This window comes from Chlorocebus sabaeus, chromosome 6, assembly GCF_047675955.1.
Source record: "Chlorocebus sabaeus isolate Y175 chromosome 6, mChlSab1.0.hap1, whole genome shotgun sequence".
In the NCBI taxonomy this organism is placed as follows: domain Eukaryota; kingdom Metazoa; phylum Chordata; class Mammalia; order Primates; family Cercopithecidae; genus Chlorocebus; species Chlorocebus sabaeus.
Genome location: NC_132909.1, coordinates 4,335,958 through 4,453,004, shown reverse-complemented (window position 1 = coordinate 4,453,004; position 117,047 = coordinate 4,335,958). Strand labels below are relative to the sequence as shown.

The window sequence follows — 117,047 nt, the reverse complement described above, 5'->3', positions numbered from 1 at the left end:
CTGCACTCCAGCCTAGGAGACCCAGAGAGACTCTGTCTCAAAAAAACAAAAACAAAAACAAAAAACCCATTTTGGCATTTCTAGAATAAACCCCAGCTGTTCACGTTGTATGATTTTTTACTCCACTGCTGGAGTCTGAATGTTAATACAGGCTGGCACACTCCAAAACACAGAGCTCTATTCCGAGCCTAAGGAGGCCATACAAAATGAAGGCTGTGCTTGGCCGGGCGCGGTGGCTCACGCCTGTAATCCCAGCACTTTGGGAGGCCGAGACGGGCGGATCACGAGGTCAGGAGATCGAGACCATCCTGGCTAAAACGGTGAAACCCCGTCTCTACTAAAAAAATACAAAAAACTAGCCGGGCGAGGTGGCGGGCGCCTGTGGTCCCAGCTACTCGGGAGGCTGAGGCAGGAGAATGGCATGAACCCGGGAGGCGGAGCTTGCAGTGAGCTGAGATCCGGCCACTGCACTCCAGCCTGGGCAACAGAGCGAGACTCTGTCTCAAAAAAAAAAAAAAAAAAAAAAATGAAGGCTGTGCTACCCGCGCCATAGCCACAAAGAGCACTTGAAACCTAGCTAGTGAGACTGATAAACCGAATTTTAAATTTTATTATTATTATTATTACCTTGAGACAGTTTCTCTCTTGTTGCCCAGACTGGAGTGCAATGGCGTGATCTCGGCTCACTGAAACCTCCGCCTCCTGGGTTCAAGCGATTCTCCCGCCTCAGCCTCACAAGTAGCTGGGATTACAGGCAGGGGCCACCACACTCAGCTAATTCTGTATTTTTGGTAGAGACGCGGTTTCTCCATGTTGGTCAGGCTGGCCTCAAACTCCCGACCTCAGGTGATCTGCCCTGCACTACTCCAGCCTGGGCGACAGAGTGAGACCCTGTTGAAAAAAAAAAAGAAAAAGGAAGCAGAAATGCATTCACAGGCTTTGCTGCTAGGTGGTTATTATTTTTTGTTTGTTTGTTTTTTTGTTTGTTTTTTGAGACAGAGTCTCAGGCACTCTGTCGCCCAGGCTGGAATGCAGTGGCGTGATCTCAGGTCACTGCAAACTCTGCCTCCCAGGTTCCAGTAATTCTTCTGCCTCAGCCTCCTGAGTAGCTGGGATTACAGGCACGCACCGCCATGCCTGGCTAATTTTTGTATTTTTAGTAGAGACAGGGTTTCACCGTGTTGGCCAGGCTGGTCTTGAACTCCTGGCCTCAAGTGATCCGCCTGCCTCAACCTCACAAAGGGCTGGGATAACAGGCCTGAAGCACTGCGCCTGGCCAATCACTACTTTATGTCTCCAGAAAAATTTCTTCCTCCTAAAAAGAAACGTTCTACACTTGTATCATCCCCATCCCTTGAGTGTGGGAGGAATGTGTTACTTTCTTCTAACCAATAGGGCATGGCAAAGGTGGTGCTTATATGTTGTAGAAGATTTCTTGCTAGCTGATACACCCCAGAGCCTCTCATCGCTGACTTTGAAGGAGCACGCGCTGATGAGTTGATGAGTGCTTTAATTTTAATTTTTTTTTTTTTGAGACGGAGTCTCGCTTTGTCGCCCAGCCTGGAGTGCAGTGGCACAATCTTGGCTCACTGCAAGCTCCGCCTCGCGGGTTCACACCAGTCTCCTGCAGCCTCCCGAGTAGCTACGACTACAGGTGCTGGCCACCACGCCCGGCTAATTTTTTGTATTTTTAATAGAGATGGGGTTTCACCGTGTTAGCCAGGATGGTCTTGATCTCCTGACCTTGTGATCTGCCCGTCTGAGCCTCCCAAAGTACTGGGATTACAGGCGTGAGCCACCGCGCCCGGCTGAATTCCTTTTTTTTTTTTTTTTTTTTTTTTTTGAGACAGGGTTTTACTCTGTCATCCAGGGGCTGCAGTGCAGTGGTGCGATCTCAGCTCACTCCAACCTCTGCTTCCCAGGCTCAAGCGATTCTCCAGTCTCAGTCTCCCCAGTAGCTGGGACTGCAGGTATGTACCACTAACACCTGGCTAATTTTTGTATTTTTATAGAGACGTGTTTTTGCCATGTTGCCCAGGCTGGTCTCAAAACGATCTGCCCGCTTTGGCCTTCCAAACTGCTGGGGTTACGGGTATGAGCCACTCTGCCCAGCCCCTGATGAGTTCTAAAGTCACAAGGAAATAAATTCTGCAGCAAGCTGAGTCCATTTGGAAGCAGATCCTTTCCCAGTTGAGCCTCCAGATCAAAACTCAGTGCTGGGTCGGGCATGGTGGCTCACGCCTGTAATCCCAGCACTTTGGGAAGCCAAGGTGTGCAGATCACTTGAGGTCAGAAGTTCAAGACCAGCCTGACCAATGTGGTGAAACCCTGTCTCTACTAAAAATATAAAAATTAGCTGGGTGTGGTGGCATGCACCTGTGATCCCAGCTACTCAGGAGGATGAGGCAGGACAATCGCTTGAACCCGTCAGGCACAGGATGCAGTGAGCTGAGATCGGGCTACTGCACTCCAACCTGGGCGACAAGGTGAGACTCCATCTCAAAAAAAAAAAAAAACCAAAACTCAGTCCTGGCCAATACCTTGATTACAGCCTCACAGAGAACCCAGCTAAACTGTGCCAAGCTCCACAGAAACAGTGAGGTAATAAATGCACACACATATAGATATGCATATATATGATATGCGTGTGTATTTTAAATCCAACAAAATATTCTTTGAGTGGGAACACTGACTATCGAAAAGAGAAGAATTGTAATAGCAACAGTAAGGTTATGAGAAGAATATCTTTAGAGATGAAAAAGAGGAAAAGAAGAATTTACAGCCGGGCACGGTGGCTCACGCCTGTAATCCCAGTACTTTGGGAGGCCAAGGCAGGTGCATCACCTGAGATCAGGAGTTCGAGACCAGCCTGGCTAACATGGTGAAAACCCATCTCTACCAAAAATATGAAATTAGCCGGGCGTGATGGCCCGTGACTGTAATCCCAGCTACTCGGGAGGCTGAGGCAGGAGAATCACTTGAACCCAGGAGGCAGAGGTTGCAGTGAACAGAGATAGCACCACTGCACTCCAGCCTGGGTGACAGAGTGAGACTCCATCTAAAAAAAAGAAAAGAAGGATTGACATGAGATTAAAAACAAAAGAAAACCAACCTCTCTGTTGTTAGAGGACAGTCCTAGAAATGTAGCCAGGTAGCTGGGCGCAGTGGCTCATGCCTGTAATCCCAGCACTTTGGGAGGCTGAGGTGGGCGCATCACCCGAGGTCAGGAGTTCAAGACCAGCCTGACCAACATGGTGAAAACCCCACCTCTACTAAAAATACAAAAAAAAAAAAACAAACAAAAAAATTAACCAGGCGTGGTGGCGGGCACCTATAATCCCAGCTACTCCGGAGGCTGAGGCAGGAGAATCGCTTCAACCTGGGAGGCAGAAGTTGCAATGAGCCAAGATCACATCATTGCACTCCAGCCTGGATGACAAAAGCGAGACTCCGTCTCAAAACAAAGAAAAGAAAAAACGCACACATTGGTGGTGTCAGAGGTGTTGGGAGTGGAAACCAGTTCATAACCTTTATCCCAAGTGAACTCTCCCCCTAAAACCTCTATTACAGAGAATGCTATGATGCCATGTGGTAGATCGGATGACCATTCTGTGGCTCTGGATCAGCCTCTTTCCCTGGCGTCCTCAGGGCTTGCTCCATGAGCTCAGGAACAAAGCGGCTGAGGTGGACGACAACAGCTACGTCACCGATGATTGCCTACCTAGCTGGCAGTAGCAAGTGCTGAGCCCCCAGTGTGGTAGTTTCCAAGGAAGACCAAAGAGCCAAATACCTGTGCCCGTGAGGATTACACTGGGCCCTTTCATCCTGGACTGGGCAGTGAGTTTCCTCCCTCGAATAAACAACTCTGGGCTTGTTATTTGCTTTTCTTGCCCTTTGCACTTCTGCCAACAGCAGCATCTGTGTCTGCACTGAATGGCCCTATTCACCCTCATGTTACCCCGCACAGTATTGCTTCTGATCAAGGAGCTCCACATATTAGGAAGTCAGTGGGAGGCAGTGTATGTAGCCCGTTACCCCAAAGCAGCCAGCCTTATGGAACAGAGGCACAGCCTGTTTGAGACTGGGTTACAGGGCCAGTTTGGAGTCATCATCTTTGGGGTCAGGGTGCTGTTTACGGCACCGGTAGCCACTCTGAACCAGGGGCACATCCCAGATGATCCCAGATTACAAAGACCTGGGAACTCAAGAGTGCCATGTTTTCCTTTTATTTTTCTTTCTTTCTTTCTTTTTCTTTTGGTTTTTTTGTTTGTTTTTTGTTTTTGTTTTTTTTTTTTGAGATGGAGTTTCACTCTTGTTGCCCAGGCTGAAGTGCAATGGTGTGATCTCTGCTCACCGCAGCCTCTGCCTCCCGGGTTCAAGCGATTCTCCTGCCTCAGCCTCCCAAGTAGCTGGGATTACAGGCGCCTGCCACCACGTCCGACTAATTTTTTTTATTTTTAGTAGAGACAGGGTTTCACCATGTTGGAGAGGCTGGTCTCGAACTCCTGACCTCAGGTGATCCACCCACCTCGGCCTCCCAATGTGCTGGAATCAGAGACATGAGCTGCTGCATCAGCCAAGAGTGCCATTTCTTAGGACCACACCCGATGACTCACTCTTCAAATTTTTGTTTTGTTGTTATTTTTTGTTTTGAGACAGTTTCACTCAGTCACCCATGCTGGAGTGCAGTGGCACAATCTTGGCTCACTGCAACCTCCACCTCCGGGGTTCAAGCCATTCTCCTGCCTCAGCCTCCTGAGTAGCTGGGACTACAGGAGGTGCCATCAGGCTTAATTTTTTTGTATTTGTAATGGAGATGGGGTTTCATCATGTTGGCCATGCTGGTCTCAAACTCCCGACCTCAGGGGTGATCTGCCAGCCTTGGCCTCCCAAAGTGCTTAGGATGACAGAGGTGAGCCACTGCGACCGGCCTTCACTCTTCAAATGTTTGCTTCCTGTTCCTGCCACCCTGAACCCCGATGTTGAGGAGCCCTAGTGTCTACAGGGGAACCGGTGCCACCACAAGGAATAACACAGTAAGTTGTGTAAGTGGAGGCCACCTCTGGGCAGTTTGGGGTACCTCGAGTGTGTCACTATGGGGTCAGGCAGTGACTGATTTAGGCAGGAAGGGAGAAAGATTTACTGCTACACTTGGAGCCAAGGAGGCCTGTGAGTGGAACCTAGAGGCGTCCCAGGGGAGTCTCCAACTAACACCATGTCCCGACTCCCTATCCGTCCATAGCCCTCCCTTCTTGGACAAGGCCTGATCTGGACGCATTGAGACCTCCCTCCCCTATGCAGGGCCCAGAATGACAAAGAGGGTCTGTGCCCCCTTCCCTTTGCAGAGGCACAAAGAGTGCGCACACAGGCTCTACCTTCCTCTGCCCAACCCCCTCTCCACTCCTGCAGACCCCCCCCCCCCCTTCCTGCAGGTCCCCCTCCGGCTCCTCCCCGCTCCGTAGGACACGTAGACCCGGATCCCCAGCTCCCGGACCCCTTCCTACTGCTCCCTTCGCCACTCGCGCGGCTTCCACTCCTGGTCTCGGCCTCAAATCCTCTTCAGCTGTCGGCCCTGGAAGGTGCCCAGCGGCGGCAGCGCCAGACGCGCCCCGTTAGCTCAGCGTCGCTGAGCAGCCGCAGCCGCCACCAGGACCCGCCCAGTGGCCGCCGCCAGCCAGGCCGCGCCCGGGACAACTGCAGAGCGCGGTGAGTGAGCGCGGCCAGAGGGAGGGACTCAGGCGTCCCGGGTCCCCGCCCTGCCCCTCCCCGGGGGCCCGACATCCCTACTCTCAGCTCCCTCTTTTTCTTTTGGCTCCGGCAGTGCGTTTTAGGGCCGCAGAGTCGCCTTTTAAAAACGCACCCGGCAGCCATTCCCTGCCCTGGGGCTTCGGGCCCACCAGCCCCTTGGATCCCTTCCCCTCTTGCAGGATCCAGGAATCCAGAGCCCCCAGCCCCAGCTCCAGCCCCATCCTCATTAAAATTCTGAGTCCCTCCCTCCATCCAGGAGTCAGGAATGTAGGCTAAAAATATCTCTGCCTTCCAGACCCCGGCGGCTAGGCTTGCAACACCTGCTCTGAAAATCCAAGAGTCTGCGCTTTAATGGTTCTATTATTATTATTATTATTTACTTATTTTTAATAGAGCAGGGTCTCCTCCATGTTGCCCAGGCTGGTCTTGAACTCCTGGGCTCAAGGGATCCTCCCTCCTCAGCCTCTCGAAGTGCTGGGATTACAGGCGTGACCCCCCGCGCCGGGGCCTGATTGTTCTTTTGAGTCAAGAATCTCGGCCTCAACCTAGGCATCCTGTGGAGCCCAGGAATCCGGGCCCCCAACTCCTACCGCGCTAGCTCCCGGGAATTTTGCCCCCAACACACCCCACCCCTATCCACTGTGATATCTGAGACCCGCGTCCAGCCGAGTCCCTTACCCTGCGGTGCCCGGTGCCAATGGGTACTAGGGGAGCATTTTGCTACCCCTTCAAGATCCTTAAATACAGGAATCTAGGCCCTGTTTCTTGGGGAGACCCAGCAGTCAGGGATCGTAGCCCAGAACCACCTAAGGCCCAGGAATACTGCTCTCAATTCTGCTGTCCCTCAGGGCTCCAAGAGACAGAGATCCTAGCCCACAAACCCCATTAAACGGAGGGGCCTGGTCCCCCAATCCGCTGCGACCCAGGTGTCTAAGCTTTCATCCAGCAAGGCAGGGGTGGGGGCGGAACAGACCAGGAAGGAGGGGGCAGGAAGGGAGCGGGAGAAAGGAGTGGGGTGAGACGGGGGTGGGGACCTGAGCTGGGGGGCTCTGTACTAAACAAACCCTAAACATGCGGGTTTCTATGGTAACGGTGTTCCCTGGCCTACCCTGGAGACTCCTCTAGGGCTGTGTCGAGGAGGGCAGCCCCCAGGAGTCTCCACGCCGCCAGCTGTTGTGTCTTCCTGTTTTGTCACCACGGCAACGGTGACCTCAGCTCTCCACCCTGCTCACTGGGGTGGGGCCGGAGCGCCGCGTAACTTTTTACCCGGGGGGGCGTGGTCCGCTCTTGGCCCCGCCTCAGGGCGGAGCTGGGATAGCCCAGGCTCGGGGAAGTCCCTGTCCACCGCCCTAGCCTGAGCTGCGCCCCGCCCCGGCCCCACCCCCGTCCCGCCCGCCCTGGCTCCCCAGCCCGCCAACCCCACCCAGCCCTCAGACCCTTCCAGCTGCAGCTGTCGTCTTTGCTTCAGCCGCAGCCGCCACTGTTTGCCTGAGGTGAGGTTGTGGGGACCCCAGAGGGCGTGAGCAACAGTCTAGGGTCCTTATGGCCAGAGGGAGGAATGGACTGAGTCTCAGAATATCTGGGTCCCTAGAAAGACTAGGGCTGGGCCAGGATTTTTGGGGTTCTGCAGAGGAGAGGGCTGAGGACCTGGACTGTGGAGGTCATACGTCTGGAAGAGTGGGGAAGGGGACCTGGAGTCCTGGCTCTGAGGGAGGAGGGGCTGGGGGTCTGGACTCCTGGGTCAGAGGGAGGAGGGGCTGGGGGTCTGGACTCCTGGGTCAGAGGGAGGAGGGGCTGGGGGTCTGGACTCCTGGGTCAGAGGGAGGAGGGGCTGGGGGCCTGGACTCCTGGGATGAAGGAGGAGGGACTGGTCCTGGACTCCTGAGTCTGAGGGAGGAGGGGCTGGGTCTGCGGGAGTAGAGAGATGGGGACTCGTAGGTGCCCTAGTTGGAGGCTGGAATCTGGTACGTGGAGGTCCTTTAGGAAGGGAAGAGCTTGGGTTTAGGTGTCCTGGATTTGGGAATGAGAATGGAAGGAATTCAGAATTACTGACCCCTCCCCATCCAGGGGACAGACAGAATCGGAACTTTGGGCTCCTGAAAGGCCGAGGGAGGGGTGTTAAGATCCAGCCCGTGCTCCCAAAGTGCAGAAGGAGCTGGGAAAGGAGGAGAGGACAGGGCTGCGTCCCGCATCTATGGGTGCCGAGAGCCGAGGCTGGGGTTCTGGGGCCGGATTCTGAGCGTGAGCGATGGGTGTGGCGTCTGGAGTGGACGAAGGAGGACACTGAGGGGCTGGGTGTGGCCCGGGGAGTCCGGTGCTCTGCAAGGAATCCCGGAGGCCTGTTTCCACACCCTCCAGGCTCTGGCTGCGCATTCCTGAGCTCTGATCTCGGGCGACGGCTGGAGGCCCTAAGGGCGGGGTGGACCCCTCCCCTCCCCACCCCTCCCCTCCCCTCGGCGCGCCCCCTCCGCGGCTAGCCCACCTTCCGCGGGAGACTGAATGAGTGACGCCCTCGCTCGTCCTCCTCTCCTGCTTGGGACGGGGCAGTAGCCCGCCTTCTAGAGCACGGGACGCTGGGCCAGTCCCGATTTCCTTCTCCTTCCCGGGTCCTGGGGGGTCGTGAGGGCGAGGAGGTGCTCCCGCAAGCCCCGAAGCTCCCGCAAGCCCCGAATGCTCCCAGGTGCTCCCGCAAGCCCCGAATGGCGATCAGGGAGACCGTGGGAGGCGTGTCTGGGCCTCAGGCCTGACTCCAGCACCGCGTGCAGTTTCCGGCCCGGAGCCTGAGTCCCTCATAGGCCCGGGTCCCTGCCCACTCCGGTCTTAGAGATGCTCTCGGAGGGCTCTCAGCCCATGTTTATAGGGATCCAGAAATACGGGCCTCCACCCCTCTCCTACTAGGGCCTGGGAGTCGGGGTCCCCACCCCCCGGAAATCCAGGAGAGGGCGGGCAGCCCCGGAGGCGGGCGGGGGTCTGGGCACCGCCTCCTGGTCCCTGACACATTCCAGATGCCTGGGCCGACTCGAAGCCCTTATAAGGCGCTGAGACTCCGGCTCTGGCTGGGCCTTCCGCCCCCGCAGCCGCCGCCCAGGGTTCTCTAACCACTGCCGCCTGCACCCCAGTCCCCCCGCCCCCGCGGGGTTAAGATCACACCCCCGCCCACGCCGGCCCGCGGGGCGCGCACTTTCGCTGGCTTCCATCCGCCGCAGCCCAGTTTACTGAACGGGAGGGGAAGGGGGCGGGGCTCGCCCGGGGTCACAGCCAGGCCCCTGCTGGGCTCCATGCCACGTTCCTGTCCCCGCAGGGCAGCGGATCCCGGGAGGGAGGAGCCTGTCCAAACGGACGCTAACGGCCTCCCTCCTCCTCAGGTGCTCTTACAGCCTGTTCCAGGTGTGGCTTAATCCGTCTCCACCACCAGATCTTTCTCCGTGGGTTCCTCTGCTAAGACCGCTGGTGAGTGGGCAGTGGGCTTGGACTCCTGGGTCTGAGGGAGGAGGGGCTGGGGGGCCTGGACTCCTGGGCCTGAGGGAGGAGGAGCTGGGGGCCTGGACTCCTGGGCCTGAGGGAGGAGGAGCTGGGGGCCTGGACTCCTGGGTCTGAGGGAGGAAGGATTGGGTCCTGGACTCCTGGATCCTGGGAGAAAGACCGGGAAGCTTGGGGTCCAAGGAATAGGGCCCCAGACACTGAGATATTTGAGGAAGAAGCATGGCCAGGCCCTGGCTCCCTTGTCTCGGGGAGCTGCCGTGCTGGGACTGCCGGGAAGAAGTTAAGACCTGTGCTACTGCCCTGCAATGTGCCTGAATCTGAAAAGAGGAAGTTACTTTCCTGTGGGCTAGGAGAGGCCAACTTGGGTTTAGTGGTGTGGCTGCAATGAGACAGTTTACACCCTGAGGAAAGAACTGGGCACCTGGTTTCTAAGAGGACGGGCACTTGATTCTTGGGGGCCGTTAGGACAAGGAGGTGAAAGCTGTAGATTTTGCAAGGACAAAAGAAGCAAGTTGGTTTTCTGGAGTCTGGGGCATCTGGGATCCTTTAGGCTGAGGGCCCAGGGCCAGAGGTCTGACCTCTTATGACAGGACTGTGATGGCCAGGCACAGTGGCTCACTCCTGTAATCCCATCACTTTGGGAGGCCAAGGCGGGCGGATCACTTGAGGTCAGGAGTTTGAGACCAGCCTGGCCAACATGGTGAAACCCCTTCTCTACTAAAAATACAAAAATTAGCCGGGCTTGGTGGGGTAAGCCTGTAATCCCAGCTACTCAGGAGGCTGAGGCAGGAGAATCGCTTGAATCCAGGAGGCGGAGGTTGCAGTGAGTCAAGATTGCAGCATTGCACTGCATCCTGGGTGACAGAGCGACTCCATTTAAAAAAAAAAAAGTAAAACAAACAAACAGGATTGTGAGGCCTAGAGAGTTCAGTGGAAGGGCCTGGGGTTCCTACTGGACAGTTGGAAATCTGGGGAGCTGAATTTCCCAGAAGCTGGGGGACCAGCTGGCTGGGTTTTGGGGAGAGAAGGTAGAGGTGGATGGACTCAGTGTGTGGGAGTGGGGAGGGGGAGGCTGAAACCAAACTTTTTTGGGTTGCAGTACTCCGGTCCTAAATCTCAGGTGGGAGTTAGACTGAGAGTGAAGGTCCTAATCTCCAAGGTTGGGGGTAGGGAGAGGAGGGGGCCGCTGAGAGTTTAGGCTCCTTGCCAGAAGGGAGGGGAGATCTCTTGGTTTTCCACAGCTGGGATCTCTATGAGAAGATATCCTTTACTGGGAGGTCCGAGCTCTTATTAGATGTGGGTCCCTAAGAATGGAAGCCTGGGGAGGTTGGGCCGTTTAGAGGCTGGAAATGTCTAGGTCACTGTTCGATGGAAGAAGGAAGTTTGCTCACAGGGTCTGGGGTGCAGAGCTCTGAATACTGAAAGAAAAGGAAGTTGAGAGATGGGGTTTTCAGAGTTCGTGGAAGACAAGCGTTTTGTCCTGACTCTTGGGTTGTGGCAGGAGGCAGGAGGAGGATGCTTTATTATTATTATTTTAATTTATTTTTATTATTTTATTTTATTTTTTTGGGATGGAGTTTCGCTCATGTCGCCTGGACTGGAGTGCAGTGGTGCGGTCTCGGCTCACTGCAACCTCCACCTCCCGGGTTCAAGTAATTCTCCTGCCTCAGTCTCCCGAGTAGTTAGGATTGCAGGTGCCCACCACCACACCCAGCTAATTTTTGTATTTTTAGTACAGGAGTTCACCACGTTGGCCAGGCTGGTCTTGAACTCCTGGCCTTAAGTGATCCACCTATCTTGGCCTCCCAAAGTGCTGGGATTACAGGCATGAGCCACCGCGCCAGATTATTATTTTTTTTTTTTAAGGCAGAGTCTGGCTCTGTTCCCCAGGCTGTTCCCCAGGTTGGAGTGCAGTGGTGCAATCTCGGCTCACCGCAACCTCCACCTCCCGGGTTCAAGTGATTCTCCTGCCTCAGTCTCCCGAGTAACTGGGATTGCAGGTGCATGCCACCATGCCCAGATAATTTTTGCATTTTTGGTAGAGACCGAGTGTCACCATGTTGGCCAGGCTGGTCTCCAACTCCTGACCTTAAGTGATCCACCTCCCTTGGCCTCCCAAAGTGCTGAGATTACAGGCATGAGCAACTGCACCCAGCCTATTTGTAATTTTAATTTTTTTTTTTTTTTTTGAGTCGGGGTCTCACTGTCCCTGGCTGCACTGTCCAGGCTGGAGTGCAGGGGTGCATTACAGCTCACTGCAGCCTCGACCTCCCAGGCTCAAGCAATCCTCCCACCTCAGCATCCCTAGTAGCTGGGACCACATGTACACACCACCACACCCAGCTAATTTTTAATGTTTTTTTTTTTTTTTTTTTTTTTGGTAAATGAGGTCTCCTTAGGTTGCCCAGGCTGGTCTCCAACTCCTAGGTTCAAGCAATCCTCCTGCCTCAGCCTCCTGGAGTGCTGGGATTACAGGCATGAGCCACTCCCACGCCTGGCCAGAGGGATGGTGCTGTAGAGTACAGAGTGCTAAATGGCTGAGTTACTGAGTCCCTGGGGGAAGGAGGGAAAGAGGGAAGCCTGGTATCTGGAGTGGGAAGCAAACAGTGTAGTTGTACAGTAGTTAGGTCTCGAAAGAGAGAAGAATCTCTTGGGAAGGAGGAAAATAGGTGCCTAGACTCCTGTGTTCTGATACGGGTAGGGGAGGAGTGAGTCTAGAGCTGGAGGGGACAGGCTCATCCCTGTATGCCAAGGACAGTCCCCATTTGAAAACTCAAGGCTGGGTGCAGTGGCTCATGCCTGTAATCCCAGCACTTCGGGAGGCCAAGGCCAACGGATCACTTGAGGTCAGGAGTTCGAGACCAGCCTGGGCAACATGGCAAAACCCTGTCTCTACTAAAAATACAAATTAGCCGGGCGTGGTGGCACGTGTCTGTAATCTCAGCTACTAGGGAGGCTGAGGCAGGAGAATCACTTGAACCTGAGTAGCGGAGGTTGTAGTGAGCCAAGATTGTGCCACTGCACTCCAGCCTGGGCCACAGAGCAAGACTCTGTCTCAAAAGAAAAAAGAAAAGAAAAGGAAACAAGAAAGAAAACCCAAAGCCCCACATCTTGGGAACTCCCTAACTAGAGCTCATATTCATTTGTCCCTGCGGTAGGCAATGGCTAAGGGACCTGGATTCCTATGTTTGTGACCTTGTAAGGACACTGTCTTTCCCCTTTTTGCAGCCATGCCAGTGACGGTAACCCGCACCACCATCACGACCACCACGACGTCGTCCTCGGGCCTGGGGTCCCCCACGATCGTGGGGTCCCCTCGGGCCCTGACACAGCCCCTGGGTCTCCTTCGCCTGCTGCAGCTGGTGTCTACCTGCGTGGCCTTCTCGCTGGTGGCTAGCGTCGGCGCCTGGACGGGGTCCATGGGCAACTGGTCTATGTTCACCTGGTGCTTCTGCTTCTCCGTGACCCTGATCATCCTCATCGTGGAGCTGTGCGGGCTCCAGGCCCGCTTCCCTCTGTCTTGGCGCAACTTCCCCATCACCTTTGCCTGCTATGCGGCCCTCTTCTGTCTCTCCGCCTCCATCATCTACCCCACCACCTACGTCCAGTTCCTGTCCCACGGCCGTTCCCGGGACCACGCCATCGCCGCCACCTTCTTCTCCTGCATCGCTTGTGTGGCTTATGCCACCGAAGTGGCCTGGACCCGGGCCCGGCCCGGCGAGATCACTGGCTACATGGCCACCGTGCCCGGGCTGCTGAAGGTGCTGGAGACCTTCGTGGCCTGCATCATCTTCGCGTTCATCAGTGACACCAACCTGTACCAGCACCAGCCGGCCCTGGAATGGTGCGTGGCGGTGTACGCCATCTGCTTCATCCTAGCGGCCATCGCCATCCTGCTGAACCTGGGGGAGTGCACCAATGTACTGCCCATCCCCTTCCCCAGCTTCCTGTCGGGGCTGGCCTTGCTGTCTGTCCTCCTCTATGCCACTGCCCTTGTTCTCTGGCCCCTCTACCAGTTCGATGAGAAGTACGGCGGCCAGCCTCGGCGCTCAAGAGATGTAAGCTGCAGCCGCAGCCATGCCTACTATGTGTGTGGCTGGGACCGCCGACTGGCTGTGGCCATCTTGACAGCCATCAACCTACTGGCGTATGTGGCTGACCTGGTGCACTCTGCCCGCCTGGTTTTTGTTAAGGTCTAAGACTCTCCCAAAAGGCTCCCATTCCCTCTCCAACCTCTTCGTTCTTCTTGCCCGAGTTTTCTTTATGGAGTACTTCTTGCCTCTGCCTTTCCTATGTTTTCCTTTTCCTGTCTCCCCTCCCTCCCACCTTTTTCTTTCCTTCCCAGTTCCTTGCACTCTAGTTCTTGGATGCATCTTCTTCCTTCCCTTTCCTCTTGCTGTTTCCTTCCTGTGTTGTTCTGTTGCCCACATCCTGTTTTCACCCCTGAGCTGTTTCTCTTTTTCTTTTCTTTTTTTTAAGACGGAGTCTCACTCTGTGGCCCAAGCTACAGTGCAGTGGTTCAATCTTGGCTCACTGCAACCCCTGCCTCCCGGGTTCAAGCGATTCTCCTGCCTCAGCCTCTCAAGTAGCTGGGAGGACAGGTGTGAGCTGCCGCACCCAGCCTGTTTCTCTTTTTCCACTCTGTTTTTTTTTTATCTCTTTTCTGGGTTTCCTGTTGGCTTTCTTAACTGCCTGTTTCCCAACCACCTTCTCCTATGTCCTTGGGAGCCCTGAGACTTCTTTCTTTTCCTGCCTCCACCCACCTCCAAAGGTGCTGAGCTCACACATCCACACCCCTTGCAGCCGTCCATGCCACAGCTCCCCAAGGGGCCCCATTGCCAAAGCATGCCTGCCCGTCCTTGCAGTGCCTTAGTCAGTGTGTACGTGTGTGTGTGTGTGTGTGTTTGGGGGGTGGGGGGTGAGTAGCTGGGGATTGGGTCCCCTTTCTCCCAGTGGAGGAAGATGTGCAGTGGACTTCCCCTTTAAGTTAAAAAATATATATATACATATATATGTGTGTATATATATATTTTTATATATATATATATTTGGAGGTCAGTAACTTCCAATGGGCGGGAGGCTTTAAGCACAGACCCTGGGTCCCTAGGCCCCGCCTGGCACTCAGTCTTGCCAGAGATTGGCTCCAGAATTTTTGCCAGGCTTACAGAACACCCACTGCCTAGAGGCCGCCTTAAAGGAAGCAGGGGCTGGATGCCTTTCATCCCAACTACTCTCTGTGGTATCAAAAAAAAAAAGTCGGGACCGGGTGTGGTAGCTCACGCCTGTAATCCCAGCACTTTGGGAGGCCAAGGCAGGCAATCACCTGAGGTCAGGAGTTCAAGACCAGCCTGGCCAATATGGTGAAACCACGTCTCTGCTAAAAATACAAAAATTAGCCAGGCGTGGTGGCGCACACCTGTAATCCCAGCTCCCTGGGGGACGGAGACAGGAGAATCCCTTCAATCCGGGAGGTGGAGGTTGCCGTAAGTCAAGATGGCACCACTGCGCTCCAGCCTGGGCGACAGAGCGAGACTCCATCTCAAAAAAAAAAAAAAAAAAAAAAAAAAAGGAGTCGGACAAAGAACCACAGGATGTTGAAGACAACGGTCTGAAGTATTTGTGAGGGACAGGGATGTGGCCCTCTGTGTTAAAAATAACGTGTCCTGCTTTGGCAAAGAGAAAACGGCCACTGCCCGCTTTCAAGGCAAGATCAGCCTTTTTTGTTTTGTTTTGTTTTTCTTTCTTTTTCCCGGTCATGAGGACAAAAATTACTGAGTGGCCCTTAAAGAGGGAAGTTTCTTTTCAGCTGTTATCTTTTGCCTGTAGGTGGGAGGGTGCGGATTGCTGCCGTCCTAGCTAGAGGAATGGCTTTGCTTGAATGTGTACCGCACACGCACGGGTGTTTCTGTGTGCTAGTTGCTTCTTGCTGCTGCTTCCTGCTTGTCTGGGACTCACATGCATAACGTGAGATATATATATATATATAAATGTATAAATATATATTTTATTTTTTTTTAATTCCCTGGAGCTTTTGGTTCCTATCGGTTCCTGTTGTTAATCATAGAAGCCTTGTCCCTTCCCCCATTCCCGTATCCGTCATGTTCTTTTTCCTTTAACTATCAATATAAAGATAAAAGAAGGACTTGTACTTTATTAATGGGGAGGGCAGCCAAGCACGGTGGCTCATGCCTGTAATCCCACCACTTTGGGAGCCCAGGGCGGGCGGATTACTTGAGGTCAGGAGTTAGAGACCAGCCTGGCCAACATGGTGAAATCCCGTCTCTACAAAAAAAAAAAAAAAAAAAATGTGGAGGGCTCTCGAAGAAGGGCAAGGGCCGGATTCTTGGGCCTAGTGGGAGAATGGGGTTGGGGCCAAGACAACCTTGGCCTCATCAGAAGATACTAGCTGAGTCAGGGTCTTCTAACTGACTTCCTCAAACCAGGAGGGCTGGGTGGGATAGAAATGAACTAGACTTCCCCCTCCTCAGAGTCCGTCCCCTGAGCACCTCACAAATACAATGTTCCAATTTGAGTGAAGGAGCTTTCCTCCCAAATCACCTCTTCCTCCCAGGCTCCCCATTTCAGTAATAGCCTCTCAGAGCTGAGAACCCAAGCATATGGTAGTACCTTCCCCCCTCTCCTCAGTCAGTCCCTCATCAAACACTGTCTGTTTCTTCTTCCTAAATACCATTTCTACCGCCCTCTTCTCCAGGTTCCTGGCCCAGCTCAAGTTCCACTTTGTTTCACCTGAGCTATTGCCCCAGCCTCCTCCTCCACCATCCCACCCTGGATCCATTCTTCCCTCATGCAGATCTGATCCTGCCCTTCCCTGCTGAAGTCGTTCCGTAGCCCATGCCCTAATGCCTGTAGGCACTATCACAGCCCCTGGGTCTGGCCTTCATGATCTGATCCCACCTACATTCCTACTATCAGCTCCCTCCTTACCCTCCAGTCTAAGCCTCTGAATATACCTGGTCAACAGAAGACCTTCATAAAGATCAAATGAACTACTGCAACCAATCTCTGCCCCACAGAAGGCCATCTTGTCCATTTCTGTAGGGGCCAGCCCTACGGGGCTTAGCGGGTGTTCTTCCCGTGTGTGGAGATGAGGGATTGTGATAAATGAAGGCACTAGACAAAGAGATAAAGAGAAAGCAGCTGGGCCCAGGGGACCACTACCATCAAGACGCGGAGACCGGTAGTGGCCCCGAACGGCTGGGCTCGCTGATACTTATCGCATACAAGACAAGGGGGCGGGGTAAGGAGGGTGACTCCTTTAAGTGGTTCACAAGGTGAAGCAAGTCATGTGATTACAGGATAGGGGCCCCTCCCGTTTTAGGTAGCCGAAGCAGAGAGAGAAGGCAGCATACGTCAATGTTTTCTTCTCTGCACTTACAAGAAAGAGCAAAGACTTTAAGACTCTCACTATTTTTTCTACCGCTATCTACCATGAACTTCAAAGAGGAACCAGCAGTATGGGAGGAGCATGAAAGTGGACAAGGAGCGTGACCATTGAAGCACAGCACCACAGGGAGGGTTTAGGCTCCGGATGACTGCGGGCAGGCCTGGATAATATCCAGCCTTCCACAAGAAGCTGGTGGAGCAGAGCATTCCCTGACTCCTCCAAGGAAAGGAGACTCCCTTTCGCGGTCTGCTAAGTAACAGGTGCCTTCCCAGACACTGGCGGTATCGCTTGACCAAGCAGCCCTCAAGCGGCCCTTATGCGGGTGTGACAGAAGGCTCACCTCCTGCCTTCTGGTCACTTCTCACAATGTCCCTTCGGTACCTGACCCTATACCCGCCGGTTATTCCTAGGTTACATTAGTAATGCAACAAAGAGTAATGTTAAAAGCTAATGATTAATAATATTTATAATAATGATTGATAATTGTCCATGATCATCTCTATATCTAATTTGTATTATGACTATTCTTATTCTAACTATTTTCTTTATTATACTGAAACAGTTTGTGCCTTCAGTCTCTTGCCTCGGCACCTAGGTAATCCTCCACCCACACATTTTTCCCCGACCTCAGGAGAATCACAAATACACAAATATATATAAGCCCTACAAAACTCCCGGATCAGGCCGGGTGGGTGGCTCACGTCTGTAATCCCAGCACTTTGGGAGGTCGAGGCGGGTGGATCACGAGGTTAGGAGATCGAGACCATCCTGGTCAACATGGTGAAACCCCGTCTTTACTAAAAATACAAAAATTAGCCAGGCGTGGTGGCAGCTGCCTGTAGTTCCAGCAACTCATGAGGCTGAGGCAGGAGAATTGCTTGAACCTGGGAGGCAGAGGTTGTAATGAGCCGAGATCATGCCACACTGCACTCCAGCCTGGGAGACAGAGCGAGATTCCATCTGAAAAAAAAAAAAAAAAAAAAAAAAAAAAAAAAATTCCATGATCAGCCGCCGCGGAGGCTCACGCTTGTAGTCCCAACCCTGGGAGGATAAGGCGGGAGGATCGCTTAAGCCCAGGAGTTCAAGACCAGCCTGGGCAACACAGCAAGACTTCGTCTCTATTTAAACAACAACAACAACAAAAAGTTTTAAAGAAAAATCGATGATCGCACAACCCCCTATCTGCATCTACATCCGCAAAAGCAATTGGGGAGAGATACCGAAAGGGAGGGAAGGGTTCCCGTGGAAGGGGAGAAGGAAGGGCCAGCTGGGGCACACACTCTCGTTGGGTGAGGAAAGGCCTCCTTTTCATTTCTGCAGCGTCCACTTTTGAGCTCCAGCCCACTCCATTGCTGTCTTCTTAAAGGGCGCCTCGCCCACCCTTCTCTCCCATCCCATGCCTGAATCCCTTCTGGAAAGCACCCGAGAGAATAGCTATAGAACTCTGGGGTGATACGTTGGTTAACTCGGGGAAGAACCCAAGGGCACTGGACTAGAACGTGGTGGGATTCCCAGGTCAGTTTCGGGGCCATCCCCGCCGCCTATCCTTCGCGCTAGGTCACCTGGAGGTGGCTGGAAGGTCAGTGGTCTCCACATTTAGGGAGACTGGTTACGAGAGGACTCGGATTCCCCCACCTTCCCTTCGGCTTTGGGAATCCCAGGAAACCCGCCCCGAACCCCTAAAGAGTCCCAGAGAAGGTGTGCTGGACGTCCAGAGTCCCTCCCAGGCGCCGCCGCAGCGTCCCGCCCAGCCTCGCGGGGCACGCCGGGAGACGGAGTTCTCGGCCACGTCCCAAGAGTGGCTGGTCCGCAGACTCGGACTACCAGTCCCAGAAGGCACTGCGCCCGCAGCCTAGGGCGGGCCGTGGTTGCCCCTGGCAACAGAGCCGGTCTCCCCGGAGCGGGGACTGGGCAGCGCTCCCGAGCCGGGGAGGCGCAGAGCCAGACCAGAGAGAGGCGGGGACGCGGGTAGAGCAACCAAGAGGTGGGGAAGCCGGAAGAGACTGACCGCGCCGGCCCTCAGAGAGACCCCCTTCCTGAGAGGGGGCGCACAGAGAGGATGCCGGAGCCAGCGAGATCTAGAGAGAGGAAGACAGGGATTGAATCACAGAGACACTCAGGGGGAGGGAGAGCCCTCAGAGACAGAGAGATTCACAGGGCCGGAGAGGCACGAAGAGTGGGTCAGAGAAGAGGGCAGAGGACAGAGGCATAGAAAAGACAGGAGGGAGAGAGACTGAATCACAGATACACAGGGAGCGAGGGAGAGACCTCAGAGATGGAGAGAGACTCACAGGGCCAGATAGACACATGGAGTGAGTCAGAGAAGGGGACAGAGAGAAACAGAGACACAGACACAGAAGAGGGAAGAGGGAGAGAAACTGAATCACAGAGACACAGAGAGGGAAGTCTCTAGAGCCCCTCGAGAGCGATTCAGAGAGCCAGAGACAGAGATTCAGAGAGCCAGAGACACAGAGAGATCATAGAGACATAGAGAGAGATTCAGAGAGCCTGAATTACGGATTCACAGAGCCAAGGAGACAAACAGAGGATTCATAGAGCCACAGACACAGAGAGATTCGGAGAGTCAGAGACATCGAAAGACATTCATAGAGCCAGAGACACAGAGAGATTCAGAGGCAGAGAGACATAGAGAGACATTCATAGAGCCAGAGACACAGAGATTCAGAGTCAGAGAGACATAGAGAGACACTCATAGAGCCAGAGACACAGAGAGATTCAGAGAGTCAGAGAGACAAATAGATTCAGAGAGCCAGAGACCCAGAGAGATTCAGAGAATCAGAGAGACAAATAGATTCAGAGAGCCAGAGACACAGAGAGATTCAGTTAGAGAGACAAATAGATTCAGAGAGCCAGAGACACAGAGAGATTCAGAGTCAGAGAGACACAGAGAGACACTCATAGAGACAGAGACCCAGAGAGATTCAGAGAGTCAGAGAGACAAATAGATTCAGAGAGCCAGAGACACAGAGAGAGTGAATCACAGCCACAGAGGGACAGGGACATCCCCAGAAACAGAAGGAGATTCACAGAGCCAGAGAGACAAACAGAGATTGGGTCAGAGAGAAAGGGACAGAGACAGAGATAGAGAAGAGAGGAGGGAGAGAGACTGAGTCATAGACAGGAGAGAGACCCCCCTAGCGTCAGAGAGAGAGAGATCAACAGAGCCAGAGAGGGACAGGCACAGAGAAACAGATGGAACCAGAGAGATATGGGAAGAGACAAACAAAACCAGAGACGAGTTGCAGAGCCGGAGAAAGGGAGAGAGACAGAGACAAAGGCATTTATAAAGACAGGGGTGGAGGTGAGGAGAGAGAGGGAGAGACAGGGGCAAGCATTTAGAGAGTGACCCCCAGAGAGGAAGACAGAGATGAACTCCGAAAGAGATCAAGTCGCAGAGGGAGGGAGAGACAGAGTCGCAGCCTTAGAGAGAAGAGAGATTTACAGAACCGGAGAGACAAATAAAGACAGGGAAAGGAACAGACTCAGGGAGACAGAGGCGGAAGAATTTATCAGACATAGAGGGAGAAACAGAGGGAGACTGACTCACAGACAGACCAAGACCCCGAGAAGGACCACGACACCAAGACCCAGAGATGGCGACAGATACAGATGGAGACACACAGCCGAGGAAAGAGAGAAATAGAAAGAAATAGAAACAGCATTTCTCGGAGACAGGGAAAAGAAAACAGATCCACTGAGAGGCAGAAAGAGAGACACGTCGAGAAAGGTCGCTCCAGGAATAGAGGGAGAGGGACAGAGGTCACAGGAAAGATACTCGCGGGCAGAGACAGCCACACAAATAATGGAGAAGCCAGGGGGAGAAATAAAGACTCAGCTGGCATCAGAGAAAGCGAGAACCCCAGCAGCCTCCCTGTCCACTGCTGGACCCTAGCGTGGAGCATAAAGTTTGTTGAAGGAAGGAGAGGGGCAGGGTCAGACACAGGGACCCCAGGGCGCCCACAGGACACACGAGGCACCCTAGTGGGGGAGGAACACGGGGCAGGATGACAGATTGCAGGGTAGTGGGGGGGAGCCAGGCTCAGAGGATGCCCCTCCCTCCAGCCAGCCCCCGGAGTGGGTGTGTGCACGTGTAGGGGGCAGGGAGGGAGGACATTTGTCCCGTGTCTCCGGGAGGGGAGCGCCTTTAAGCCGAAACCCCGCCCTCTCTGTCGTCCTGGCAACGCCTCCCCCTACCCGGGGCTCCCACATTTCAGCAGGTGCCGGAGCTGGAGCTCCCACCGCCGCCGCCCGTGCCTCCGGCTCCCGGCGCCGTGCCTTTGGCTCTTCCTCCCCACTCGCCCGCTCCCCCTGGCGGAGCCGGCGCACCCGGGGGTGCCGCTCCCTGCCTGGCGCGCTCCGCACCTGGAGGTGCCTTGCCCCTCTCCTACCCACCTCGGAATTTCCCTGTGGCTCCTTTGATCCTTCGAGTCTCCGGCTCCTTTCCCTTCCACCTGTTTCCCCCAAGGAAGGCAGGATCCTGGTCCCTGCTACGTTTCTGGGGCCATGGCTGGTCTGGGCCCCGGCGGAGGCGATTCAGAGGGGGGACCCCGGCCCCTGTTTTGCAGAAAAGGGGCTCTGAGGCAGAAGGTGGTCCACGAAGTCAAGAGCCACAAGTTCACCGCTCGCTTCTTCAAGCAGCCCACCTTCTGCAGCCACTGCACCGACTTCATCTGGTGAGGGAAGGGGGCTAGGGGACTGGGGGAGGAGGGGACTAGGGGTGCAGACTCCTGTCACGCAGACCCCTGTGGAAGGAAGAAGGAGGGGGCTGTAGCCCCGACTCCCAGGTTCTAGGATGGCCGGGGAACGCTGGGAGCCTCGACTCCTGGATTTGAGGGAGGAGGAGGCTGGTTCCTGGAGTCCTGGGTCTGAGGGAGGAGGAGGCTGGAGGACGGAGGTCCTGGAGTCTTGGGTATGAGGGAGGAAGGGGCTGGGGGGCTGGGAGCCTGGATTCCTGGGTCTGAAGGAGGAAGAAACCGGGGGCTGAACTCCGGTCTAAGGGAAGAAGGGCTGGGGGCCAAAATTCCTGGGTTCTAGAAAGAGGAGGCGGCCGGGGCTTGGACACCTGGGCCCTGCGGGAGGAGGGTCAGAGAGCGCAGGCCCCCTGTGGCTCGCAGAGGTTGGGGGTCCAGGTACCCCTTTCTGCACTGACCTAGGATCCCTGACTTTTCCAGGGGTATCGGAAAGCAAGGCCTGCAATGTCAAGGTAAGAACTGGGGACCAGAGCTCCTGGGACCCTCAGGCGGGTGGAGGCTGGGCCCTCACAGCTGAGGCTGCTTGACACACGTGTTCTCTGGTCCCCAGAGAGGCGCGGGGGAGCCCGGGGCGGGGGGTGTGGCAGACACACAGCCTGTGGTGGGGAGGGAGCTCTGATGGTGGGGCCACCGCGGAGGTGGTGCTGGGGGCCCCTCCCTCGGCCGGCTCCAGGTGGGGACAGATATTTGGAGAATCTGTTGCCATGGGAACAGGGAGATTTGGAAAAGGGGAGCTGAAGGGGGGAAGGGGGAGGGGGCTGGAGATGCAAAGTCAGAGCCCCCCCCACCCCAGACTGCTGTCGCCATGACAACACCAGCCGTCCTAGGCAGGGGCAGGCCGGGTGGGGTCACCGATGGGCGAGTGGGGGCCGGGCGGGGCCGGCAGTTCTGGGGGGCGGGAGAGGGGGGCGAGTCCTTGAGCACCAGCTGCCACTGCTGAGAACAGAGTGAGTCAGGGTGGGGGGCGGGCCGGCACAGCGCCCCCAGACTCACTTCTGCCCAAGTTGCTGCTTCCTGGGTTGCGTCTGAAGATATTTCGGTTTTTGCTCTTTGAATCTGTCTGCCTCTCTCCTTGCTTTCTGATCTCAGTCCGTGGGCCTGTGTCTGTTTGTCAATGGGATCTTATTTTCTTTCTCTCTTTTTCCATCTCCCTTCCTTGGGCTCTGTGCTCTGTGTCTCTCTGTGAGTCTCTGCGTCTCTGTTTCTGCCTCTGAACCTATCTCTTGGGTTTCTGTCTCCTGCTTCTCTCTCTGGCCTCCGATTTTCTCTCTGTTGGACTCTCTGTGTTGAGATCCCTCTTTCTGGTTTTCTCTGTTTCCGAGTTCTGCTCTCTCTTTCCAATTTTCTGTCCGCTGGGGTCTCCCTCTGGATGGATCCATGCCTCCATCTGTGTCTCTATGATTTTCACCTTTAGTCTGCAGCTTTGTGGTTCATCGACGATGCCACGAATTTGTGACCTTCGAGTGTCCAGGCGCTGGGAAGGGCCCCCAGACGGACGTGAGTGCCCGGACACCTGGTTCTCCTCCTCGGGCCGCGCCCCCGCCCTCACCCCCTCGGCGTCCGTCCCAATTTCTCCTGCTATTTTTATGGCTGGGAGGGGAGGGGGGCTGGAGAGATAGGGGGAGCTATCTGGCCCAGATTCCTTGCCCTTGGCCTGGAAAGGGGGAATGCGAGGGGGACTGACAGGCTGGGGACACAGGTGGGGGACAGAGAGGAGGCCGGGGTGAGGAGACTGAAGATGGGCACTGCTGGGGGTGGGCTGTGATCCAGGGATGAAGGGATTTAAAAATTGAGAGCTGAGGAGCACACAGAGAAAAATACCAATGCAGGTGCAGAGATCCCAACATAAGACAGAGGCAATCTCAGGAAGAGGAACAGAGTCACAGAAAAAGACAGAGACCCAGGAGAGATTGAAGATGAGGCAGAGAGAGAGACGGAGCAGAGAAAGAACCAGGGAGAAAGAGGGGAATTTGGAGGCACCAAAAGATGGACAGAGAAAATCCAAGAGACGGAGACAAAGACACCTGGAGAGAGACACTAAAATAGAAAATGGTGGATACAGACAACAGCTTAGGAGATGCTGAGAAGAGACCCAGGGAAGTCCCACAGTACACTTGCACACATGTGCATGCATGTACAGATGCCCCTGTCATCACAGATGTGCAGCACGCAGAGACACACAGTGTCTCCCCAACCCCTCTCTCTCCATCAGAGGCTCACAAGACCAGTCAACCCGGAGTCCCCATCCCCGTTCCCTTTTCTGCTTTATCTCTGAGCCTCAGTTTCCTCCCCTATAAAATGGGGCTGATGATCTAGCATTGACCAACAGAACTGTCTACAGTGACGGAAGCATTCTGTACATGCACTGTCCAATAGGCAGCCACCAGCTCCATGTAGCCAGTGAGCACTTGAAACAGGGCGACTGTGGCTGAGGAATAGAAATTCCATTTCATGTCATTTGAATTGACTTATGTTTATTTTTTTTTTAATTTTTATTTTTTGAGATGGAGTCTTGCTCTGTTGCCCAAGCTGGAGTGCAGTGGCGCAGTCTCAACTCAATGCCACCTCCATTTCCTGGATTCAAGCAATTCTCCTGCCTCAGCCTCCTGAGTAGCTGGGACTACAGGCACGCGCCGCCACGCCCGGCTAATTTTTTGTTTTTTTTTAGTAGAGATGGGGTTTCACCATGTTGGCCAGGCTGGTCTCGAATTCCTGACCTCATGATCCACCCACCTCAGCCTCCCAAAGGGCTGGGATTATAGGTGTGAGCCACCGCGCCTGGCCACATTGACTTAAATTTAAACAGCCACATGTAGTTCGTGGCCACCAAGTGGGACAGCACACATCTGGACATTTCCTGTCTTGTTTTGACGTCAGGTGGGTTCAGAGTTTCGCCCAGGGTTTGACACAAGATTGGAGACAGTTTTATGATGTACAGATGGAGAGGCAGAGAGAGAGAGATCCACAGAAGTCCATGAGGCGTTTTACCAGCTTATCAGCCGAAAATAACAGAAGTCTACATAGAGGATGTGACTTCATAGAACATATATTGAACACCACTGTCTACCAGCACGTGTATGTGACTGATGACCCGCCTCACTCACTCACCTCCGCCACCAACGCCAGACTAAGTCTGATGTATCCAGTCCTCGTTGGGTACACTCATCAAGATTTTTCTGGTTTTTCGCCTGTAATCCCAGCTACCCGGAGGCTGAGGCAGAATTGCTTGAACCTGAATGGCGGAGTTGCAGTGAGCCAAGATCACGCCACTGCACTCCAACCTGGGCGACAGAGCAAGACTTTGTCTCAGAAAAAAGAAAAAAGTTTTTTTGTTTTTGTTTTTTGTTTGCTTTTGGGGTATTTTTTTGATGGAGTCTCACTCTGTCGCCCAGGCTGGAGTGCACTGGTGCAATCTCGGCTCACTGAAACCTCCACCTCCCAGGTTCAAGCGATTCTCATGCCTCAGTTTCCCGAGGAGCTAGGACTAGAACAGGCACGTGCCACCATGTCCGGCTAATTTTTATATTTTCAGTAGAGACAGGGTTTCACCATGTTGGCCAAGCTGGTCTTGAACTCCTGACCTTAGGTGATCCACCCACCTCGGCCTCCCAAACTGCTGGGATTATAGGCATGAGCCACCATACCCAGCTGATTTTTGGGGTTTTTTGAGACAAGGTCCTGCTCTGTCACCTAGACTGGAGTATAGTGATGGGATCATAGCTCACTGCAGCCTTGAATTCTCCAGGTTCAAGTTCTCCTCCTGCCCCAGCTTCCCAAGTCGCTGGGACTACAGGCACAAGCCACAACGCCTTGCTAATTTTAAAAAAAAATGTTTTTGTAGAGATGGAGTCTCACTCACTATATTGCCCAGGCTGGTCTTCAACTCCTGGTCTCACTCGATCCTCCTGCCTCAGCCTCCCAAAATGATGGGATTACAGGCATGAGCCACTGCACCTGGCCTCAAGTATTTTGTATACAGTATAGGATTGGATCCGCACAACAGCTTATGTGGTTGTTAGATATTTTTCCTGTCCCTATCTGGTTTGAATCCCAGCTCTACCATTTTTGGTTCTATGACATTTCCTGAGTTAATTTACCTCTCTGCACTTCTTGAATCCCTTGTCTGTAAAGTGGAGATAATAATTATGCACACCATGGATTGGTTTGAAGATTTAGTGAGTCAGACATTTGGGATGGTCTCTGACACATAGCAAGAGCCAAAATATTATTTTTTGTTATTGTTGAAATTATTATTATGACCAGTGAGGAAACAAGTGAATAGTGAGGAGGAGATCTTTCCTCTGCAGCACTTAGTTTTTTTGTTTTGTTTTATTTTTTTACTATTGAGACAGGGTCTCACTCTGTTGCCCAGGCTGGAGTGCAATGTGTGATCACTGCTCACTGCAGCCTTGACCTCCGGGGTTCAAGTGATTCATTGCCAGCAGTTGATCTTCTTAAAAGTAACATGCAGGCCAGGCACAGTGGCTCATGCCTGTAATCCCAGCACTTTGGGAGTTTGAGGTGGGCGGATCACCTGAGGTCGGGAGTTCGAGTTCAGCCTGACCAACATGGAGAAACCCCATCTCTACTAAAAATACAAAATTAGCTGGGCGTGGTGGTGCTCACCTGTAATCCCAGCTACTCAGGAGGCTGACGCAGGAGAATCACTTGAACCCAGGAGGCAGAGGTTGTGGTGAGCTGAGATTGCGCCACTGCACTCCAGCCTGGGCAGCAAGAGCAAAAGTCTGTCTCAAAAAAAAACAAAAAAAACCCACAAAGCAAGGAACACATGCCTCAGCCGGGCACGGTGGCTCACGCCTGTCATCCCAACTCTTTGGGAGGCTGAGGCAGGTGGATCACGAGGTCAGGAGATTGAGACCATCCTGGCTAACATGGCGAAACCCCGTCTCTACTAAAAATACAAAAAATTAGCCGGGCTTGGTGGCATAAGCCTGTAGTTCCATCTACTTGGGAGGCTGAGGCAGGAGTATCGCTTGAACCTGGGAGGCAGAGGTTGCAGTGAGCGGAAATCGCACCACTGCACTCCAGTCTGGGCGACAGAGTGAGACTCCATCTCAAAAAAAAAAAAAAGAACATGGATCAAGAGCTTAAGATGTGCTAAGGGTTTGGCAAGTATGATTTCATTTAGTCCTCAGGGAGGGCACATGCCCCACTTTTCAGATGGTAAACCTGAGGCTTTGAAAAGGGGCAGGCGTGGTGAGGCCACCTAGCTGGGTAGGGGGTAGAGGCAAGATTTGAACTCTGATGTATGTAACCAGGGCCTCCGTGCTGTCTCCTTTTTAACAGCGACGTTCACTTTTGAGAATAAGAACAGCAGCCTCTGTCTGTGGATGGCTTGTGTGTCAGGCACCCGGCTGAGAGCCTTCATACACAGCATCTTATTTAGTGTGGCAGGAACCCTTTGAGTTAGGGTCAGTGGTAGACATTTAGAAGCTCAGCACATTGAAAGGGATCCTGGAAACTGCCAACACCCTCCTCTACCCAAATATATATTCAAACTAGAAACCCCGCTAACATAAATGAAAATCCAAGAATGGCCTAAATTTTCACCCTGTGATAATCCTTTTAATGGATTCTTAGAATCAAGTTATTTAACAAGCAGATATTGTCCCAGGGGTAGAGGGTGGCAGGGGAGAAGGAGAAGCTTCACTGATGTCCTGCATTCGTGCTTAAGGGACTCTGGAACTTTAGCATTGCTTCAAAATATAGATTATTTATTTCCACTTGACAGAGGAGGATGCTGAGGCTCAAAATTAGGAAAGAACTTGCCCCAAATCACACAACTGAGAAGTGGCCTAGCTCTTACTTAAATTCAGGGCTATGTAGGAACTGCAATAAAATCCCTAATAATAACCACAGGAAGAGTAATAGTATTGGGAGCATCTAACATGGTAGGCACAACTGTGTTTTATACACCAATTATTTTATTTAGGCCTGCTGGTTTCCTGTTATAACTGAGGGGTCATGTTCTCCATTCCACCTGGAGCTCAGAGAAAGCATACCATGTGGACCTGCCAGTGAATGAGCTGGGGTTCAGGGTGGCCCACAAGTCCTCAAATACTAACTTGTGGGAGTTGGGGGGATGGGAACTATGGGATGTTGGAAGCTCCTGCCTCCTTCACGTTCTGCCCAGATACCATTTTGTCAGCGAGGCCTCCCCACCACACACTGTTTTGTTTTGTTTTGGTTTGGTTTTTTGAGCCAGAATCTTGCTCTGTCGCCCAGGCTGGAGTGCAGTGGCACAATCTTGGCTCACTGCAACCTTGGCCTCCTGGATTCAAGCGATTCTCATGCCACAGCCTCCTGAGTAGCTGGGATTACAGGCGTGCACCACCATGTCCGCCTAATTTTTGTATTTTTAGTAGAGACAGGGTTTTGCCATGTTGCCCAGCCTGGTCCCGAACTCCTGAGCTCAAGGCAATCCGCCCACCTCAGCCTCCCAAAGTGCTGGGATTACAGGCATGAGCCACCACACCGGGCCAGGACCACCATATTTAAAATTTCAATCCCCCAACTTCTGGTGGTCCCCATCCCTGCCTCATTTTTCTCCAGAGCACCCATTACCAACCATCAAACTATATGTTTTATTTATTTACCATGTTTACATTCTGTCTCCCTCCACTAGGAAGTAAACTCCATGTGACAAAGAGGATTTTTTTTTTCATTTGTTTAATGCTGGGTCCCCACACCAAGAACGGTCCCTGGCACACAGCAGGTGTTCAATGATTATTGGTGCATGGAGAGAAAGAGATGGAGTCTCAGGATGACCTAGAGAGTAAGGCAGGGGGAAAAGATAAAAGGGCCCCTCCCCTGGGGTTTTAGGACCCTCCCAACGCCCCCTAAGCCAGTCTTCTCTGCTCCCAGGACCCCCGGAACAAGCACAAGTTCCGCCTGCATAGCTACAGCAGCCCTACCTTCTGCGACCACTGTGGCTCCCTCCTGTACGGGCTTGTGCACCAGGGCATGAAATGCTCCTGTGAGTGAACTGGGCGTTGCCAGGGCCCTTCCAAAGCGCCCGGTCTGGGTTCTGGGAGATGCCCGGGATGGGGTGGGGGGTGGAGGCTTGGCTTGGGGGCGGGGCCTGAGGTGCTACCCGCAGCTTTCTCCCGCAGGCTGCGAGATGAACGTGCACCGGCGCTGTGTGCGTAGCGTGCCCTCCCTGTGCGGTGTGGACCACACCGAGCGCCGCGGGCGCCTGCAGCTGGAGATCCGAGCTCCCACTGCAGATGAGATCCACATAACGGGTGAGGTCCCGCCCCCTCGCCTTGCCCCGCCCCTTCCCCAAGTGTGAGGCGAGGCTGACCCAAGGCACTTGTGCTGGCCCAACCCCACCCCAAAGATGGGGCCACGCCTCTCTTAATGGTCACGCCCACACTTCCGACCCCACCCCAAAGGCCGAGCACACCCTGCCACGCCCCTTTTGGCTCAAAGCTCCGCCACCAGCCTGGCCTCTTGCAATTTTCAGCGCCTGTTAATGACTTTGACTTTCTTTGTTTTTTTTGAGGGGGGCAGAGTTTCGCTCTTGTTGCCCAAGCTGGAGCAGCGATCTCAGCTCACTGCAACCTCCGCCTCCGGGGTTCAAGCGATTCTCCTGCCTCAGCCTCCCGAGTAGCTGGGATTGCAGGCGCCCGCCACCATGCCCTGCTAAGTTTTTGTATTTTTATTAGAAACGGGGTTTCACCATGTTAGCCAGGCTGGTCTCGAACTCCTGACTTCAGGTGATCTGCTCGCCTCGGCCTCCCAAAGTGCTGGGATTACAGGCGTGAGCCACCGCGTCTGGCCAATGGCTTTCTTTCTTGTTTTTGTTTTATGTTTATTAAGATGGAATCTTGCTCTGTCGTCCAGGCTGGAGTGCAGTAGTGCAATCTTGGCTTACTGCAACCTCTGCCTCCCGGGTTCAAGGGATTCTCCTGCCTCAGCCTCCCGAGTAACTGGGATTACACGTGCCCGCCACCACATCCGGCTATTTTTGTTGTTGTTGTTGTTTTTTGAGACGGGATCTCACTCTGTTGCCCAGGCTGGAGTGCAGTAGGGCGCTCTCGGCTCACTGCAGCCTCCGCCTCTCAGATTCAAGCAATTCTCCTGCCTCAGCCTCCTGAGTAGCTGGGACTGCTGGCGTGTGTCACTGAGCCCAGCTAATTTTTGTATTTTTTAGTAGAGACGGGGTTTCACCATGCTGGCCAGGCTGGTCTCGAACTCCTGACCTGAGGTGATCTGTCTGCCTCGGCCTCCCAAAGTGCTGGGATTACAGGTGTGAGCCACCGCGCCCAGCAATGGCTTTCTGGGTATAAGCATCTTGAGAAGGGAGAGTACCTGGTTCTGAGGTAGTCTGAGGTTCAGTATTGGTGACATGGCCAGGGTCCAAACTCTGGTTCCTAATGGAGAGAAGGGCTCTGGTCTGATTTCGGGGTCACTGCTTGGGGAAAAGGCTCTATGCCCTGTCTTCTGGGTACTGGAGAGGTAAGAAGTCATGAGAAATGAGACTGAGAGCTTGGAACTCTTGATTGCTGACTGGAGGAGGGCTGGGAGCCCCTTCCTGGATCTCTAACCCATCACACTCTTCTTCACTTCCCATTTAGTTGGCGAGGCCCGTAACCTTATTCCTATGGACCCCAATGGTCTCTCTGATCCCTATGTGAAACTGAAGCTCATCCCAGACCCTCGGAACCTGACGAAACAGAAAACCCGAACGGTGAAAGCCACGCTAAATCCTGTGTGGAATGAGACCTTTGTGTTGTGAGTCTGGGGTGCAGGGAAGGCAATGACAGCTGACAGATAATGATCTGAGGGTCCTAGTGGCCCCCAGAGAACAGCTGATGGGAGGGGTTAGGAGAGAGGGAACCCAGAAAAGGGCAGAAGAAGATGGTGGGAAAAAGGAATAGAGCGATTGAGGGAGTGGAATGGAGATACAGAAACAGAGCCAGCCAAACCACTGTATAATTAGTCTCCATTGAAGCCCCCCAACTTAAGAGTTAGACAGAGATGAGAGAGAGAAGAGAGAGTCTCAGAAGAGGCAGAAACCCAAAGACAGACACAGAGGGAGAGGGAGGGGAGAAGACGAGGGATGGCAGGGAGACAGTGGTCAGCTGACAGAAAGACAGTGACAGAGACCCAGAGAGGAGAGAAAGGTCTAGAGACTCAGAGAGAGAGATCTCCAGAGACAAGAGACAGGGATGGGAAGGGGCAGAGAATGCAGGAGGAAGGGAGAGGAAGAGCTCTCTGGGTTTACTTCAGGCCCCAAAGCCCTAGCTGGAGAGAGAGCCCCACTGGGAAGGTCAGAGGTCGAAGACAGACAAAGCAGGAGAGGAACCCCAGTTGGCTGGGTTTGCCCCCACCTCCAGCACCAAGGATGGGGAACTGAAGGGAGCCATGAGCTTGGCCCCGCACCCCATTCACCCCACCTTCCTGCAGCAACCTGAAGCCTGGGGATGTGGAGCGCCGGCTCAGTGTGGAGGTGTGGGACTGGGACCGGACCTCCCGCAACGACTTCATGGGTGCCATGTCCTTTGGTGTCTCAGAGCTGCTCAAGGCGCCAGTGGATGGCTGGTGAGGAGCAGGGCTGGGGCCTGGGGATGGAGCGCAATATTACCATCTCCATCTGTGTGTGGTCTCTCTCCTCCAGGCCACTGTCCTTCCCTCCACCTCCCAACACACACACACACACACACACACACACACACACACGCACGCACACAACCCTCTCTCTCTCTCTGTATCTCCTCTTCTCTCCTTCTCACCTCCCTTTCTCCCTCTCCCTCTCTTTTTATCTCACTCTTTCTCTCTTCCATCTCTGTGTCCGTCTCTCTGTGTCTCTTTCCTCCCTTCCAATGTCTTTGCCTCTCCCATGGGTGCCCTGTCCCCGCTGTCCGCCTCTGGTCTCCGTCTGTATGTCAGGTACAAGTTACTGAACCAGGAGGAGGGCGAGTATTACAATGTGCCGGTGGCCGATGCTGACAACTGCAGCCTCCTCCAGAAGTTTGAGGTACCCAGACCCCGGCTTCCTCAGGGGAGCCCAGCCCATCCTCCCATAGTTCAGAGCTGGCCTTTCCTTCCACCCCTGAGTGCCTGCTGGTCCTGGGACTACAGTTCCCAGAAGACCCTAGGACTCCCTCCTCTGCTCTTCTAGGGGACTCGAGCCCCAGGGTCTGTTGGGAATTATAGTTCCTATCCATTGCCATGGCTTGAGGGTACTAGGGGCCACCAGTCCCTGCTCTAGGGCGATCCCTTGCCTCTCTTGGGACCCTGACTCTCTCTTTCTTTTCTCCCAGGCTTGTAACTACCCCCTGGAATTGTACGAGGTGAGTAGAACAACCAAGGCGTTGAATGGAGGCAGTTTCAGCCTGCGTGTCTGATTTCTTATCCCTCCTCTGACTTCTGTCTTCAATTCCACACACACGAGTTGAGCACACATTTGCGCTAGGTCTGTCTTGTGCTTGCTGAATAATCCAGGATCCAGAGGTGAATCTGACCCTCAAGCAACTCCCCAAGGTAGGGACACAGTCACAGATACTTAAAATACAGGAAGATGTGCTAAATTAGAGGTAGCCCAGGGCACTGAAGAGGCCTAGAGGAGGCATTAATGCAGCCTCAGGGAGGGTGGTCAGGGAGGACTTCCCTGAGGAGGTGACACCTGAATTGATATTCTTAAGGTGCTTTTTTTTTGTTTTTTGGAGTCAGAGTCCCGCTCTATCGCCCAGGCTGGAGTGCAATGGTGCAATCTCAGCTCACTGCAACCTCCAACTCCCAGGTTCAAGCAACTCCCTTGCCTCAGTCTCCTGAGTAGCTGGGATTACAGATGACCACCACCACACCCGGCTAAGTTTTTTGTATTTTTAGTAGAGACGGGATTTCACCATGTTGGCCAGGCTGACCTCAAACTCCTGACCTCAGGTCATCCGCCTGCCTTGGCCTCCCAAAGTGCTGGGATTACAGGCGTGAGCCACGCCCGGCCGATTCTTGAATTTTAAAAAATCTATCAAGCATGATGACCTTAATCTCTCCATTCATTCATTCACTCATCGGATACCTTTTTTTTTTTTTTTTTTTTTTGAGACAGAGTCTCGCTTCATCACCCAGGCTGAAGTGCAGTAGTGCAGTCTCGGCTCACTGCAACCTCCGCCTCCCAGATTCAAGTGATTCTCCTGCCTCAGCCTCCCGAGTAGCTGGGATTTCAGGAGTGCACCACCACACCTGGCTAGTTTTTGTATTTTTAGTAGAGATAGGATTTCAACAGGTTGACCAGGCTGGTCTCGAACTCCTGACCTCAAGTGATCCGCCCACCTTGGCCTCCCAAAGTGCTGAGATTAGAGGCGTGAGCAACCACGCCCAGACGAATACCCATTTTCTAGGGTGTCATAAGCCAGACCCTGTTCTGGGAATAGAATCAGGCCATTCCCTGGGGGAGCTCTTCTTCTAGTGGAGGACAAAATTACAAACCCAGACATTCACAACGAGGAGCAATGCTGCTGTAATGGAGATAGCCTCAGGCACTGGGGCGTCCCTGGCACAGCCTGAGTCAGAGAAAGCTTCCCAGAGAGGTGAGACCTGGTGGAAGGGCGGGATTTCCCAAAGGAGAGACCAGATTTTCAGGCAGAAGGAAGTAATGCTGTCTCCCTCATTTACCCTTTCAAAAAATACTTTACAGAGCGTCTCTGTGTGCAAGGCATGGCTCTACTCACTGGGGATATAGAGAGAGCAGGGAAAGAATAAACAAAAAAAAGGTTCCTTTCCTCATGGGATTTACACCGGGAGGAAGACATCAAACAAAATATATAAGCATATGATAGGCCAGGCGCCGTGGCTCATGTCTGTGATCCCAGCACTTTGGGAGGCCAAGGCAGGCAGATCACCTGAGGTCAGGAGTTTGAGACCAGCCTGGCCAACATGGCAAAACCCCATCTCTACCAAAAATACAAAAATTAGCCGGGTGTGGTGGTAGGTGCCTGTAATTCCAGCTACTCGGCAGGCTGAGGCAGGAGAATTGCTGGATTCCAGGAAGCGGATGTTGCAGTGAGCCAAGATTGTTCCACTGCAGTCCAGCCTGGGTGATGGAGACACTGTCCCCAAAAAAAAAAAAAAAAAAAGACAAGAATCTTCAAGATTCAACAACAGCAACTACATGCTATAGTCTTCCCTGGACTCTTACAGAAACTTTCCCCAGAGTTTTAAATGTTCTGTGTAGGGGTTCATCTGCATCAGAATTCCTAGAGTGCTTGCTTTTAAAAGCATATTCCCTGGCCTTTCTGCAGACCTACTGAGTGAGGGTCTCTCTGATGCCTCAAATGTCTGCATACTAAATTAATTCCTCAGGTGATCCTTCTGCAAAGTTAAGTTTGAGAACAGGCTCTGCAGGAGACAAGGGTACCAGCGGGAGGAAATTCTGAGCCAAAGAGGTAGAGTCTTTTGAGATCAGCGGGGATGATCCTCCCGTGCAAACCCAAGAAACCCAGCAGGGCAGACGGTGGGCAAAGGCCTAGAGGCAGGGAGTGTGTGCCTGTTGTGGTTCACAGTGCTCTCCCACTTAATATTATTAATATATTAAGCATGCACCACTTAATATTACCAGTGAACACCAACTTAGTGCCAAACCTTGAGCTAGGTACGGGGCTAACAACACAGCAAACAGAAACAGCCATTATTATTATTATTATTATTATTATTATTATTCTGTATTTATTTATTTGAGACAGAGTCTCGCTGTGTTGCCCAGTCTGGAATGCAGTAGCGCGATCTCGGCTCACTGCAACCTCCGCCTCCTGGGTTCAAGCGATTCTCCTGCCTCGGCCTCCCGAGTAGCTGGGACCACAGGCATGTGTCACCATGTCCTACTAATTTTTATATTTCTAGTAGAGATGGGGCTTCGCCATGATGGCCAGGCTGGTCTTGAACTCCTGATCTCAGGTGATCTGCCCACCTCAGCCTTCCAAAGTGCTGGGATTACAGGCGTGAGCCACCGCACCTGGCCCTCAACAAATATTTATGTAGCCTCAGTGATGTAGGCAGAGTTACTGTGTCTTAGCGAACAAAGCAGAACCCTGACTTAGGGAGCTCACAGGCAGAAAGCAGATAATCACACAGATAGATGTAAATTACTAAGAATAAAAGTGCCAGGAAGGTGCTGTCCATGGTGACCAAGGGGTGGTAAGAGAGGCATCTGACCCAGTTTAAAAAGTCAGGCGTGGCCTCTATGAAGTGATGCTTGAGTCAAGGTCTAAAGGGTGTTTGGGAGGCAACTAGGAGGGAAGGGGAGGGGAAAGCTTTACAGGAAGACCTGACAGCATATCCAGAGGCCCCGAGGAGGGAGGGAGGACAGTGTGTGTCAGGCCAGGGTGGGTAGATCATGGAGCCCCCAGGAGAGAGAAGAACAACCTGCAGGGTCAGTCACAGCCTGGCTCTGCAAGTCACATGGAACAAAATCTTAACACAGACAGAACAGTTAAAGGGTTTACAAGCATAGGGGAGACATGACCTGGTTTATTTATTTTTAAATTGGCTCCTGTGCCTGCTGAGTAGAGAATGCATTCGAAAGGGCAGCCGTCCATGTGGAGGGACAAGTGTGGAAGCTGTGACAGCAGCTTAGTCGTGGGCCCCCTCCCTGGGGGGCCAAGGCAGCAAAAGGTAGAGAAAGGACCTTAGCTGAAAGCCAGGAGTGCTCCCTGGACTGGCAGCACCCATGTCACCCAGAAGCTTTTTACGCATACCAATTCTCAGGTCCCACCCCAGATTTATAGAGTTAGAAAATCTGGCATTGGGACCGAGCAATCTGTTTTACCAAACCCTCTAGGCGATTCCGGCTTAGAGGCTAAGAGCAACCAGACTCTAGAGCTGAACTGCTTGGGTTTCGTTTCTAGCTCTGCTCTTTACCTGCTGTGTGACTTGGGGCAAGTTACTTAACGTCTCTGTGCTAATTTCCTCTTCTGTAAAAACAGGGTTTTCTGGAGATAGCATATAAGCCATCTACTACAAAAAAAAAAAAAAAAAAAAAAAAAAAGAGAGAGAGAGAGATCTAAGTGTTTGTTAAATAATAAATAAACCCTCCAGGCTATGGGAGTCAGAGAAAATTAAGCCAAGGATGGAGTAGGAGGGTGGCCATTTTCCTCTCTCTAGCTAGTCTCATCCTTTTCTTTCTTGGGTGCTGTCTCTCTTGTGGGCATCTCCTTATCGCTGTATAAGGTCTAACTGCCTCTGGCACTTTCTTTCTCCTTTCCACAGCGGGTGCGGATGGGCCCCTCTTCCTCTCCTATCCCCTCCCCTTCCCCTAGTCCCACCGATCCCAAGCGCTGCTTCTTCGGGGCAAGCCCAGGACGTCTGCACATCTCCGACTTCAGCTTCCTCATGGTTCTAGGAAAAGGCAGTTTTGGGAAGGTTGGATTCCTGGGGTTCCGGGGGAAAGGGAGGATGTCTGTGGGGAGGTCAGATTTCTGGTTCTTAGGGAGGAAGTAGGGGTGGGAAGACACTGGGCTCCTGCATCTTCAAATATGGTTAGGCTGGGCCGTTCAGGTTCCTGGAGAGGAGAGATTTAGAAATTCGGACACTCTCCCTGAGGGGGCGGGCGGCAAGTCAGGGCTGTCAGTCCCTTAAGAGATGGAGGGAGGACCTGGGATCCCGTTTCCCTGCGTCCCTGAAAGGAAGGGGGCAGGAACTGTACCACTGGGTTCCCAACATGGACTGGCCCTTTTGGAACTGTGTGCATAGGTGATGCTGGCCGAGCGCAGGGGCTCTGATGAGCTCTACGCCATCAAAATCCTGAAAAAGGACGTGATCGTCCAGGACGACGACGTGGACTGCACGCTGGTGGAGAAACGCGTGCTGGCGCTGGGGGGCCGGGGTCCTGGCGGCCGGCCCCACTTCCTCACCCAACTCCACTCCACCTTCCAGACCCCGGTAAGGATGGAGGGGGCGGAGGCTGGCCTCGGGGCCCTGCCTCATCCAGTTCTGGACAGATCCGGCATCTGCGTTGGGATTCTGAGTTTAGGGCGAGGCAACAGAACCTTGTACTCTCTGAGTGGGCGAGGCCAGGAGGATGGGCTCCTCTGGGGGCGTGGCCAGGGAGAGGGGCTCCTCGGGCCGTGGCCAGGCGGAAGGGCCCCTCGAGGGGCGTGGCCAGGTGGAGGGGTCCTAGGTGGGCGTGGCCAGGCGGAGGGACTCCTCGGAGGGCGTGGCCAGGCAGAGGTGCTCCTCGCGGGGCGTGGTCAGGCGGATGAAATCTTTCTGGGGTTTGGAGGTGCGGGCTTTGTCAGGCGATGGATCATTAATAGGCGTGGCCAGGCAGATTGGCTCCTTGAGGGCGTGGCCAGGCGGATGGGATCCTTGTGCAGCGTGGCCAGGCAGATGACATTATGAATGAGCGTATCCAGGCAGGCAGATTCTTCGGAGGGCGTGGCCGGGCGGATGAGCTTCTAGGGGGCGTGGCCAGGTGGTGAGCTCCTCGGGGGCGTGGCCAGGTGGATGGATCCTGCGAAGGTGAAGCGGCTGAGCTCCTTGGGGGCGTGGCCAGCTGGATGGACTCCTTGGGGGAGTGGCCAGATGCCTGTTTCCCTGGGGAGGTTGGTCTTAATTGGGTGTAGCCAGTGCTCTGGAATTTTGAGCCAAGGAGTACAGTGGAGGAAAGTGCGTTCCTAGTGGGCCTGCCCAGAATTGGGCTCCGAGTGACGGGGTCATCACTTTCGGATTCTGACTGAAGGACACATGAGAAACATGGCATTTCCCTAGGATTGCGACGTAAGGGCAGAGAGTCAGAATCTGCAGGATTTTGAGAGGGCGTGACTTTACTTCCAGGGACTCTGAGTGAATGTGGCTAGCTGCCTGAATTAAAATTTATATATGAGCAACTTTGATTCCTTTTTTTTTTTTTTTTTTGAGACGTATTTTCGCTCTTGTCCCCCAGGCTGGAGTGCAATGGCACGATCTTGGCTCACTGCAACCTCCGCCTCCCAGGTTTAAGCAATTCTGTCGATTACAGGCATCCGCCGCTGCGCCCGGCTAATTTTTGGTATTTTTAGTAGAGACGGGGTTTCACCATGTTGGTCAAGCTGGTCTCGAACTCCTGACCTCAGGTGATCCCGCTCCGGCCTCCCAAAGTGCTAGGATTACAGGTGTGAACCCCCACACCCGGCCGCAACTCTGAGTCTTGGTATGAAGCCAGAATTGCATATGTGTGTGTGAGTGGCTGTGGAAAGAGATTTTGGTGTCCCCGGATTTCGAGCGAAAGGTGGGCTTCAGTCTTCAATTCTGAGAAGGCGGGGCCAGAACAGGTGGTTTGATAGTTGGGGGTGGTCTGGCGGCTGGAGATTCTGAGGTAGCAGGGTTAGCACCTTAGGGCCCTTCCAGGGATGTGGCTAGGTGCTCTGATTTCTGGTTGGGTGCAGCCGGAACCTTCCATGTCTGTCCTGAGTGATCAGGAAAGAACTTCTCCTACCCCGGATAGATGAGTCCCGCCTCTAAGCCCATGCACTCCTCCGCAGGACCGCCTGTATTTCGTGATGGAGTACGTCACGGGGGGAGACTTGATGTACCACATTCAACAGCTGGGCAAGTTTAAGGAGCCCCATGCAGCGTGAGTCTCGGCCAACAGAGAAGGGACGGGGTGGCGGAAGGGGGCAGGGTCCAGCCACTGACCCTCTGACGTCCTCACCCACTCCGTCCTCCAGGTTCTACGCAGCAGAAATCGCCATCGGCCTCTTCTTCCTTCACAATCAGGGCATCATCTACAGGTGAGCAGCCTCAGGACTTTCCACGGAGGAAATCACGCCCCTGGAAGGGAAGGGATTTGAATATGCGGCTCCAGACTGCTGAACTCAACCCTTCTTGCAATTCCTACCCTACCCGCCCCGCTTCGTCCAGGGACCTGAAGCTGGACAATGTGATGCTGGATGCTGAGGGACACATCAAGATCACTGACTTCGGCATGTGTAAGGAGAACGTCTTCCCCGGGACGACAACCCGCACCTTCTGCGGGACCCCGGACTACATAGCCCCGGAGGTAACCCCAACCCTGCTGGTCTGGCCACGCTTTGAGATCCCTTAGAGGGTGTGGCTGATGGTCTAGTATTCATCGCGGGGGGAGGCCTGACCCTCGGGCCTTGTCATGCGTTGTGGTCTTCTTACCCAGCCAGGCCTTCCTCCAGCCTCCAGCACAGGTGAGCTTGTGCACTGAGCCTGCCAGGTGGGCCCAGGCTGGGTCTCTAAATAGGTAAGGTGGGCGGCACCTGTGGGTGAACGTTCCAGGAGAGTGGGACCAGCTTGTAGGAATTCCGAGTAGGGCCTGATCCTGGACCCTTCTGACAAGGTGCAAACAATTTCTGGTGTACTCTAAGTGGGTGGGGCCTGTCCCCTGCCAACACTGAACATGTCTGAACTGTGGCCTGAATACCCTTAACTGGGCAGGGCTCTCCCTGGAGTATTCATTGGATGGAAGCTTATTTCCTAAGTGTTGTACGTGGTTCTCTGATCTAAGTGGGTTGGACTTCTGTGCTGCATTTTTTAAGAGGGCAGGATCAGTCAGGCGCGGTGGCTCACACCTGTAATCCCAGCACTTTGGGAGGCTGAGGCGGGTGGATCACTTGAGGTCAGGAGTTTGAGAACAGCCTAACATGGTGAAACCCTGTCTCTACTAAAAATACAAAAATTAGCCAGGCGTGGTGGTGAGTGCCTGTAATCTCAGCTACTTGGGAGGCTGAGGCAGGAGAATTGCTTGAACTCAGGAGGTGGAGGTTGCAGTGAGCTGAGATCACACCACTGCATTCCAGTCTGGGCAACAGAGTGAGACCCTGTCTCAAAAAAAAAAAAAAAAAAAAAAAAAAGAGAGAGAAAACAAAAGAAAAAGGGCAGGGTGAGATTGATTCCTAAGGTTCTGGGACAGTAGATGCTGTCCTGTAAGTATTTTAATTTTAAGTGGGTGGGGTATTACCTGTCTTTGTTAAAGGGGAGGGGCTGATGTTCTGAATATACATATAGATGGATAAAGCACATGCCTATAGTCCCAGCTACTTGGGAGGACGTGCCTGACTTGTGCCCAAATAATCAATGTCAGTGATCACAAAATCTGGCTGGCAATCAGAATCATCTGTAGAAAATTTGAAAACTGAGGCCAGGCATGCTGGCTCATGCCTGTAATCCCAGCACTTTGGGAAGCTGAGGTAGGCGGATCAGTTGAGGTCAGGAGTTCAAGACCAGCCTAGCCAACATAGTGAAACTCGGTCTCTACTAAAAATACAAAAATTAGCTGGAAGTGGTGATGTGTGCCTGTCATCCCAGCTACTCAGGAGGCTGAGGCAGGAGAATCACTTGAACCCAGGTGGTGGAGGTTGCAGTGAGCCAAGATTCCACCACTGCACTGCAGCCTGGGCTATAGAGTGAGACTCCATCTCAAAAAGGAACAAAGAAAAGAAAATTTGAAAACTACACACATAGCCGGGCGTGATGGCTAACGCCTGTAATCCCAGCACTTCGGGAGGCTGAGGCAGGTGGATCATGAGGTCAGGAGTTCAAGACCAGACTGGCCAACATGATGAAACCCTGTCTCTACTAAATACAAAAATTAGCGGGGCGTGGTGGCAGGTGCCTGTAATTTCAGCTATTCAGGAGGCTGAGGCAGGAGAATTCCTTGAAACCAGGAGGCGGAGGTTGCAGTGAGCTGAGATCCTGCCACTGCACTCCAGCCTGGGTGACAGAGCAAGACTCTGTCTCAAAGAAAATAAGAAAAAGAAAAAAAAACAACACCAAAAACTACACACATATTCCTGACTCTGACACAAATATTCTAGGTGGTTGCCACTAGTGACTTGGCCCTTAGGTAGTGTTTCTATTTGAGGCCAAATGAATGTTTGAAGTAGGTATGCTTCGTTTCCAGAATATTCCAAAAGGTAGATCCCTGGCCAGAATATTCAGAGTGGAGGCTGGGCATGATGGCTCACTCCTATAATCTCAGCACTTTGGGAGGCTGAGGCAGACAGATTGCTTGAGTCCGGGAGTCGAGACCACCTGGGTAATATAGTGAGGTCCTCTCTCCACTAAAAGTGCAAAAATTAGCCAGGTGTGGTGGTGCACACCTGTAGCCCACCTACTTGGGAGGCTGAGGTAGAAGAATTACCTGAGTCTGGGAAGTTGAGACTGCAGTGAGCTGTGATCACACCACTGCACTCTAGCCTGGGCAACAGAGTGAGATCCTGTCAAAAAAACAAAATGAAACAAAAAGTCACCTGACAAGCTGGGCACGGTGGCTCACACCTGTAATCCCAGCACGTTGGGAGGCTGAGGCGGGCGGATCACGACGTCAGGAGATGGAGACCATCCTGGCTAACACGGTGAAACCCCGTCTCTACTAAAAGTACAAAAAAATTAGTGGTGGCGGGCGCCTGTAGTCCCAGCTACTGGGGAGGCTGAGGCAAGAGAATCGCTTGAACCTGGGAGGCAGAGTTTGCAGTGAGCTGAGATCGCGCCACTGAACTCCAACCTGGGCGACAGAGCGAGACTTCATCTCAAAAAAAAAAAAAAAAAAAAAAAAAAAAAAAAAAAAATCACCCGACGAAATAAATATTCAGAGTGGGAAGAGCTTGTGCTGAAAGCACTTAGAGTGGGTAGCGCTCCCAGGGTTTGAGGCCAGAGGGGTCCTAGGCTTCTTAAAGAATGCATCGTGATTACGGGCCTTCCACCTCCCCCAGATCATTGCCTACCAGCCCTATGGGAAGTCTGTCGATTGGTGGTCCTTTGGAGTTCTGCTGTATGAGATGTTGGCAGGACAGGTAAGGGAAGGTGGGGAGAAGCTGGCTTGGCTAAAAGAGGCAGAGTGAGGCACCTGGATCTCAGGAGAAGCAGGTTAGAAAGGAGCCTGAAAGGTTGTGCCCGAATAGCGCTGTCCATGGTTCTGACGTGTTGTCTTAACTGTAGACCAGGTTTTTTGTTTTGTTTTGTTTGTACCATGGATTCTTTCTCCCTAGATGCTAAAGTAGCAGTCTAGTTAAGCCTATGGATCCCTTCTCAGAAGAATGTTTTTCAGTGCACAAAATAGAATAATACATACACAGAAAACCAACGTTCAAATCCTCACTTTGCCACTTACTGGCTGTGTGAGCTTAGACAATTACATACATTCTAAATCAGCTTGATTGGATTCCTGGACTGCTGAGTGTACTAGAGCTAAAAAAGACTGGGTGCCACCCTCTTGATCATCTTCTTAGCTGGCTATGGTAGTGGGCACCTATAGTCCCAGTTACTGCGGAGGCTGAGGCAGGAGGGTCACTTGACCCCAAGAATTCGAGGTTACATTAAACTATGAGTATGCCACTATGTTCCAGCCCAGGTGACAGAGCAAGACCCCATCTCAACAAACAAAAAAACAAAAGAAATCAATTATTTTGAAAGATAGTCACCAAAACTTTTAAAATTTAATTGAATCTAACAACCAACTAAATTAAATGTATACAGTTGTCTAAATATTTTACATTGGAATATGGACATAGGTGCAATTTCTTATGAATTCATTAAGTAGTAGGTTCTAATGGTAATAAAGTGGCAAGGAGCTCTCACAGTAATTTTGAAGTAGCAATGGCTAATAATTTGAAATATCTGCAACTCTCATGTGATGAGAAAATACCTGTGATTTCTATTGATAATGAAGCCACAAGCACTGCTACTGCCTGCATTCATAACTGAAGGGAATGCTAAATTTTAGTTGGAAGATAAAAAAAATTTGACCGGGCATGGTGGCTCACACCTGTAATCCCAGCTCTTTGGGAGGCCGAAGTGGGCAGATCACTTGAGGTCAGGAGTTTGAGACCAGCCTGGCCAATATGGTGAAACCTAGTCTCTACTTAAAAAAACAAAACAAAAAAAAAACAAAAAAAAAACAAAAAAAAAAAAAAGGAAAAGAAAAGGAAAGAAAAAAAGTAATGCCTGGTATCATTTTTTTGTAACCTCAGAAGACTGTGAACCACTCCTCCAACCAGGAGAATGCTTTTAGAGTGTTTCCTGCAGTTTTTCCTCTCTTCTATTTAACGGACATGCTGTGTAATTAACACCCTGCCAATTTACATAGCAGATAAAAGAGGCAGAATAGTACAGAGACGCACAGAGCTGAGGCATCTGAGATAGGAAATGAGAGAACCCGAGAAGGAGAGAGATGAAGCTTTGGTGGTTTGGTTCGATCTTTCCTGAGGGTGTGGTCGGGTGTGTGTGTGGGGGGGTGTGATGGGTCAGGTCTGTTCACGGTGGGGTGAGGAGGGTGTGGAAGGTTTGGGGAAAGGCAGTTGGGCAAGTCTCTGACTCTCTATCCCCTCCACTTTCATAGCCTCCCTTCGATGGGGAGGACGAAGAGGAGCTGTTTCAGGCCATCATGGAACAAACTGTCACCTACCCCAAGTCGCTTTCCCGGGAAGCCGTGGCCATCTGCAAGGGGGTGAGAGCCCCCTGACTCCCAGCTTCTCCAGGCTCACCATCCACACACCCCATTGCTGTCTCTGTGCCTATTAGAAAAAGGCTCTCATTCCTGAAGTCACTTTATTTCCATCTGTTGGAAAAGTTGATATAATACACAGGTTTTTGTTAGAACAATGGTTTCTGGCCCTCTTGCCACCAGGCCTGGAGATGGCCTCTGTCCCATCCTTGTCTGTGACACCCACTCCCCAGCTCCCTGCTTGCAGGAAGTGCTGAAAGTCCAGGGTCTGTCTTTCCGGAACTGGGTGGGTCAGGTAAACCCAACTTCTGCAGCCTTTCTTCCTGTGGGATCTTGGGTGACTCACCAAAACTTTGTGAGCTTAACTCTCTTCAGGGGTTATGGAGTTGACACAGAAGAAAGCATCTGGCCCATAGCAGATTTTCAGCCCGTGTCAGCACCTTCTGTGTCTAGCTGCTCTCTCTGCATCTCCCTGACGGTCTCTCTGGTTTCTGCCTCATACCTCCCCTCCATCTGCATACGATGAGGCTCTCTGTGTTTCTTCCTTTTCTCTTTGTCTCCTTCTGTATCTCCATCTACACTTTTGGGCCTTTGTCCAACCCCCCCACCCCCCCTCCCATCTCTGTTCCCTCCTGTGTCTGCTCTCATACACACACTGCATCTCACTGTCCTCTCCTGCTGGCTTTCTGTCCTCCCCTTTCTCTGGGTCTCTGTCCCCATATTTGGTCTTTATTCCTCCCTCTGGGTTTGTGTTTCCTGGGTCTCTATCCTTCTCTCTTTCTGAATGTCTGTCCCCTGGGTCTCCTCTGTCTCCTCCCTTCTCTGGGTTTCTGCCTTCTCACCTGGGGTCACTGTACTACCCTCTGAATTTCCATTTCCCCCTTTCTCTGAGTCTGCAACCTCTTTTCCCCATTCCTTTCCTCTTCCCCTTGTCTCCTCTCCCCTTCCCTCCCTCCCCCTACCCACTTCCCTCTCTCCTTCACTCTTCCCCTTCCCTCCCGCCCCCTACCCCTCTCTCTCCTCTTCCCTCTCTCCGCCTACCCCCTGTCCCTCTCGCCTTTGCCATCTCTTTCATTCTCTTCCTTTCCCTCTCCCTCTGGGATCCTTCCCATATCTTTCCTCTTTCTTGGGTTCTCTGCCCCTCACAACCTCACACCCTGATTTGTTCTGTTTCTGTGTCCCTGGGTCTCTGGGTATGAATTTCGTCTACTCCTATTGTCATGTATCCTCCCTCTTCCTCTTTCTCTCTCTCTCTCTCTCTGTCTCGCTCTCTCTCGCTCTCTCTCGCTCTCGCCTTCTCTGTCTCTCTTTCTCTCTCTGTCCCTCTTCCTCTCTTCTCTCTGTCTCTCTCTGCGTCTATCTCTGTCTCTCTTTGTCTTGTTCGTCGTCGTCTTCTCTCTCTCTGCCTCTCTCTCTTTCTCTCCCCTTTCTTTTCCCTTCTTCCCTCCCTCTGCCTGTTTCCCCTGGCCGTTCTCTCTCTGGGTCTCATGCCTGTGTCTCTTGGTTCCTCCATCCGCTTGTCTCTGTCTATTTCTTCCTCGTTCTCTGGGTCTCCCTGTCCGGGACTCTGTCTGTCTGTCTGTCTGTCTATCTGTCTCTGTGTTTCCCACAGTTCCTGACCAAGCACCCAGGGAAGCGCCTGGGCTCAGGGCCTGATGGGGAACCTACCATCCGTGCACATGGCTTTTTCCGCTGGATTGACTGGGAACGGCTGGAACGATTGGAGATCCCGCCTCCTTTCAGACCCCGCCCGGTCAGTCACCCTCCAGGCAACAAAAACTTGGTCCCTAATGGGGTGGGGTTTCCGTGGGTCTCAATATACCTGTATGTGGGGGTGGGGCTCCCTCTGCAGAGCCCTCCCGCCCCCCACAAAGGGAGGTGCAGAGACCGTGAAGCATGCATAGAGATTCTGCACGAGACAGGAGATGAGACCGGGGTACACAGAGGGGCACCCGAGGAACCCTCGGAGCTGCTTAACTTTCCCTCCCCCACGTCTCCCACAGTGTGGCCGCAGCGGCGAAAACTTTGACAAGTTCTTCACGCGGGCGGCGCCAGCGCTGACCCCTCCAGACCGCCTAGTCCTGGCCAGCATCGACCAGGCCGATTTCCAGGGCTTTACCTACGTGAACCCCGACTTCGTGCATCCGGATGCCCGCAGCCCCACCAGCCCAGTGCCTGTGCCCGTCATGTAATTTCACCCGCCGCCACTAGGTGTCTCCAACGCCCCCTCCGCCGTGCCGGTGGCAGCCCCCACTTCACCCCCACTTCAACACCTCCTGCCCCATTCTAGATCCTGCACCCCAGCATTCCGGCTCTGCCCCCGCGGGTTCTAGACGCCCCTCCCGAGCGTTCCTGGCCTTCTAAACTCCATACAGCCTCTACAGCCGTCCCGCGTTCAAGACTTGAGCGGAGCCCGATATTCTCCCCGACCTTAGCATTCTGGACTCTGCCCCAATCGGGTCCAGAGACGCCACCACACCACTAACCATCCCCAACTCCATGGGGTTCGAGACTCCATCTTGGTAGTTCTATGCGTCCCCCCAGACCCCGCCCCTGGGGAAATAGCCTCACGGGGTTGGCTGTTCCAGACTCAGGTTCCAGAACAACCCTCAGCCTCCGAGGCCCGCCCCCCCCCCCCCCACTCCAGTTCTAGGTGAGTGGGAGGCATGCCCCCCTCCTCCAGTACGTCCCGCTGCTGTGCTCTGGGGATTTCTGGGATATATGGAGGATTCTTCCCCCAGCGGCTCCCAATCAGCTTTTGTTCTAGACTTCCCCATCCTGAAGCCATCACTGCTCCCCGCAGCCTGCCTGCCGTGCATGGCTCCTGTCTGGCTCAGACCCACCCCAACCCTCCCCAGTGCCTGCCACTCTCTGGGACTCTCCTCCTTCCCTCCTCTTCCCTTAGCCTCTCCCACCCCGCCACAGCTGCTGGAGAATAAATTTGGGATGCTGATGCTGAAGTGTTTGGATATTTTCTTGTAAGCTTGGAGAATGAAGGGGGTGTGGAGGCGGGACAGTGACTGTCCATAGAAACAAACAGAGAAGGAAAGCATGGAGACCTACAAAGTGAGAGGGGAGACACCCACAGCAAGGGAGCAAGCAGAGAAAAGCGCACACACACAGTCAGGAGACCCGGACAGACAGGAAGAGAAAATATCACAGAGGGCACCAACGTGGACAGTGCACAGTGAGAGAGGGGCACGGAGATCACTGGGAGTGCCAGGTGGCGACCCCGGCGCGGAGACCCAGCGCATCCGTGTTCACCACAGCAGCCACGCAAGCTCACACGCACACCCAGGCTCAGACACTGGGGAGAAGTCCTTCCCAAGAGGGGAGATCACAGTCTCGCCTCCTGAGAGACCTAGAGACCCGATCAGAGGAAGAGACCCCCCTCGTCAGAGCAACCAAAACCGGCCAGAACCCGTGAGCCTAGGGATCGGTGACGGAGGCACACGGCAGGCAGACGCGCCTTCTGGGCCTCTTTCCCTTGACCCACTTGCGAGGAGAGTGCCGGGGACGGTGCAGATGCACTACATTTCCCAGCAGGCCCCGCGGCAGACCCTTCCCCCAAGTGTGGCTCCTCGCCGCCAGGGCTGATGGGAAATGTAGTCTCCGGACAGGGCCAGACTAGCGGAGCGGAGTGCCTTGTCTGTGTGTTTGGAGGGGACTGAGCCCTAAAGCTTCGCAGGCTTCCTTGCGGACCCGGGCACTTCTTCTTCCCTGCAGGCTCCTGGGTTTCTATGCCCCGGTCCAGCTGGATGCTGGGGCTTCCCCTCTCTCCCCCATCACCGCCGCGACACCCCCATCCCGTGCCCGCAGGCCCCAGCCCCCGCTCCGACCCTCGGCGGGCGGCCTGCCCCTTTAAGAGTGGCCCCGCTGACATCACGGCGGGGGGGGTGGTGGGCTGGCCCGGCTCCCGGCTCCGCGGCGGCTGCAGGACCCGACTCCGCTCTGCGCCCGCCCGCTGCTGTAGGGACCCCGGCCCGGGACGCCCCCTCCCGCTTCCTGCAGTCGTCCAGACCCCAGGCTCCGCCCCAGGCCTGGCTAGAGCCCCAGTCCTCGTCAGGGGACCCCCAGGATTGTCCCTGCTGTCTCTCCTTCTCAGAGTCTCTCTCTCTCTCTCTGTCTCTCTCTCTCTGCCTCTGTCTCTTCTCCAAGCTCAAGGTCTCTGGGTCTCAGCATCTCTCAGCCCCAGGCCTCTGGGCGTCCCCCTGTCTCTTTCTGTCTCTTTCTGGTCTCTGACCTCTCCACTTCCCGGGCCTCAGAATCTCTGCGCCTAGGTGGTGAGGGGTGGTCCTAAACTCTGTCTCTCTCCCTCCTTGTCTCTCTCTGTCTCTGTATCTCCTTCAGTCTCCAGACCTGAGTCCCTGGACTTCTCGGCCTCAAGGTCTCGGCGTGACTTTCTCTCTCTGCCCTGTCTCTCTTTGTGCCTCTGCCCCTCTCGGGCTCTCTGCCTCTGTTTCTATTCTCTCTCCCTCTCTGCCTCCCCCATCCTCAAGGCCCATCTCCCTCCCTCGCTGCATCCTTCCCCCCTTCCCTCCCCGCCCCTCCCCTCCTTCTCAGTAGCCAATGAGCGGCCGCCGGTTCCTGCTCCCGGCTCCGTCCGCCGAGTGAGGCCGCGGGCGCGGGGGGTGGGGGGTGGGAGGCCGGGAGGGGGCCGGGACGCCGGGCTCCGGGGCGGGGGCGGGGGGCGCGGGCACCGGCGACCCCGGTGGCGGCGGCGGCGGCCGGGGAAAGCCGCGGGGCCGGTCATGCGGCTGCGGGGCCCGCGGCCCGGAGCGTCCGCCCAGCCCTGAGCGAGGTGAGCGCTAGAGGAGGGTCCTGGGAGGAAGAAGGGGCGCCCCTCGAGGTGTCTGCGAGCCGGGTTTGGGGCGACAAGGGACCCGAGGGGCTCCAGGGGTGGTGGGATCCTGGCAGTGGGGACGCCCGAATTCGGGCGGCTATGGGGGATGCAGGGACACCTGGGCCTGGCGATCCCGGAGGACGGGGTCCGAGGGTCCCGGAGTGGGAAACTGCACGCTTCATGTCCGAGTCGCAGGGACCGTGGGCTGGGGAGGGCAGAGGCCGGGTCCTTGAGGAAGGCGGTACGGGGCGAGGGCGGAGGACCCAGGCCCGGCCAGAGCAGGGTGTGGGTCTGGGAAGGGGTCCCCAGAAAGGCGGAGTTTCGGTCTCCCGAGAGATGGAAGGGAGATGGAGTTTGGGCTTAGGACTTGCAGAATGGGACCCCAGAGATTCAAATGCCTGAATCCGGGAAAGGGTGGGAGAAAGAGGGAGAAGAGGAGGCTCCAGGCCTGGGGGGAGGGTCCCAAAGGAGGAAAGGCTGGAGGAATAAGGAGATCTGGGCGGGCCACTGAGAGTGAGGAGGAATTGGAGCAAGATTGGGTTTTAAAACGGGGTGCAAGAACGTGGAGGAGGGACGAGGTCCCAGTTGGGAGTCAGAGGGGCGAAAGGGGGAAGCTGAGATCGGCTACCTGGGACGGAGGCAACCTGGGTGGCCGGGGTAATGGTGCCCGTTTCCGAGCCCACAGGGCTGCGAGAGGACCAGGCAGCTCGCGGTCAAGCCCCTGAGCCGCGGGGCGGGGGATGGGAGGAAAAGCTGGCCAGAGCCTTCCCAGACTCTGGATCTCGGAGGCCTCCAACAGGCTGGGGGGAAGGAGGGGGGATCTGGAGGCTGGGAGTGCGGGGTGGAGCGGGGAGGAGAGAGGGTTGTCTCAGACTCCAGAGTCTTTATTCAGGTGGAGCAGAATTGCAAGGCTAGAAGAATTCTGGTTAGGGAAAGTGGAGTTTTGTGTCTTGGTTACTTTGTTGGGGAGAGTGTTTAGAGGACTCAACCTTCAGAGTTAAAAATATCCCGGGTATTCAGGCATGTAGCCATCTCTGGTTGATACAGGCTGAGGGTCCCAAGTAGAGACCCCCAAATCATGGGATTGTGTGGCTTGGGGAAAACTCTTGCAGGGGTCGGGGAGAATGGTGGGTAAGGAATTGAGCTCTGGGTTGAGGAGCTCCCTCGTTGGAATCTCTAGGTTCCTAAGTGGAATTGGGGAGGCCACGGATATGAACTGGGGATCTCCTGTTTGGAGTCTAGTGTTATGAAATCGGGGCTCCATGCTGGATGTTGGAGAGGATCTGTGATTGGAAGTCCTAGCATGGGAAACCGAGGTCCAGAACCTCTGGTGGGAAGTGTTAGGGGAGGCGGTTTTGGGACTCCTGCTTGGGATTTTAGAGTTCAGGGCACTGAATCCTAGTTGGAAGGATGAGAGTCCGATGTTTGACTGGGGTGCTCTGATTAGGATGCTGGATTGGTGGTGGTGGTGGTGGTGGTGGGTTCCCAGCTCATTCATGATTTTTTTTTTTCTTTCTTTTGAGATGGACTTTCACTCTGTCACCCAGGCTGAAGTGCAGTGGCGCGATCTCGGCTCACTGCAACCTCGCCTCCTGGGTTTAAGCTATTCTCCTGCCTCAGCCTCCCAAGTAGCTGGAATTATAGATGTGAGCCACCGTGCCCAGCTAATTTTTGCATTTTTAGTAGAGATAAGGTTTCACCATGTTGGCCAGGCTGGTCTCGAACTCCTGACCTCAAGTGATCCACCCACCTCAGCCTCCCAAAGTGCTGGAATTACAGGTGTGAGCCACCTCACCCAGCCCCATCTCCTGATTTTGACATTCTGGAATCTCTAATCGAGATTCTGGTTCTATGTCTCTGGGTTCCACTGTTCTAGGACTCAGCAGCCTGTGAAGATGTTCCAGCATTCCAGGTCCAGGGGCCTGCCTAGATGTGGGAGGTTGGAATTACCGTTCTGGCACTAGGATCTGGGTTGTGAGATGTCATCTCAGATTGGGGTATCAAATGAGGTCAAGGCACAGGATCAGAGTTAGAAGGTCATGAGTCAAGTTCTTGGTGTTAGAATTGGGTGTTAGGCTCAAGATACAAATCCAAGAGGCTAAACTTAAGTGGAGGCCTCTGCTCAAAGTCTTAGATAGGGCAGAGGTCAAGGGTGTGAAGCCCCGGTATGGGGTTAGAGATTCTTGGTTAGTGACCCACTTTGGGGATTTCTGGATGCAGTTCAGAGACAGGGTGCAAGAAAATGCATCAGGGTATCAGATTAGGGCAGGGAGTTAAGACTGGGTAGCCTGGGTTAGAGTTTCTGGCCAGCTCAAGTTGTAGAGCATCCAGGGTTCAAGCCCAATACCCTGTGCTCTGGGATCTAAGTACTGGCTCAGAGTTCAGGTTATTGATTCTTGTTGGAGTCTGATGTTCACAACTGGGGGCTTCGATCGGCACACAGAGACAGGGCTGTGGGATGCCAGGTCCTAGAGGTGAAATCATTGATTGGCCTAATAGTTTCTGACTCACTGACCCACACTCAAGGTTAGGGACTCTGGTGGCATCTGATTTCTAAGTTAGGGTCTCAGGTCAGCAGGTGAGGTTAGGTTTAGGTGGGGAGACCTGGTTCTGGGGTTCAGAATCTCCAATTAGAATTTCTGCTCAGAGTCACAATATTTGGGACCCAGGTCCAAACATGGTTGGAGCCAAGATTCAATCTCTGGGCCTGGGCTGAAAGTTAGGATCAGAAATCTAATTCTGGGGTTGGGATCTGGATCTGGAGCCAGAGCACAGGCAGCAGGTTTGGGGAGCCCAGTCCTGAGGTTGAGGCTCAACAGTTGGTGTCTCTGGTCAGAGTCTAGGGTTGGGGTCATGGGTCAGGCCACGGAGGTCAGATCTGAGAGAGTTCCATTTGGGAGTCGGTGTCTCTGGCTAGGACCCAGCATCCCGGGTTGCTGCATGGGGTCGAGCACTCTGGTCGGTCCCATGGAGCTCTGCACTGCAGCTTCCCTCTCACAGGCCCCGCAGGGCGCCCCCTGCCTCTGAGGATGAGTCACTGCAGCAGCCGCGCCCTGACCCTGTTGAGCAGCGTGTTTGGTGCGTGTGGCCTGCTCCTGGTGGGCATCGCGGTCAGCACTGACTACTGGCTGTACATGGAAGAGGGCACAGTGCTACCGCAGAACCAGACCACCGAGGTCAAGATGGCCCTGCACGCCGGCCTCTGGAGAGTCTGCTTCTTTGCAGGTACAGCCCTCACCTGTCTTCCACTCAACAGTTTCTGCCTTGCCTGGGGTCTGAGACTCTTAGCCGTAGTCCCATCCATTGGGTTCCAGAAATCCAGAAATGGATCCTGATTCTCTCCCGGAAGTTCAAATTTCTATGTGGAGTCCCAATGAGTAGCCCTTTATTCCTGGATCTAGGAGCCCCAATGCTCCAGGTCCCTAACCCCTAAGGAATTCTGGAGTCTTTCCTTAAAGTTTGTAGTCTAGGTTTAGAACTTGTCCACTGCACAATTTCAGTGCTGAATGGGCAAGATTAAAAAAAAAAATGCATGGGACGGGCGCGGTGGCCACGCCTGTAATCCCAGCACTTTGGGAGGCCAAGGCAGGAGTGTCCCTTGAGCTCAGGAGTTTGAGACCAGCCTGGCCAACATAGTGAAACCCCATCTCTACTAAAAATACAAAAATTAGCTGGACATGGTGGCGCACCCCTGTAATCCCAGCTACTTGGGAGGCTGAGGCAGGAGAATCGCTTGAATCCGGGAGGTGGAGGTTGCAGTGAGCCAAGATCATGCCACTGCCACTGCACTCCAGCCTAGGTGACAGAGTGAGACTCCATCTCACTCTGCCTAGCTCTGACTGGTGGCGTGCACCTGTAGTTCCAGTTATTCAGGAGGCTGAGGTGGAAGGATTGCTTATGTCCAGGAGTTCGAGGCTGCAGTGAGCTATGATGGTGCTGCTGCACTCTAGCCTGGGTGACAGAGCAAAACCCTGTCTCTAAAAAAAAAAAAAAAAAAAAAAAAAAGAAACAAACAAACAAAAAAAACTATACCTCCCAGGGACCACAAAGACCCATTCATTGTAAGAATCCTGACTCCCTAGACCTCGTCCTCTTTAGGGACCACAAGTTCTGATCTACAGATCTTTCGTTGTTTAGAACCTAGAATTCCAGCCTTGTCCTCCTCCAACCAGGAGTCTCTAGGGCAGCCAGAAAGAGGAGTCCCAGGCCAGGCGCAGTGGCTCACGCCTGTAATCCCAGCACTTTGGGAGGCCAGGACAGGCAGATCACAAGGTCAGGAGTTTGAGACTAGCCTGGACAACGTAGTGAAACCCTGTCTCTACTAAAAATACAAAAATTAGCTGGGCATATTGGCATGTGCCTGTAGTCCCAGCTACTCAGGAGGCTGAGGCAGGAGAATCACTTGAACCCAGGAGGCAGAGGTTGTGGTGAGCCAAGATCGTGCCACTGCACTCCAGCCTGGGCAACAGAGCGAGACTCCATTTCAAAAAAAAAAAAAAAAAAGAAAAGAAGAGAAAAGAAAGAGGAATCCCAGACAGACATCCATCCACCCCCTTTCCCAACACCCCTGGAGTAGTACAGCTTGTAACCCTTGGGCTAGGCCTTGCACCCCCAACCTGGGGTCTCCCCTCTATCCATGCTGCCCCCACCCCCACCCCCACAGCTTCTCTAGAGATTAGGAGCCTCTCATCCGGGCCCGTCTGTTTCTCTTCCCCCCAGGTCGGGAGAAAGGTCGCTGTGTGGCCTCAGAATATTTTCTTGAACCAGAGATCAACTTGGTGACGGAAAACACGGAGAATATTTTGAGTGAGGGGATGTGGGGGTGCCAAGGCACAAGAGAGCAAGATCACAGTCGAGTCCTGGAATCCTGGGAGGGGGCAGGACTAGGGAAATGGTGGGGTCCAAGGGAAGGAGGGGTGGCTTGAAAGAAGGCAGAGTGGGTCAGGCGTGGTGGCTCACACCTGTAATCCCAGCACTTTGGGAGGTTGAGGCAGGTGGATCACCTGAGTTCAGGAGTTCGAGACCAGCCTGACCAACATGGTGAAACCTTGTCTCTACTAAAAATTCAAAAATTAGCCGGGCGTGGTGGCACGCGCCTGTAGTCCCAGCTACTCAGGAGGCTGAGGCAGAAGAATCGCTTGAATCTGGGAGATGGAGCTTACAGTGAGCCGAGATTTTGCCACTGCACTCCAGCCTGGACAACAGAGTGAGACTCTGTCTCAAAAAAAAAAAAAAAAGAAAAGAAAGAAAGAAAGAAGGCAAGGCAGAGTGGTTAGGTAAGGAAAAAGGGCAAGGTTGAGAGAGTGAGGTCCGGTTGGCAGGGAGCAGTTAATCAGAAAGGGGGCGGAGTTAAGCCCAAGGAGGTGTGGCCTGTGTGAGGGGGCGTGGCAGGCCTGTGTCTGCTGAGGAAATATCAGGGGAAGGGGAGGAGTCAGTGGGGAAAGGGAGGAGCCAAACAAAAAGGCAGAGGTGGTGACAGCAGAGGTCAAGGAACGGGGAAGTGACCCACTGGAGATTCCCTCCTCACCCCTGTCTCTCCCCATCCCCTCCCCAGAGACAGTGCGCACGGCCACCCCCTTCCCCATGGTCAGCCTCTTTCTCGTGTTCACGGCCTTCGTCATCAGCAACATCGGCCACATCCGCCCGCAGAGGACCATTCTGGCTTTCGTCTCTGGCATCTTCTTCATACTATCGGGTGAGCCTAAGGACTTGTGGGCTGGGGGACCATTTCCAGTTCCAGGGACCTGTGGTTCCTTTTCCACTTAGCCACTTCTTTGCTGTGTGGCCTGGGAGGAGTTGCAGACCCTCTCTGAGCACCAATTTCCTTCGATGTGCAATGGAAATAGCAGTGCCCATTGCAAAGCGTCCTTTAGAGGACCACATGATAGCGAGGGCTAACTGGGTGCTAATTAGGTACCAGGCTCTGTTCTGATACTCACAACAACCTTGTGAGGTAAATCCTATTAATAGCCCATTTTACAGATATGGAAACAGACACTCAGAGGGATGAAGTCATTTGCTCAGGGCCATACAACTAGTGAGAGGCAGAGCTGGGAGTGAAACTCACGCAGTTCGCCTCCGGAGGCTGTATTTTTAACCACTGCTGATAAACTGCAATTAACAGTTTAAAGGACTCCTTATTTTCTGTGCAATATTTTGTTCTAAATTTTTTCAAATAAATGGAAAAGTCCAAAGAATTTTATAACGAACACCCATGTAGCCACCACTTAGAGTCAAACATTAACAGAGCACTAGACTTGCATGATCTTGCGTCTGTCCATCTGTCTATATGTCCAACCATCCATCAATCTACCTTATTGTCTAGATGCATTTCAGAGGAAGTTTCAAGCATCAGTACACTTCACCCTACTTACATCATTATAGATATGATTAGCTAGAGTTCAATATTTGTTTACGGTTATTTTATTTTTCTTCTTTTGAGGCACAAGCCTCTTTTGCATATGTGAAATCACACCCATCTCCTAACATCACTACCTAGGAGTTATTATTAGCACTCACTTGATAAAATGGGGGTTCCACCACCCAGAATTGCAGAGAGTTGCCCAAGATACCAACATAAACTATTTCCAGAGGACTTGAGTGTCCAGCGTTCCAGTAAAGCCTTTTTTCTTTTTTCTTTCTTTCTTTTTTTTTTTTTGAGACGGAGTTTCGCTCTTGTTGCCCAGGCTGGAGTGCAGTGGCATGATCTCGGCTCACCACAACCTCTGCCTCCTGGGTTCAAGCAATTCTCCTGCCTCAGCCTCCCAAGTAGCTGGGATTACAGGCATGCACCACCACACCCGGCTAATTTTCTATTTTTTTTAGTAGAGACGGGGTTTCTTCATGTTGGTCAGGCTGTCTCGAACTCCCGACTGCAGATGATCTGCCCGCCTCGGCCTCCCAAAGTGCTGGGATTACAGGCGTGAGCCACTGTGACTGGCCTTTCTTTCTTTCTTTCTTTCTTTTTTTTTTTATTTGAGACAGAGTCTCCCTCTGTTGCCCAGGCTGGAGCCCAGTGGCATGATCTCAGCCCATTGCAACCTCTGCCTCCCAGGTTCAAGCGATTATCCTGTCTCAGCTTCCCGAATAGCTGGGATTACAGGTGTGTGCCACCATGCCCAGCTAATTTTTGTATTTTTAGTAGAGACGGGGTTTTGCCATGTTGGTCAGGCTGGTCTTGAACTCCAGGCCTCAAGTGATCCTCCTGACTTAGCCTCCCAAAGTGCTGGAATTACAGGCATGAGCCACCATGCCTGGCCTAAAACCTTTTTCTTGAGTGTTAATCTCCTCCAGATTTCAGCTGAGTCCAATCCAATTCAGTCCAATTCAGCTAAAATCAGCCCAAATGAACTCAGCTCGAGTACATTTAACTCCATCCATCCAACCCAGCTAACCCCAATTCATTCTGACTCAATTCTTCAGTTCGATTCAAATGAATTCAACATAATTTAGTTAAACTCAAATCAGATCCTTGTAATTCAGTTGATGGTTTATGAACAAACCCCACTCCATGTCCTGTCTCCATTCTGTCCCCCGGAGCCAGCACTCAGCTCCCTCTTTTCAGTGGCTGTGCAAATAGTTGAAAAGGGATTCTCCAACTAAGCAACTGAGATACAAAGTGCCTGATCCAGGATCCCCTCCTCCAGTCTCTGCTCCTCACCCAGCCTCCTCTGGGTTTAACCTCCCCCATGCCTTCAACCTAACCTGAAGAGACCTTTTCCAGGGAAGGCAGGGTGCAACCTCCGTGCAAACTTGAATCACAGCGTGTGGAGCCAGACACTGAGCTAAAATAAGATGTGGAGAATATCACGATCCTAGAGTGTCAGAGCGGAAAGGTCTCATCATTTTTCAAATGGAAAAATAGTGGCCTAGAGAGAAAAAGTGGGGCAAGAGTAGATAGCATGGGGATTTTTATTCAACCCGTCAAAATCATTATAAGGAAAGTCCCATTGTTTGTGGTTCACAGGAACGGAAACGGGCTTGAAGAGGTGACATAGCTCGTCAATGGCAGAACTGGGATTGAAATCTAGGGTCTTCTGATTCCTAAATCCATGCTTATACCACCCACTGCACCAGGAACTGACTGCCCAAGGTCACGCTAAGGATCAGTGGTACAGGCAGGCTGGAAGTCACGTCTCTAGGGTAACAATAGAGTAATTTGGAAGAGATTGAATCCAACTGCCTGAATTCCTTCCTAGCATTCATTTCACCTATGCACTCCACCCCAAGGTATCCAGGCATGTGCTGCCAAGCTTGTGGGGTGTAGTGGCTGAAGGCCACATGTTGTGAACCTAGAAAGAACTGGGTTCAAATCTTGCCTCTACCACTTACTCATGGTTTAAACCAAAGCCTTCTTTTGTGGAGTTATTGAGGGGACAAATCTTGGTCAGTGGTTGGCAAGCTTTTTCTGCTTAGGGCCAGATAGCAAATATTTTAGGCTATGTGAGCCATAGGTTCTCCAATGTAACCATTCAACTCTGCTGGGAGGCAACTTGGCCACTGTAGTGCAAAAGCTGCCAGGTTAAGCAAATGGGAGTGGCTATGTTCCAGTGACTACTCGTGGACTCTGAAATTTGAGTTCAATGTAATTTTCATGTGCATGAAATATTCTTCTTCTTTTGATTTTTTAAGTCAAATTTTTAAATTTATTTAAATTTTTGTTTTTTTAAATCAAAAGAAGAATAAGAGGTAAAAATCATGCTTAGCTCACAAACCATACAAAAGCAGACAGTGGGCCAGGTCGTCATTTGCCAACCCCCGATTTAGATCATGAGTGTAAAGCATCTGACCCAGCGCCTGACTGTAACAATAAGTGCTCAACACTTGTTGTTTTAAGTAAATAAATAAACGTAGTAATAATAGTGGTAGTACTAGCGGTGGTGGTGGTGGTGGTGATAGTGGTAATAGTACTAGTAGTAACAACCAACTTTTTAATTTTTTTTTTTTTTTTTTTTTTTTTTTTGAGACGGAGTCTCGCTCTGTTGCCCAGGCTAGAGTGCAGTGGCCGGATCTCAGCTCACTGCAAGCTCCGCTCCCGGGTTTACGCCATTCTCCTGCCTCAGCCTCCCGAGTAGCTGGGACTACAGGCGCCTGCCACCTCACCTGGCTAGTTTTTTGTATTTTTTAGTAGAGACGGGGTTTCACCATGTTAGCCAGGATGGTCTCGATCTCCTGACCTTGTGATCCACCACCTTGGCCTCCCAACGTGCTGGGATTACAGGCGTGAGCCACCGCGCCCGGCCTAACTTTTTAATTTTTATTTTACTTTTTTATTTTTTATTTTTTTGAGATGGAGTTTTGCTCTTGTCGCCCAGGTTGGAGTGCAATGGTGCAATCTCAGCTCATTGCAACCTCCGCATCCCAGGTTCAAGCAATTCTCCTGCCTCAGCCTCCCAAGTGGCTGGGATTACAGGCATGTGCCACCACACCCAGCTAATTTTTTGTATTTTTAGTAGAGACGGGGTTTCACCGTGTTAGCCAGGATAGTCGTGAACTCCTGACCTCAGGTCGCCCTCGGCCTCCCAAAGTGCTGGAACTGCAGGCGTGAGCCACCTCACCTTGCCCTTATTTTTATTTTTAAATTTTTTTCCCTTCTGACCAAATTTCAGCTCACAACAACCAACTTTTTTGGGGGTCCAGACAGTTGTAGGGGCTTTATACATATTAAGGTATTTATTTTTATTCACCCTGTAAGGCAGGTGCCATTAACATCCCCATTTTACCATTGGGAAAACAGAAGCATGCAGAGGTTACGTTGTTCCATAAGGGAAGCAAGATCCCAACCCAGGCTCCTCACCATGGCATTATGCTGCCCCACTAAGGTTAAAAGCATAAAAAAGGAGGAGATTTAAAATGAGAGGTTAAGGAGAGAAATAGTACCAATGCCTTGGGACTTGGAATGGAATAGCCTGGTGTGACTGCGTCCCATTCCCAATGAGGAAACCAGGGCTCAGAGAGAGAAAGACAGGGATTGCCTCAGGCCTGGTCATTGGTGGAGCTGCCCCAGGTCTGGTCATTGGTGAAGTTGCCCCAGGTCTGGTCATTGGTGGAGTTGCCCCAGGTCTGGTCATTGGTGAAGTTGCCCCAGGTCTGGTCATTGATGGAGTTGTGCCAGGCTGGTCACTGGTGGAGTTGCCCGAGTCTGGTCATTGGTGGAGTTGCCCGAGTCTGGTCATTGGTGGAGCTGCCCCAGGCTGGTCATTGGTGGAGTTGCCCCAGCTCTGGTCATTGGTGGAGTTGCCCCAGGCTGGTCATTGGTGGAGTTGCCCGAGTCTGGTCATTGGTGCAGTTGCCCCAGCTCTGGTCATTGGTGGAGTTGCCCCAGGCTGGTCATTGGTGGAGCTGGCATTCAATTCTAGAGAAACCAGTGGAAGGACTAGGGCAGGAGGGATGGGGTCACAGCTGGGCATTAAATGTCTCACAGGGACCTGTGCTGGGGATGGACTAGAGGGAAAGAGACTAGAAATGTACAAACTGAGGAGGCTTGTGTAGTGGCCCAGGCCATAGCAGACAAGGTCTGTGCTGGGGCTGGAGATGTGAGGAAAAGGCAACTGGATGGCCATGTGAGAGAGGGATATTGATGGAAGAATCAATAGAATCATATGACTGACTGGATGTGGTTGTGGGAGAAGTGGGAGGAAGCTAGACAGGCATTGATTTTTTTCCAGGTCATAAGAGGCATGCGCATGCATGTCCCACATTAGCCCCTGATCATTAAACATGATCTGTGCATATGTTAATTCATTCAGTCTTCAGATATCCTGTATACCAGGCCCTGTCCTTGGCACAGAAGACACAATTAAATCCTCCTGTATAACTCAGATGCACTCACTCACAGAACAGCTCTTGACTACCTGTCAGTCAAAGCTTTTCACACTTTTTCTTAAATTCCTTCAATAGATTCCCATCGCACTTAGAATACACCCAAATGCCTCAGTCTGGCCTCCAAGGTCTTCTATGATTTGGCTACCGCTCAGATCTCTGACCTCATCTCCTCAGCCACTAGCACTCTCCGCATTGCTTATAAGTTCAGCCACACTGGCCTCATTCTTCTCCTTGAAAATGCGAATCACAGCCTCACCTCAGGACTTGGTACACTCATTATTCTTCCCTGCTTGGAAGTCCCTTCCCCACCTCCAACTCCATCCGACCCTGATTCTCAGAAGCCTCAAACTTTTTTCTCTTCAGAGTTGTTTTCTCTGACAACTCTACCTAGTATTCCTTACCCCTGCTGTACTATCACATGCTTTGTTTTCTATTTTTTAATAGCATTTATTGCTACTGTTGTGAGATTTGTTTTCTGTCCTTTTGTACCAGAATGTAATCTTCAAAAGGGCTGAGACAGGCCAGGCACGGTGGCTCACGCCTGTAATCCCAGCACTTTGGGAGGCCAAGGTGGGTGGATCACTTGAGGTCAGGAGTTTGAGACCAGCCTGGCCAACATGATGAAACCCTATCTCTACTAAAAATACCAAAATTGGCTGGGCGTGGTGGTGGGCCCCTGAAGTCCCAGGTACTTGGGAGGCTGAGGCAGGAGAATCACTTGAACCTGGAAGATGAAGGCTGCAGTGAGCGGAAATCATGCTGCTGCACTCTAGTTTGGTCTACAGAGCAAGACTCTGTCTCAGAAAAAAGAAGAGTGAGGGGGATGCTGAGACCTTTTCTTTCCTTTCTTTTCTATTCTATTCTTTTCTTTTCTTTTTTGAGACAGAGTCTCGCTTTTTTACCCAGGCTGGAGTACAGTGGCGCGATCTCCTGCCTTAGCCTCCTGTGTAGCTGGGATTACAGGAGCCCGCCGCCACGCCTGGCTAATTTTTGTATATTTAATAGAGATGGGGTGTCGCCATGTTGCCCAGGCTGGTCTCGAATTCCTGACCTCAAGTGATCCACCCACCTCAGCCTCCCAAAGTTCTGGGATTACAGGCATGAGCCACTGCGGCCCAGCGGGCTGAGACCTTTTCAAACATGTTCTTGTTTGTATCTTAGAGCCTAGAAGTGTTGTTTGTATGAAGTGCAAACTGAACTATTTCCAGAATGAGTGAGGGCAGAATGGATGAGTGACCGTCCTGGGTATTCTGAGAAAAGGGATGATGCATTAACCTGACATAGTAGGGTGCTGTGGGGAGGGTGAGAGAGACCGGGGAGGGCTTCCAAGAAAAGGTGACAGCTAAGTTGATGCCGAAAGGGTCAGGGGGAAATTTTCAAGTCCAGAAAGAAAGGAGCCTGGTTTGGAGACGGAATTCACAGCATGCGATAAGGCCCTAGAGAGGAGCTAGGACAGGCCAGGCACTGTGGCCCATCCCTGTAATCCCAGAACACTAGGAGGCTGAGGCAGGCAGGTCACCTGAGGTTAGGAGTTCGAGACCAGCCTGGTCAACATGGTGAAATCCCATCTCTACTAAAAACACAAGAATTAGCCAGGCGTGGTGGCAGGCGCCTGTAATTCCAGCTACTTGGGAGACTGAGACAGGAGAATCGCTTGAACCTGGGAAGTGGAGGTTGCAGTGAGCCGAGATTGCACCATTGCGCTCCAGCCTGGAAAAACAAACGAACACACACACACACACACACACACACACACACGAAAGAAAGAAAGAAAGCAGGCAGCTAAGACAGAGGTCGACGCCAGTGCACCTGTCCATGGTCCTGAAACCCAGTTGCTTTCAAGCCAGGAAGGTTCTATTCAGCTTGGAATGTAGGTGACTCTTGCCTACTGTGCTTTAAGAATTACAAAGCAGATGAAGTTGAGGGGGTGGGAAGAGAGTAAGAGAGTTGGATTGCAGAGATAGAAAGGGGGAAGGGAGGGAGAAACAGAGAAAGGAAAAAAGACATTATTTTTGGAGAACCAGGGCTAATGCAAAATGGCCAGAAAGAAAAAGGGATGATAAGAATGACTTATTACAAAGAAAAAAGAAAACAAAATATTTTCCTCAGTGGAAATATTTCTTTCTTTCCCATCAGACCCTGGTCCTGACTCTGCTTATAGAGACTGGTATTTATCTATCTATTTATTTATTTATTTATTTAGGCAGGGGAAATCTGCCTCTTGGTCTGTTGCCCAGGCTGGAGTGCAGTGGCGCAATGTTGGCTCACTGCTACCTTCACCTCTTGGGTTCAAGCGATTCTTATGCCTCAGCCTCCCGAGTAGTTGGGATTACAGGTGTGCACCACCACACCTGGCTAATTTTTTTTTGTATTTTTGTAGAGATGGGGTTTTACCATGTTGGCCAGGCTGGTCTTAAACTCCTGACCTCAAGTGATCTGCCCACCTCAGCCTCCCAAAGTGCTGAGATTACAGGCATGAGCCACCGCACCTGGCAGAATGTTTGTTATTTAGAGCTGTAACGTGAAACTTGGGCCTTAAGTCTGGGGTTGGAGTGAACTATGAGGCAGGTGTTTTCAGCAGGAACAAGATCACAGACAGCCTGGAACGACAGGCTGAGTTGTTTCTCCTGAGGACAATGCAGAACCAAGGAAGAGTTCTGAGCCTGGAGGGATAGAGTCTGCTTTGGGTTTCAGAAAGGGAGATGAAGACTTTGGAACAATGGTACAAACATGCAGAATAAGGCCTGAAGGCCGGGCACGTTAGCTCACGCCTGTAATCCCAGCACTTTGGGAGGCCGAGGTTGGCGGATCACGAAGTCAGGGGTTCAAAACCAGCCTGGCCAACATGGTGAAACCCTATCTCCACTAAAAATACAAAAATTAGCCGGGCGTGGTGGCACATGTCTGTAATCTCAGCTACTCAGGAGGCCGAGGCAGGAGAATCACTTGAACCCAGGAGGCAGAGGTTGCAGTGAGCTGAGATGGCACCATTACACCAACTCCAGACACAGTGAGACTCCATCTCAAAAAAAAAAAAAAAAAAAAAAAAAAAAAGAGAATAAGGCCTGATCTGGGGCAAGGGACTTGGGGAAGCAAAAAGGGGGTTAGATTTATGAGGAATTCAGGAAGTAAAACAGACATAATTTGATTGTCCTTCAGTGACCATCCCTGATGGATGAGAGAGAGAAAGAGGGAGAGAGAGAGAGGAAAAGGGGAATGAAGCTGATTCCCCTGCATTTGCGTTAGGCACTGCAGTGAGTGCGATTTCTGGGCTTCCTTCAATCTTCCTTTCCTATAAAACTGCTCATATTTCAAGACCAATCTCGGTGCGTTTTCACCATGTAATGCTTCATGATCACTTTCTTTTTTTTTTTGTTTCTATTTTTTGAGGTGGAGTCTCGCTCTGTCACCCAGGCTGGAGTGCAGAAGCATAATCTCAGCTCACTGCAACCTCCACCTCCCAGCTTCAAGCGATTCTCCTGCCTCAGCCTCCCGAGTAGCTGGGATTACAGGAGCCCCCCACCACGCCTGGCTAATTTTTGTATTTTTAGTAGAGACAGGGTTTCACCATGTTGGCCAGGCTGGTCTCAAGTGATCCGCCCTCCTTGGCCTCCCAAAGTGCTGAGATTCCAGGCCTGAACCACCACATCTGGCCTATAACCACTCGCTTACTGCGTCTCAACATTGTGAAATACTAGAAGTTGAAAGTGTTATGGAAGTTCAGAGCAAGGAAAAGTTAATTCTTGGAAGGGATAGAGGAATGGTGGGATTTAGAGTGAATGAGCTTTTCTAGTCGTTCTAGCTGCATGGCAAGTATATGCATTCATTCAAACAGTATTGACTAATTGCTGGAGAATAATAAAGAACAAGGTGGACTCGTTTCTAGCATCATGGAGTTCCTAGCATCCAACTGGGGATGGAGGCGATGTCTAATAAAAAAGTAACAAATAGATAACATAATGTTAGATGGTGCTACATGCTACAAAAAATAAATAAATAAAAATAAAAAATAAATAAAAAAGCAGGTTAGGAGAAGGAGAGTGATGGGGAGGGGTTATTATATTATATTATCTCACCCACCTGAATGTTTTTCTCTCTATCTCTCTATCTTTCCCTCGTACCTCACCTTTTTTTTTTTTTTTTTTTTTTTTGAGACAGAGTCTCACTCTGTCACCCAGGCTGGAGTGCAATGGCGCCATCTCTGCTCACTGCAACCTCCGACTCCTGGGTTCAAGTGATTCTCCTGCCTCACCTCCCAAGTACCTAGGACTACAGGCGGGCACCACCATGCCTGGCTAATTTTTTTTTTTGAGACGGAGTCTCACTCTGTTGTCCAGGCTGGAGTGCAGTGGCTCAATCTCAACTCACTGCAACCTCCACCTCCGAGGTGCACAAGATATTTCCTACCTCAGCCTCCCGAGTAGCTGGGATTACAGGTGCCCGCCACCATGCCCCACTAATTTTTTGTATTTTTAGTAGAGACGGGGTTTCATTGCATTAGCCAGGATGGTCTCGAACTCCTGACCTCGTGATCTGCCTACCTAGGCCTCCCAAAGTGCTGGGATTACAGGCCTGAGCCACCACACCTGGCCAATTTTTGTATTTTTAGTAGAGATGGGGTTTCACTGTGTTGACCAGGCTGGTCTTGAACTCCTGACCTCAGGTGATCTTCCCTCCTCAGCCTCCCAAAGTGCTGGGATTACAGGTATGAGCCACTGTGCCCAGCACCACTCACTTTTTAAACACACCACACACAGATTTTTTTGGCTTTAGCATTTGAAAGTAAATTGCAGACACGTTGATAGTTCATCTCTAAAATTAAGTGTTAGTATGCATCCTTTAAGCATAAGGGTTGGGTGGTGTGGCCTCACTTTGGGAGGCTGAGGTGGGCAGATCCTTGAGCTCAGGAGTTCAAAACCAGCCTGGGCGATGTGGCAAAATCCAGTCTCTCCAAAAAATATAAAAGTCAGCCGGGCATGGGGCATGCGCCTGCAGTCCCAGCTACTCGGGAGGGTGAGCTGGGATAGAATGGCTTGAGCCCAGGAGGCGGAGGTTGCCATAAGCTGAGATCATGCCACTACACTCCAGCCTGGGCAACAGAGCCAGATCTTGTCTCTAAATAAATAGAAGAATAATGACATTCTTCTATGTGACTACAACAACATTATCAGACCTAGAAATTTTATAATTCCATAATATAATTTAATACATTTTTAAACTGTCTGGCTATTTCAAGAATGTCTTTTATAACTGTTTCCCCAGAACCAGGATTCAATCTAGGTCCATGCGTGACATTTAGTTAATAAGTCTCTTTTTTGGCTGGGCGCAGTGGCTCATGCCTATAATCCCAGCACTTTGGGAGGCCGAGCTGGGCAGATCATTTGAGGTCAGGTGTTTGAAACCAGTCTGACCAACATGGTGAAACCCTGTCTCTATTAAAATACAAAAAAGTTAGCTGGGCATGGTGGTGGGTGCCTGTAATCCTGGCTACTCAGGAAGCTGAGGCAGGAGAATGGCTTGAACTCGGGAGGCAGAAGTTGCAAGTGAGCTAAGATCGCACCACTGCATCCAGCCTAGGTGACAGAGTAAAACTCTGTCAAAAACAAAACAAAACAAAACCTAATTCCACTACTATTTGTTTTTACAACACTGACTTTTTTTTTTTTTTTTTGAGACGGAGTCTCGCTCTGTCGCCCAGGCTGGAGTGCAGTGGCCTGACCTCGGCTCACTGCAAGCTCCGCCTCCCGGGTTCACGCCATTCTCCTGCCTCAGCCTCCTGAATAGCTGGGACTACAGGCACCCACCACCACGCCCGGCTAATTCTCTCTCTTTTTTTTTTTTTTTTTTGTATTTTTAGTAGAGACGGGGTTTCACCGTGTTAGGCAGGATGGTCTGGATCTCCTGACCTCCTGATCCGCCTGCCTGGGACTCCCGAAGTGCTGGGATTACAGGTGTAAGCCACCGCGCCCGGCCAACACTGACTTTATAAATATTTCTCATTGTTAAAATATAAAAAAAAGCCAAGCACAGTGGCTCGAGCCTGTAGTATTAGCTCCTCTGGAGGCTGAGGTGGAAGAATCACTTTGAACCCTGGAGATGGAGGCTACGCTGAGCTGTGATGGTGCCACTGCACTCCAGCCTGGGCAACAGAATAAGACCCTGTCTGAAAAAAAAAATAAATAAAAATTGAAATAAAATAGAGAAAGAATAGTATAATGAAATTCATGGATCCTGTACTCAGTTTCAACAATTACCAACATATGGCAAATCTGTTTTTAGTCATATTGCCATGTCCTCTTCTGCATTTCACTACATTATTTTAAAGCCAGTCTCAGACATCATTTTATTCACAGACATTTCAGTATATCTCTGAGTTATAAGTAGTCTTTTATTTACTATAACCACAATGCCATGATCAAGCCGAAGCAAATAAGAATATTCACTTCCTATTATATCTAGTTAATGCTCACTCTTCCCCACTGGCCTCATAAATGCCTTTTCATAGTTCATTTGTTGCAAATCAGATCCAAGTTCCACATATACATTGAGTTGATAGATCTCTGAAGCCTCTTTCAACCGAAAACGGTCCCTCTCCTATTTTTTTCTCGCCATTTATTTTTTTGAGAATTTTGGATTTTTGTTGTATGGAATTCCCACATTGCAGAGCTTTCCAATGGAATCCTCTGTTGTGGTTTAATATGTTCATCTCTTTCAGTGTTTTATTTCTTTTTTTTCTCTCTCTCTCTCTTTTTTTTTTTTTTTTTTTTTTTGAGACAGAGTTCCGATCTTGTCGCCCAGACTGAAATGCAATGGTGCAATCTCGGATCACTGCAACCTCCGCCTCCCAGGTTAAAGCGATTCTCTGGCCTCAGCCTCCCGAGTAGCTGGGATTACAGGCACCTGCCATCACACCCGGCTAATTTTTGTATTTTTAGTAGGGATGGGGTTTCGCCATATTGGCCAGGCTGATCTCAAATTCCTGACCTCAGGTGATCCACCCACCTCAGCCTCCCAAAGTGCTGGGATTACAGGCATCAGGCACTGAGTCCGGCCTTTCCTTTTTTTGAGACAGTCTCACCCTGTCGCCCAGGCTGGAGTGCAGTGGCGCAACCTTGGCTCACTGTAACCTCTACCTCCCGGGTTCAAGTGATTCTCCAGCCTCAGCCTCCTGAGTAGCTGGGATTACAGGCGCCCACCCCCACGCCTGGCTAAGTTTTTTTTTTTTTTTTTTTTTGAGAGGGACTGTCACTCTGTTGCCCAGGCTGGAGTGCAGTGGTGAGGTCTCAGCTCACTGCAACCTCTGCCTCCCAGGTTCATGCAATTCTCCTGCCTTAGCTTCCCGAGTAGCTGGGACTATAGGTGCCCAACACCACACCTAACTAAGTTTTGTATTTTTAATAGAGAGGGGGGTTCATCATATTTTGGACAGGCTGGTCTCAAACTCCTCAGGTGATCTGCCCGCCTCAGCCTCCCAAAGTGCTGAGATTCTGAGATTACAGGTGTGAGGCAATGCACTGGCCTATTCCTGTATTTTCTTGTAAGCCAAGATCTAAAGGAAGCTTAGATGGTTGCAGGTTTGATTTTTTTTTTTTTTTTTGGCAAGAACACTTTACAGATAGGTGGTGCTATTCACATCCTGTTGTGTCTATGACATCAGGAGACACGGAATGTCTGATTGTCTCTCTTTTTGAGATATTAGAGTTGATCGCTGGTTTGAGTGTCATTAGCTTGGTCCATGTCATTGTTTTTCTGAAGACTGAGGGACAGGGTATCCTGGTGAATGTCCTGCATCTTGGATTTATTGTTTAATTCATTTTTATTTTTATATTTATTTATTTATTTATTTATTTATTTATTTTTTTTTTTTTGAGACGGAGTCTTGCTCTGTCGCCCAGGCTGGAGTGCAGTGGCCGGATCTCAGCTCACTGCAAGCTCCGCCTCCCAGGTTCAAGCAATTCTTGTGCCTCAGCCTCCCGAGTAGCTGGGACTACGGGCCTGCACCACCATGCCCAGCTAATTTTGTATTTTTAGTAGAGGTGGGGTTTCTCCATGTTAGTCAGGCTGGTCTCAAAGTCCCGACCTCAGGTGATTCACCCGCCTCGGACTCCCAAAGTGCTGGGATGACAGTCATCAGCCACTGCTCCCAGCCGCATCTTGAATTTATTTGTTTCTTCTTCGTAACATTTCATTTGTTCCTCTTTCCTTGTATTTTCTGTAACCTGGAAGTTCTGTATAGACTAGAGGCTTGATAACATTCACGTTAAACATCATGGGCAAGAAAAGCCAGAGGTGCCACCATGTACTTTGTATCCCATTACTCCAGGGAGCAAATAATGTCAGGTTGTCCCACTATGAGTGGTACCAGCTCGAACCCTTGGTAAAGGTGGTGTCCATCAGAGCTTCCAGTGGAAAAGGTAGGTTTTTCTTTTTACAATGAAAAAGCAAGGCCAGGCACAGTGGCTCACGCCTGTAATCCTAGCACTTTGGGACTCCGAGGCCAGAGGATTGCTTGAGCCTAAGAGTTTGAGACCAGCCTGGTCAACATATTGAGACCCTGTCTCTCCAAAAACAAAAAAAGCAAAACAAAACAAAAAAGTTAGTCAGGTGTGGTGGTGCATACCTGTTGTCCCAGCTACTCCAGAGGCTGAGGCAGGAGGATCGCTTGAGCCCAGGAGTTTGAGGCTGCAGTGAGCCATGATCATGCCATTGCACTCTAGCCTGGGCCATACAGCGAGACCCCATCTCAATAAATAAATAATGAAATGAAATGCTAGTGTGCAGGTAATACTTTAGCACTTTGAAAAAAAAAATCTCTGGTTTGGGATACTCATATTTTAAACTTTTTATTTTGGAAAAATTTTAACACTACAGGATGCTTGCAAAAATAATACAATGAACTCTCATATCCTTCACCTAGCCCAGTTTTTCAACATTTTACCACGTGTGCCTTTCTGTCTCTCGCTCCATATATATATATGATCTATATACACATATATGTATACACATATTACATATACATATATACATATGTATACACATGTTATATATATACACACAAATATATACATATGTGTGCACAAAAAATATATATATACACACATTGGTGCAACCACTTGAATATAAGTTGCAAACACTTCACTAGTTCAGCAAGTATTCCCTAAGAACAAGGGCATTCTCTTACCTAACCACAGTACAATAATCAAATTCAGGAAGTTTAAGGTCTATAAAATACTCTAGCTAATACCTAGTCCTATATTTAAATTTCACTGATGCAAATTTTTTTTTTTTTTTTTGAGACAGTCTTGCTTTGTCACCCAGGCTGGAGTGCAGTGGCTCAATCTTGGTTCACTGCAACCTCTGCCTTCTGCCTCAGCCTCCTGAATAGCTGGAACTACAGGCTCATGCCACCAAGCCTGGCTAATTTTTGTGTTTTTAGTAGAGACAGGGTTTCACCATGTGGGTCAGGCTGGTCTCAAACTCCTGAGCTCAAGCGATCCACTCACCTCGGCCTCCCAAAATGCTAGGATTATAGGCGTGAGCCACTGCCCCCACCCTCCAATATTGTCTTTTTTTTTTTTTGAATTGGAGTTTCACTCTTGTCATCCAGACTGGAGTGTAATGGCGCAATCTTGGCTCACTGCAATCTCGGCACCTCCTGGGTTCAAGTGATTTTCCTGCTTCAGCCTCCCGAGTAGCCAGGATTACAGGCACCCACCACCACGCCCAGCTAATTTTTTTGTATCTTTAGTAGAGATGGGATTTCACCATGTTGGTCAGGCTGGTCTCGAACTCCTGACCTCAGGTGATCCATCTGCCTTGGCCTCCCAAAGTGCTGGGATTACATGTGTGAGCCACCGCGCCTGGCCTTTTTGTTTTTTGTTTTATTTTGTTTTGTTTTTGAGACAGTCTTGCTCTGTCACCCAGGCTGGACTGCAGTGTGCAATCTTGACTCATTGCAACCTCCACCTCCTGGGTTCAAGCGATTCTCCTGCCTCAGTCTCTCAAGTAGCTGGGACTACAGGCATGCGCCATCACACCTGGCTAATTTTTGTACTTTTAGTAGAGACAGGGTTTCACCCTGTTGGCCAGGCTGATCTCGAACTCCTGACCTCAAGTGATCCACCCACCTTGGCCTCCCAAAGTGCTGAGATTATAGGCGTGAACCACCACGCCCGGCCCAATGCTATCTTTTTTACTGTCACTGTTTCCTGATTCAGGATCCAATCTAAGATCACTCTTTGCATTTCCCTATTGTGTCTCTTTAGTCTCCTTTCTTTCTTTTTTTTTTTTTAAGTACGTGGAGGATACCATGTGAACCTTTCATTTTTTATGGAGCTCTGCTTCCTTTTTTTTTTCTCTTTTTCAATCTTTCATGTTGACGTTTTTGAAGAGTGCAGCCAGTTGGGCTGTAGAGTGTCCCACTGTCCTCATGAGTGGATTCAGGTTACACATTCTCAGCAGGAACACGACATAAAGGAGGTAGTGGCTTGCTCAGCTCTCTTCTCCGGAGGCCCGTGGTGTCGGTCTGCCCTGTTGCTGGTGATGTTAACTTCGATCGCTTGGTTAAGGTGATGTTAACTTCGATCGCTTGCCAGGTTCTTTCAGCATAAAGGAAGCTTTTTCTCTCTGTAATAATTAATAGATCTGTGGGGAGTTTCTGTCATCCAGCGATGGAGCATCCTTTCATGACTCTTGCCTGAATCTGACATTACTACTAGGATTGCAGAATGGTGTTTTCTTCTAACTCTGTTATTCCACCTACATGGATAAATTGGTGTGCTACTGAAAAGAACTTTCTCTTTTTTCTTATTTTAAATATATCAGTGTGGACTCATGTATTTTATCTTATTTTGTTTGTAATTTAGTTGTTTTTTTTTTTTTTTTTTTTTTTTTGGAGACAGTCTCACTCTGTCACCCAGCCTGGAGTGCGGTGGTGCAATCTCGGCTCACTGCAAGCTCCACCTCCCGGGTTCAAGCAATTCTTGTGCCTCAGCCTCCCGAGTAGCTGGGATTACAGGCATCCACCACCACACCTGGCTAATTTTTGTATTTTTAGTAGAGACCAGGTTTTACCATGTTGGCCAGGCTGGTCTCAAACTCCTGACCTGAAGTGATCCGTCCATCTTGGCCTCTCAAAATGCTGAGATTATAGGCATGAGCCACCGTGCCTGGCCTAACTTAATTTAGTTTTTTGAGACAGTCTCACTCTGTCACCCAGGCTGGAGTGCAGTGGTGCAATCATAGCTCACTGCAGCCTTGAACTCCTAGGCTGAAGGGATCCTCCTTCCTGAGCCTCCCAAGTAGCTAAGACAACAGGAACTAATTATTTATTTTTAGTAAAGATGGGGTCTCACTATGTTGTCCAGGCTAGTCTTGAGCTGCTGACCTCAAGTGATCTGCCCACCTCGGCCTCCCAAAATACTGAGATTCCAGGTGTGAGCCACTGTGCCCAGCCTCCATTCTTTTTCTTTTTCTTTTCTTTTTTTTTTTTTTTTTTGAGACGGAGTCTTGCTCTCTCCCAGGCTGGAGTGCAGTGGCGCAATCTCAGCTCACTGCAAGCTCCACCTCCCAGGTTCACGCCATTCTCCTGCCTCAGCTTCCCGAGTAGCTGGGACCACAAGCACCTGCCACCTCGCCCGGCTAATTTTCCGTATTTTTAGAGAAAATTAGAGTAGAGACGGGGTTTCACCGTGTTAGCCAGGACGATCTTGATCTCCCGACCTCGTGATCCGCCTGCCTCGGCCTCCCAAAGTGCTGGGATTACAGGCGTGAGCCACCGCACCCGGCCTCCGTGTGTGATTTTGTTAGATGCTACTAAATCCCTTTTCATGTGGCGGCACCATTTGGCATTCCCACCAGCAATGCAGAAGAATGTCCATTCTCTCAGCCTCCCCAAAAAAGTGTACTGTGAAGCTTTTAAACTTCTGACTACCTGGTTGATGAGAAGTGGTAGCTCGTCATATTTTTCATCTGCATTTCTCAAATTTTGAGTGAGGGAAATATGCTTTTTTCAACAGGGAGATCATAAAAGACCCCTTCCCTCCCTCCCTCCCTCCTTCCCTCCTTCCCTCCCTCCTTCCTTCCTTCCTTCCTTGACAGAGTTTTGCTCTTGTTGCCCAGGCTGGAGTACAGTGGCACGATCTTGACTCACTGCAACCTCTGCTTCCCAGGTTCAAGCAATCCTCCTGCCTCAGCCTCCCCAGTAGCTGGGATTACAGATGTGTGCCATTGCACCCGGCTAATTTTTGTATTTTTGGTAGAGATGAGGTTTCACCATGGTGGCCAGGCTGGTCTCAAACCCCTGGCCTCAAGTGATCCTTTCGCCTGGGCCTCCCAAAGTGCTGGGATTACAGGTGTAAGCCACTGCGTCCGGTCTATAGAAGGTCTTTCTAAAGAGGCAACAAGTGAAGAGAGATCTAAGTGTCAGAGACAGACATGGGGAAATCTGTGGGAAGAGCATTTGGGGTAGAAGGAACAGCAAGACCAAAGGCCCTGAGGCAGAAGTGAGCTTGAGGAGTGCAAAGAAGAAAAAGAAAGTTAGGTGTTCTAGGCTGAGTGTGGTGGCTCACGTTTGTAATCCCAGCACTTTGGGAGGCCAAGGTGGAAGAACTGCTTGAGCCCAGGAGTTCGAGACCAGCCTGGGCAACATGGGGAGACCCTGTCTCTACAAAAAAATACAAAAGTTAGCCAGGCATGGTGGTGCATGCCTGTTGTTCCAGCTACTCATGAGGCTGAGGTGTGAGGATCGCTTGAGCCAGGGAGGTGGAGGCTGCAGTGAGCTATGATCGCACCAATGCACTCCTGCCTGGACAACAGAGCAAGACCCTGTCTCAAAAAGAAAAAAATAATAAAGTAAAGAAACTTTGGTGGTCTAAGAAGAAGAAACAAGGAGAAACTGATCAGAGATGGTGTGGGCCGATACCAGACTGTTTATGTACTGTAGTCTGAAAGGTCAGCGAAGTTTTCTGTAAAAAGCCAAGTAATAAATATCTTCAGCTTTATTGGCCACCCAGTCTCTCTTGCAACTGCTCAGCCTTGTGAGATGCAAGGCCAGACACAGTGGCTCACGCCTGTAATCCCAGCACTCTGGGAGATGAGGTAGGCAGATCACTTGAGATCAGGAGTTCAAGACCAGCCTGGGGAACATGGCAAAATCCTGTCTCTGCAAAAACTACAGAAAATTAGCCGGGCATGGTGGTGTGCACCTATAGTCCCAGCTACTAGGGAGGCTGAGGTGGGAGGATCACTTGAGCCTGGGAGGTGAAGGCTGCAGTGAGCCATGATTGCCCCAGTGCTCTCCAGCCTGGGCAACAAAGCAAGACCCTGTCTTCAAAACAAAACAAAACAAAAAAGGCTGGGCATGGTGGCTCACACCTGTAATCCCAGCACTTTGAGAGGCCAAGGTGGGCAGATCACTTGAGGTCAGGAGTTTGAGACCAGCCTAGTCAACATTGTGAAGCCCTGTCTCTACTAAAAATACAAAAATTAGCCAGGCGTGTTGGCAGGTGTCTGTAATTCCAGCTACTCAGGAGACTGAGGCAGGAACATCGCTTGAGTCCAGGAGGCGGAGGTTGCAGTGAGCTGAGATTACACCACTGTACTCCAGCCTGGGTGACAAAGCAAGACTCCGTTTCAAACCCCCCCTTTCCCCCAAAAAAATTGAGATATAATTCACATACTATAAATTTCATATAATTCAGTGATTTTTAGTACATTCACAAGGTTGTGCAACCATCTCCATGAGCTAATTTCACAACATTTTCATTATTCTCAAAAGAAACCTCACATACCTTAGCAGCCAGACACAATTTCCCCCTCCATCCTATTCCCTGGCAACCACGAATCTACTTTCCATCTCTGTGGATTTGCCTATTCTGGACATTGCATATAAATGGAATCACACAATATGTGATATTTTGCATCTGGCTTCTTTTACTTAGCTTGCTTTCTAGGTTCATCCCTATGGTAGCATGAATCAGTACATCGTTCCCTTTTTTGGCTGAATAGTATTCCTGTATATGGATATACCACATTTTGTTTATCCATTCATCAGCTGATGGGCATTTGGGCTGTTTCCGCTTTTTGGCTATTACTCATAACACTGTTACAAACATCCGTGTATGAGTTTTTGTATGAACATATGTTTCCACTTCTCTTGGGTACATACCTAGGAGTGGAATTGCTGGGTCATATGATAATTCTATCTTTAACTTTTTGAGGCACTGCCAAATGAAATTCATATACTTTTTATGTGCCACAAAATACCAGTCTTGTTTTGATTTTTAACATCATTTACTTATGTGAAAGCCATTCTTAGCGGGTGGGCCATACAAAATGAGGGGGTGAGCTGGGTTTTGTCCAGGGACCCTGGTTTGCCGACCACTGGTGTAGACAATGGAAGGAATTTGGGCTTATTCTGTGTGTGCTGCACACAGAATGTTTATTTGTAGGATTCTAGGGGAAGAGGTTGATAGGGATTAGTTAGACACATTTAAGGCAGGGAACTTTGTAGCCTCCTTAAGCCACTCTTGGCATGGTTACTGTTTAGAGGAAATTTCATCTGGAGAAAATTATAATCGCCTCTTAGAAATTCTCAGATCGGACCTCTCCTCTGCACACTGTCCATATGCTGTATTTCCTCAATTGTAAATGGTGTTAAAAATGTACCTCCTTCAAAGAGGTGTTGTGAAGTTTGAATGGATTTATATATATTCAACACCGAGAACAGTGCCTGGCACAGACCAAGACCTATATAAGTCGTTGCTATTATTATTGCTATTGTTGCAATTATTATCCACACAGCCTCAGCTCAGGCCTCATCCTCTTCCCCCTGGAATATGTCTCCCTCCAGTCTGTTCCCAGCACCAACCAGCCCCCAAGCGTTCTTCTAACACTGGGATCTGGCCCTGTCCTTCCTCTGCTACAAACTTTGTGTAGCTCCCTAGTACCCTTGGTGTCAATGCCCAGCTCCTGGGCCGGGCATTCGAGGTTCACCATGGCTATACCTTCCCCTTTCTCTAACCTCATTTCTTGTGGCTACAGCTCATGTTACAGCTACATGGATGGACCAGCTCTATCTTCCCTCCTTCTCAAACCTTTGCCCATGCTGTACGCTCTGCCAGTATGCCCTTATTCTTCCCTGGGCCTCATCCTTAAGACTTGAACAGGCCAGGCACGGTGGCTCATGCCTGTAATCTTAGCATTTGGGAGGCCGAGGGGGGCGGATCACCTGAGGTCAGGAGTTCGAGACCAGCCTGGCCAACATGGTGAAACCCCGTCTCTACTAAAAATACAAAAAAAAATTAGTCGGGCATGGTAGCGGGCACCTGTAATCCCAGTTACTTGGGAGGCTGAGGCAGGAGGATCACTTGAACCCGGGAGGTTGAAGGCTGCAGTGCGCCAAGATTGGGCCACTGCACTCCAGCCAGGGCCACAGAGTGAGACTCCGTTTCAAAAAAAAAAAGAAAAAAGAAAATAAGACTTGAACAAAGGAATCTTTCCTTCATTTCTCTTGCCCCTGCCCCAGGCGGGTTTGGCGCCCCTTCCAGAGTCCCACAGAGCTCCGTGCTACTTCCTTGTAGCACCTATCACCTTATATGTGACTTGATCAGTGTGTTCCAATTTTCCTTCTCCAATTGCATTGTGAGCTCCTGGATGGCAGATTTAGGGGGGTAAAGGGGGAGGTGGTTGTTGATTCATTTCTGGGCTCCCTGCACCCAACCAAGGCCCAGCACACAAGGGGCTTCCGCAAAGTTAGTCCAGGACAGAATGGGGAGGAGGGGAAGACAGTGAGGTGGGGCTGGGACTGGGAAAAGGGGCCCACTTCTAATGGACGAGGGCACCCCCTCTGCTCCCCTAGGCCTCTCCTTGGTGGTGGGCTTGGTTCTTTACATCTCCAGCATCAACGACGAGGTCATGAACAGGCCCAGCAGCTCTGAGCAGTATTTTCATTATCGCTACGGGTGGTCTTTTGCCTTCGCCGCTTCCTCCTTCCTACTCAAAGAGGTGATGTCCCTGGGACCTAGACTCTAGAGTTCTGAATGGACAGAGGTCTTGGGGGCCTGGTTCCTGAGTCCAGGAGGAAGGAGAGGCTGGAGATGCAGACTCTGGCATCAGAGGGAGGTGGTAGCTGAGGGTCTAACCCCTGGGTCCTGGAGGAAGAGGGGTCTGAGAGCTCCAACTTTTGGGATCCTGAGGGAGGAGGGGTCTGGAGACTGGGACTCCTGGGTCTTGAGGGAGGGGCCAACCCGAGGGCTTGGACTCCTGAGGTCCTGGGGAAAGAGAGGGTTGGAGTCCTGATCCTGGGTCCTGGGATAGGAAGGGGCTTGGGGTGGGTACTCTGAGTCCTGGAGTGAGAGATGAGTCGGGGTCCGGGGATGCGCAGGGGGGCGCCCCTGGGACTCTGACCTTGCCTTGCCGCAGGGGGCCGGCGTGATGTCCGTGTACCTGTTCACCAAGCGCTACGCGGAGGAGGAGATGTACCGTCCACACCCGGCCTTCTACCGCCCGCGTCTCAGCGACTGCTCCGACTACTCGGGCCAGTTCCTGCAGCCCGAGGCGTGGCGCCGCGGTCGGAGCCCCTCCGACATCTCCAGCGACGTGTCCATCCAAATGACGCAGAACTACCCTCCCGCCATCAAGTACCCGGACCACCTGCACATCTCCACCTCGCCCTGCTGAGGCCCGCCCCTCGGAGCGCCCCATGCCTCCTCTTCCTCCTAGTCCTCGGGGGTCTCCCTGCAATGCAGCGCCCCCTTCGGTCCTCGGGACTCCTCGCTCCCACCCGGAGGAGGCTGCGCCAGCTTTAGGCCCCGCCCTCTCCCCAATGGCTCCGCCCACACCCTCCCTTATTTCAATGGCCGCGCCCCCTTTTCCCGACCTCTCGTTTTCATTGGTCCCTCTCCCTCACAAATGACTCCTCCCTTTCATTGCCCCGCCCCTTTCATCTGGCCCCTCCTCTCCAAGAAAATTAGCTCCTCGCTCTTTCTCCACCAGCTGTGCGCTGGGAGCAGCCCGCGGCAGTGCAGGCGCCCAGCTCCCCGGAGCTCCCCAGCCTCCGACCTCACTGCAGGGGCTCTGGGCTGGAGAACAAGTTCGGGCGGCCGCTGGGAATGCCGACCATCCTCTTCTCCCTTCTGCCCTGGGCTTCCTTTTTCCCTGCCTAATCTCACCTCCTGACCTGCTGGGTCCTCCGGTGCAGTGGGAGGGCCGGCTGGCTCCACCCGCAGCCCCGGGGTGGCGTAGGGAAGGGGGTGGAAGCCACGGGTACGGTTACCCTGGCCCTTCCCTCCCCATCTCCCCGACTTCCCTGGAAGGTCCCATTCTTTCTCACCGGCTGGGCTCTTTTCTGCTTCCTGAAGGTTACCTGCCTTTTAGGGGGCTCTTGTCTAAAGGATCTTCTTGCTTTCTCAGCTATTCTTGGCTTCTTTTTCGTCTTCCTCCTCCTTTAACTTTCTCTCCTTTCCTCCTTCCACCTGCTCGTCCCAAGCCGCTGGGTGCATCCCGCCCTAGGCGCACACCAGACGGCCAGAATGGGGACCCTAGGGTGGAGGGAATTCCCACACGCCATCTCCACACCTGTGCCCGCCTCTCCCCCCTCGAGGCCCCGTCGAGGGAGGGAGGGGCAGTAGCGGGGGTCGACACCCCCCCCAAAACCTCTAAGTCTTCCATTTTCTGGCTCTCCTCCTCATTGACGTCCCTCTTCCCCCCTCAGAACCCCAACTCTGGCCTCTTTCAAGGGCCCGTCCGCCCCGTTGGACAGATTTTGGGGGGAGAGGAGGTCACCAGGAACTCGCCCACCCCCCCTTATTAGGGAAAGAGGGGCGAGGTAGCACAGTGCTGTACACGGAACCGGAATGGCCCCCGGGGTGGGGGGAGGGGGGCAAGGGAGGGACGGGGGCTTTTAGTTTGCATCGGAGGGGGGAGGGGGGAGGGGGACCCGCCGCAGTTAACCTGACTTTACGCAGCGATTTTTAACGAGGCTGGGGGGGAGGGGGACACTGGGGATGGGGACAGGGTGGGGTGGGGGGCCTGGCTCTGTTATTTACCGTGTATCATATGTAAATATCGACAGAAACTTCAATAAACTTTATTTCAAACACGTCTCCGCCTGCCCAGAGGGAAGGGATTGGATACAGGGGCCTTAGTCCAGGTCTCTGCTTCTAGGGTTGCAGGCCTAAAGTACTGCAGAATAACATTAGATGGGTCGTTGTTAAATGACTTATCGTAATTATCAACGACAGCGCTTTATACTTCAGTCCGTGTAAAGCATGCAGGACCGTAAATGATACTGGTCAGGATCAATAAACACTTTCTCCTGATATTCTTACGACCACGTAGAGTACTGTTGCTATGACTCGCCTTCCTTCGACATGCATTGCTTCTTTTAACTTTCCTCCCAAACCTGCACGGTCAATTTATTGGCCTCATTTTGCAAATAGGTCCAGAGAGGTGAAGTGACCTATCCAAGATCACGCAGGTGGAACTTGGCAGAGCCATTTGCTAAAACCAAGTTTAGGCCAGGTGCGGTGACTCACGCTTGTAATCCCAGCACTTTGGGAGGTCAAGCCGGGCGGATCGCTTGAGGTCAGGAGTTCGAGATCAGCCTGGCCAACATGGTGAAACGCCGTCTCTAAATTGGCCGGGCGCGGTGGCTCAAGCCTGTAATTCCAGCACTTTGGGAGGTCGAGACGGGCGGATCACGAGGTCAGGAGATCGAGAACTATCCTGGCTAATACGGTGAAACCCCGTCTCTACTAAAAAAAAATACAAAAAAACTAGCCGGGCGAGGTGGCGGGCGCCTGTAGTCCCAGCTACTCGGGAGGCTGAGGCAGGAGAATGGCGTAAACCCGGAGGGTGGAGCTTGCAGTGAGCTGAGATCCGGCCACTGCACTCCAGCCTGGGTGACAGAGCGAGACTCTGTCTCAAACAAAACAAAACAAAACACACACACACACACACACAAATTAGCCGGGCGCGGTGGCTTACGCCTGTAATCCCAGTTGCTCAGGAGGCTGAAGCAGAGAATCGCTTGAACCTGGGAGGTGGAGGCTGCAGTGAGCCGAGATCTCGCCACTGCACTCCAGCCTGGGCGACAGAATGAGACTCCATCTCAAAATAATAATCATAATAAAACCAAGTATCTGGTTCTGAAGCTCAGGCTTCCTCCCCCTTGCACCAGGCAGTGGTGGGTTTTCCCAATGCTTGGCTCAGTCCCTCTGTTGAGAAATGACTGCTACCATTTACTGCACACCTACCGTGAGCCAGACGCCTTCCTTCCTTACGTGATCTCATTAGACATTCACAGCAGCCCTGTTATGTAGGAATTATCACCCCGTTTTTGCAGGTGAAGGAGGCAGGCTCAGAAAGTGGGTGCTGCGATCTGCAGTCTCACCCACTATACTGAGAGACTGAGAACAGCCTAAATGTTTGATAAGCTTATTCTTGCAGCGTATTGTAAAGGAAACACCGTGCCAGATTTTCCCTTCTTTGCCTTGTCTAGATTTGGCCTCTTAAGGATCCATCAGAACGATTTTTGCTATTACAGTCACAACTGTTAACAACCATAGACACATTTATCAGGTCATCATTAGGGTATCAGACACTGCACTAAGCACATAAAAAAAAAAAAAAAAAAATAGACAGGATCTCCCTGTGTTGCCCAGGTTGGTCTTGAACTCCTGGGCTCAAGGGCTCCTCCTGCCTTGGCCTCCCAAAGTGCTAGAATTACAGGCATGAGCCTCCCTACCCGGCCTGCACTAAGCACCTTCGATTTATTAGCTGACTGAATCCTTCCAACCCTCCTGTGAATCAAGCATTCCAATTAGCCCCATTCTATAGATGAAGTAACCGAGGCTCGGGGAAGTGAGGCCACCCACCAGGTAAGATGCGGAGGAGAATTCATGCCCGGTCTCTCTGACCTCAGAGCCCACACTCTTAGCTGCTATAATTTACTGCTATGGATTTGGTGCAAACTCATTCTGTGACCTTGAGCAAATCTTTTAATCTCTGGGGCTTTCCGTTTTTGTTTTTTGGTTTTTTTTTTTTTTTTCTGTAAAAAATAAAACTAAAAAATACCGAGGGCAGTGGTTGGTTTAGAAGGATTCCAAATCCCTCTGGAATAGGGAGGTTGGTGGGGGTAAGTTAGCGGGAAAGAGTTCTCAATCAGCAGGACTTGACTCCCGGAGGGAACTATTCTGAGTCATTTTCAATAATTTCACAAATTTCTGGAGGTCTTGCTTGAGATTTGGGATTGCAAATCATGCTGCAGCTTCGTTGTCAAAACTAAGCGATTCGTACTGGTTGCTTGGAGCCCAGTATTAGAAGGATTCTGAGCATCTGCTCGGTGGGAAAGAGTGTCGCCATTGATTGGTGCTGTCTGCCGTGCTGCTCAATTGGTGCTGTCTGCCTTGCCTGCAGGATGGGCTGCGGTGATGCAAATGCTAGATACTTGCTAACACTATAGGAAAGTTAACAACCTAAAATCCTAAGGTTTGTGGTTTTTTTTTGTTTTGTTTTTTGTTTTTTTTTGAGACGGAGTCTCTGCCGCCCGGGCTGGAGTGCAGTGGCCGGATCTCAGCTCACTGCAAGCTCCGCCCCCCGGGTTCCCGCCATTCTCCTGCCTCAGCCTCCCGAGTAGCTGGGACTACAGGCGCCCGCCACCTCGCCCGGCTAGTTTTTTGTATTTTTTAGTAGAGACGGGGGTTTCACTGTGTTAGCCAGGATAGTCTCGATCTCCTGACCTCGTGATCCGCCCGTCTCGACCTCCCAAAGTGCTGGGATTACAGGCTTGAGCCACCGCGCCCGGCCTAGGTTTGTGTTCTTTTAAAAAGTCAAGCTAGTTCTTTTGTTTATTAAACTTTGAAAATGGAATGCAATCCCACAGTTCAGGATTGGTGAGTTTTTTTGTCTTGTTTTAAAGAAATGCTGTGAAAAGTTGCACCTTTATTTATCCAAAGTGAGTCAGGATGTCCTAACATTCTGAAATCCTCCTCTCCCTGAGGTATTATTAGTTTTTAATTTCAGGAATACTCTATGCATATTCAAGCATATATGCATGTGTTTAAATCCACATATGGATGAGTATGTGGTATACACATTTTTATTGTACACATTTATCATGTAATGCACATAGTTCGGTGCCTTCCAGTTTCAAATGAGAATGCATGATGGGACTCATTTAGTATGTTATATAACTCTACTGTTTCCCAAGCCTGCTTGATAACAATTGTTTGCATAATTTAATTGCATAATTGATTGAGTGCTTACATGCCAGCCATTGTGTGTTTCAGTCCTAAGCCTTTTACATTCTATAACCCCAGGAGGTTTAGTACTCTTAGAATCATTCTCATTTTATAAATGAGATCTTGAGACACAGAGAGGGTAATTAGCTTTCTCCTGGTCACGCAGCTAGTAAGTGGTCAAGCTAAAATTTGAATCCTGAGAGTCTCCTGTGTCTCCAGTACTTACCCACTAAGCTTTGTGTGTGTGTATATATATACTGCCTTCCTTGGCCTCCCAAAGTGCTGGGATTACAGGCGTGAGCCACCGTGCCCAACTTTTTTTGTTTTGTTTTGTTTTGTTTTTAACGAATTTTGCTCTGTTGCCCAGGCAGAGAGCAGTGGCATGATCTCGGCTCACTGCAACCTCCACCTCCTATGTTAAAGCGATTCTCCTGCCTCAGCCCCCAGAGTAACTGGGATTACAGGTACACGCCACTACTCCTGGCTAATTTTGTATTTTTAGTAGAGACAGGGTTTCGCCATGTTGGCCAGGCTGGTCTCAAACTCCTGACCTCAAGTGATCTGCCCTCCTTGACCTCCCAGTGTGCTGGGATTACAGGTGTGGGCCACCATGCCCGGCCCTCTGTGTATATTGAAGCCAACTGGTTCCATTTATTTATCAAGGACCTATATCTCCCTATTGCCCTTAGGAACAAATCTAAGCTCCTCACCTGTGTCCTTTTGCTAAGAGCACCCGTCTCATCGTATGCCGCCCCCATTGCTGCCTGCAGCAGACTGAAGCTGTCTTCCCTACCATTCCTAGCTCCTTCCTGTGCTGAGGGCTTCCTGGGTGGTTTCCTTCCATGGAATCCCCTTCCATCTCTCAGCCATATGGCAAACTCCCTATCCACTCTTTTTTTTTCCTTCTGAGACAGGGTCTTGCTCTGTTACCTAGGCTAGAGTGCAGTGGTGCAATCTTGGTTCCCTGTAACCTTGACTTCCCAGGTTCAAGTCATCCTCCCACCTCAGCCTCCCCAGTAGCTGAGACCACAGGCAAGCACCATCACCCCCCGCTATTTTTTTTTTTTTTTTTTTTGTTATTTTTGGTAGAGACGGGGTCTCGTCATGTTGCCCAGGCTGGTCTCAAACTCCTGAGCTTGAGCAATCCACTGACCTGAGCCTCCCAAAGTGCTGGGATTGCAGGCATGAGCCACCATGCTGGGTTCTGTCCACTCTTGAGATTCAACTTACATGCTCCTTCCACTAGGAAGCCTTCCCTGAGCTTCCAAGGCTGCATCAGGGTTTACCTAAGTGCTTCCACCCTACCCTGTATTGCCTCCCTTAGACCACAGTGATTTACAGGACGATACTACATACCAGTGTTTCTCAAAGTGTGTCCCAGGGAGCCAGGACGTTCCTGAGACCCATTTAGGAAGTTCACAAGGTCAAAGGCATTTTTGTCGTAATACTAAGATATTTTCCTTTTTTTTTGTTCTTATTCTCTCATGAGTATATAGAGTCTGGAGGTTTCACAAGAAATAAGAGCACGACTGAACGCAGAAGCAGACATGAGACTGACTTTCTTCTGTTGAGTCAAATGTTAAATCGATTTAAAAAATATAAACCAATACCATTACGTAATTTTTTTTTTATTTTGGAAACTATAGTTATTTTTATTAAAATAAATTGCTTATGTAAATATACAATAAGTTGATTATTTTACTTAAATACATATTTTGGATTTTTTTTCTCAGTTTGAATTGCAAATATGCAAAATATCAATAGACATAGCACAAATGTAAAAAGCTCTTCGGGGTCCCCTGCAATTTTCTTTTTCTTTTATTTTTAGAGACAAGGTCTTGCTCTGTTGCCCAAGCTGAAGTGCAGTGGTGCTATCATAGCTCACTGCAACCTTGAACTCTCAGGTTCAAGAAATCCTCCCATCTCAGCCTCCTGAGTAGCAAAGACCACAGGTGCGCACCACCATGCCCAGCTAGTATTTTAATTTTTTTTTTTTTTTGTAAAGATGGAGTCTCAAACTCACGGCCTCAAATGACTGTCTCACCTTGGTCTCCCGAAGTGTTGGGATTACAAGTGTGAGCCACCAGCTCTTTACAATTAAGTGTATGGAGGGATCCTGCATTCAAAGGTTTAAATGCCGAAGCTGTATGTCACAGAGTTAGTAAGATTTACCTAATTCCTCTAATGACTATGTAGTGGTCCATTGTAGAGAGGTAATTTATTTGAACAATACACTCATTTTAATTATGAATTTATTTATGTATTTATTCTTAATTTTTAATTTTTTTCTATCTCAAAAATTTTTTCTATTTCTATAATAAATTGATTAGTTTACTTGAGATGGAGTTTCACTCTTGTCACCCAGGCTAGAGTGCAATGGCACGATCTCTGCTCACTGCAACCTCCACCTCCCAGGTTTGAGTGATTCTCCTGTCTCAGCCTCCGGAGTAGCTGGGATTACAGGTGTGCGCTACCATGCCCGGCTCATTTTTATATTTTTAGTAGAGATGGGGTTTCGCCAAGTTGGCCAGGTTGGTCTCAAACTCCTGACCTCAGGTGATCTGCCTGCCTTGGCCTCCCAAAGTGCTGGGGTTACAGGAGTAACCATGCCTAGCCCTGAAATTTAATACTCAGTCATGATTTAAAAGTTTCAGCATCAGAGAAGGGTATAAAGAAAGTAGCTTTTGGTCGGGCATGGTGGCTCACGTCTGTAATCCCAGCACTTTGGGAGGCCAAGGCAGGTGGATCATGAGGTCAGGAGTTTGAGATCAGCCTGACCAACATGGTGAAACCCTGTCTCTACTAGAAACACACACAAAAAATTAGCTGGGCATGGTGGCGGGCGCCTGTAACCCCAGCTACTTGGGAGGCTGTGGCAGGAGAATCATTTGAACCCGGGAGGTGGAGGTTGCAGTGAGCCAAGATCACGCCATTGTACTCCAGTCTGGGCAACAGGTCTAAAAAAACAAAACAAAAAAAACAGATGTTTCCTTTTGTTTTTCTTTTTTGCCTTAATTTTTATGGACACAAATGAAATTTTCCTAAATTGATCATAAGCTATAATTCTTTTTTTAATTTTTATTTTGAGACAGGGTCTCTCTCTGTCTCTTGGGCCGGATGGAGTGCAGTGGCACAGCCTTGGCTCACTGCAGCCTCAACCTCCTGAGCTCAAGGCATCCTCCCACCTCAGGTTCCTGAGGAACTAGGACTACGCTCCTGGTTAATTTTTTAAGAATTATTTTTTGGCCGGGCATGGTGGCTCATGCCTGTAATCGTAGCACTTTGGGAGGCCGAGGCAGGTGGATCACCTGAGGTCAGGAGTTCGAGACCAGCCTGGCCAACATGGTGAAACCCTGTCTCTACTAAAAATACAAAAAATTAGCCAGATATGGTGGCGGACGCCTGTAATCCCAGCTACTCAGGAACCTGAGGCAGGAGAATCACTTGAACCCGGGAGGCGGAGGCTGCAGTGAGCTGAGACCGCACTCCAGCCTGGGCAATAAGAGTGAAACTCCATCTCAAAAAAAAAAAAAAAAAAATATTTTTTGTAGAGTCGGGGGTCTCACTATGTTGCCCAGGCTGGGCTCAAGCAATCCTCCTGCCTCATCTTCTCGAAGTGCTGGGATTACAGGCATGAGCCACCGCGCTCTGCCAGCTGTGATAATTTGCAGGAGAATAGGGACCTCTTTGAGAGACAGATAAAAGCTACGGACCCCCAGAAAAAAAATACTCATACTCACACTATTTTGTACATAATTTCAGGGGCTTCACTGACATCCCGTTAGCTCTTCCAGAATGCCTTGGATTTGTGATTTGGAATCACAATCTCAACAATAGAGAGATCACTCACTGTGTCCCTCCTCCCCTAGGAAGGTGCAGAGAGAACCAAGGTTTGGCTCCGGGTTCCTCGGGGAGGCAAAGAAGAGCCGGAGCTGGAACTCGGGCCACCTGGCTCCCCAGCGTTGGAATATTTCCACTTCACCCTGAATGAGGACGTTTAAGAAACGCTGATCGACGCTTCCTGGTACAGCAGGAAGACATGCCACCACCACTCTGTTCCTCTTGAGGAAACACAAAGGCCCCAGCTGTTGTTGATGAGAAACACTCAAGCACCTGGGAAAAACCACACACTCAGGATATGAGGCAAGGAGAAGGGTTGGATAGGGACAAGAGGTTGGAACTGGCTGCATAGAGGGTGGAGACCCTAGAATATGTATCCACTCATTCTGTGACTCATTCATTTATTTGTTTAGTCGTTCATTCGTTCATTCATTCATTTGTTCAGCAACCCTGGACCGAGGACTCCTGCCCATCAGAGCTAAGCTGGGATCTAGGGGACACGGAAGTAAATCAGACACGTGCCTGTCCTTGAACAGCTCCTGCACTAGTGCAGAGAAGACTGACCGCATGTCAGTCACAAAGTGGCGTTGCTGTGGCTTAAGGGAGCCAGTGCAGGCAGGGTGGAAGCACTGATGTAGACCCTGATGCAGGCTTGGGACGTCAGAGAGGGCTTCCTGGAGGAAGGAGTGTGTAAGTTGAATCTCAAGAGTGGATAGTGCCAGGTGCGGTGGCTCTGTAATCCCAGCACTTTGGGAGGCTGAGGTGGGAGGATCACTTGAGCTCAGGAGTTTGAGGCCAGCCTGAGCAACATGATGAGACCCCGTCTCTACCAAAATGGCAAAAAAAATAGCCGGGCATGGTGGGGCTTGCCTGTGGTCTCAGCTACTGGGGAGACTGAGGTGGGAGGATGGCTTGAGCCTGGGAAGTCAAGGCTGCAGTGAACCAAGATTTTGCCACTACTCTCCAGCCTGGGTGACAGAGCAAGACCCTGTCTCAGAAAAAAAGAGTGGATAGAGGGTTTGCCCTATGACTGAGAGATGGAAGGGAATTCAATGGAAGGAGACCACCCAGGAAACCCTCAGCACAGGAAGGAGCTGGGAATGGTAGGGAAAACAGCTTCAGTCTGCTGGAGGCAGCGATGGGGGCGGCATACGATGAGACGGGTGCTCTTAGCAAAAAGACACAGGTGAGGAGCTTAGATTTGCTCCCAAGGGCAACAGGGAGACATAGGAGAATTTTATTTTATTTCATTATTATTTTTTGGGAGATGGAGTCTTGCTTGTTGCCCAGGCTGGAATACAGTGGCACAATCCCGGCTCACTGCAACCTCCGCCTCCCAGGTTTAAGTGATTCTTCTGCCTTAGCCTCCCAGGGAGCTGGGATTACAGGTGTGCGGCACCACGCCAGGCTGATTTCTGTATTTTTAGTAGAGACGGGGTTTCACCATGTTGACCAGACTGGTCTCGAACCCCTGACCTCAAGTGATCCGCCTGCCTTGGCCTCCCAAAGTGGTGGGATTACAGGCGTGAGTCACTGCCCCTGGCGAGCTCTGGGTCTCACAAGGCTGAATTTAAGATGCCGGCTGGCTGTGTCCTCTGCCGGGGATTTGGCTAGGGAGAGAACCACTTCTAACCTCCCACAGGTTGAGCAGAATTCCCTGTAGTTGTTTGACTGAGGTCTCTGTTTTCTAGTTAGCAGTAGCCACTCACTCTCAGGTCTTTGCCATGATAAGACAGTTTGCTTCCTCAAGGTTCTCAGGAGAATCTCCTTTGCTTTGGTTCTTTCTGGTGTCTTGATCCTTTCCTAAGAGATCACCTGATTAGGTCAGGTCCACTTGGGATAATTTCTTTTTTAATTAAGTCAACTGATTAGGGACCTTAATTATATTTACAAAATCCCCATACCTTGCCATATAATGTCACATAATCACGGGAACAGCGTCACCTCCAAGCGGCAGGTCTTGTCCACACTCAAGGGAAGGAGATTCTCTCAGGGCTGTATGCCAGGGGGTGGGAGTCTTGGAGATTATTTTAAAATTCTGCCAATCACAGTTGGAAGTGAGGACTGAGGACCTTCTCAAGGGAAGGGATTAGCAAACCTATCTCTAAGTCTGCAGGCTCTAGGTCTCTGGGTCAAGCCCAGCAGAGGCCTTGGCTAATGTAAAATGAATACATGAGCAAATGTAGAAATGAGATATTATAAAAGCTCACAACCTGCTTCTTCTGTGACACCCCTTCTGAAGGGGCCTTCCATGAGGTGAAGGAGTGATCAGTGGGTTCAATACTCCCATCTTCTCTTTTTCTTTCTTTTTTTTTTTTTTTTTTGAGACAGAATTTCACTCTTGTTGCCCAGGCTAGAGTGCAGTGGTATGATCTTGGCTCACTGCAACCTCTGCCTCCCAGGTTCAAGCGATTCTCCTGCCTCAGCCTCCCACATAGCTGGGATTACAGGCAGGCACCACCGTGCCCAGCTAATTTTTACATTTTTAGTAGAGACAGGATTTCACCATGTTGGCCAGCCTGGTCTCAAACTCACAACCTCAGGTGATCCGCCTGCCTCGGCCTCCCAAAGTGCTGTGATTACAGGCATGAGCCACCGCACCCAGCAATACTCCCATCTTTCAAAATGAAGTCAAGAGATACTATCTTATTCCTTAAACTCATTCCACAAGTTCACTGCTAGGTATGTGCCCAAGAGATATGAAAACATATGTCCACACAAAAATGTGCACACAAATGTGCACAGGAGCATTATTCATAGTAGCCAAAATGTGGAAAAAACTCAAATGTTCATTCACGAATGGATTAATAAAATGTGATATCTCCCTCTATACCATGGAATATTATTCTGCCATAAAATGGAATGAAGTACTGACTCATGCTACAACATGGATGAACCTTGAAGACATCACTTACTTAGCCTGAAAGCAGCCAGACACAAAGAACCATAGGTTGTACGATTCAATTTCTATGAAATGTCTAGAATAGGAAAATCTATACTGACGGAAAGTACATTAGTGATTGCCTAGAGCTGGGGTGTGGGTGCTTAGATTGGGGGCGAAGGCTAAGTAGTACGCGGTTATCTCCTTGGACTAATGAAAATGTTCTAAAAGTGATCTGAAGTTGATGATTGCACAGCTCTGTACAACTAAAAGTCATTGAATTGTACACTTTAAGTGGGTGAATTGCATGATATGTGAATTCGATCTCAATAAAGCTGTGAAAAAAAGAGATATACTCTTTAGTTGTTGAAATAAATCATGATTTAATCATGCATGACTTAGTGTCACAAAATTACCAATAGAAGAACAAACACTTGGCCAGGCGCGGTGGCTCTCGCCTGTAATCCCAGCACTATGGGAGGCCGAGGCAGGCAGATCACAAGGTCAGGAGATCGAGACCATCCTAGCTAACACGGTAAAACCCCATCTCTACTAAAAATACAAAAAAATTAGCCAGGTGTGGTGGTGGGCGCCTGTGGTCCCAGTTACTTGGGAGGCTGAGGCAGGAGAATGGCGTGGACCCGGGAGGCGGAGCTTGCAGTGAGCTGAGATGGTGCCACTGCGCTCCAGCCTGGGCGACAGAGTGAGACTCTGTCTCAAAAAAAAAAAAAAAAAGAAGAAGAAGAACTAACACTGAGGAAGAAGGGAAGGAAAAGTGAGGGCTGCATGAATCAATTTGTTATCTATTACAGAAAAAATATCTGTACATAATGTATAATTTTGATACATCCAAAAGAAAATCATTATTTAGGGATGTCGAGGCAAGTAAGATAAGAAATAGCTAAGAGTGTTAATAGACAACCGGGCACGGTGGCTCATGCCTATAATCCCAACACTTTGGGAGGCTGAGGCTGGCGGATCACCAGGTCAGGAGTTCAAGACCATCCTGGCCAACATGGTGAAACCCTGTCTCTACTAAAAATGTAAAAATTAGCTGGGCATGTTGCTGCGTGCCTGTAATCCCAGCTACTCGGTAGGCTGAGGCGCAAGAATTGCTTGAACCCGGGAGGCAGAGGTTGCAGTGAGCCGAGATTGCGCCATTACACTCCAGCCTGGTGACAGAGTGAGACTCCATCTCAAAAAACAAAAACAAAAACAAGAATGTTAATAGACTTTTCCAGTAAGGAACAGGATTTGAGGTGGAACAGGCTACATTATTTTTATTATAGTCCCTTGTGTACCATTTGATTTTTTCTTTTTTCTTTTTTAAACCATGAGCCTATATTGATTTGACTAGGAAACACATTTTCATTTAAAATAAAATAAAGAAGTTCCCCCCCCGTTGCTAATTCGTATAATTTAATAGTTCTCAACCAGGGGAGATTTTGTTCCCCAAGGGACATTGAGCAACGTTTGGAGACATTTTTGGTTGTCCCCAAATGCTATTTTTAGGGTGCTATTTGGAGGTGCTATTGGCATCTAGTGGATAGAGGCGAGGAGTACTGCTCAACGTTCCACAATGCACAGGACAGCCTCCACCACACAAAATTATCCATCCCAAATGTCGAGAATGTTGAGGTTGGGAAACCCTGGCTTTAAAAAATTATCTTCATAGTCATTCTTACCAGTGCAGTTATATCAGCACAGGCTCTGGAATTCGGTGTTCTGACCAATCTCCTCCAATACAACTGACCTCCCAACCTCAGTTTTCACATTTTTAAAGTGGGGGCTGCTAAGAGAACCCACTTCTTTTGAAGATGGGACCAATGCCCTCAGGCTCCTTGGAGTCTGTAATATTAAATGTCCAGTTTATTTATTTTTATTTTTATTTTTTTGAGACAGAGTTTCACTCTTGTCGCTCAGGCTGGAGTGTAAGAGTTCGATCTCAGCTCACCGCAACCTCTACCCCCTCCCAGTTCAAGCGATTCTCCTGCCTCAGCCTCCCAAGTAGCTGGGATTACAGGCGTGCACCACCTTGCCCGGCTAATTTTGTATTTTTAGTAGAGGCGGAGTTTTACCACGTTGGTCAGGCTGGTCTCGAACTCCCGACCTCAGGTGATCCACCCACCTCGGCCTCCCAAAGTGCTGGGATTACAGGCCTTAGCCACTGCACCCGGCCTAAATGTCCAGTTTATATTGGTTATCACCATTGTTTGCTGATGTATCTCCCCCTCCCACCCTCCAGCAAAAGAGCAGAAAATAAACAACTTTCCTCAAACGAATTTCATTCCAGGCCTCTTCCCTTGGGGGCTGTTTCTTTGCTTCTAAACCAGGAGTGTTGGAATGCATGTCTAAACTTTCTCCCATGGGCGGGGTGAGAATTAAGTGAAATGACCTAAAGAAATTTCAGTAGGAATGTGAGATGCTGGGTACTGAAAGATATCACCCCTCCAAAGGAAGGGACCAGCAGGAGCAAACACTAGGTAAATAGATGTAGGGAATTTCTGTTTCTGCCAGCCCAGGAGGGAGCCGTAAAGGTGTGTTGGGTTACATGACTATGAATTTCACCTATTGTTGGCTGCCCTCCTCCCCCATAACCCCCTATTGTCTCAGAGCCTCAGGTTACTCATGGATAATGTAGGAACATTGGTGTTCACACTGCAAAGATTCTGTAGGAATTCTGTAAGACAGTGAAGCTTGCCAACAGCCTCCAATCAGCCATGGGGCTAGTTCTTAGTTTCTGATAACATTTGTACGAAGATCGGGTCTTGAGTAAACGGCTTGCCTAGAGCCATATGCAAGCCCACTTCCCTTCCGCGGTCGTACTTGGTTGGAGGCAGCTTCTGTGCCCTTTATAACCAAGAGCAACTGAGTTTAGAGGAGAAGAAGTGTTTTGTCCAAGGTCACACGATGCCTAGGGGGCATCCGTGAAATTTGGACCCAGGACCAAACTTTCAGACTCTCATCTCAGACTCTCCACCTCCAATTGTTCCACTCCCCCAACCTACTAGCTAGTTCTAGAACGGACAGATCCATGCTTCTCAAAACTGTTGCATAGACCCCTACCCAGTCCCAGACGGATTTCTTTAAGACATATTTGCACCCAAGCTTCTCGCATTCTACTCTCCTTCCCAGCCCCAGCCCCATCTCGGGGGCATTTGACTTTACCCCATCAGGTTTGAACTAGGGGAGGGGAGGGAGATGAGAAGAGAAACAAAATTGTTGGTGAAAGTCAAAAGGCTTGTTAACGTTGTAAGTTTAATATTGTTTTATTTGGGGTGGTGGCGGGGAATCTTTGCCCTTGCCACTTGGAGGACGAGCGGTGGGAAGACCCCGGGAAGTTGCGCTTTCCCTTGGATTTTGGGAAAGGGGAGCATTCCTGGGGTCCTTTTGAAAAGGCCCTCCCCTCATTTCCGGCCGCCGCTGCCAGCCTTGGCTGGGCGCCTGGATCCTGTTGCTATGACGACAGGAAGAGGCGGTGGCGGCGGCAAGCGATGCTGAAGAGAGATGGAGGCTAGTGGGGGTGGGGGTGGTGGCATTGGAATGGGGGAGGGGGCAGGGATCCGGGGCTGGGGACGCGGGAGGGGGCGGGGGCAGGGGTATCCTTCATCTCTGACCTCCTCGGGGCATCTCAGCCTGACCCCTCTTCCGTTATTTTTTCCGGGCTTCCTTCGGGTGCCTCCCCAGTCTCTGTGTCTGCCTCTGTTTCTCTGGGTCTCTCTCTCTTCCTGTCTCAGTCCCTCTCCGTCTGTCTCTCTCTGGGTCTCCCTCTTCTTTTCCTGCACCTGCCTTTCTTTCCCCAGGTACCTTCTGCCATCCAGGCCCTTCTACCCTCAATTTCTTTCATTTACTATCTTGCTCCCCCGCTCCCTCTCCGCACCTTCTTCTCTCTTTAAAGCTTCCTTCTCTCTAGCAAGACCTTGCCCCTATCCCCAATTTCTCTCCCTCCCCGCTCTCCATTTCATTCCCTCTCCCCCCCCGCTCTCCCCCATCCTCTCAGTCTCTCTCTTTCTGTCTGTCTCTCCCCATCTGTCCCTCCTCCCTCCTCTCTGGATGACTCTCTCCCTCTCTCTTCTTTCCTTCTGTTTCCCAGATCCTGACCCCCCCACCCACCAACTTACCCCAGCCCTCCCCCAGCCCCTCCCCCCAGCCCCTGGGTTTCTCTCTTTGGGTCTCTGTCCCTGTCCCCTTCTCTCTCTGGATATTTCTCTGTGTGTATCTCTCCAACTTCCTTCGGCGCCCAGCCGCTGCCTCCCCCAAATTTCTCCCTCCCCCATTTCTGTTTCGCGGTCTCTGTGTCTCTCTCTTTCTGTTTCTCCTCATCTCTCTCTGTCTCTCTCCCTCCCTCTCTGGATCTCTCTCTTCTTCTCCGGCTTCCTTCTGCCACTCGACCCTGCCCCCCCTCTTTCCCTTCCCCCATCCATCTCCTCTCCGAGGCTCCCCATCCCTCAGCATCTCCCCTCCCCCTCCCTCCCTACTCCCTCCCTCTCGTCCTCCAGCTCCGCACTTTACCCAGCGACACGAGAACCAAATTGTCTCCTCACCTTTTTTTTCTTAAATATATATATATATATATATATATCTCGACCCTCACTCCCTTGGGGCCCAGGCTCAGAGCTGCCCCTCAGCCCCAGCCTGGCCTCAGCACCCCCATTCCCCATACGCCTCCTCATCTCCACCCCCCTCAACCAGGTCGGACGCCTGGGTCCCTCACTGCTGGGGGAGGGGGAAGCAGCGAGAATTGGGAGCCAAAAGGTTTTTCTGGGGGGGGTGCCAACAGAGGGGGCTCGACGTCCCCTCCTCCGTGCATCGGAGAGTTGACCTGTCGTTAACAGAGGTGAGACAGATCTTTTTATTAATCGGAGGTGGGTGGAGGTAGAATTAATGTTCTGTGACCCCCCCCCCCCCACGAATTCTGGAGAAAAGAGCTGGTCCCCTTCCTAAGAAGAAAGGACAGTGACCCCCTCATACCCGGAAGCTTTAGAATTGGGGGTCCCCTGCTCTCTTCTCCCTGGCAGCTGCTGAGCGATGGACTAACAGTCCCTAAAACCAGACTGTCCCCCAAATTAACAAAATGAAAAGATCTTCAAATCTTTTTTTTTCTTTTTTTTGGACGGAAGGAGAATTTCCCTCCTTTCCCTCCTCTTCCCTTCCCCTCTTATCGCAGGCCGTTAGGGGACGGGGGTCACGGGCTTACCCTCATTGAAAGCAGAAACCTGTTAAGACAGGGTAGGTGGCCGTGCTGGTGGTGAAGGGGCACCAATTCAGGGAGAAGAGGCCAAGAGATCAAGAAGAAAGGAAACTCGGCATGCGGACAGAAAAGAGAGGAAGGGGCCAGCGCCCAGGCCGGGAGGCCGGGGGATGCCCCGTCCAGCGGGCTGCTGAACTGTGGCCTGAGGAAGGGCTGTGTGTGTGGGCAGACGGGAGTTGAGGTGGGGGAGGGAACACAACGTGTGGGGCACTAGGCCCAGTTGCCATGGAGACACCCCCCATAGACAACCTTTTTCCACAGCCCCTTCTCGGAGCAGCCCCAGTCTGAGGCCAGCTGGTGGGGGGCAGTGGAGACCAGGAAGCAACCAGGAGACCAAGGTCACCCTGTACTGGTACCTAGGTTCTGGTTTTTGTTTTGTTTTTTTAAATCCCCCCTTCGTCTAAGGTTTCCAGACTCTTAACTCTAGTGGGTTTGGGGGAAGAAGTTGAAGCAGCAGTGGTGGAAGCAAGTAAGGAGTACATCCCCCGGAGGACAGTTGGGGTCGGGGGAGACAGGCAGGGCTGGGGCATGGTGGTCGGTGGAGAATGTGGAAGAGAGAAATGAAGGAGCCACGGGGCAGCGGGTGCAGGCTGGAAAAGTATTCCTAATTGAAAAGAGAGTTGCAGTCTTGTGGGTCACATTTTTCGGAGGGACACAGTCTACTGGGGGGCTCTTTCTGCATGTGGAAGAAGATGAGGGGCTACAGTGTGTGTTCCTGTACAGGTGAAATCCTAGAGGGGAGTACTGGGGGGCGTTCCCAAGAAGGGAAGCCTGTGGGGGCCTGCGGAGGGGATTTTCCTGGGCAGAGGAGAACTAGGAGCTCTACTGGTGGAGCAGGAGGAAGTGAGTCAAGGGAATTCTATATGATGGGAGAGAAGTTGGGGAGAATGCTTCCTGGTACGTTGAAGAGAGAGTGGGGTTCAATGTGAGTTGAGGGGGATCTCGAGTTGGGGCAAACTGTGGGAAGACCCTGTGTGATGATGAAGGGCTACCAGGAGGGGATTTGGAGGCAGTGGGAGCTGCTGTGAGTGCAGAGGGGCGGGTGGGTGGATGCTGGGCAGAGTGGGGGTACACTGTGCTCCCTGCTATGGGAACACAGGGCAGAGATTGCAATGCTCCTGAACGGAGAGATATTTGGGGTCTAGAGGAAGCCATTCTTGTGAGTAGAAAATGCCGTGAAACTCATGGAGGAAATTTTTCTTAATGGAGGAGAAAACGACGGTTATGACATGAGTTCGTTTAAGTTGTAGGGGGGAGGGTGGCGGGCGGGGGGGGGAAGATTTGGAAGACTCTTCTAAAGCAAAAGAGAGAGTGGGGGTTTTCCTGGAGTAAAGGCATAGTATGGGGTGGGGGGTGAGTGGCTTGTGGGGAAACAGTGGGGGCAGTGAGAGGGAATGGGTTGGAGATGGGGGGCCCTCTTGCAAACCAGTAGGTCTAATGTTGGGTGCATTAGCATTCCCCAGGGAGCTTTTATAAACTTAGATACCCAGGCCACACTGCAGACCAATCATGTCGGACTTTCTCAGGTGGGACTCAAACATCCGAATTTTTAAGGTCCTCGGGTGATTTCGAGGTGTGCTGGAGGCTGCTGGAGTCAGGAAGGGGGCTTCCAGTGACAGAAGACTGACTGAGGGTGGCTGGTTATTCTGAGTTGCACAAACTGTGAGGGTCAACTGGGATTTTCTTTTTCTTTTTCTTCTTCTCCTTTAAATTTTTCCTTTTTAGTTGAAGACAGATTGAGAGATGTATTTTTCCTAAGGAGAGGAAATTGTGGGGGACCATTTGGAGTGATGGCATGACAAAAGCCAGACCGGAGGGGGCTTGTGGAGGTTATTCCCACGGAAGTAGTGCTGCTCGGGCTTCTTAAGTTGTGGAGACGCTTAGGGAAAAGTTGGGGAGACAGGGAAGGGTTCTAGCAGGTGGAGAGGTGGGGCTGCAGGGGAAGAGTGGGGAGAACTGGTGGGAACCGAATGGTGATGGGGCGGGGGTCTCTAAGGAAGGAGGAACGCGACAGGGGCTCCTGGGGAGGAGGAGAGGTGGGGCTTGGCATCATGGGGGGCTGGTGGCTTCCCATGCGATGAGGACCGTGGAGCCCACTGGGGCGGAGCCAACGGGGGCTAGGGGCGAGGGCTGCAAGTGTGAGCGGTGGTGGGGATTCCTCTGAGTGGGGTTAGTGGGATGGTGGGATGACTTTCTTGGGCAGAAGACAAGAGTGGAGAGAGTTTTTTTGGTTTTTTTTTTTTTTTTTTTTTTTGAGAAAGGGGAGCAGTGGAGACCCAAGTGGAAGGAGTTTCTGGAGCTGAGGCAGGGATTTTAGGGGGGGGCGGGGACTGGGGGAGGTACCTGTGCCTTCTCCTCTAATCCGAGATCTCGCTCCTTGCCCTCCACCAGCCGCCGACCATGGCCGCGCTCTGACCCCCTCCCCGGCCGCAGCCTCCTCCTCGCCGCCCCCTCCCCAGCCCCACCGGCCCCGGGGCCCCCGCTTCTGCCTGCGCTGTGACCCCCCCCAGCCGCCGGCACGGCCCCGCCCCCGCTGCCCCGGTGGTGGCCCACGGCCCCCCGGCTGCCCGTGGTCAAACTGGAGTCACTGAAGCGCTGGAACGAAGAGCGGGGCCTCTGGTGCGAGAAGGGGGTGCAGGTGCTGCTGACGACGGTGGGCGCCTTCGCCGCCTTCGGCCTCATGACCATCGCCATCAGCACCGACTACTGGCTCTACACGCGCGCCCTCATCTGCAACACCACCAACCTCACGGCCGGCGACGACGGGACCCCCCACCGCGGGGGCGGGGGCGCCTCGGAGAAGAAGGATCCCGGCGGCCTCACGCACTCGGGCCTCTGGAGGATCTGCTGCCTGGAAGGTAGGGTGCGGGCGGCCCTCCCCGCAGCCCCCGCCGCTCCCCTCCGAGAGACCCTGGGCCTCCTGGGGTTGCCTCTCCCTGATCCTGGGGCCCCCATGGGCACCCCTCGTCCTCTGCCAGAGGCGCTTCTGCGGCTTCCCACTCGCGCCCCTGACCTCCTCTCCCTTCCTTCCCACTCCTCCCTGCGTCCTGGCACCCTGCGGAATTCCTCTGCCTGGTCCCTCGGCAGCCCCTCCGCCTTTACACTGAACCCCCTTATCCTATCTTCCCCTCGGCCGTGTCTCCTGCCCTGCCCCGTCACACCCCTCCCTCTTCCCCTCTCTCAAGCACCTGGGCTCCTCCTGTTTCATTTCTTCCACACTCTGCCCTGTGCCTTTTCTCTTTTTTTTTTTTTTTTTTTTTGACAAGGTCTCACTCTGTCGCCCAGGCTGGAGTACAGTGTATAATCACAGCTCACTGCAGCCTCCACCGCCTGGGCTCAAGCCATCCTCCCACCTCTGCCTCCTGAGTAGCTGGTACCACAGGCATGAGCCACTGTGCCCAGCTAATTTTTTTTCATTATTTGTAGAGATGGGGTCCCCCTTGTTGTTCAGGCTGGTCTCAAGCTCCTGAGCTCAAGAGATCCTCCTGCCTCAGCCTCCAAAGTGCTGGGATGACAGGCGTGAGCCTCTGCACTCAGCAGCCTCTTTCTCCCTCTTTCCCCTCAGTTCATCTTGACCCTGCTTCTCCTCTCCACCTGCCCCTTCGTTTCGTCTCCCTCAGGCCACCTGGCATCTTCTCTCTCCCGACATTTCCCCCAGGTCATCTGAATTCCCCTGCCTCTCCCGCCCCCACTCATGGCCCAGGTTTCCAGTCTCCATCTCTTTCCCCTTCTCTTTGGCTGCTGCTCCCCTGAAACTTCTGCCTTAACTCGCCCTCACTCATGACCTTCTCTCTTTTCTGCCTTGTGCTTCTCCTCCTGATCTTTCCCCATCAGTGCCCCCTCCCACGTCTGTCCCACCAGGATGCCCTCCAACCTCCCATCCTGGTCCTTTCCTCCTTTTTCCTTTAGTGGGCTCCACTTCCTCTTCCTCCACTCATGCCTTCTTTGACGTCTTCCTGACTCGACACCTCATGCCTTCACATTAAGGCTGCTCGCTCCTGCCCCTGCTACCTCCTCAGATCTTTGTCTTGGTTCTTTTCCTCTGTCCTGTTCTCCCTCTCACAGCTTCTCTCCTAGCTCGACTCCCTGGCTCTCGACTCCCCCACTTCTCCAAGACTCCTGCCCTCTGCTGCGCCGACCCCTTCTCTCTCCCACTTTTAGTATCAGTATTTCTTTCCTGAGTATCACCGAGCTGTGGGGCTGGGAAGCAGGAGTCCTGGGTGCCAGTCCTGCTGCGTATCTGCCCCGCCGTGTGACCATTATCTTCCCCCCTGCACCGCAGCCTCACAGCCCTTGTCTGCAACGTGAAGGAGCGGAACCAGCCGTTCTGATGCCCCCTTCCGCCAAAAGATTAAAATCTCTTGCTTCTCTTTTTCATCCCCCTCTATTTCTTCTGCCCCTTCTTCCTCTGTTTTGCTGAGTGCTCACGACAAGCCAGGAACGTTATCTTGTTTAATCCTATGAGGTGGGTACCACCTCCCTGTTGGGGATGGGTAAACTGAGGCTCAGAGAGGTGAAGTCACTTGCCCAAGGTCACCCAGCTGAGAAAGGGGCAGAGCCAAGCGCAGAACTCGAATCCCATGGATAGGATGCGCAGATGCGCTCTGTCTAGTGTACGAAGTGTTTAAAACTGAAAGCAAAATCTGAATCCATTGCCAACAGTTAAAAATAGGGAGGCTTCCCATTGTAGTTCTGATTTCCGGCTTCTTCTGAGCTAGCGGAAGATCTAACACAAGCTTGTGTTCTACCCTGACCACGATGGGCCGGATCTGAGCGGCAGCTGGCGGGGGGTCTCCATTTCCCCACAGTCACCTCCATCCGCCCTGTATCGCCTCCCATTCCTCCCATGGCTTTCATGATGTTCTTTTCCTCTCTTGTGGAAGTTTGAGTTCATGTCCATTCACCGGTCTGACCAAGTACCAGGCATAGAGCCAAGTGTGAGGGCTCACATCATGAAACCCCTAGGACAGCACGTGGCATCTAGTAGGGACGTCATTCATTCATTCATTCATTCAACGTCCCATTTTTATTGAGTTTATATTATGTGCCAGGCATTGTTCTGGATTCTGAGGCTGCAGCAGTGGAAAACAGACAAAACCTCCTCTCGTTATATATCTCATATTCTAAGGTAGAGACAGATAATGATGGAGGTAAATAAAGTCAACATTTAGGGTGTTAGATAGAACTGAGTGCTAAGGAGGACAAGGAGTTGGGGGGTGGTGGGAGGTGTCAGGGATCCCCGTGGGAAGTAGATAAGGAATCTAGGAAAAGCTTCCCCCAGCAGGTGACATTTGAGTGGAGGTCTGAAGGAAGTAAGAGATGGAGGAAAGTGCTTCAGCCTGTAGGAAGCACTGAGGTGAGAGTGTGGCTGTGTGTTGATCAAGCCAGTAGGAGGTCAGCGTGGCCGGGGCAGAGTGGGTGGCGGGGAACAGGGCAGAGTGAGTGGCGGGGAATGTAGTAGAAGGAGGTGCAGTCGTAGGGATATCGGGGTCCCCATCTCACAGGTTCTGGTTTTATTTAAAAATTATTATTTTATTTATTTACTTATTTATTTTTTATTTATTTATTTTTTGAGATGGAGTCTCCCTCTGTCGCCCAGGCTGGAGTGCAGTGGCGCGATCTCACTGCAAGCTCCGCCTCCCGGTTTCACGCCATTCTCCTGCCTCAGCCTCCGGAGTAGCTGGGACTACAGGCGCCCACCACTACACCCAGCAAATTTTTTTGTATTTTTTAGTAGATACGGGGGGTTTCACCATGTTAGCCAGGATGGTCTCGATCTCCTCACCTGATCCGCCCACTTCGGCCTCCCAAAGTGCTGGGATTACAGGCGTGAGCCACCGCACCCGGCCTTATTTATTTATTTATTGAAACAGAGTCTTGCTTTGTCACCCAAGCTGTACTGCAGTGGTGTGATCTCGGCTTACTGCAACTTTGGCCTCCTGGGTTCAAGCGATTCTCATACCTCAGACTCCCGAGTATCTGGAATCACAGGTGTGTGCCACCACGCCTGGCTAATTTTTGTATTTTTAGTAGAGACGGGGTTTTACCATGTTGGCCAGGTTGGTCTCGAACTTCTGACCTCAAGTGATTGGCCTGCCTAGGCCTCCCAAAGTGCTGGGATTAGAGATGTGAGCCACCATGTCTATGTCTGGCCAGGTTCTGTTTTGTTTTATTTTTTAAGCAGGGTTTTGCTCTGTCACCCAGGCTGGCATGCAGTGGTAAGACCATAGCTCACTGAAACCTTGAACTCCTGAACCCAAGCTGTCCTCTTGGCCTCACCCTCCCAAATAGCTAGAACTACAGGCACATGCCACCATTTTTGTAGACACAGGGTCTCACTATATTGCCAAGGCTGGTCTCAAACTCCTGAGCTCAAGCAGTCCTCCTGCCTCAGCCTCCCGATGTGTTGGGATTACAGGTGTGAGCCACTGCACCCGGCCTCATAGCTTCTTATACATCCCAGAAAGCACTTTGCTTTAGATTCGGAGACGGGAGCCGTTGAAGGTTCTTGAGCAGAGGAGTCCCATGAGCTGACTTACATTTCTGCAGTATGGCTCTTGCTGCTGTGTTGACAAGTGACCAAAGGGAAGGCAAATGAGACAACAAGAAGCTCATCTAGGGTGAGGGCCGTAGCGTTTGGGAAGTTGTGTGAATTCTTAGTATATTCTGGAGCTACCGTGGGCAGGAATTGCTGATGGAGCAGTTGTAGGATATGAGAGAGAAGAGCCAGGGGCGCCTCCAAAGCAGGGTTTTTCCACCGCAGCACGGTTGATATTTTGGGGTGGATAATTCTGTGTGGAGGGGGCCGTCCTGTGCATTGTAGGATGCTGAGCAACAGCCTTGATCTCTCCCACTAGATGCCAGCAGCACCCTTCCCAGTCGTGACAACCAAAATTGTAAATTGTGTCTAAACATTGTCGACTGTCTCCTGGGGGATAAAAATCGCCCTGAGTTGAGAATCACCGCTCTAACGCTTTGGCCTGAGCTCCTGAGAATAGGGGAGCCATTTCTAAAATGAAACAGCAGCTATTTTATTTATTTTCTCTTATTAAATTTATTATGAAGGAGAGGGATCAGGGGCTCAGTTCTGGGCATGTTAAATTTACGGTGCCCATTCACAGATAACATCTGGACAGAGGCCAGCACAGTGAAGGTCCTATAAAGTGCCATATAGGAAAGATTGCAGGCTTTGTGGAACAGTCTCTACCACAACTACTTGTGAAAACGACCAAGACAGTCTGTAAGTGAGTGTGGCTGTGTTCCAATGAGACTTCATTTATGGACACTAAAATTTGAATTTCGCCGGGGGCAGTGGCTCACGCCCGTAATCCCAGCACTTTGGGAGGCCAAAGCAGGCGGATCACCTGAGGTCAGGAGTTCGAAACCAGCCTGGCCAACATGGTGAAAACCTGTCTCTACTAAAAATACAAAAAATTAGCCAGGCATGGTGGCAGGTGCCTGTAATCCCAGCTACTCAGGAGGCTGAGGCAGGAGAATCGCTTGAACCTGGGAGGCGGAGGTTGCAGTGAGCCGAGATCACGTCACCATACTCCAGCCTGGGCAACAGAGAGAGATTCTAAGAAAAAAAAAAGTGTTTTTTTGGAATTCCATGTCATTTTCACATGCCACAAAAATCATCTTCTTCTCTGATATTTTCTCAATCATTAAAAACACATAAAACCCGTTCTTAGCTGGATTTGGCCTGTGAGCCGTAGTTTGCTGACCACTGATTTAAATTGTTAAAGATACGGTATATGAGGCCAGAGACTGGGCTGGAGATATCAGTTTGAGGGGCATCATCATATAGATGAATTAGATGGACGGAGTCAGTTAGAGAAGAGACAGCTGGGCGCAGTGGCGCACACCTACAATCCCAGCACTTTGGGAGGCCAAGGCAAGAAGATCGCTTGAGCCCAGGAGTTCGAGACCAGCCTGGGCAAAATAGTGAGACCTCGTCTCTACAAATAATTTAAAAATTAGCTGAAAGTGCTGGTGTGTGCCTGTGGTCCCAGCTACTCAGGAGGCTTAGGTGAGAGGATTGTTTACGCCCAGGAAGTCGAGGCTAAAGTGAGCCATGATTGTACCACTGCATTCCAGTCTGGGCGACAGGGCAAGATCCCATCTCAAAAAAAAAAAAAAAAGAGAGAGAAGAGATCAGAACAAATGATAAAATTTCATTAAAGGCTTAAGGCTTCAGCCAGTCCACTATTAAAATGTGAGGGAGATGGTCGGGCGTGGTGGCTTATGCCTGTAATCTCAGCTCTTTGGGAGGCTGGGACAGGCGGATCACGAGGTCAGGAGTTCAAGACCAGCCTGACCGACATGGGGAAACCCTGTCTCTACTAAAAATACAAAAATTAGCTGGGCTTGGTGGCGTGCACCTGTAATCCCAGCTACTCAGGAGGCTGAGGCAGGAGAAGCCCTTGAACCCGGGTGGCGGAGGTTGCAGTGAGCTGAGATCGTGCCACTGCACTCCGGCTTGGGCAACAGAGTGAGACTCCGTCCAAAAAAAAAAAAAAAAAAAAAGGGAGGGAGATGAGAAGTCATCAAAGGAGTGGAGAAAGGAGTGGCTACAGGTTTGGGGAAAAACAGGTCCTTGGATGTCCTGGAAGCCAACGGAAGTTAGTGTTTCAAGGAGAGGAGGAATGAAGGCTGACTCTGTTGTTCTTGTAATTGTCATTCATTTGTCACTGGATGCACACAATAACCCTGCTAAGTAGGTACTTTATTTATTTATTTTTACTAATTTTTTTTGAGATAGATTCTTGCTCTGTTGCCCAGGCTGGAGTGCAAAGGCACAATCTCAACCCACTGCAACCTCCACCTCCCAGGTTCAAGCAATTCTCCCGCCTCAGCCTCCTGAGTAGCTGGGATTACAGGTGCCCATCATCACACCCAGCTAATTTTTGTACTTTTAGTAGAGACGGGGTTTCACCATGTTGACCAGGTTGATCTCGAACTCCGGCCTCAGGTGATGTGCCCGCCTCGGTCTCCCAAAGTGCTGGGATTACAGGTATGAGCCACTGCGCCCGGCTGGTACTTATATTATTCCTGTTCTAAAAGAAGAAGTGAAGGCTCAGAGAGGTGAAGTGAGTTGCCCAAGGTCACACAGTTAATATGTAGTAGGGTCTGGATTTGTTTTTGTTTCTGATTTGTTTGCTTGTTTTTTTTTTTTTTTAGAGATGGAGTCTCCCCACATTGCCCAGCCTGGTCTAGAACTCCTGGGCTCAAGCAATTCTCTCACCCCCGGCCTCTCAAAGTATTGGGATTACAGGCGTGAGCCACCATGCCAGGCCCAGCATCTGGATTTGAATCCAGGTGTGTCTGGTTTTGTAGGAGAACAAAGCAACAAATCCACTTGCTTTCAGCCCACCAGGGCTATAGAAACTGGATCCCCCCAAGCCATTGCCTCCTGCAGTCACTGTGCCCTGGGAACTCTCGGGCTCAATCACCATCTCCCTTTGGAGTATGTCTGAGAGATGCAGTAGAATGTAATGATTAAAACAAGCTCAGAGGCTGTTCTGCCTAGGGACCGGCCATTTTTTATTCCTTTACTGTCTTTAATAAACTTGATTTCAGCCAGGTGTGGTGGCTCACACCTGTAATCCCAGCACTTTGTGAAGCCGAGGCAGGTGGATCACCTAAGGCCAGGAGTTCAAGACCAGCCTGGCCAACATGGTGAAACCCCGTCTCTACTCAATATACAAAAAAGTTAGCTGGGGGTGGTGGCAAGCACCTGTAACCCCCGCTACTCGGGAGGCTGAGGCATGAGAATTGCTTGAACCTAGGCAGCAGAGGTTGCAGTGAGCCAAGATCGTGACACTCTAGCCTGGGCGACAGAGCAAGACTCCATCTCAATTGAAAAAACAAACAAACAAACAAACTTGCTTTCACTTTCTTTCTCTCTCTTTTTTTTTTTTTTTTGAGATGGAGTCTCTCTCTATCACCCAACCTGGAGTGCAATGGCACGATCTTGGCTCACTGCAGCCTCCGCCTCCCAGGTTCAAGTGATTCTCCTGCCTCAGCCTCCCGAGTAGCTGGGGTTACAGGTGCACACAATCATGCCTGGCTAATTTGTATGTTTTTGGTAGAGACGGGGTTTCACCATGTTGGCCAGGCTAGTCTCGAACCCCTGACCTCGAATGATCTGCCTGCCTTGGCCCACTTTACTCTTTTTTTTTTTTCTTTTTGAGACGAAGTCTTGTTCTGTTGCCCAGGCTGGAGTGCAGTGGCACGATCTCAGCTCACTGAAACCTCCGCCTCCCAGGTTCAAGCAATTCTCATGCCTCAGCCTTCTGAGTAGCTGGTACTACAGGCATGTGCCACCACACCCGGTTAATTTTTTGTATTTTTAGTAGAAACGGGGTTTTGCCATGTTGGCCAGGCTGGTCTTGAACTCCTGACCTCAAATGATCTCCCCGCTTCGGCCTCCTAAAGTGCTGGGATGACAGGCATAAGCCACCATGCCTGGCCCCACTTTACTCTTAAAGAAAAAGAAAAAGAAACAAACTCTGAGAAATAAGACTGATTGGGTTTATCTCCTGTCTGCCACGTCCAGCCTGGTGACCTTGGCTGTATATTTAACCTTGCTGTGCCTCCATTCCACCGTCGGGGAAATGAGAATCCTAATAGTCCCTAACTTACAGGGCCAAGGAGGGATCCAATGAGCTAATATAAGAAAAGCATTTCAAAGATGAGCAGGCACAGAGGAAGAACTAGATTATAGCATTGCATTTTGTTGTTGTTGTTCAGCTGTTCTTCTCATTATTACTAGGAATTCTAATGTGACCAAGCCCTGATCCCCTCCACCCTGATAACCCAGGAATTCTAGCACTTCCCAATAGGAAGCACTTCCCAATAGGCCGGTGGCTCATGCCTTGTAATCCCAGCACTTTGGGAGGCTGAGGTGGACGGATCACTTGAGGTCAGGAGTTTGAGTCCAGCCTGGCCTATATGGTAAAACCTTGCTCTATATGGTGATAGAGCAAGACTCTATTAAAAAAAAAAAAAAAGCAAGCAAGCAAGAAAGAAATATAACACGGGTGACCATATATAGTTAAAATTTTTAAGCTGGGCACGGTGGCTCACGCCTGTAATCCCAGCATTTTGGGAGGCTGAGGCGGGTGGATCACCTGAGGTCGGGAGTTGGAGACCAGCCTGGCCAACACAGTGAAACCCCATCTCTACTGAAAAAACAAAATTTAGCCAGGTGTGGTGGTGGGCAACCATAATTCTAGCTACTCGGGAGGCTGAGTCAGGAGAATTCCTTGAACTCGGGAGGTGGAGGTTGCAGTGAGCCGAGATTGTGCCACTGCACTCCAGTCTAGGCAACAGAGCGAGGCCCTGTCAAAAAAAAAAAAAGAAAAGAAAAGAAAATTAAAATAGCTACATTAAAACAAATAAAAAGGAACAGGTACCCAGCATAGCCAAGATATTATCACTTGAATATGTAATCAACATAAAACTTATTAATGAAATATGATGCATTCTCTCTCTCTTTCTCTTTTTTCCCCCACCCTGAGTCTGAAACCCAGTACATATTTTACCCTCACAGAACCTTTCCATTGCCACATTTCAAGTGTTGGGAGCTGGAGGAGTCTGCATGGGACAGCCCAGCTTGTGCCCCCTCCTCAGGGATTTCAGTCACACCCCTAAGTCTTCTCTCAGGACTCAAGAGTCTGGGCCCACAGCCCTATTTATTAGTGCTGACCACACAAAGGCCCTGTGCTAAAACTTTGCCTGGCTTATTATCTTATTGAACCCTCGCCATTTTGCCAGGGGAATGTATTATTAGCAGGAATCTGATGGCCAGAAAGGGGAAGTGACTCAGCCTGGACCACCCAGCATGAGGGGTAGAGCAGGTTGGATCCCAGTTTTCCACGTGTCTGCACTGCAAGAAAGCTGCCTCTTAACCCTCACATGCCCAGGTCTGCATTTGGCAGCCCCGGGGAGGAGACTCAGGGCCACGACATCACGACATCACGATCCATGCACAAGAAAAACTCCCAGCTTGATCGGTGGTGTTAGGCATAACTACTGTCTATTCTGTGCCTAGCTTTCTTTTTTCTCAGACAGAGTCTTGCTCTGTCTCCCAGGCTGGAGTGACCCGGCGTGATCTCCGTTCACTGCAAACTCCACTGCCTGGGTTCAAGCAATTCTCCTGCCTCAGCCTCCTGAGTAGCTGGGATTACAGGCGCCCATCACCACGCTGGGCTACTTTTTGTATTTTTTAGTAGAGACTGGGTTTCACCATGTTGGCCAGGATGGTCTTGAACTCCTGACCTCAGGTGATCCGCCCACCTCAGCCTGCCAAAGTGCTAGGATTGCAGCTGTGAGCCACTGCACCTGGTCTTCTGTGCCTGCCTGCCTGCCTGCCTTCCTTCCTTCCTTCCTTCCTTCCTTCCTTCCTTCCTTCCTTCCTTCCTCCCTCCTTTCCTTTTTCTTTCTTTCTTTTTTTTTTTACGAGACAGAGTTTTGCTCTTGTCGTACAGGCTGGAGTGCAGTGGTGTGATCTCTGCTCATTGCAACCTCTGCCACCTGGGTTCAAGCGATTATCCTGCCTCAGCTTCCCAAGTAGTTGGGATTATAGGTGCCTGCCACCATGCCTGGCTAATTTTTGTATTTTTAGTAGAGACGGGGTTTCACCACGTTGGCCACGCTGGTCTCGAACTCCTGACCTCGTGATCCACCCGCTTTGGCCTCCCAACGTGCTGGGATTACAGGCGTGAGCCACTGCGCCCGGCCTTCTGTGTCTAACTTTCATTGAAATCTCACTGAAGCCCTCTAAAGTCACCCCACCGTCCTCAGTTTCCCTGTGAGAGAGTAGAGGCCCAGGGATGATCTGGTTCCAAAACCACGCAGCTGGGAAGTGGTGCATTGGGATGTGTGTCCGGAGAGTTGGATTCCAGAGCCCACGATCAATAACCCCCGTAGCCACCAGACTCTACTGTCTTAAATATGCCAACCTCCCAAACTGAGCTGTGCTGGAAGGAAATTCCTCCCCATCACTCACCCGCAACGGGACTTTGGGGAACTTCTTCAACTCCCTATGCCTCCGTTTCCTCATTTGTAAAGCAAGGATGCTGTCGCCGCCTACCTCCAAGGGTTTGTCCATGGGACTGAGCGAGTTATTAACCACCTGTCAAATGCTTGGAGCAGTACCTAGTGCATGGTTAGTGCTCAGTCAGAGCTACTTATTATTACTGTCACCACTAACCTGTTCAGCGATTCAGTGTGCCATGTGGTTTACATGTTCAGTCTCATTTAATCGTCACAAATGTTATGAGAGAATTACTACGATCCCATTCAAGAAAGGAGGAACCAGGCTGGGCGCGGTGGCTCACACCTGTAATCCCAGCACTTTGGGAAGCTGAAGTGGGTGGATCACCTGAGGCCAGGAGTTTGAGACCAGACTGGCCAACATGGTGAAACCCCATCTCTACTAAACATACAAAAATTAGCCAGGTGTGGTGGCGGGTGCCCATAATCCCAGGTACTTGGGAGGCTGAGGCAGGAGAATCATTTGAACCTGGGAGGGGGAGGTTGCAGTGAGCCGAGATGGTGCCACTGCACTCCAGCCTGAGCAGCAGAGCGAGACTCCATCTCTAAAAAAAGAAAAAGAAAAAGTGGGCTGGGCGCGGTGGCTCAAGCCTGTAATCCCAGCACTTTGGGAGGCCGAGACAGGCGGATCACGAGGTCAGGAGATCGAGACCATCCTGGCTAACCCGGTGAAACCCCATCTCTACTAAAAAAATACAAAAAACTAGCTGGGCAAGGTAGCGGGCGCCTGTGGTCCCAGTTGCTTGGGAGGCTGAGGCAGGAGAATGGCGTGGACCCAGGAGGCAGAGCTTGCAGTGAGCCGAGATCCGGCCACTGCACTCCATCCAGCCTGGGCGACAGAGCGAGACTCCGTCTCAAAAAAAAAAAAAAAAAAAAAAAAAAAGAAAAAGAAAAAAGAAAAAAAGAAAAAAAAAGCTGGACAAGGTGGCTCACCCCTGTACTTCCAGCACTTTGGAAGTCCAAGGCAGGAGGATCACCTGAGGTCGGAAGATCGAGACCATCCTGGCTAACACAGTGAAACCCTGTCTCTACTAAAAATACAAAAATTAGCTGGGCGTGGTGGCGCACTCCTGTAATCCCAGCTACTCAGGAGGCTGAGGCAAGAGAATGGCTTGAAACCAGGAGGTGGAAGTTGCAGTGAGCTAAGATCAAGCCATTGCACTCCAACCTGGGCGACAGAATGAGACTCCATCTCAAAAAAAAATAAAAGAGAGAGAGAGAGAGAGGAGAGAGAGAAAGAAAGGGAGGGAGGGAGGAGGGAGGAAGGAAGGAACATTGAGCTTGCCATGTTACCTACCACACCATGGTGGAGGTGCTGATGGGTAAAAGTTTGTACGTGGGAGTTGTATATTCATTCACTCACTCATTCATTCATTCATTCATTTTGAAAATTGTAGTAAATTATATATAACATAAATTTACCATTTTCATCATTTGTAAGTATGCATTTCAGTAGTGGTAAGTGCACCCACATTGTTGTGCAACCAATCTCCAGAACTCTTTTCATCTTGCAAAACGTAAGCTCAGTACCCGTTAAATAACTCCACATCCTCCCACCCTCCAGCCCTGGCAACTACCATGATACTTTGTCTCTATGAATTTGATTATTCTAGGTATTTCATATAAGTGGAATGGTATAGTATTTGTCTTTTTGTTACTGGCTTATTTCGCTGAGTATAATGTCTTCACAGTTTATCTATGTTTATAGCATGTATCATAATTGGCTTCCTTTTAAAGGCTGAATAATATTCCATTGTATGTATAGAGCACATGTTTCTCCATTCATCTGTCAATGGGCACTGGGGTGTTTCCACTTTTTGGCTATTGTGAACGATGCTACTATGAACACAAGTGTATGAATATCTATTTGAGTCCCTGCTTTTAATTCTTTTGGGTCTATCTCCAGTACTGGCATTGCTGGATCATATGATGATTCTATTTTTAGTTTTTGAGGAACCTCGATAGTGTTTTCCATAGCCACTGCACCATTTTACATTTCTACCAGCAGTGCACAAGGGTTCGAATTTCTCCACATCCTTCACAATAGGTGTTATTTATTTATTTTATTTATTTATTTATTTTTGAGACAGAGTCTCGCTCTGTCACCCAGACTGGAGTGCAGTGGCACAATCTCGGCTCACTGCAACCTCCACCTCTGGGTTCAAGTGATTCTCCTGCCTCAGTCTCCCAAGTAGCTGGGACTACAGGCATACACCATTATGCCCAGCTAATTTTTGTATTTTTAGTAGAGACAGGGTTTCACCATGTTGACCAGGATGGTCTCGATCTCTTGACCTCGAGATCCACCCGCCTTGGTCTCCAAAAGTGCTAGGATTACAGACGTGAGTTACCGTGCCCGGCCCTTTATTTATTTATTTATTTATTTATTTATTTATTATTTATTATTTATTTATTTATTTAGAGATGGAGTCTTGCTCTGTCTCCAGGCTGGAGTGCAGTGGTGTGATCTCGGCTCACTGCAACCTCTGCCTCCCGGGTTCAAGCGATTCTCCTGCCTCAGCCTCCCAAGTAGCTGGGACTACAGGTGCACGCCACCATGCCCAGCTAATTTTTGTGTTTTTAGTAGGGACGGGGTTTCACCATGTTGGCCAGAATGGTCTCGATCTTTTGACCTTGTGATCCACCCACCTTGGCCTCCCAAAGTGCTGGGATTACAGGTGTGAGCTACTGCACCCGGCCTATTTTATTTATTTTTAATAGTAGCCATACTAAAGGATATGAGATGGTATCTCATTGTGGTTTTGGTTGCATTTCCCCAATGATTAGTGAAATTGAGCGTCTTTTCATGTGCTTGTGGACCCATTCAATCATTCTTTTTTTTTTCTTTTTCGAGACTGAGTCTCGATTTCTCACCCAGGCTGGAGTGCAATGGCACAATCTCAGCTCACTGCAACCTCCGCTTCCCAGATTCAAGCAATTCACCTGCCTCAGCCTCCCAAGTAGCTGGGACTACAAGCGTGCGCCACCACACCCGGCTAACTTTCGTATTTTCAGTAGTGATGGAGTTTTACCATGCTGGCCAGGCTGGTCTCAAACTCCTGACCTCAGGTGATCCACCCACTTTGGTCTCCCAAATTGCTAGGATTATAGATGTGAGCCACCACACTTGGCCCATTCAATCATTCTTTCATTAAAAATACGTATTAAGCACTCAGTATGCACTAGGCACTGTTCTAGATCCTGGTAATACAGTGTTGAACAGCCCAGATGCTCACATACGTGATGTGTGTTTGACTTTTGTTGCCACCATCAGCTGTGAAATGATGACCCCTTTCTGTGCCTCAGTTTCCATGTTTGGGTAATGGGTGCCATATGTCAGCTGCTATCAACTGAGCCCTTAATTGTGTTCAAGGCAAAGTGCTAAATCTCCACCTAGACCAAATCCTTCATATCAGTCCCATGAGGTAGGTCCTGCTCTCTTCATTTTATAGCTGGGGAAACTGAAGCAAGTTGGCCTATGTAACACCAGCAAGGACACAGAATAAGGAAGTGGTGGAGGCCAGCGCAGTGGCTCATGCCTGTAGTCCCAGCACTTTTGGAGGCTGAGGCAGGCAGATCACTTGAAATCAGGAGTTCAAGACCAGCCTGGGCAAAGTGGGCAACATGGAGAAACTCCGTCTGTACAAAAAATGCAAGAATTACCTGGGCATGGTAGCACAAGCCTGTAGTCCCAGCTACTCAGGAGGCTGAGGCAGGAGGATCACTTGAGTCCAGGAGGCAGAGGTTGCAGTGAGCTGAGATTGTGCCACTGCACTCCAAACTTGGGCAACAGAGGGAGACCCTGTCTCAAAAAAATAAAAAATGAAAAAGATGGAGACACTCCAATACCTAACATTTGGCCACTGCAGGACACAAACCACATGATCTATTTCACAGGACTCTTAGGAGCATCAAATGAGTTGGCCCACCTAGGAAGCACCCAACGCACATTAGCTCTTGGCAGTATTACTCACTCCTTTATACTGATTCTTCCCAGTTCCTCCTTTGTCCCTATTCTTTCCCCTACTTTCATTTGCTGGTCATGGTCTGCCTCTGATCTCACCTTCTGCTATGCTTATATTCATTCATTCATTCATTCATTCATTCATTCATTCTTCATTCAACCCTCATTTCTTTCACTTTTTTTTTCTTTTGAGACAGAGTCTTACTCTGTCACCCAGGCTGGAGTGTAATGGCACAGCCTTGGCTCACTGCAACCTCCACCACCTGAGTTCAAGCGATTCTCCTGCCTCAGCCTCCCGAGTAGCTGCGATTACAGGCACCCGTCAACAAGCCCAGCTAATTTTTGTATTTTTAGTAGAGACAGGTTTTTACCATGTTGGCCAGGCTGGTCTTGAACTCCCGACCTCAAGTGATCCACCCGCCTTGGCCTCCCAAAATGCAGGAATTACAGGTGTGAGTCACTGTGCCCGGCCTCAACCCTCATTTCTTGAGGTCTGCCGTGTTCCAGGCCTAATGCCAAGAAATGCTGGGACACACAGAGGAATTGGACTCCCATGCCCTATCCCCTCCAGGAACTCCCAGCTTGCCGAGGACGAAGAAGATCATCTATCAACGAATGCATGTCCTATGGGGCACCTCAGAGCAGGAAACTGACCCAAGTTTGGTGGGAGGAATGAGTGTGCATATGTGTCTATGTCTAGGGAAAGCTTCCTCAAGAAGGTGCCTCCTGAGCTGCCCGCTGCAGGTAAAGTACTACATCAGCAAAGAATGTGAGCGAAATGTTCCACAGCATGGGCACAGGCCTGCAGAACTGGACAGAACTGAGCAGCTGAGGAAACTACATTATTTATATTTATATTTTTAATTTTTTCTCCAGCTATGTGCTAGAGGTAGTAAAATATTAACTGTTCCCAAAGGATGAGAAAATAGCTGAGGATGAGCATCTTAGGAGGGGAAGGAGATGAGGATGCCTGACCCCTAGAGGCATACTCCACCCCTCACACACCTCTGCTTGCTTCAACCACTCCATCTCTCTCCAGAAGGTTCTAGGTTCCCTGCAGAAAGAGACTGGAAGCGCTCTCCCTCTCTCTCCCCTCCACCCCTACAGGACTGGATACTACAACTCCCATGATCCACTGCGACTGCTCTTCTCACAACTGGGCTCCAGACTTCACGGGGTCTCATGGGAAATGTAGTCCTCACCGGCTTCTGCATCCCTTTCCTTTTTTTTTTTCCCACGCATTTCCAGACTTTTCAACCAATTGAGAGGTGGGAAGCGCCCTGCTATTATTGAAGCCAACAACACCCTCTTTCTTATAGAGGTGGGAGCAGGAAATCCAGAGTGCTGGAGCAACTTAGCCCAGATTACAGGGCCAAGGTCCCATGGCCTTGCAGTGAGTGCTGGATGTTAGACTTTGGGTTTTTTTCTTGCTTTTCTTCTTTTCTTTAACAGGCGGAAAAACGGAGACCACAGAAGTTCAAAGTTTGTCCCATATCACGAGTCGGGCTCAGGAGCCGGGACTTGCTGTCTCCCAAGCTGCTCAGAGAGAGAAGGGATTTGGGGAAGGGCAGGGTCGGTTGTCAGTGGGGTTGCCCCGCCCCCAACCCTGAAGTATCCACCCCCACCACTGCCCTCCCCGCTCCTCCAGGGTTGAAAAGAGGCGTCTGCGTGAAGATCAATCATTTCCCGGAGGACACGGACTACGACCACGACAGCGCGGAGTATCTACTCCGTACGTGGGGGTCCGGGACAGAAGTGGGGAGTGGGTCAAATCGCGGGGCCTGAGGGCGTCGGGGTGGGCGCCGGGAGAAGGCACTTGGATCGACACGCCGAGGTTAGCCTCCCAGCCAATCCGAGTCCAGATAGTGAGATCCTCTGGTCCCCGATTGGCTGAGTGATCTCGCCCCCGCCCCCTCCTCTCACCTTGGGGCGGGCTGAGGGAGGATCCTGAGCGCTCATTGGCCGCCTTGCTCTCTCTGGCCCTCGCGGCGACTCTGCGCCGTGACTGGTTGTGGAATCCTGGGCTGGGATTGGCCACCGCGCCGCAGGGCTATGGGGCAATCTGCGATGGGGACGGGCCACTCCCTGGAGCCGGTTGGGAAAGCCTGTGTTTCCATTGGTAGCTACCCCGAGAACGCGGCAAATCCTAAATGATGATTGGCTGCAGCCTCAGCCAAGCTCCGAAATCGCAAAATCTGGTTGCCTGGGGTTTTAAGAGTGGGTGGAAAGCACGGACTGCAGAGAAAGAGACAAGGGGGGCGGAGCGGGGGGAGGGGAGAGAGAGAAGGGGAAGAAGGGAGGGAGGAAAAGAGAAAGACTCAGATAGATGAAGTCAGGCCTAAAAGGGGGTGGGGAGGGAGGGAAGGAGGAAGGGAGAGAAAGGGAGTGGAGAGAAAAGGAAACCTGGAAGATTGAGGAAGCCAGGCATTAAAGGAAGGGAGAGATCCAGGAGGCCAGAGGAGGCCAGGCGAAAAAAGGGGCGGGGTGAAGTGGGGAGAGACCTAGGAAGACAGATGAGGTCAGGCAGAAAAAAAAAGACGGGGGAGAGACCTAGGAAGATAGGCGAAGCCAGACAGAAAAAGTTGGGGGCGGGGACTAGGAAGCCAGATGAGGCCAGGCAGAAAAACCGGGGTGTTGGGGGGAAACCTATGAAGACATATGAGGCCCAGAAGATAAGAGGAGAGAGGGGAGACAGACCCAGAAAGATAGATGAAGCCAGGCAATAAAACAAGGGGGGTGCGGCGGGAGGAGAAGAAGGGAAGAGAAACTCAGAAGTAGATTCCGCCTGGCAGAAAAGGGAGGAGGAGGAGGGAGGAAGGAATGTAGAGAGAGAGAGAGAAACTCAGATGAAGCGAGGCAGAAAATGGGAGGGGTGTGGAGAGAGGTAGTAAGTGATTTGCGGGATATGGAGAAAGAAATTCGCAGACGAGAGGAAGGGAGGGATGAGAAAGAGAGAAAGGGAGAGGATCCATGGAGAAGTTGGGAGAAAAACAGGGAGAGTGATTTCGATAAACAAAGAGGGGAAAAGATATTCCGGGAGAGAGAAAAATAGTCCGAGGGAGAAAGAAAAGGACAAAAAAAAAAAGAAGGAGAGGGAATCAGACCGAGAAACAGAGAAATTTTAAAAACAGGAGAGAGAATGAGGCAACAGTAAAATAAACCAGAACACAGCCGGAGAGGAAGAATCACATAACTGGTGGGAGGCGCCGCGAGATGGGGGGCCGGGAGGGGGGCGCAGGGGGCCGCGTCTGACCGCCCTCGCTCTCCCTTCTTTTCCTTCCTCCCCCGCAGGAGTTGTCCGGGCCTCCAGCATCTTCCCCATCCTTAGCGCCATCCTGCTGCTGCTTGGGGGCGTGTGCGTGGCGGCCTCCCGCGTCTACAAGTCCAAGAGGAACATCATTCTGGGCGCAGGGATCCTGTTCGTGGCAGCAGGTGAGAGGCAGAGGGAGGGGGCGACCGGGGCGGCCCACCTGCGCGCGCACGTGTGTGTGTGCGCGCGCGCGTGTGTGTGAGTGCATGTGCGCGTGTGTGTGTCTGCAAAGCCACCTTGCCCCGAGCACCCCCGGGGGTCCGGAGCCTTCCTGGGCGGTCCCCAAGCTCCATCGCCACCCGCTGGGTAAGGTGGGTGTAGTCTTCGCGACGCCTTCGGAGGAGTGCAGCGGCAGAGACAGGTGTCTAGCGCGTAAGACGCCGAGCGCTTAGGATCCTTAGCCCGCCGTCCTGGAGACGGAAGGGGAGGAGCTGGGGGAGGGGGTGGGATCTTGAGACACAACTGGGCTCTTGAGGATAGAGAGGCGCGGCTGGGCCTTGGAGGGCGGGCCCAGGAGAGGTAGAAAGTGATCTGGGCGCGGATGAGGAGCCTGTTTTAAGGGGCTGGCCTTTGGAGACCTTGGTGGATCCAAGAGGGGGCTGGTCCTGGGAAACCGTCCAGGGCCGGGAAGTGGAAACTAAAGGGGCTGGGCGAGGGAGACTGAATCGGCCCTTGCCCGTTACCATTTGGAGAAGGAGAGGCTAGAAAAGACAGGGTGATGCCTGGAAAAGCCAAAGGGGGAGGGGTTATGTCCTTAAGGACACAAAGAATCAACCTGGCTGATTGAAGCAAGAGGCTGACCAAAGCCAGTCAGTACCTGGGATTGGCCGTCTCAAGAACTAGGGCCTAGAGGAGCAGAGAGCTAGGACAGGAACACTTAAGAGGCATGTAATTAAGGGGTAAGACCCCCTTTCTACCCCGTATGGGTAGCATTGGGAAATTCCAGGGAGCAGAGCTTTTTTGGAGGAGTAGAATACAGAGAAGAGGGAGGGCTTTGCATATTTGAAGAGCAGGGTGTGCTTTGGGGGTGGGTCTAGATCTACAAAGGGTGGGGCTTGGAGGACCTGAAAATCCGGAGTAGCTGGACCTGGGACCGGGGAGGACCCTGGCCAAGATCCGCACGGGGCGGGGTTTGGTAAGCTGGAGGTGGGGCCTAGAGTAGAAGGCGGGGCCTGCTTTATTAAGGGCAAATTTTTGACCAGCAGGGGAGGGCCTAGAATGGATACTCCGCCAGGAATTATATGACGAAGAGAGGGTTTAGATAAGTGATAGGCAGGATGACATCATTAACAGAGTTCAAAGGAGCAGAGGGACGGGGCTTGGGAAAAACCCAGGTTTATAACGTTAAGGGTGGAGTTAGACTAACCAGGCAGGGGCTGTAAACTCATCAAAGGTGGGTTTTAGACCAATCAGGGCAGGGCCTGGACTAGCTAGGGGTGGGGCTTAGGTCACCTAGGGGTGGGGCCTGGACCACTTGGGGTGGAGTTACCACCAGAGAGGTTGGGGTTTAGACCAGCAGAGGTGGGACCTTAGCTAGAGGAGTGGGGTTTATGCCATGTGGGGGCAGCCCAGACCATCTGGGGGTGGATCTTAGACCACGTAGGGCCGAGTTCAGACCAGCCAGGGCTGGATTAGACCAGCAGAGGTGGAGCTTGGGTTATCCGGGGGCAGAACCTGGACCATCCAGGGCCCTGTCTTGTACATTCAGGGCAGGGCCTGGACCACCTGGGGGTGGGGTTTAGACCATCTGGGATGGGACTTGAACCAGCCAGGGCCAGGACCATCTAGGGTGTTGCCTGGACCAGTTGGGGTCCTAGACCACCTGGGGGTGGAGTTTAGACTAGCCAGGGCTGGGCTAGACCAGCAGAGGTGGGCCCTGGGCTATCTGGGGGCAGGACCTGGACCAGCCAGGGCCGTGTCCGGACCATTCAGGGCAGGGCCTGGACCACTTTGGGGTGGAGTTTAGACTGTCTGAGGGGGTACTTGAGCCTGCGGGGCCAGGACCACGCATGATGCAGTTGGACCATTGGCGGCCCTGCAACACCAGGGGGATGGAGTTTAGGTCAGCCGGGGCTGGGTTAGACCAGCGGAGATGAGGCCTGGGCTAGCTAGGAGTGGGCCTGAGCCCTCTGGGTTGGAGCTTAGACCAGCAGGGCAGCGCCTAGAGTATCTGGCGGGGAGTTGTGTTCACTTCCGGCAGGACTTGGGTCAGCCAGATCCAGGATGGGGGTCTAGCCTGGGGGTGGCGCCTAGGCCCGCTGGCGCAGAGGGGCCGGGGCCGGGGACCGGGGAGGGGCCGGGGGTGGCCTCGAGGCTCCCGTCTGACCGTCCCCGCCCAGGCCTGAGCAACATCATCGGCGTGATCGTGTACATCTCGGCCAACGCGGGCGAGCCGGGCCCGAAGCGGGACGAGGAGAAGAAAAACCACTACTCGTACGGCTGGTCCTTCTACTTCGGCGGGCTGTCGTTCATCCTGGCCGAGGTGATCGGCGTGCTGGCCGTCAACATCTACATCGAGCGCAGCCGCGAGGCGCACTGCCAGTCTCGCTCGGACCTGCTCAAGGCCGGCGGGGGCGCGGGCGGCAGTGGCGGGAGCGGCCCCTCGGCCATCCTCCGTCTGCCCAGTTACCGCTTCCGCTACCGCCGCCGCTCCCGCTCTAGCTCCCGCTCCAGCGAGCCGTCGCCGTCGCGGGACGCGTCTCCCGGCGGCCCCGGGGGCCCGGGCTTCGCCTCCACAGACATCTCCATGTACACGCTCAGCCGCGACCCCTCCAAGGGCAGCGTGGCCGCGGGGCTGGCGGGGGCCGGCGGCGGCGGCAGCGGCGCCGTGGGGGCGTTCGGCGGCGCGGCCGGGGGCGGCGGCGGAGGCGGCGGCGGGGCGGGCGCCGAGCGGGACCGCGGGGGGGCGTCCGGCTTCCTCACGCTGCACAACGCCTTCCCCAAGGAGGCGGGCGGCGGCGTCACGGTCACGGTCACCGGGCCGCCCGCCGCGCCCGCGCCCGCGCCACCCGCGCCCGCTGCGCCCGCACCCGGGACCCTGGCCAAGGAGGCCGCCGCCTCCAACACCAACACGCTCAACAGGAAAACCACGCCTGTGTAGGGCGCGGCGGGGGAGCCGAGGGGCGTGTCCGGGGCGCGTGCGCGGGCGCGCGTGCATCGAGGCTGCCGGGGTCGGGGGCGCCCCCGCTTTCCCCCGTGAGCGCGCTGGAGACTGCTGGGCCCGCCCCCCGCCCACCCTCCCTGCCCTCCTCCCCCTCCGAAGCAGGGACCCCGAGGGAGGGGGCAGGGGAGAGAGGGGGCTGCTGTGAGGGAGCGTTGTGTTTTATTTTTTTGTGGGATCTATGGGGAGGGGGGAGGGCCATGGTGTTTTTTGCAGTTTCGAGATGTTTTCTTTTTCACGTTTTGCTGTGTGCATGGGGTGGCGGGGCGCGGGGAGGGGAGGGAGGGACTCCCAGCCCAGCCCAGCCCAACTCCTGGAGAGGAGCCCATAATACACAAATACATAGTTACACCCACAAACTATATATATGCCCTATATAAAGAGACACAGCTAAGGGACGCAGAAAGGCAGAAAGAAGGGTTGGACGCGGGCATTCATTCATTTTTTTTCATTCATTATTCCACAAAGGCTTATTAAGCACCTACTGTGTACCAGGCACGGGTACATAAGAAGGCACTGGAGCAGGGGACACGAACGAGGCACAGAAGGGCCTCCTCGTTCATTCATTACCGGCAATTTATTTGTGCGCCTTAAAAAGCTAGGCATTGTGCTCCGTGCTCAGCGTGCAGGAGGCAGGAAAACAGCCAGGGGTCCCGACATCTCATAGAGTAAACATCTTGTGCATGAGACAGGCATTAATCGATCATGTACATACACAATAAATTACAGTTAGGCTATAGGAGAAATGAGATGCTATGAAATGCTCCATCAAGGGAGCCTAACCCAGTTGTGAGGAAGAGATTTCAGTGGACAGTGAAAGGATGAGAAGAAGCCAGCAGGGTGGAGCTGGGGTGGAGTGTGGCAGGCAGAGCAGCACTTGCAAAGGCCCGGGGGCAGGAAGGAGCTTGCAGCAAGGGCTGAAGGGTAGTGAGGCAGGTGAGCGGGGACCAAGGTGAGGCTGGAGACGCAGACAGGGCCAGATTGTGCAGAGACTCATAGGCTAGGAGTTTAGATTTTATTCTAGGGATGGCCATGGAATGGGTTTAAGCAGGACCCTAACGTGAATGGTGTACAAAGGGAAGACAGGAACTCGGAGACAAGAGTAAAAGGTGGAGATATGCTGAAATACAGCATAAAACATGGGCACTGGCCCTTGGAGCTTACACTCTTGTGGGAGGAAGCACATAATTACACAAATAGTGAAGCATAGACATGGTGTCTGGTGTGCAGGAGAAGCCCTGGGGCTTACAGACTCATGTGTCTGTCACTCATTCATTCAGCCACTCACCCGTTGCCATTTTTGGCCATCTGCTAAGGTACTGGGAAGTGTTAGGATCCAGGTACCCAGGGGTGAAACAGACTCTAGCCCTGCTCTTAAGCAGTTTATTGTCATCAAACGCCACCATCCAGGCAGGGCAATCGGTGCTGGAACGGGGACCACAGTGGGTACCATGGCACACAGTGGATAGAGTGACCAACTGCCAGGAGTGGGCAGCACTCGGAGGAGGCTTTCTGGAAAATAAGATGCCCATTCTGGGTCTTAGATGAGTGGGCATCTTCCGGGTGATGAAGGGCGTGAGAAAGGCTTGTGGGGCCAAAGAACAACTTGGGTAAAAACCGGGGGAAGCGAACAAGCGTGACGTATTGGGGTCAGTGCTAATAGTTCTGGGATGCTGATGTACAAGGTGGGGCTGGGAGATGAGGCCGGGAAAGTAGCCACAAGCCAGAGTGTAAAGGTACCAGTGTGGCCGGGTACGGTGGCTCATGCCAAAATCCCAGCACTTTGGGAGGCTGAGGCTGGAGTATCACTTGAGCCCAGGAGTTTGAGACCAGCCTGGGCAACATGGCAAAAC

At 51.5% G+C, this 117,047-nt stretch overlaps 4 protein-coding genes and 1 long non-coding RNA gene across 7 annotated transcripts; 4 read left to right on the top strand and 1 right to left on the bottom strand.

The window, feature by feature from the left end:
• The first annotated feature begins 5,468 nt into the window (after positions 1-5,468).
• On the top strand, positions 5,469-15,370 carry MYADM (myeloid associated differentiation marker). 3 transcript variants are annotated; one of them, XM_007997965.3, is made up of 3 exons: positions 5,469-5,706; positions 9,114-9,198; positions 12,460-15,370. In XM_007997965.3, exon 3 carries the CDS (start codon positions 12,462-12,464, stop codon positions 13,428-13,430), a length of 969 nt encoding a protein of 322 aa, XP_007996156.1. In that variant the 5' UTR covers positions 5,469-5,706; positions 9,114-9,198; positions 12,460-12,461; the 3' UTR covers positions 13,431-15,370. The 3 variants fall into 3 exon arrangements, with proteins under 3 accessions (XP_007996156.1, XP_007996153.1, XP_007996155.1); XM_007997962.3 differs by lacking the exon at positions 5,469-5,706 and adding an exon at positions 7,141-7,241; XM_007997964.3 differs by lacking the exon at positions 5,469-5,706 and adding an exon at positions 7,152-7,241 and having other exon boundaries at positions 9,050-9,198.
• LOC140711808 (uncharacterized) lies at positions 14,990-18,333 on the bottom strand. Its single transcript, XR_012093096.1, has 2 exons — positions 18,199-18,333; positions 14,990-17,596 (listed from the first exon to the last, which is right to left on the bottom strand). It is a non-coding gene; the product is annotated as an uncharacterized lncRNA (long non-coding RNA).
• Positions 18,334-18,621: 288 nt separating this feature from the next.
• On the top strand, positions 18,622-45,780 carry PRKCG (protein kinase C gamma). The gene is made up of 19 exons (XM_073015996.1): positions 18,622-21,330; positions 21,829-21,860; positions 22,823-22,905; positions 28,294-28,405; positions 28,542-28,673; positions 30,009-30,165; positions 30,841-30,975; positions 31,324-31,411; positions 31,698-31,727; positions 35,641-35,793; positions 36,124-36,312; positions 37,893-37,984; positions 38,079-38,141; positions 38,272-38,410; positions 41,091-41,171; positions 42,716-42,823; positions 44,433-44,573; positions 44,824-45,008; positions 45,111-45,780. Exons 1-19 carry the CDS (start codon positions 21,161-21,163, stop codon positions 45,151-45,153), a joined length of 2,133 nt encoding a protein of 710 aa, XP_072872097.1. The 5' UTR covers positions 18,622-21,160; the 3' UTR covers positions 45,154-45,780.
• A 934-nt stretch (positions 45,781-46,714) lies between these two features.
• CACNG7 (calcium voltage-gated channel auxiliary subunit gamma 7) lies at positions 46,715-76,819 on the top strand. Its single transcript, XM_007997967.3, has 6 exons — positions 46,715-47,621; positions 50,664-50,888; positions 52,383-52,469; positions 53,218-53,358; positions 74,347-74,492; positions 74,910-76,819. Exons 2-6 carry the CDS (start codon positions 50,693-50,695, stop codon positions 75,165-75,167), a joined length of 828 nt encoding a protein of 275 aa, XP_007996158.1. The 5' UTR covers positions 46,715-47,621; positions 50,664-50,692; the 3' UTR covers positions 75,168-76,819.
• A 17,382-nt stretch (positions 76,820-94,201) lies between these two features.
• CACNG8 (calcium voltage-gated channel auxiliary subunit gamma 8) lies at positions 94,202-116,403 on the top strand (the record flags this gene model as incomplete). The annotated part of the gene is made up of 4 exons (XM_007997970.3): positions 94,202-94,559; positions 110,373-110,456; positions 112,016-112,156; positions 114,374-116,403. Coding segments are annotated over 4 exons (1,344 nt in total), but the record flags the coding sequence as incomplete, so codon positions are not given.
• Between the last annotated feature and the right edge of the window lie 644 nt (positions 116,404-117,047).

Bases quoted from the DNA above. Each gene is read 5' to 3' on its own strand.
- CACNG7 (XM_007997967.3), top strand. From the start codon at position 50,693: ATGAGTCACTGCAGCAGCCGCGCCCTGACCCTGTTGAGCAGCGTGTTT. The intron at 53,359-74,346 runs GTGAGCCTAAGG...CTGCTCCCCTAG, and splicing joins CATCTTCTTCATACTATCGG to GCCTCTCCTTGGTGGTGGGC. The intron at 74,493-74,909 runs GTGATGTCCCTG...GCCTTGCCGCAG, and splicing joins CCTCCTTCCTACTCAAAGAG to GGGGCCGGCGTGATGTCCGT.
- MYADM (XM_007997965.3), top strand. From the start codon at position 12,462: ATGCCAGTGACGGTAACCCGCACCACCATCACGACCACCACGACGTCG.
- PRKCG (XM_073015996.1), top strand. From the start codon at position 21,161: ATGGCTGGTCTGGGCCCCGGCGGAGGCGATTCAGAGGGGGGACCCCGG. The intron at 21,861-22,822 runs GTAAGAACTGGG...TTTCACCTTTAG, and splicing joins GCAAGGCCTGCAATGTCAAG to TCTGCAGCTTTGTGGTTCAT. The intron at 35,794-36,123 runs GTTGGATTCCTG...CTGTGTGCATAG, and splicing joins GAAAAGGCAGTTTTGGGAAG to GTGATGCTGGCCGAGCGCAG.